General features: G+C 40.4%; 2 protein-coding genes across 2 annotated transcripts; one reads left to right on the top strand and one right to left on the bottom strand.

Annotated features, from left to right (window-relative positions):
- Positions 1–55,866: 55,866 nt before the first annotated feature.
- ALPK1 (alpha kinase 1) lies at positions 55,867–112,585 on the top strand (the record flags this gene model as incomplete). Its single annotated transcript, XM_082653255.1, has 13 exons — positions 55,867–55,987; positions 60,281–60,435; positions 90,155–90,353; positions 94,084–94,143; positions 96,201–96,287; positions 97,040–97,116; positions 97,991–98,086; positions 100,186–100,290; positions 100,980–103,113; positions 105,754–105,907; positions 109,110–109,272; positions 110,548–110,734; positions 111,896–112,585. 13 exons carry the CDS (start codon positions 55,867–55,869, stop codon positions 112,093–112,095), a joined length of 3,738 nt encoding a protein of 1,245 aa, XP_082509381.1. The 3' UTR covers positions 112,096–112,585.
- Positions 112,586–142,247: 29,662 nt separating this feature from the next.
- On the bottom strand, positions 142,248–143,078 carry NEUROG2 (neurogenin 2; the record flags this gene model as incomplete). Its single annotated transcript, XM_082653858.1, has 1 exon — positions 142,248–143,078. The coding sequence occupies one exon, from the start codon at positions 143,076–143,078 to the stop codon at positions 142,248–142,250; it is 831 nt and encodes a 276-aa protein (XP_082509984.1).
- Between the last annotated feature and the right edge of the window lie 1,101 nt (positions 143,079–144,179).

Here is a 144,179-nt window from a genome sequence, read left to right on the forward strand (position 1 = left end):
AAGGAAAAAAAGTCGTACGCTGAATTTGCTAAGATCTACGGTAAGCAAGATCTACGAATCTTCTGTTCGTGAAATTGTAAAGAAAGAAAATGAAGTTTGTGCTAGTTTTGCTGTCACACCTCAGACTGCAACAGTTTTGGCCCTAGTGCATGATTAGTGTGTAGTTAAAAGAGAAAGGCATAAAATTTGTACAGTAAGATATTTTGAGAAAGAGACAGAGGGAGACCACATTCACATAACTTCTTTTACAGTATATTATTACAGTTGTTCTATTTTATTATTAGTTATTGTTAATCTTTTACTGTGCCTAATTTATAAGTTAAACTTTGTCATAGATAATGTGTGTAGGGTATATATAAGGTTCGGTACTGTCAATGAAAATTCACTTACCAAGTTAAGAAAACGTTAGTGTCGAAGAAAGGGAAAAAAAAAATTGACTTTTGCGGTTGAGCAGGCATTCCCACCTTTGAAGAGGTCTGGTTAATGTATAATGCAGATGAACACGGCACACTAAAGGGGGAGGGAGGAGGCCCAAACGGACAGAGAGAATTTTATGCTTAAATTTTCTTGTCCTACTTTAAAATACAAATTTTATTTCATCAGTACTATTCACGGTTTCAGGCATCCACTGGGGTGTCTTAGAACTGATCCCCTGTGGATAAGGGGGGACTACCTGTATGTCAGTCTTATTGCTACAAGGCTTATATACATTATCTTACTTAATATGCACTACAGTTTTGTGAGTCAGGTACTATTATTTGTCGTATTTATTTAATAAATGGTAATAATTATTATTTCCACCTCTTGGCTGTGCTGTTAGGGTGACTCCATTACTCTACCTCATGCAGTACACTTCCTCCACCTCTAATTGCAACCATTTGCTAGAACTCTGCCAGTGTCTTTTCACATCCCTTGCAAGTGAGATGACATACCTGCCAGACCAGACTTTCCCCAGTACCTGCAGCTGTGTTTGTCCTTCAGGTGCCTTCCTGACTTGAACAGATAACTCCAAAGGAGGTTCTGGCCTTACTTCAGGCTCCTGCATCCTGCTATTAAGTGCACTATGCCTGCCCTATACACGATAGGAGAGATCTTTTCTTAGGAAAATTTAGATAAAGGTTAACACTCACTGATGAGGGTTGGGATTAGTCATCTGTGAGAGGTGGGATGTAGGGGGCAGGCAGAGTGGTAAGGATGTCTAGTTGCAAAGTAAGGCTGAAAGAAAAACAGAAGATAACACATGCAGTAAACATCCCTAAGTTAACCATAGGACATAGTAAAAGGAAGTGCCACCAAAGTATGTACAGTGTCACCATGTTTTGTTAAATCACTTCTGAATATATGTAGGCATTGTAATTGAGAGGCAAAAATCAGACTGCTTAATTATAGTCAAAGAATACTCAAATTTTGAAAACTTACACTTTTTAAAACTTCATTATGAGTATTATAACCATGCACAGAAACAATGATATCAAAATATTTATAGCGCTTATTTATTAGTGAGACCATAGATAATTCTTATTTTCTTTTTTACCATACTTTTTCTCCAGATTTTCTACAATAACACTTTTTGCACTCATAATAATAAACTGTTTCAAAAATCTAAATTCTTGGGCTTCCCTGGTGGCGCAGTGGTTGAGAGTCCGCCTGCCGATGCAGGGGACACGGGTTCGTGCCCTGGTCCGGGAAGATCCCACATGCCGCGGAGCGGCTGGGCCCGTGAACCATGGCCGCTGAGCCTGTGCGTCCGGAGCCTGTGCTCTGCAACGGGAGAGGCCACAACAGTGAGAGGCTCGCGTACCACAAAAAAGAAAAAAAGAAAAATCTAAATTCTGAAATAATACATCAGAGATTACTGTGGCACAACCTTCAAGACTTTTATAATTTAAATACTTCTTGACCAAGGCTACTGGGAAGCATCCAGTAGGCTGGTAATACTTCTCACCTGCAAGCTAGTAGCCACTGTGTGTGAAAAAGGAAGTCAGAGTGGAAGAAAAGAAAAGCATTACTTATTCAACAGATTTCAGAAGTTCCACAGCATCTCAACACCGTAATTCCCCCAAGTCACGGTTGTCAAAGGAAAAGCTTTTTAGACTGAAAGCTGCACACATAAAAAGTGAAAGGCTGAGTGAACCTGAGGGAACCAAGGAGTTCCCCTGGCCAAATTTCCCCGAAAATATGTATCCTTTCCAGTCACCCCATCTGCTCCCACTCAGCATCTTCTGAATGCACAGCTCTTCTAAGAGCTGGTCTTTCATTTCACTCTCCTGGAAGGGTGTAGGCATAAGCTGAGGCAGATCAGGAGTTCAATGTGGACATCTTGAAAGTGTGATGCTTATTGCATATCCAAGTGCACATATCAAACAGTTGAAAATATGTTTCTGAAAAGTTCAAGAGAAAAGTTTGAACTGGAGATAGAAATCAGATGACTTTTAAACAATACGTGGTATTTAAAACCATGAACTGAATGAAATCACCAAGGAGTGGATCTAGGTGGAGAAAGGAGGAGGGCCAGAGACTGAGCCTTTGCACATTCCAATATGATGGGGTCTAGGAGAGGAGAGGGAACCAACTGAAAAGTCTGAGGAGGAGTGATCAGTGAGATAGTAGGAAAACCAAGAGAGTGTGGTATCCCGGAGGGCAGTAGAGGAGGAAGGGACTGTGTACATGCTGTTGGTAGGTCAACTAAGATGAGGAGTGAGAACTGACCATTGGATTTAGGTATGTGGAGTTATCAGTGACTTTGACCAGGGCAGCTTCAGTGGAGTGATGGAACAATAGTCTGATTGGAGTACATTTAAAAGAGAATGGGAAAAGACAGGTTGAAAGCTCAAGTAGGAACAGTTCTTTCAAGGAATTTTTGCTGCAAAGAGCAATAGCTACTGACGAAAGTGAAGTCAGGAGACTTTTCTCCTAAGGTGAAAGAAATAATGGCTTGTTTGTAAATTGATAAGAGTGAGCCAGTGGAGAGCAAAAACTTGGTGATGTAAGAGGCAGAGAGAGGAGAGCAAAAACGTGCATCAATGTGCTTGAGTAGAGAGAGGGGTAGAATTATTGTGTGAATGGAATGATTGGTTTTACATAAGAGAATGGATTATGGTTTTCTCTGGGTACATGTCCAGTAGTGGGATTGCTGGGTCGTATGGTAGTTCTATTTTTAGTTTTTTAAGGAACCTCCATACTGTTCTCCATAGTGGCTGTGTCAATTTACATTCCCACCAACAGTGCAAGACGGTTCCCTTTTCTCCACACCCTCTCCAGCATTTGTTGTTTGTAGATTTTCTGATGATGCCCATTCTAACCGGTGTGAGGTGATAACACATTGTAGTTTTGATTTGCATTTCTCTAATAATTAGTGATGTTGAGCAGCTTTTTTTCATGTGCCTCTTGGCCATCTGTATATCTTCTTTGGAGAAATGTCTATTTAGGTCTTCTGCCCATTTTTGGATTGGGTTGTTTGTTTTTTTAATATTGAGCTGCCTGAGCTGTTTGTATATTTTGGAGATTAATCCTTTGTCCGTTGATTCATTTGCAAATATTTTCTCCCATTCTGAGGGTTGTCTTTTCATCTTGTTTATAGTTTCCTTTGCTGTGCAAAAGCTTTTAAGTTTCATTAGGTCCGTTTTTTTTTCCATTACTCTAGGAGGTGGGTCAAAAAAGATCTTGCTGTGATTTATGTCAGAGTGTTCTTCCTATGTTTTCCTCTAAGAGTTTTATAGTGTCCGGTCTTACATTTAGGTCTTTAATTAATTTTGAGTTTATTTTTGTGTATGATGTTAGGGAGTGTTCTAATTTCATTCTTTTACATGTAGCTGTCCGCTTTTCCCAGCACCACTTATTGAAGAGACTGTCTTTTCTCCACTGTATATCCTTACCTCCTTTGTCATAGATTAGTTGACCATAGATGTGTGGCTTTATCTCTGGGCTTTCTATCCTGTTCCATTGATCTATATTTTTGTTTTTGTGCCAGTACCATATTGTCTTGATTCCTGTAGCTTTGTAGTATAGTCTGAAGTCAGGGAGTCTGATTCCTTCAGCTCCCTCAAGATTGCTTTGGCTATTCGGGGTCTTTTGTATCTCCATACAGATTTTAAGATTTTTTTGTTCTAGTTCTGTAAAAAATGCCATTGGTAATTTGATAGGGATTGCATTGAATCTGTAGATGGCTTTGGGTAGTATAGTCATTTTCACAATATTGATTCTTCCCCAATGTTCATTGCAGCACTATTTACAATAGCCAGGTCATGGAAGCAACCTAAATGCCCATCAACAGGCAAATGGATAAGGATGATGTGGTACATATATACAATGGAATATTACTCAGCCATAAAAAGGAATGAAATTGGGTCATTTGTAGAGACGTGGATGGACCTAGAGACTGTCATATAGAGTGAAGTAAGTCAGAAAGAGAAAAACAAGTATCATATATTAATGCATATATGTGGAATCTAGAAAAATGGTACAGATGAACCAGTTTGCAAGGCAGAAATAGAGACACAGATGTAGGGAACAAACATATGGACACCAAGGGGGGAAAGTGGCTGCAGGGGTGGTGGTGGGATGAACTGTGATATATGAACTGACATATATGCACTAATATGTATAAAATAGATAACTAATAAGAACCTGCTGTATAAAAAATAAATAAAATAAAGTTTAAAAAATAAAACAGATAACCAACAGTGACCTACTTTTTTAAAAAATAAATTAATTAAAAAGAGTTGTTACAGTGTACACTCTCACAAAGCAGTATAGGCAAGTGATTTTAGCCCTGTTTCATCCAGTGTGCTTTGTAATTTTGCAATTATCTGTTTTTATTAGTTTCACATTTCTCAGATTTATCTACCTCCATGTGAATCAGATGGTCCAAATATGTTAATGAGACCAACACTATCCATTTAATTGTTTCAGGAGGTAAGAGTTTTTTAATCACTAGTTAAGTAAACAAATCAAAGGGAATGTCCTACTGATAGTAAATCAAGACCATCATTTCCATACACAAGAGACAACATATTAAAGTTAATATTTTTACTGACATAAACAGTTCCTTGATTTTTATCTCAAGCATTTAAAAATCTATTTTGTACTCTATGACATCTCAATAAACATTTGTTGATTTTCTTTTAAACACACACACAAAGAAAAAAAAGAGAATGGGTGATTCATCTCTGACAGCAGATGGGAAGGCAGGGTGTGGGGTGCAGCTGCTGTTAGATTGGTAGAGGGGGGTGGGAGTCTGTGGAAATCCTCTTCTGATTGCTGAGAATGAGGGTAGAGGAGGGAGAGAAAGTGTGAAATAGGCAACTAAGATTGGAAGGTGAATGGACCCAAGAAGTGCAGTGTGATTGCAGCATTAGTTGCTGAAGTTCTGTTTTGCTGAAAGCCTGTTTTCGGTTTTAAGGTTCATTGGATTCACTGGCAAAATAACCACTCGTTTCACATAAATAGCTTTAATCAATTCTTTAATGAAAGGTGATTCAACTTAATTTCAATATACAATCATTAGAAGGAAAGAAACAAGAATATTAGGGAAATGTAACAGGGTATACATCACTGAATTGGGCTGACATCTACTTCCGGATCAAAATAGCAGCTGCGAAGTCTCAAGTGACAGCAGTCTGGAGCCCCAATTGGGAAAGGTCCCAGGCCATCCACCCCACGGGTGAGACTTCAGATTGGAGTTCTGGGGGCTTCCGTTTATAATTCCAGGCCGCAAATTGATATCATCAGTTTGCGTGCAAAAATGCAGCTCTGGATTCACTTTTTAAAATGCTGTTGATTTCACCATGTGAGTCACAAGATTTTCCAGACCCTGGGGGACTGGCCAGGTCCCCAGGGCTCAAGAAATTCCAAGACCCACTCCCTTTCTTATCATAAGCGCCACTTGACTTGCTAGCAGCAGTTGTTAGGTGTGCAAGCAGGGGCGGCGCAGTCCGGGCAGGGTCACAGGTCTGTCAGAGGCCTGCTTCTGCCTCTGAAGCCTGAATATTAGTTTTCCCAACAGGTTCAGAGTCAGAAATTTAAAGTGAGAACAGGTGGCACAGTTATGTTTTCTTCCCATCATTGCTCAGCTGTGTAAAAGTTGGATTTAACTAAAGTTGTTATTTTGACATGCAAATATTAAAAACAAGGGAGTCAAAGGTGTATGTGGATGGTGATTATCATGATTGACCATGGAAATTAAGCTGGTTAAAAAGAAGAGACAGGACCTCAAAGGGGGTGAGGGTCTATGGAAAGGTGATAGGACCAGTGGATTAGAAGTCCCAGTGGAATGTTAGGATTGTTGGATTTGGGAGACTCAAAAGGGACAAGATGTGTGGTAGTGGACAAAGAGTGGAATACATGAATTTGAAAGTATGGAAGAATAAATTTGGTCATAACAAAATGTAGGCTGTATGACCTTGGGAACGAATACCTAAAGTTGGGTTAAGGACAAGATCTTTGAAGAAACAATTTCAAGGAACTGAGAACCCCTCATCACTATATAGTTGAATTCTCCAAGAGTAGGGGTGGTTTGGAAAGAATAGTAAGGATCCAGGAATTAAATGCCCTGGGAGTTGGCAGTTGACAAGAACAATGAGGGACAGTGGGTGATGACATGAAATTCAAAGCTGTGGGGAGGAGGGCTGTGCAGCTTAAACAAGGAAGGAAAAAGCAAGGTCCAAAGTGGCAATAAAACACAGGAGGCTGCTTATCCAGAATTGGTGGTTCAGGGGCGCTAGGTACCTAAGCTGCCCCTTGAGAGATTTTTCAAGGTGACTGAAAAATGTAAAGCGTTATGAAATGTAATATATTGCCTTTTTTTTTTTTTCCGGCCGCGCTGCTCAGCAGGCATGTGGGATCTTAGTTCCCCAACCAGGGATCGAACCCTTGCCCCCTTCAGTGGAAGTGCAGAGTCTTAACCACTAGACCACCAGGGAAGTCCTGTATTGCCATTGTTAACATATGAAAAAGTAGTGATTATTACTGCAAACTCTTTTAACAAAATTTTTGTATAAATAACCAGGGGAATTCCCTCTCTCTGGCAAGCCCCAAAAGTAATAAATAGATTTTTTTTAAAGTCGGTGAATGGGAGTTAAGAACTTCAAGAGACAAGATATCCAGTAGGGTTTTTTCTGCAAAGGCTCGCTATTTCCTGCATAACAAAATTATCAGATAGTACCACCCCTGATAGTTTAGACCTGCAATAGTGAGGTTTCTCTCCTTTATGGTTGAACTGCTTCAAAAGTCTAAGGAGAGATTTGAGACCTCCTCCTCTATTTAAGGGGCTCGGGTAAGGGGGAGACCAAAAGAGATTTGTCCCCCATCAAGCACTCTGGACAGGATCTGGTCTTCCTTGTTGTGATATTCCTCCTCCTTGTGTATCTAAAGTGAGGAACAGCGATGACCAGATGTAACTTCTCCACTCTCGCTGGGGACACAGGAACATGAGTTTCCTTTGTTCTCTTACCCGGATGTTTCAGATAGCAAGCATGCAACAATGCCTATGACATAATGCAGGAAATAAAGAGTAGAGATTATTTCCTACTGTGTTTATACTTTTATTATAAGAGAGGCCTCTGAGTTTAACTTTCTTTTTCTTAACTAGGAAGTTCTCCTAAATCAGAAGTGGATTGAAATCTAATAAACGCAGATTTTGGGTAAGTTTTCATATAAAACTTCTGAATTAAATTCTTTTTTCCTAATGATATAGCTATATGTAGTCATTGTAGAAAATATGAAAAGAAGAGGAAAATAATCAAAAAATATTACTTAGAGTCAAAAACTCAATATTTTGATGTATTTCCTTCTGATTATTTTTAAATTATTTTCTTAAATTGTGGTAAAATGCACATAAAGTTTACTTTTGTAACTATTTTTACATGTACACATTTAGTGGTATTAACTTACATTCACGTTGTTGTGCTACCATCACTCCCATCCATCCACAGAATTCTTTGCATCTTGCCAAACTGAAACGCTGTAACATTAAACAAACACTTTTCATTCTCCCCTCTACCCGCCCCCTGGCAACCGCCATTCTACTTTCTTTCTCTGAATTTGACAACTCTAGGGACCTCATGTGAGTAGAATCATGCAATATTTGTCCTTTTGTTACTGGCTTTTTTCACTTAGTACAATGTCCTCAAAGTTCATCCATGTTTTAGCAGTTGTCAGAATTTCCCTTTTAAGGCTGAATAACATTCCATTGTACGTATATACCACATTTTGCTTATCCATTTATCTGTTAATGGACACGTAGGTTGCTTCCATCTTTTTTTGGCTATTGTGAATAGTGCAGATACCTCTTCAAGCCCCTGCTTTCAATTATTTTGAGTATGTACTCGGAAGTGGAATTGCTGGATCATATGATTATTCTATTTTTAATTGTTTGAGGAACCACCATACTGTTTTCCGTAGCAGCTACACCATTTTATATTCCCACCAACAGCGTGCTAGGGTTCCAACTTCTCCACATCATGGCCAAAACTTTTTCTGTTCCTTTTTTTTTTTTCATAGTAGCCATCCTAGTGGGTGTAAGGTGGTATCTCATTGTGATTTTAATTGTCATTTCCTTAATGGTTAGTAATGTTGAGCTCCTTTTCATATGCTTATTGGCCATTTGTATATCTTCTTTGGAGAACCGTTCAAGTCCTTTGACTGTTTTTTAGTTGGGATTTTTATGTTTTTGTTGTTTGGTGGTAGGAGTTCTTTATATATTCTGGATATTAACTCCTTATCAGCTATATGATTTGCAAATATTTTCCCCATTCCATGGGTTTCCTTTTTACTCTCTTCATTATGTCCTTTGATGCACACAAGTTTTTTAATTTTGATGTAGTCCAATTTATCTAAAAGTGGGATACCTCCAACTTTATTCTTCTTTTTAAAGATTGTTTTGATTATTTAGGGTCCCTTGAGATTTTATATGAATTTTAGGGTGGATTTTTGCTGTCTCTGGAAAAAACATCATTGGTCCTCAGTGACTTTTTAAAATATAATTGCTATCATACTGTATGAACTATTTTATATTCTGCTTTTTCTTAACATTATATAATATAGTTATCCCATTAAAAAATAAACATTAGTTCTTTTTATTGAAACACTTCATGAACATACTGTACAGTGACTACATAAAGGAGAATATAAAATGGAAGTATAACTGAAAGATTAGAAAACATTTATGCCTCAAATTATGTGACATCTGTATACTTTTTAATACTATAATCATAAAAGTGAGAAAAATTTGATTTGAGACATATCAGAGTATTAGGATGCAATATTTATACTGTGAGTAGGAAGGAATGACAACCAATTGTATTAGTTTAAAAGACTTAAAATATATACTTATATTACTTTTGACCAAATACAACTCGAATTCATTTATTTACTCAGCAAACATTACTGAGTCTCTGTAGTTTTTGAAGCCCTGGAAACCTAGATATACATTAGATATGGTCTTCACTCTCAGGGAAAGGCAATAAATACTAAAATTTCATGAAAGTCTAGTATGTGTCATGAGCCATGTGAGATCTTAGTTCCCTGCCCAGGGATGGAACCCGCGCCCCCTGCAGTGGAAGCGTGGAGCCTTAACCACTGGACTGCCAGGAAATTCCCTCACTTTCTTTTTTAATCTTTGCATTAAACCTATGGGGAAGCAGTGTTAGCCCCATTTAGAGATGAGGAAAATAATGTTCATTTCATAAAAGCTGACCAAAACAATAAAATAATTTGGAAATTGCCTGACGGTCCAGTGGTTAGGACTCCACGCTTTCACTGCTGAGGGCCTGGGTTCAATCCCTGGTCAAGGGATAAGATCCCCCACAAGCTGCACGGTGCGGCCAAAAAAAATAAAATAATTTAACAACAAGATCCTACTATATAGCACAGGGAACTAACTATATTCAATATCCTGTGATAAACCATAATGAAAAGAATATTAAAAAAAGAATGTCCATATGTGTATAACTGAGTCACTTTGCTGTACAGCAGAGATTGGTACAACATTGTAAATCAACTGTACTACTTCAATAAAAAAAATTAAACATTAAAAAAAAAAAAAAGCTGAGCTACCTGTTGAAGGTGACACAGAGAATGAGTGGCAGAACTAGAATACAAGCTCAGGGCTGTCTGTGTCCACAGCTCATGCCCTTTTCACTCTCCCAGGTTGCTTTTCAGCGATTATGACCTAGCACAGGAGACAGGAGTATATACAGCTAACTGTAACATGAACAAAAAACTGTGATAGCAATTAATTCTGCTAGATAAGAGTCAAGAAAGGCTTTAGGGGGATGGCATTATAATCTAAGACTCGAAAATGGAGGATTTCATTAAAGGTGGGGAGAGTAGCATTCATTCATTCATTCATTCATTCACTTATCTGTTCATAAATCTGCACTGAGCTTCTCCTGTGTGTTAGTTACACAGCTAGCTCCAGTTGTGTGCTGGAGATTCAAAAGAGAACCAGTGAGACACTGGCCACTCTCAGGAGTCACAGTCTCTGGGAAGACAGTTAAGTAACTGATGTATGACAGAGCCTCGGACCAAGCTCTGCCACAGAGTCAAAAACAAAGTGCTGGGGGATGCTATTCCAGGATACTAAGGGCAGGTGCTCAGTGGCAGAAACTATGCTGCACTGTATATAGTGCTGAGCATGGCAGGTTGGACTCTCCATGCCAAGATCAGAGGCTTGGACTTCATCCTGTAGGCAACAACAAGCCAACAGACATTTTTAAGTAGAAAAGTGACACAGTTCTGTTGTTAAGAAGCTATCTGGCAGTCCGTGAAGAGTAGAATGTGGAAATGGGGGAAGAGACGGGTAGCAGGAAAACCAGTATAGAGGCTAACAGTCTGAACTGGAGAGGACCCAGTACAGGCAGCAACAGGAGAGACAGAGAGTGTGGAGACCACATTTAGGAGAAGTTGGCAGACCTCCTTGACTGTAGGATGTGTAGTGAGAATAAGGTAGGAGTCAAGAGAATAGTGTGAACAGAGGATTCAGGTGATATGTATGTTCAGAACTACTGCATTATTTGAAAGTGAAGGACCTATGGAGCATTTCATAAATAGATAATACTCTTTTGAATTATCAGTATTTCTTTCATATATTTAGTCATTCTAAAATACTCTAATAGTTTAATAGATTTTTTTCTCTCAAGCAATTTAAACATGCCCTGCAGTGCTATTTACACTGTTAATTTGGTTAGCAAACTCTTTCTCCGTAGTACAAGTGTAATTTTTATTGTTGTTATATTAAAACATCATAGAGATAAAACAATGGATTTTTTTTCTATAATGAAATTCAAAAAGATTAATGGATTTTTACTGAAATGGAGTTAAAAGAAGATTATTGGTGAGGTAAATATGTCACATTTTAATGTTTCAAAATGTTTTCCATTTTCTCACATCATTACTCAGTCTTGTAATTTATTAGTATCTTTTTTGTTCTGTGGAGTGCAATATTTGTTTTCATTAAGTAAAAATATACATCTAGTTATCTCATGTGCCTGTGCTGTTATGTGCCACCAGAAGAGGGCGGCAGTGAGGCGTTAGAAAGAATAAATTTACAGGCTCTTCAATTGCTGAAAGACAGTTAACATCATGATGTGAATGACGAAAACATTTGTTTGGGCAGACAACCTAATTAACTGACTCATTTTCTGAGCCAGAGACTATGACATAAACATTGTCACAGAATTTTCAGAAAATCTGATGATGATCTTATAAAGCAATACGGTAATAAATTTGTGGAAATTTCTGTTAAGATTGGTGAGGATCGACACTAAGAGATACTCTGAAAATTTTACATCAGTTTGCAAGGAGGAGATTGGAGGGTGAATTAAAAGTAAGCATGTTGTTTCTTGTCATTTCAACAGTGTAGGCAGAGAATGTAATAGTTTATAGAGACAATAAAAGGCATTATCTTCTTTGAACATTATAGATATTCCTGAAATAAAAAGAAACATTTCGAACTTATCAAACATGCAGTAAGCAATGCATACGACAAATTGACTAAGAGAGGTTACCCAGACATATCCGGTATCTTCTTTTATAAATATTTAACAACCACAAATTTTTTTTATTGAAGTATAGTTGATTTACAATGTGTAAATGTTGTGTTCTGATGTACAGCAAAGTGATTCAGTTATACATATATATACCTTCTTTTTTTAATATATTATTTTCCATTATGGTTTATCACAGGATACTGAGTATAGTTCCCTGTGCTATACAGTAGGACCTTGTTTTCTTTTTTTTTTGATTGTTCATCTTTTATTATTATATAGCTTAGTAGTGGAAGAAATGATTGTGGTCAGTACATGTATGAAAATTATGAAGGTCATGGTTTAGATAGTAGGACCTTGTTTTCTATCCATTCTATACATAATAGGTTGCATCTACTAACCCCCAAAATCCCACTCCATCCCTCCCCCTTGGCAACCACATGTCAACAACAAATATTTCTGAATACCTCTTATGTGCTAGGAATTATTCCAGGTGCTGAATATTCCAGGATATAGAACAGAACAAAACAGGCACATTCCCTGCCCAGTTGGAATGTATATTATAGTGGGGAGGATAGACTTTACACAAAGCCTCACAATTAATTCATTAGTTACAGTTGAGAGAAAAAATGGAAACCAGTCTACCACAGGGCCCTAAATAAATTAGTTTGGGCTCAACCCCCAAATTGGAAATTCAGTGAAGTTTTAAAAAGGATTCAAGAACAACTTGTCTGAAGTTCTTAATACCCATTTATATTATTTATGTCTTTCACAATACATAAAATGGATCAGGTAAAATTTACAGAGTTGTGAAAATAACATTGTAAAAGAGTATTTGGGTAGTTGATATGCAGCAATAAAACACTTTGCCCATTTGAAGTGTTGTAAAATGCCCCTTGCCTCCTTAGACTTCTGTTTTGTTTCTTTGACCTCCATTGTATGCACTTCCCTCGGTTGGCTCAGCTCTCTAAGCCAGAGCTGAGATGGTTCCCCAGCTGACTCTGATGAGATCCATTAAGGTGAACCATAGCTGGGTTCTCAAAGATGCTTATGGATTCTTTTATTCATCCTTAATTGATTATCTTTCCAATTCTCCACAGCACCTGTTTCAATCCAGGATCTCTCTTTTCAAGCTGAACTCACTGCTGCCAGATTTCCATCTATTTGACTTAGGTTACCGGGTTATCCATGGTGAACTCTCAGATTTTCTCTATATCATTAGCCATTCATTTCTCCTTCCATTCTGCCTCAGAAAAACAATGTTCTACCTTGTGTCCAAGCCTACTCCTTCTATCTTCTTAAACCAACATCTTTTTACCTATTTTGTGATTTTTCTCATTATTCATAGTCCCTTTCTTTCATCTCTCTTTTTAAAAAATTTTGCCTTCTGACATCTTCTCCTTAGCCTATGCACACGTTCAAATCTAATGATTCTTATGAAATATTCATTTCCCTTGAGACTATATTCTTTTTCCTTCCCTTAACAGCAGTGCTTCTCAGAATAGTTCTGTTAAACTTCCTTGTTTAACACTCATGCATCAACTCTTCTGGTCTGTCCTCTTCTGAAACATCTATTTACAAGATCAATGAAAACATTCCAGGCACCCAATCTAGTTGCCTCTTCCTAGTTGTTATCCTGGGGCTTCCTGTAGAACTTGTTGCACAGTATCATGTCTCTACACTCTCCTGGTTCTCACATTTCCAGCTGCTGCTTCTGCAGGCCACTGTTTCACTCTTTGACTCCTGGATAGAGGCATTCTCTAGAAGTCCATGTCTTCTTCATATCCAACCTTTGCTTCCTTTAATCTCATGTAATGGCTTCAATTATTGCCCCTGTGTGGATGATTCCCAGATTCATCTCCTGTTCTAATCTCTCTCCTCAGTTTAACTAACATTTCCCACCTCTTGTAGAGAGCGCCATTTCTCTACAAGGTTTCATGGGCACTTCAAGCAGAAATGGCCTGAACTCATCATCTCTCAGTGGTGTCTGGGCACCCTGGACTACCTGCTGGTTCTTGTTATGATCTGCAAGATCCTTCTGCATCTTTGCTCTTGCTGTGTCCCCATCTCATGCCATCTGTCTGCAATGCATCTCTTCACACCATTTCCCTCGTTTCCTATACCCTGCCTCTCGCCCATTTTTCCCACTTGTTGGTGTCTCCGTCCTTCAGTGTTTGGCTCGTGTTTGGACTTCTGAATAAACAATAACTGAACTAAATCTCCTCTCCCCCATCCTTTACCCATTCTTTGCTTAGAATTCAACTATATCTGATCACACTCAGTCTTGTATTTGAGATACACATTTGTGTTTGCTGTCTCTGTTAAACCCTGAGTCCTAAAAGTACTGGGACTATGTCTCATTCATCCTTACATCCCCTGCAGACCCTGGCACATAGCAGAAACCATGGAAATTTTGCTTAGTTTGCATTGTTGGAAGAAAAGTACCACAGATCTTAATTTTTAAGAATTGTTACTTTTGAAGAGCATGGAATTTGTAATATGCAGGCTACAAATTTGGGAGAATGTAGAAAGTATAAAAACAAATTTATAATGAATAAAGTTGACATTTTTACCTTTGTCCTATTTTAGACAGACTTTTAGGGAATTTTACTCTGCAAGAGGCTTGTTTAAGGGTGATGAAATTCTTGGAAATTAAGATTGTTTCAGGGTCTGGGATTTTATTTTACTCTCCTTAGAGTTAATAAGTTAGCCTGCTACTGTTCCATGGATGCTGGCAGAAGACATGAGACTCTTGGGTCAAAGACAAAGGACTTTACTACTCAGAGCACAGCAAGCAGCATGAGCATCATGTTGCCATCAGTTCTTCATGTCCTCCTAGTCCAAAGGAGTGATACTGAGCGATCCAGGTAGATGTTAGTGGGTTTCTACTGCAGCCAAGGAACATGGAGCTTGGGGAATCCACTGCTTTTATAGCAAGGCTACTCTTTGGCCCAGAGTAAGACATTACCTCATCCCTCAAGGCTGAGGCAAATACAAACCTGATAGATAGCCCAGGCAAGGAGAGATTGGTCTGGCATTCTTAACATCCAGCAAGAACTTGCAGACATGCCCACAGCCCAGGGTGGACTGCCCCTCCCCAAATCGTGTGGTGAGAATAAGGATTGTGGTGATCCTGGCACATCAGAGGGGCTTAATACATACTTGTTGAATCAAATTAACTAATTAATGAGAAGAAGGGGAACCACTAAGGAACTGAAAAAAGGCAAAGAGTCCCCTGGTTAGGATGACCATCCCCTGAGAAAACAGTTCTAGATTTCAGATCTGATTAGGAGAGGGCTAATGAGAATAAGCTATTGTAGGCCGCCTGGTTTCATAAATAAAATTTCTAGACACCTTACCTCATGGCAAGTGAGTCTATGACTCATATACAAAATAACTGCTAAGTCCAAACAACCTAAGGCAATGTCTGTAGCTTGCTAAGTTAGTATTACAGTAACTATAGTTCTTTACATCTGCAGCCTTTTGCCATATACTGAATTTCATTGCAAGTTTTAAAGAACTTTAGACACTATACTCATTTGGGAACTTTTACCAGACATGATTTTTACTTTCTCAAAATGGTAAGTTGAACTACAAATCAAAGTAGAGTCTGCTAGTAAATCTGATCAGAATTAAACACTTCCTTAGAAATTTGCAGTTGAACAAATGACATATCTTACCCTCTCAAGATTCTCTTGAAAGAAGGGAGTTAACCTGAAATATCTCGTCAGTGTATAGAAGTGAGGTACCTGAGACATTCAAGTTGGCAGTCCAGACTTCGGAGAGGAGTTTATTTTTACATTGATAATTATAATTCCTATTTCCAGAGACCACATTAGCCCTAATGCCTGAAAAACTTAGGCAACCATCACAAAAATTTTATCATTGCATATTTCACCTTTTAGCCACTCCACTCCCCATTTTTTGGGAGGCTTTCCAGTCTTCGTAAGCTATTGCTGCAGTGTCACTGTTCCCCATCTGCTGCTCTTAAAACTGGAGATTGACTGCCTCCAGGGTTTACAAATGTTTCTTCTTACCTTAGATAATTTGAACTTCTAAGCAGCCACAAGATTTTTTCAGACTTTTCAAGGAAGGCCTTGTTTTTAAGATCTGTAATTCCCCTGCTCTCTCCTCTCTGCTCGCAAGGAAAGTCACCAAGGTTCCCCTTAAGCAGGGTTAGAGGGCTTTTGAGTAACCCGTTCTTCATTCAGAGCCTTCCACTCAGACTCAAACTTGTGTCCCCACATAGGCCATATGTCTGGGAACCCTTCCATACCTCATGGTGAGTTTTCAGCCCTTCTGAGGTGCTTTCCTTTTCTTTTATCAAGTTATGGAAACTTTCATCATTCTTTTATCTTTTTTTTTGTTTGTTTTTGCGGTACGCGGGCCTCTCACTGTCGTGGCCTCTCCCGTTGCGGAGCACAGGCTCCGGACGCGCAGGCTCAGTGGCCATGGCTCACGGGCCCAGCCACTCGGCGGCATGTGGGATCCTCCCGGACCAGGGCACGAACCCATGTCCCCTGCATCGGCAGGCGGACTCTCAACCACTACGCCACCGGGGAAGCCCCATTCTTTTACCTTTGAAAATCTTTGCAGTAGAGATGAGATGATCATCATTTCCTTCACCGGTCATATCCTCCTTACCAACAACCCGTTTCCACACAATTTACTTTCTTCTTCCCTGACTGCTGAGACTGTCCCATGCAACTCCCCCTCCCTCCCTACCAGAGTCATTGTTGCTGTACCTGATTGGACCAGGGGTGGATACCTGATTGGACCAGAGGTAACAAGCTGTGTGTTGTGCTAAGATTTTGTCTTTGAACTGAGGATGCTGAGACTGAGTCAGTTTCTGTTGAGGGCTTGAATCAGGAGGGCATGTAAAACCAGGGTAAGTGGATCAGATACGGATGGTCTACAGAGAGGAATAAAGCCGACCTTATCTGTTCTGTTCACCTCTGCACTCTTACCACCTAGCATGGTGCCTGACATAGTAGGCTTTCATTAAGTCTTGGTGGAATGAATGAAGCAGACTGTGGAGTGAGAGAGAGAGATTATTTTTGCCTCCAACAAATTTCCATGTCCTGATTGTAATCCCTCATGAAGACTATCTTCATTTTCTGTCCTTACGTCCATGAGATATCCTTGTGTCCACCCAATAATTTCCCCTTTATGTTAAAGCTAGTTTGGGTATGTTCTGTTCCTTGCAGCTAAATTAAACTGAAGAATCTCCTAATTCAGTCTTTAAAGTATTCTTGTCCCCAGGGAACTATGGTTTCTCACGCAAACTAGTTATTTCAGTAGCCTATCCAAAAATTACTGGATTCCAGAAGTGGGCATGCCTCCACTTTGCCCAAGTGAACCTCACCTTTGGGGACAGAAAAGAATAGAAACTCAAGTTCAACTAAAAATAAAGAAAATACCTCCCCAAATAAATCTTCTTGATCTTCTAAAAAGGCAAACTCTGAAGAAAAATATGACAGAAACTGCAAATTGAGGATCCTTTAGGAGAGAGGGTTGGACCTTAGGCATTGTTGATTGAACACGACTTTAAATTTAAAGTCAGTGGAGAGGGTCAGATATGATCAGGACACACTTGCCAACCTAAGCTCCAGGAAGAGGGAGAAGAAGAGTGGGTCACAGCTTTACCCCGGACTTCTGGAATGCTTCTGGAATACTACTGGACTAGCTTGGTGATGCAAGAGACTGCTTCGCAGTTTCTGGTTGTACTCTTGGCTGTTGTACAGCACGTTGAGGAAAAAGGTTATTCTTTCCTGCTCCCTGCCTGGGAGGACACATATTTATATGTTTACCTCAAAGGCAGGGGAGTAGTTGAAAAATACATAGGCAGTCATCGTAGGCTTGAAACACAGAAAAATGGAATCCTTGGGGGCAGTATGGTGGGTTTTTCAAGAGCATAGATTTGAAGTGAGACAGATCTCCAGCTCACTAACTAGCTCTATGTCCTTGGCTAAGCTGCTTAATCTCTTAGAACCTCAGATTTCTCATCTACAAAATGAGAATAAAAGTACTTCATAAATGTGCTGTAAGTATTAAATTAGTTAATGTTTATAAGTTCTTAGGCCAATGGTACCAAGCTAAGGGCTCAGTAAATGGTAGGGATGATTAGGATTATTAGTGCTTTGTAATACGAGCATTAATGAATGTGTGTTATTTTTATGTTAACCAGAAGGGAGGTTGTATTTTTTTAAGTTAAGAAACATGACACTAAAACATGTATTTCATAGCTCCTCTTCACTGTTAACTTTTTAACGTAAATCCCTGCGTGTAGACAGATGTAAAAGAAGAGTCCAGGAAATATCTAACAAGACAGTAGTTATGCAGTAAATAGCCATCAGTTGTGGTTATCAATCAACAGCAGTATAAACTCCCCCAAAAGGAGGCACATGTGAATCCTCCCATGCAATCTTCTCAAAAGCAATTGTAAATTGTATGACCTGCAGATGGCGAACTTGGATCGGATGAGTATTAAGCAATGACTACCTAGAAAAGAAAGCAGTGGTTTTTGTTTTGTTGAATGGAGGGCTAAGTAAAGTGGATACATTAATAAAGGCTGTACAAGCCAAAAGCATCCTTTGCCGACACACTGGGTTCCTTCTTCCAAGGGGACCATTAATCTGTCTGTCAAAGTGAGTCCACCCTCAATCATATGTGCTTTGAGAGACAAGTCTGCATTTGCTTCTGGTAGAAATGTTTTGTTGAGTATTCATGCTGGTTGCTAGTCACTGATATAAAGAAAAAGAGTATCAAGTAGGGAACATCAATAGATTTCTTGTAAGTCTCTTGAGGGGTACAGAAATGTTACCTTCTCAGAATATCCATATGTAACACTATTTAATTATCTGAACCCATTGTACATGTCCAAAGAGTCCACATGTTTTGATGTGTATAAGTAATTATATCCTCCCTTGCTTGATTACGCCACTGTTGAGTATTTGTTCTGTACCCTCCCCAAGGCAATCCTTTAGGGACCAATTACCATCCTTTAGTGACATCATTTCACTGGCTGAAGGAAATTTCTAGAGTACCACACTGGGCATTCAGGACTCCTAAGGGAGCTCTGTAGTACTTTGTATAATCTATGTGCCCTACCTTCTGGAGAAACATATTTTTTTTCCTCAAAATTCTACTTTGGAGTACAGGTTTTACTATCCCAGATCACAACTACATGAGTTTGTGGGAAAATTAGTGTGACTTTCCAAAACTGCCTGTTCCTGCAGTGACCTGAGATGTTTTGTTGGTTCTTTCAGTTGTGAAAAAGCTCAGCAACTCACCCAACAGGATGGATTGATGACTTTTAGCTGCATTATAAAGCAGGGTCACTGTCCCCAAAGAGCCTCTCAGCTTGTGGGTCAGGTGAAGGGACATCTCTAGGCCTCTATAGTACCTTTGCCTTGTCACTTATCATGAGGCTGTAATTATTGTCTGCATATCAGCCTCCCCACAACTGTGTACTTCTAGAGCCCAGAAACAGTACCACGTTCATCTCTTTATCCTTAAACATTTTGTGTCTGGCACATAGTAGGTACTTACAAGAATGTTGAATGAATTAAAGAATAAATATATGTGCTTGGGTAGAACAAGCAGCCAGGAAGGAGGAAAGGTCAATTTAGGGGAAAAAAAGAGGAAGATAGTCCACCTACCCATGAGGGATTGTACCTATATCAGACAAGTATTATTCCTAAAGAATAGAAAAAGAGGAAAGAGCAGTGGATTGTGTGCAGCCTAATCCTTTTATTTTTACTAACCAAACTCTCAAGAGACTGACGTATACACCAACATCCTGGTTGACTATTGCCAGTGGAGAGCACATCTCTCCAGAGATTGCATTGTGTCCCAATTCCATGTATTTCACATCTTCATTCATTTCACAATACAGACTACTAACCACTATACGGTCATGGCATCTTCATTCATTTCAAAAGGAAGAAAGTCCCTAGCTCTCAGGATGAGGCAATTCTGGTTTTCAGGTAACTTCTAAAAGCTTCTAAAACGTTGTAGTTAGTCTAAGCCATGGTAAATAGAGAAGTTATCAGAAAATTCAGAAATTATAAGATCTTATTTAAGAGTGGATTTGGGTCTAAAGGCACCCACTGGTGTAAGACAGAACCTAGAGGATGGGACTGAGGAACAGTCAGAAACAGACTCTGAAAGACAGTCCAAATAAGAGGAGCCACACATCACATAAGTGTTGCCCATGGAATTGACAATGGGCATCTGACATGAAATAATAGGGATGCTCGAGGATATGAGGACCGTGCGCAGTGAAGAGGAGTGGCCCTGTTGCACCTGCACATGGTAAGCAGCCAACAAATCCTGGCTGAGTGAACAGGTCATTCTGTGGCTCAGCTGCTGCTAAGGGAAGTCATGAACTGCTTTGCTAAAGGCAGGGTTTATCTATAAATAGGAGCCAAAGTGACATGCACCGTTAAAAGTGGGTATAAACTAGTGCAGGAAAAGTTAAAGTGAAAAGCACTGATCAGAAACCATTTAGAAGAAAGGAAGGAAGCAGTGTCTGGAAACCTGAAGTGAATGAATCATTACAATGGAGTTTATAGGAATCTCTGAGCTTCTAGACAACCAGTTTAAAAGAGAAACATGCTAGATTGTACTGTTCTCATGAGTCAGTAAAGTGTGTAAATTCATCTGGAAATGCAGACTCATTCTTAGAACTTAATTCTAGAAAGAATTTATTGTGTAGACAGTTAAATAAGAAAAAGAAGAGGACATTTGATAAGTTTTGTGAAAGCTACATATATATTATTCACGGACTAAACTATAAAGATCATCACCACCGACACAGCCTAGGTAAAATGATAGGTGAAAAGAGATGGGGAAAAAACAAATAGATTACTGTATGAACATATACACTACCATGAAAGCAAGAAAATATAAATGTTGACCACAGCTCCCCTTTTTGCAACTATTATGAGGCTAGATTTATAGCTTCCTTAATGCACTCTCAGTAAGGGGAGGAAGCGTAGTATGAGAGGTTCTACTCCCACTTCTTCCCTATGATCCCTGGATCCATGTGATCTGTCCTTGGGTGAAACACACCATATATTGGTTATTGATTTGGAGCATACACCATTTTCTCTATGCCAGTACCCCAACTTCATAAGATGTCCTCCAGCTGGCTCTGTGAGTCTTTGTAACAGACTATTGCACTTCTCTACAAGGCCAGCTCCTCCTGAGTTATGGTAAAACCAATGAATCCTGTGGGAATCCTATAGCACTCTTGGCCAGAAGTAATAGTATATGGATTACTGTGGGCTGAATAAGCTTTCAGTAAGTTCACAGAAAGTTTTGCTCATAGAAGCATAACAGGGAAGTAAAATCTATATGCATAACATATTCGAGTGAGAAAAATTGCTACCAAGTCCACAGTGAAAGAGGTTCAGTATAATCAGTCAGCAGGAGGCTAGCCACGCCACCCTGTTCCCCACACTTGGAGCTGTATGGAGGTCTCAGCATGGGTTTCTGCTGCTGGCATTTTAAGCGTTCAATTGAGGTGGTTGCTGGATCTGCCTTGGTAACAAGTTCTCGTGGTTGAGCCCATGGATAACCTCCATCTCTGTCACCACGGCCACTTTGCTTTTGAACCTACTGAGGAATAGTCATGTTTCTGGGGAGAAAGGATAGCTGACATTTGCAGTACTGAGCTTCCTGCCCATCTGATTATTGAGTCTCCTCTGTAGTGAGAGCCCTTTGCTGAGCATTCACATGAGGCACAATATTCTCACAGCGTGAACCTATTTTGAGATGTGTATACATGTACCTCTACCCTAAACCTCCTTGTCATCCAATCTTGTTCCTTCCAACTTGCTCATCATTGAAACAAACCTTTAGCCTCTATGTATAAATCTTCACTATGATGATCTTTCTTTCTAGGTAAAATATACAATTAGATGTACTTCTCAAAGTTCTGCTTATTTTGAAGATTTATCTTCCTACTTGTCCTTCATGGCCAACAGTGTGGAAAACTCTAACGCTGCATCAATTTATTTATGGCCATTGCCAGTATATTATGCATAATCATTAGTAAATCAGTCTTGAACTGTCTCGTCCCTGTCCATAAGGTAGTCCCTTATATGTGTGGGTCCAGGAAGAGGTGGCATTACAGCAAGAGTAGGGGCCACGAGAGTTGGAGCCATTTGCTCATGAAAGTTTCTTGTGCTTCTAGAACGTGGTTGAGGGTGACCTTGTATGTGCCATTTCATCTTGATGATGGAGAGCTGCTCTGCGCATCCAAATTTAACAATAGGTCCGTCAAACAGCATCTAATTTGGGAGAGACAGCACAGGTATCATTATCAGTTCATTTCCCATGACCAGATATTCAGTCTTTACAAGAACCCAACAGAAAAAAACAGAAGTTTCTTGAGGACATTAGTTATTTGTCAAAGAGGTATGGCTTTGCTGTCAGTTCTAGGGGCTGTACTATTATTGTGTTATTTGGAAATTCCATGGGCTCAATGATCTGCTACAGAATGTTGTACACATTAGATTTCCTGGGTCACAAGAGCTAAGTGGCAAGAGTGGCTTTTTCTTTAAACTGAACTGGCTGAAGAATATTCATTTGCTGTGAGCCTTCCTTAAATATAGAAGCCTCATGGCTTATTCAATAAGTAGGAAGGAGCAACACCAATGTAATATTATTTTGCCTCTCTTATACTAGAATCCCACCAAATGTGTGTGCCTCTTTCTTTGTGGAACTGGATACAAGGTGCAGCAAATTGTCTTTTAGTTTGGAGGGGATACCTCAGTGTACCCCAGATCTCTAGACTCCCAGAAACATCAGTGAATTAATAGATCTCTGAACTCTCGTGGAATTTGTCTCTTATCCTCAGTTACATGTGTGTCTTACCAAGGCGTCTTATGTATTTTCTACTTTCTAACCAAATTGTGATAACCAATCCCACCTAATGAAACAGCACAGTGAATCTAGAATCTCTGGTAAATGTACCCATGTTAATCATTTTGACCCAAGGGAGATATGTTCTTTTCTCCTTCCTTAGTCTAGCATTTTAGAATTTATTTTCACACACATTCCCCTAGTTTCTGTTGATATCAATATAAGTCAGAAAAAAATCATGCAATTTTTTTTTTGGTGTGTAAGCCCACTCCTCCAGGTGTAACTTGGTCAGACTCTTTTTCTGCTATTTAGATACCTCAGTTTTAAAAGGTAAGACATTACAGCTTCATGATTTTTTTCCTTTCCCTTTCTTCCTCTCTCGCTCTCTCTTTCTTTCTTTTTCTGGAAACCAGAATAAATTGGCTTTATTTTTATTTATTTTATTGTTTAACTTAACATACAGTAAAATTGACCTTTAGTTTGGTCTTTATTTTATAATTTTAACACATATATAGATCTGCGTAACCAACATACAGTGGGGATAGATAGGGAAGTACCCTGCATAATGGAAAGTAGGTTCACTAATAGAGTGGGTAAAATGAGATTCAGATAGATGTCTTTAAGCATTCAATCAGGGGAGGACAGCAGACAGAAATTACAGTTTGAGGTATGAATTCTGATGTGTAAAACAAAAAGCTTTAACAGCAAGTTACTTAATTTCCTTGAGCCTCATTTGCCTCTTTTGTAAATAGGGATAACCAAAAATTAATGAATGAAACTTACTAGCTAAATACAATTTTTAACGTCTTTATTGAGATATAATTTACATACCATAAAAGTTACTCATTTAACAGTACAATTAAATTCTTCTTAGTAAATTTACCAAGTTATGCAAATATCACCAAAATCCAGTTTTAGAACATTTTAATCACCCAGTGTTCCCTCATGCTCATTTACATTTAATCCTTGTTCCTATCCCCAGCCCTCGTTCTACTCCATTAATCCTCTTTCTTTATCTCTTGACTTGCCTTTTCTTAAAATTTCTTATAATTGGAATCACAAAATATGTGGTCTTTTGTGTCTGGCTTCTTTTACTTAGCATGATTCTGAGGTTCGTTTATGTTGTAGCAAGTTCCTTTTTACTGCTGAATAATATTCTGTTGTATGGGTATGCTACACTTTCGTTTCATCAGCTGATGGACATTGGGGTTGTTTATTAAAAGTATAGATGATTTAGGAGAGGATGACATCTTTAAAATATGAAGGCTTTGAATCCATAAATATTATTTGGTTGGTTGTTCTTTTGTTCACCTCAGTAAAGGTTTCTTTCCTCTTATGGCTCAGATTCACCTCTTATTAAATTTACACTTGGCAGTTTATATTTTGGAGATGTGAGTGGGCAACAACTGTGTCTACTATAGTTATCTTTAGTTATCTTTTTTTTCATTTTCTTGGTCAGATATTAATAGTAGTGTTATGTCAGCCTCATAAAATGAACTGGAAATGTCTTTTACACTTTCCTGTCTTCTGTAATAATTTAAATATCCTGGAAATCACATAAATCTGAAAGATTTGGTGGAAATTGACTCTGATATCATCTGAACCTGACACCTTTCTTTTGAAAGTAAGAGAATTTTTTCACTTGTCTTAATTATAGTCTAGATTTTTTTTCAGTTTTGATAGTAAATCAGAATTATCCTAGAGGGCTTCCCTGGTGGCGCTGTGGTTGAGAGTCCGCCTGCCGGTGCAGGGGACATGGGTTCGTGCCCTGGTCCGGGAAGATCCCACATGCCACGGAGCGGATGGTCCTGTGAGCCATGGCCGCTGAGCCTGCGCGTCCGGAGCCTGTGCTCCGCAACGGGAGAGGCCACAGCAGTGAGAGGCCTGCGTACCGCAAAAAAAAAAAAATTAGAAGTGTGGGGGAAAAGTGACGCTAAACAGACACTCAGGAAGAAATGTAAGAGAGAATAGGAAAATCACCCAGAAAGAGGTGCCTTAGCAGCTTTAAAGTGGTACAGACACAGAAGGAGGCACGCCACCTAGGAAAGGTATTTGCTAATGTCTGGATGACTGTAATAAAATCTTTCAGAGTATGTTTTACCTTGGAAATTACTGGACTATAAGAATAAGCAGAGAATTATACTAATTATAAATGAGGCTTTAGTCTGAATTTAGGTATTGCCAGGATTAAAGCAAGGGGTACAGCAAGAAAACGTACAGCAAAGTTTTCTTTGGTGTCTGGAAGTGCCAAAGTTGCCTACAGCAACGGAAATAATTGGTTGCCTGCCTCACGGCTCAGTCACCTCAGAAGAGCAGGCAAATAATTCCTGCCACTTAGTAGGTGTACGGCAAATCCAGGCCTATTTTACTCCAAGCGCTGAGTTCTTTCCATTGTTCCAAAAAGACTTTCTGGCACATGCTTGTGAAGAAAATGGCGAAATGAAATAAGGAACACTGTTGTGAATTGTATTTTAACTTGCACACACGTTCAAAAATATTTGAAATTACCTATAAAGAGACACATTCATATGTCTAGAACTACTAAGCCAATGGTAAAGAATGTGGACCAAGTAACAAAGGGTCTGGGTTAGATGGTTTGTACAAGATTATCTAAGTGAAGGACAGCATGGAACTGATCACAAAATCTGAGTTTCCTGGGAGTAAAGGCAAAAAGGGACAATATGATGAGGTTTAGATTCTCATAGTCTAATAAAAAGAAATATTTCCATTTGGTATGAAAATCAAAGTGTCTCCTGTTTTAATCATAGGAGAATTTACCATGTGGCACTTTAAGTAAAATAACATTAAGCAGTATAATGGACATCTTCAATAGCAATTTTTACCAAATAATTCTTTTCAAAATTACAATTTATAAACCATTTTTTACAATTTAATTATAATCAAATAAGAAAAACAAGATCAATTTTATTTATAGTACAATCTAAGCATTAGTAAGGGAATATCATCAGTAGAAGGATGTACTCACTTTAGTTTTTAACTAAAAAATTACATTTTCTGCAATGTTGTACAACTTTTAGTTTGTTATATTTTGTTGAAATTGGATACTGGATTATCTATCTGCTGCATAGATAATGCTAGCTAAGTCATCTTTGTCTGCGGAGAAGTGAGCTACTACAAATTACTTCATCTAAATGTTTAATGTTATCCTATAAAAATAGGGTAAAGAAAAGAAGACCTGTGACATCACTGAGTCTCTTTCCTCTGATTATCCACGATCAGATTCCCTAGATGAAAGATGTGGTTAGCACTTGATGCTAATCAAAGGACCCAAAATACTTGGATATAGTTCATTTTAATCTTAGTTGAAAACATTGTGGATAGACACTTAGGAAAAAGTGAAATCAGCATAACATCTCCTCTTCAAGTACAATCCAGCTTTCAGAGTGGTAACGTGGATTTCGGCCTTCTCATAATTCTCCTTGATGAAAACAGAAGGATTTCACAGCACAGAAAGCAGTGGTTTATGAGTCTGGGTACAGGGGACGCACAAGAGAACTCTGTTCATCGTCTTCAAAGTGATGCAACGATGGCACGGCTGCTGCTGTGGCTACATGTAATATAGCCTGTAGCTCTTTAAAGAGGATTAGCTTTAGTGTGCTGGGAGCATTCAATGCTGGATTTCACGTAGAGTAGAATATGCTAATGAAATGTAAATATCTATGGCAAACATGGCATAATATCGAAAACCCTCAAAACTGAGCTTTGTCTCTTGCACAGTGGGAAACCAAACTTTATCATATCAGAAGAAAAACTAAAAGAGAAACAACCTTTTACTCTTCTGCCTATGCATCTGCTGCTATGAAAAGTGAATTTAAATATATACTCATATTTGAACTAAATTAAGTTGCCATGTCAGTAGAAAAACCAAAGTTCAGTTATTCAAAAACATCCTACTAGATCTGTGTCCAGAGATGAACGTGAAATAATTCATCTTTGTAGAAAAGGATATACATATAATATGAATTTTAAAAAATATTTTAACACTTTTTTAAACACTATTTTAGGATTACAGAGGGCTTGCAGAGTGGGTCTTTTCCCCATTTCACCTTAAAATTTCTTGCTGTAGTTTTTACTTTTTGCCTGTACAATGTCTTTCTGCTCAATATTGGACAAATGCATCTTTTTCATAGTTTTCCATATAGTGTTTTTACTACTTTCATAGGAAGCCAATGTGAGATTTGATCGGTTTCTTAAAACTGCACGTATACTTAGTTAATATGAAAATTATTTTCACATATTTAGAATTTCAGACCATATCTGGCATTGGGAAGGTGAATTCATTATAAGGTGTATGCTTTGCAAATCATGTAACTCTGTGTAGCCTCTTGGAATCTATAGACGTGGTTCCCAAAGATTGAAAAGCCCCCTAAAGATTTCATCTCAATTGCTGGGAAATAAAGATCCTGCAAACACATGGAACCGGGTGCCTGTGGCTCAATTTCCAATGCGTGATCTTTCATTAGTTACTAGCATTTCCCTACACTCAACCGAGTAGCTTAGGTTCTCTTGGTTTTTGTTGATCGGTGGTGTGTGTGTGTGTGTTTTATATCTCCGTTTTGAAGGGTTTGTCTCTGTAGGCTTCGAGGGATGGTAATACATATTCATGAAAGAGCACTCTTTCCAGTCCTTGCCACCGCTGACAAAGCCTTAGCTGTTTCACACAGCAAGCTGGCTGGGATTGTGTGTGGGGCTGCATGGCCAGATTAGTGCAAACAGCAAGCCCACTCCTCTGCTTGTTAGGCCTTGCCTTCCTGACAGTTTCCCCAATTGTCGTTTGTGACAAGGCTGTCATTAGGTGATGGCTTCTTTTGGCCATTTTCAGATAAAGATAATTTCATTAACTTCCATTTTATTTGACAACAAGCTGTTTGGGAGAGAAAGGAAGTGCTTCAGTAGTTTATGGATTAGGGTTTTGTCACTTCAAAGGCATCTTTGATCTAAAAATATGTGCTGCACCAAATTCATTATGTCTTTCCTTAAAGAGCTTTTAAATTTATTGATCTTCTCCTCAATTATTCTCCTTTTACGTCCAGTAATGATGTGTGAGATGGTAGTGTTGGGAAAAGCCCAAGGAGGAGGGTGGGGAAAATGCAGCCAACTGGTCACTTCTGAGGCCATTACAAGAACGAAACAACAGGTGCTTTTGTTTAGTGTCAATTCTCTTCTGAATCTCTATGCAGACAAAGGCCCCTCTGCTGTCTGAAGATCAACATGAAGATATCATACCAATAGAATAAGAGAAAATTATGTTTGGCACTACAGCCTAATGAAGATTTTGAAAACTTCACAATTTATATAAAAATTGTGCCCACAGTTGTCTTCGTCCTCACTATTGAGTCCATGAGTTTTGAAAGCCAGCAAATAAGTAATGGAGAAAGAGCAAGCACTTCTTTGTGGACCAATAATTTGGCTTCCCCTAGAAGCAATCCTACATTTTTCTGAGGCTCACCTTGCTCCAGTTTTTATAACTGGATCAGTACTAGAAGTCATACAGAGCAGAAAATAAGAGACTAAGAATACATAAGTGAAAATTTACTTTAAAAACACAGCAAGAGGAGCATGTACAGCTAGTGGCTCTCTTGTTTAGAAGGTCCACTTACCCTTTTTGCCCTCCTTTTGTTGTTGTTGTTGTTGTTCTAAACAATTGCTATATGGAATTAGTGTTTTAAACAATGCCATGGACAAAGAGGTAAATAGTTTATATCCAAACTATCACAGTTAACTGTTGTCTTCTAAAACGTCACATATAATAACCTCAATTTACAACAGCACAAGCTACTCACTTCCATTTCTACAACTAGGAAAAGGGGGTTAAAACAAATGCCTTAAATTTGGGGGGGGTCTAAGTATTTTATTAGCCTCTTGACAGACTATTTTATATTTTAGAGATATTCAGATGCTATTGATAAGTTTATTTTAGCAAATCATAATTTCAGAATCTTACACATTAAAGGAAATATGTGAAGTATGACCTTAAGTTCCTAAAAGCAATACAAATTGTTTCTTTTGAAAATCAGTTTTGTGAATTTCTAAAAACTAATAGAACATAATGCCTTTCATTTTGAAAAATTAGTTTAGAGGTTTGGGCCTCTAAACCAAGCCTAAGGAGGAGGCTGGGGAAAATGGGCCCTCAATACTCCTCTTCATAAAGTCAGGATAGAAATAGCCCTCAAATAATGTCAGAAACATTTTCCATGTGTTAGGTTGTTTTATCCTTATTAAGAGGTAGATACGATTATTAGCTTGATTTTACAGATAAGGAAAGTGAGGCACGAAGAAGTTCAGTAACTTGCCCACTGTGTCATATCCAGGAAGTGGTGGAGCCAGATTTGGGTACTTTGGGTCCAAAGCCTCTGTTCTTAATGCTTGGGCCTGGGAGACACGGGGCCTAAAATATCTAAATAGTCATCTCCTAATTCCTTCTGGTGCTGAACAAGTAAATGTTAGTTCTCATCTCCCCTGCCATGTCTTTAGCTCCCCAGTCCTGGTCGTTTGCTCCATGCAATCCAGGGAAATGAGACGAGAGAGTGCATGGGGAATCTTATTCTCTGCTTATGTCCATCCAGTTTTCCTTCTGCCTGCACGTTAAACACAGGGGGATTGGCATGCCAAAATCTGATAAATTCAGACAGTAGGGTTCATGGTTCATTTTGCTGTCTTTTCAAGGAATCCTGCATCACTTCATTGAAGTTCTGTGATGTAATCTCTCTTGACTGTTTTAACCAGAAACCCTTGATTTTGACTTCCTTGTGAAATCAGTAAAAGCTGCTTTGAAGGAGGAAAGAAATAGATTTTGAGGAAGGTTTTGGGGAGAGATCTCTGTTTTGTCTTAGAGTTCACCTGCTTTGTGACACGTGAACGCACCACATAAACTGGCAGACAGCAGCACCATCAGCCTGCCTCAGAAGAGACAAAAGTAAACACCCATCTCAAAGAGATTGCGCTGAAATATGATATCAGCTGCAAGAGAAGGCCATCTCCTACGGTCAAATGAGAAAAATCATATTATCCTCACTGTGGTATACAAATAGCTTGTAAGCCACATTCTCCGTTTGAAAGATAACAATAAAGTGCTAACCTCGCTGCTTCGGGCCAGCCTGATCCCATCTCCAAACACAAACACTCTGCCTCAGTTTTGGCTGCGGGCTGTGCAGTGGCCTCCCAACCCCACCCTTTCTTTCCCCCTGTTAATTGGCTGAGACCACCAGAATTTGGAGGACACAGATGTCACTGATAGTTTTCCTAGGGAGCACATTCATGCCCATCTGTTGCAGCCTAGAAGGCTGTTCGTATATCCACAAGGCCTTCATTTAATTCTTGTCAGAAAGTAATGTAAATCCAGTTTACCTCAGAGGTCGCAGCCAAGATTTATGCCAATGAGCCCCCTGCAATTTACACACACTGTAGTTGTATAGGATGAAAAGAAAGCCTTTCATGTTGGTGCATATTAACAAGAAAGCCTGCCTTCTGAGAGGGGCTTTTTGATTGAGGTTTTTCCTGATTTTAATACAGCCGATGCCAGTTGGTATACTCAGCTTTAGAAAGAGAAAAAAATCTAATCTTTAAACTGAAGTTTCTTTTATAAGAGGTAAAAGAGAAAGAGAGAAATCCTAGCAAGTGGCACTGCCATGTCTTTAATTATCTTTATGAGACAAAACTCCCCCGAACTTGAAGATAGAGTGTGACAGGAGAGCGTGTTCTGGCCTGAGTTATTGCTGCTTGAAGTTTAGAGAGAATTCAGTTGTAAGCAATTGTCTTTCCAATATGAAAATAGTAGGAGTGACCAGCTGAATTAGTCTCTGACTTTTCAGCTGTCTCTCTCTAGTGTATTTAGAGGAAATTGTGGAATTTGATTAACTTTCTTTGGACCCGGCTGGGTAGAAATTGATTCATTAGTAAAATGGAAGCATACATACGTGATACACACATATATATTTATAGAATTATTTTATTGGAAGTCTAATAAGAGTACCTAGAAGGGCTTCTGTTAATCCTACCTTTCTGTATATTACTGCATTCTGAAATGTTCAGGACTATGTCAGTAAGCTGGAAGGCAAATGATTTTAAAAACACCCGTGGGGTCAAAATCTTCTGGAAAGTTTGAATATGCCCCTTATTCAGTATGTGACCTTAAGGCAAATTACTTAACCTCCATGACCCTCAACTTGCTTATCTCTAAAGTGGGAATAATAAAGCCTACGTCATAAGGGATTATGTCTGAGGTACACAGTACCTAAAGTATAGAAAGTATTCAACCAATGAAAAATTCCCTCTCCATGCTGCCTTTTGGTGACAGCAAACTATGGATTAAAAATATTAGTTAACTTAGCTCAAATACCCTAAACATTCAGATCATCAGACTACTTCTTCATATTTAAAAAATGTTTAAAGACAGATGAAGTTGGAGATTTTCCTTCCATAGTTTGGAATTTTCATTTTGTTTAACTTTTTAATTCTGTGAAAAGTAGAAAAATAGGAGCATGTCACATAGTTTTGGTAAAAGCAGCCATGGCCTCTCTACTCATTCACAGTCATAGCCTCTGATTTCCCAAGACAGTGTTAATAGCGGGTGTGCTTCTTGTGTTTTTATAGACAGAACTCATTTACCCGTGCTAATGGCTTTGAAGTATTTGATATGATTATTTTTGCACCACATTTAACTTTTTGTTTATGTTTTGCTTAAGATAATATTGAAATTCGGGTGTGATTTCGAAGCACAAACTAACAGAAAAATGCAACAGAGTACGCTAGAAATGTTATATGATGGGTGTGTAGGTAGAATGGGGCCATGATAAAAAACACAACGTGTTGTTGGTAACTCATTAGGCAGACACTCCAAATGTACATCATCACAGTCTGGGCTTAATTACAGAGTTGGATGAAGCCATAGCCTCACTTTATAGAGCCTTACTTCACATTAGGGAACTAAAGCCCAATTTTGTTGACTATCGAAAGCAGGGACTAGGCAGAATTAAAATAATTTCAGAAATGTCTTTTGCTGCTTCTCAGAGTTCATCAAAGCCATTCCTTTTTGCTTACAGTCCTCAGAACAGAGTCTTTTAAAATTTTTTATTATGAAAGGTTTCAAATATGTGCAAAAGTGGTGGGGGCAACATAAGAAATCTGATGTAGTTTGATTCAGCCTCAACATTTAACGACCTATAGCCAATCTCGCCTTATTTACATTCTCACTTTCTCCCCGCTTCCATGCCCTACATCTCAGACTTCATATAATTTCATCTGTAAATATTTCAGAGTGTTTCCTTAAAAGATATGAACTCCTATTTAACGTAACCACAGTACTATTATCTCACCTTGAAAATTAACACTGATTCCTTAATATTATTTATTGTGACTTAATATTATCAGTCAGAAAATGTCATTCTCCCCACACCGCCCCGCTTTTTAAAGGAACTTGATTACTTGGCTCTCACGTTCCAAATTAGTTGTTTTGCTTCCATGACACAATCGTTTCATGAATACTCTTTCATAATGACTTTCATTGTGGATGTATGTAGTTGGTATGTTTTGTGATATGTTGTAGTATCTTCCTAGAATGAAAATTTATCACCTAATTGAAAAATAAAAATTGAATCATTATTCTAGTCCTACCCCACCTTCACTGATTCGTTTGGATAACTGTTCTCCAAACTTACTATCTTCAAATGAAATTACATGAGAAAGGCCACTGTAGAACATGGATAAAAATGAAACTGCTCTGGGGCTAAGCTGCTGACCACTAATTCAGCTCATTCTTTCCCTGTGTGGGTTCTTGCAGGTTTTGGTATGTGAGTGCTTTTTTAATAAATGTGTACCATTTTCCCATTTTGATTTCAGGGCAGACGAATTGCTGTGCAAAGCAATGTAAAGAATAAGAAAGGATTGCATGCATAGCCAGTATGACAAAAAAAGACAGTACAGTGCTTAATTTTTAAGTTTACTACCACTGAAAAGAATGTTTCACTTAAAGTAATTAAAAAGTTTATTGTAATCAGAAAAATCCACTGTGCTCATAATGACCCCACTTCTCAGTTGGCTATATTGGGGCCTCCTGGGAGGAGATGTTATTTGTTCCCTGTCAAGATTAATCTGTAAATGCAGTCACCAGTTAGACCTCATCAGTTCTTTCCTTCCTCTTCATTGGTCCCCCTGGAAATATATTGCTGCTTGAATAAGGTCAAATTAGGATACTTTTTCCCAAGAAAAAACATAGCAGTTGTTATTTCAGTGCTTTAAAATTTGAGAATCAAGCCTGTTTTTTTAAACAGACCGTGTTATACATTTCTGTCACAGAATCAACAAACTACCAAAATAATACATACTTTTTTTCAGTGTGTGTATTGGTTTCTTCCCCCACAAAAGCCAGGACACAGAGTGGTCTCATGTAAAACCACAGTGGACTGGATATTTAATAGCTTGTGTCTAACTCCTGCAGATAATCCCAGTGAATTCCCACTGAACTTGGACAGATCACTAAACTTCTGACTCTACTTTCAAATTGGCACCATATTACTTGCTACCTTCGTCCCTGTAATGTTATAAAAGTAAAATTATCAATCCAGTTCTTCTATTTCCTTTTGTCAAGGTGTAATATGAAATGCCTTTTCTTCTATAATAGTTGGAAGTATAGAATAAGTTCTCCAACTTGTCTAAATTTAAATAAACTCATCCTGTGAGTCAGAATGTTGCTTTGGAATTTTTTGTAAGTTGAATTATATACTCATTTTACTTCCCCAATAAGGTTGTCTTTGAGGGTTGGAAATGTTTATTCTGTTTCTTGGTAACCTTTAAAAGTTTGAAGTACAGTATATAATGGATACTCAATAAAGGCTTAACTACCATTCAGCAGTTTGCAAATACAGTCAGTATGTATTATTTTATATTTTAAACCTCTAAGTTAGCTATTAAAGCCAAGCATTAAGGAAACAGTAGGAAACAAAACTTTTTTGCCAGTAATAGATGGTGTAGAAAGCTAGTGTGTTTCACTTGCCTTTTTTGATTTTCTCATTTTTTTAAAATTTTCTGTATCACTGTTAATTCTGTACTGGCAAATATTCCTTCATTAGCTAAAAGTAAAGAATAGAATTAACACCAAGTCTCAGATCTCTATCCTCTTTATTAAAGAAAAGAGAAAATGAGAGTTCTTCCACTTGAGGAGCTACCAAAGAAAGTGAGTGGAGTGGCTCAAAACAATCAAGTTATCCCCCAAATCAGGTGATTTAACACACTGAGAGCATTTGCTCCGTGACTGAGCGGCATTTTACTGAGTAGCACAACTTTTACAGAAAGCATAGAATCCTGAAATTCTAAAACTGTACTCATTTTCCAAGTCAGCCTGATGAAGTGAGGGCCTTGGGGTTCTCCGCAGGTACAGAGAGAACAGAGTAGGTCTGATGTTCTACTTGAGCCTTTTTGGCTAAGATGAGCCATGTTGAGGACTCTGTGTGTTTGCATGTGCGTTGGGATGCCTACCTCAAGAGGTAAATACCCTCCAAATTAAATGTGCTATCTTTCCTTTTTAGACACTTCTTCTTCCTTTACCATCTTACAGAAGTAGTAAAATTCTGCTGTAAACACTTTGTCCTACAGAGCCCCTTGCCTCCAGTCTCTACTTGGTTGTCACCATGTTGAAGTAGTTTGGTGTGTGGATGTTTGCCCCACTGAACGATATTTTTGCCTGTGGGCCCTCAAAGTGTGTGGATATCTGAGTGGTTCTCCATCACAGTCACTTGCCACTGGAGGAAACACAAGTCCGTACTTGTTCCCAGGCCAGAAGGAGGCTCCCTGCCAAGACCCATCGGTTGCTGCTGACATGCACACGCTGTGTGAATCACACGGCCCCATGGTGGACTTTTATTATGTCTGCCCAGGAGTGTGGTCTGCCAATCCCTGGTCCAGAGGCCCACCCCCAGGCGCCTTTGACATTTCAAGTATAAAGTAAATAAAGAGCTTTGCATGTGTCTCAGAGCAAAGAAGAAGATGAGGGGCTGGGGGTGTTTCTGTCTGATCTGTAATCCAGTGGACACACTTTCCCTTAGCCACTTCAGGACTCACTTTTCTGACACTTCAGACAGCTGATTAAACCAAGTTGGCTGGGTTTAAGGGGTTTTTTTCCAAGCAAATAAAACTCACATCTTTCCTTCTGAAGATGTCTGACTGGTCATAATATTTCAATTCTCTAACAGCATGTCTATTCATTAATTGAATGTGGACCTGGAGAATTATTTAGGTGATAATTCCATTTATTACATGGCTTTATACTGGGAAAAATATCAAGAACCTGAAGACTTTGCATAGCCAAGCAATTTTCTTTCTTAAAACCATAAATGCTAATGAAGCCAACAAGGAAACCAAATCCAAAAATAAAAGGTAAACTAAGGAGAAACTGGGTGACCCTTTAAAAATAAAACTTTATTTCTTGAAAACTTTATTTATAACAGTAACTGATACCTACAAAGCACTTATTACATGCTAGGTAATGTTCTTCATATTTTACAAATATTAACTCAATTGATCCTTTTAACACTCTGGGAGATTGGTCCTATTACTACCTCTTTTTTAGAGATGAGGAAACTGAGACATGATTTGCCTAAGGCTGCTCAGCTAGCAAGTAGCAGAACTGAAATTGAAACCCAAGAACCCTGACTGCAAAGAGCAAGTGCTTCATCTGGCTGCCTATTGAAGACCATCACAGTGAAACTGCAGTTCTTCATTTCAATACCTTCATTTTTCTGCTGCAACAGTTTCAGAGCCCCCTCATCCCTTTTCTCCAATACAGACTGCTCCTTTGTGGGCTATCTCTAACTTCAAAATCTACATGGTTATTTGTAAAATAACTCTCTTGGCTGTGGGAATTATAGATAACAGATTTGAACATATTTTGTTGCAGAGTTAACCTTAATCCTCGCATTTGCTGGCCTCATCAGAAGTATATAATGCTTCATAGCCCTGGCAATTTTATATCACAGTACGCTTCATGCCATTTGCGTATACATACCACACCATCACCTGGACTTTCCTCCTATTCCGTCCCTGGAGACTTCCAGCAGCTTTGCCATTCTGACTCTGTAGGAATAAACAGAGCATTTCAGTTGCTTCATCCACCACAGCACAGACTACTCCATTTCTTCTTTTAAAGAAATTTCTCTTTTAAAAGAAAACTGTTTCTCTTCTAGCAAATTACACTTGCTGAGTTTATCTCCAGAACTCTAATGTCTATTTAAAAGGGAGCAGGTGTGTTTTGAGGACAAGTCAGAACCCTGAATTCTTACCTGATCTCTGCTTGGGGCTTGGGGCAAGTTACTTGACCTCCTTCTGCCTCTTCACCCCCTCTTCATGGCTCAAATTCTTTACCTAGAGTTTGGGTAGACAATATCTGCTTCCCAGAGGATATGCCTCAGATTGAAGGCCCTCCAAAGTTTATAAAAATCACTTTTCCAGGACATCCCTGGTGGTGCAGTGGTTAAGAATCCGCCTGCCAGTGCAGGGGACACAGCTTCAAGGCCTGGTCCAGGAAGATCCCACATGCCGGGAAGCAGCTAAGCCCGTGCACCACAACTACTGAGCCTGCGCTCTAGAGCCCGCAAACAACTACATAGCCCGCGTGCCACAGCTACTGAAGCCCGCACACCTAGAGCCCGTGCTCCGCAACAAGAGAAGCCACCGCGACGAGAGGCCCACGCACCACAACGAAGAGTAGCCCCTGCTCGCAACAACTAGAGAAAGCCCGCGTGCAGCAATGAAGACCTAATGCAGTCAAAGATAAAAATAAATGAATGTATTAATTAAAAAAAAATTTTTTTCCTACTCTGCAAATGGCTCCCAGTATCATGGCAGCTCTGGATTTGGGGACATAATGGAGTCGGTATATGGGAGTGCTCTTCTCTTCTTTGAGGTGCAGAAATACAAAGAAAACTCTCCTAGCAGGACCATTTGGTAGTCATAAGCACAGGAGCCCTGAGCAGGACCAGATGGCAGGCCTGACTCACCTTGACCTGAGATGTCGCTCTTCTAGCCATGGGGGCTAGGCTAATAGTTCATCAGATGTCACCATGGCTGATGAAGTAGGTAATTGTAGCCGGGGAGTATGAGCAACAGACCCTGCAACTGTGGCCTTTTCTTTTTCCTCTTCTTTCTTCCTGAGGCCGGCAGGTAACCCGTTTGTGACCCGGAACACTCTCATTGCACTTTCCTGTGCAGTCAAGTTTGATAAACACATTCAGCTGCAGGGAACTGGAGAGGGTGGGGCACATTAGCAAGAGAGAAAGAGGGAAGAGGCAGCTTTGGCCTCCAGTCTCCCATTTTAACAAGGTGTGGCTCTCAGGCTGGAAATCTTGATATAAAAAAGCCATAGCAAAGAACTTCATTTTCACTTACAGAATTTTCTAAAATCTATTTCACTTTTGTTTTTTTTAATCACAGCACACTCCATTTTCTTTATAAATGGAGTGAAAGATAAATTGAATTTCTGGGCAATCTAGTGTTTGTTAAACTAATGGTTCAAGCTGCCTGTCTCATCAGTTACTTCAGTAGCCTATGCATACTCATGACTTCCCAACACAAGAGGAGGATCTCTTCCTTGAAGTCTCTGCTCACTTCATTCCCCAACTAGATTTCTTTCCTTATCTTCTCTTCAACTATTACAAATCCTACCCTTGAAAAGTCCCTGTGCAAGTGCCCTTACCTGCTCTGAAATCCTGTCTTTTACTGTCTTTCAGTGGAATCACTGGCTCCATCCCTGTGGGTGGGAACTGACTTCAGACCTGTGCAATACTCCTAGACTTGAGTTTCCATTATATTATTTTTAATTTTTTCATTAAATATCAAATAGATATCAAAAAATTGTAAAATAGGTGTAATATACACAGAACACGGTGAATACCCGTAGATCAAACAACCAATTTAAGTAAAAGAACCTATCACTTTCTTTGAAATCTCATGTGTCCGTATACCTACCTCCCATCTTCTTCACTCTTCCCTCAGTAAATCCACTATTATTTTTATTTTTTAAGTCCTTGTTGAATTTGTTACAATATTGCTTCTGTTTTATGTTTTGGTTTTTTGGCTGTGAGGCATGTGGGATCTTAGCTCCCCGACCAGGGATCGAACTTGCACCCCCACCGGTACTGGAAGGCGAAGTCTCAACCACTGGACCGCCAGGGAAGTCCCCACTATTCTTAATTTTTAGTTTATCATTCCCTTTTGTTTGTAATTTTACCTTATATATTTGTATCCTATGTATGTTGTTTAGCTGTGAATGTTTATAAATTTTATGCATGTATTCATCTGTGACTTCCTTTTTTATTTCGAAGATTCATCCATGTTGTATGTAACTGTAATTCGTTCATTTGCTTATTCTATTCCAGTGTATAACTGTACTTCAGTTTTCTAATTCATTCTCCTATATTGATGGACATTCAGATTGTTTCCTTTTGTTTGTTTGCTATTACAAGCTGTCACTGTGGACAGTCTTACACATGTCCTGTTGACACAGGTCCAGGAGCTTCCCTAGAGTATATGCCTAAGAGTGACACTGGGTCATAGTGTGTGTGCATCTTTGATTTTACTGGATAATACCAAACAGTGGTGGATGGGAGTAACTAATATTGACTGTTCTTGACAACTGTTATCCAACTTACATTTTTTTTTCCAATCAAGAAGTTGTGAATGTTTTTTCATTGTGGTTTGAATATATATTTCCAAATTACTAATGAGGTTGGACACTTTTCATAAGTTGATTGGCCATTCATGTTTACTTGTGTGAAGTTTCGTTCAATTATTTTGCTCATTCTTTTTCTACTGTGTGGTTAGTCCTTTTCTCATTGGTTTATAGGAATTCTTTACACATTCTGGATAGAAATTTTTTGTCAGTTACATATTTTACAAATACTTTCTCCCAGTTTGTGACTTCTCTTTTCACTTTCTTTTTTGATGACTTTTTACTAATCAGAAACTCATCTTTCCAGTTAATTAAATATATGTCTTTTCCTTTATAATTAGCATTTTTTTGCAAGTGTTTAAGAAATTCTTTCCTAACCAAAACTCATAAAGATATTCTCTTGTAGGTGTTCTCTTTTAGAAAGTTGCATGGTTTTGTCTTTTTTTTTTTCTTTCATGGTTTTGTCTTTCACTTTTTGGTCTGTGACTTGTATTGATTTTATTTTATTTTTTCAAAATATTTATTTATTGGGCTTCCCTGGTGGCGCAGTGGTTGAGAGTCCGCCTGCCAATGCAGGGGACATGGGTTCGTGCCCCTGGGAGGATCCCACATGCCGCAGAGCGGCTGGGCCCGTGAGCCGTGGCCGCTGGGCCTGCGCGTCCGGAGCCTGTGCTCTGCAACGGGAGAGGCCGCAGCGGTGAGAGGCCTGCGTACCGCAAAAAAAAAAAATACATATTTAGTTATTTATTTGTTTATTTTTGGCTGTGTTGGGTCTTTGTTGCTGCGTGCAGGCTTTCTCTAGTTGCGGCGAGCGGGAGCTACTCTTCATTGGCGGTGCGTGGGCCTCTCAGTGCAGTGGCTTCTCTTGCTGCGGAGCACGGGCTCTAAAAATGCGGACTTCAGTAGTTGTAGCATGGGGGCTCTAGAGCACAGGCTCAGTAGTTGTGATGCACGGGCTTAGTTGCTCCGCGGCATGTGAGATCTTCTTGGACCAGAGCTTGAACCCGTGTCCCCTGCATTGGCAGGTGGATTCTTAACCACTGCACCACCAGGGAAGTCCCTATATTGATTTTTAAAAAAACAATTAGCTCAGTGTCATATATTGAGCTCTGTAATAAATCAAGTTTTCATATGTACGTGGGTCCTTTGCTAAGCTCCTGATTTAATTTAGAAGATCCATTTGGTCTATCCTAGTGCCAGTAATTTTTGTATCATTTAATGTCATTTTGTATTAATTATTGACATCTGGTGTGACACCCCCTCTCCTCCCTTGTTATTTTTCACTAGGAGTATCTTGATTATTCTTGAACTTTGTTCTCCCACATAAGTTTTAGAATCATTTTGTAAGGATGCACACAAAGACAAGCACACACAGAGCTGTTTGTTTTGCTTGGAATTGCATTAATAATTTAGATTAACTTGGTGAAATTGATGTCTTGATAATATTGAGTTTTCCATGCCACTAACATGGGGTATCTCCTCATGTATTTAGATTTTCATTAATATCTTTCAACGAAGTAAGTTTTATAATTTCTCTCTAAATGTCTTGCATATTTATTGTTAGAATTATTCTTAGGTACTTTATATATACACATATATTGTTTTTATTATAACTTACATATTTTATACCATTGTAAATGGTATATTTTTATTAAATTATATTTTCTAGCCATTTGTTGCTGATTTTAAAAATAATTTGCATAAGGTTGGATTTATTTGCCCAATCAAGTTTACCGGTAATTTGTCAATTTCATTGGTCTTTTGAATTTTATTTTCTTGATCTTCCTATTATTTGTTTTTTTATTTCATTAATTTCTCCTCTTTATTTTCTTTCCTCTACTTTCTTTTAGTTTACTTTTTCTATTCATTTCCTTAGTTTTGGTTATATAAGCTTAACTCATTAATTTTCCATAATTCTTTCTTTCTCTGTTATAAGTATTTGGGCTATAAATGTCCTTCTACATTGCACTTTGACCAAATTCCACACTTTTTGATATGTAGTGCTTATCATTCCATTTTAATATTTTCTAATTTTCATAATGAAAACTTCTTTGAACTGTGAGTTATTTAGAAGCATATTTCTTAATTTTCATTTATATAAGGGTTTTAATCTAGTCAACTTTTCATTATTGATTACCAACTTAATTGAATTTTGGCCGTACAGTGTCATCTGTATATTTTTTTTCTTAATTTTTAATTTTTTAATTTTTTTTTTTTTTGCGGTACGCGCCTCTCACTGTTGTGGTCTCTCCCGTTGCGGAGCACAGGCTCCGGATGCGCAGGCTCAGCGGCCATGGCTCACGGGCCCAGCCGCTCTGCGGCATGTGGGATCCTCCTGAACCGGGGCACGAACCCATGTCCCCTGCATCGGCAGGCGGACTCTCAACCACTGCGCCACCAGGGAAGCCCTGCCTCATGCTTTTTAAACAGTTTTTTTAAGAAAAACTTGAGGAAATAAAATCTAATCTGAGACCTGAGGGGAGAGCGGATTTGTTTAAGGAAGGGGAAGGAAAGGGTGCATTATAAGTCAAGGCAGCCTGGCAAGAAGAAGCGGGTAGCTTAATGTGGAGGAAGAACTTCCAGACTCGCAGGCTCAGCGGCCATGGCAAAGGGGCCCGGCTGCTCCGCGGCATGTGGGATCTTCCCGGACCGGGGCACGAACGCAGTCCCCTGCGTTGGCAGGCGGACTGTCAACCACTGTGCCACCAGGGAAGCCCTTTTCTTAATTTTTAAATTTTATTTTATTTATTTTTTTATACAGCAGGTTCTTATTAGTCATCAGTTTTATACACATCTGTGTATACATGTCAATCCCAATCGCCCAATTCATCACACCACCACCACCACCCCCCTGCGGCTTTCCCCTCTTGGTGTCCATACGTTTGTTCTGTACATCTGTGTCTCAATTCCTGCCCTGCAAATCAGTTCATCTGTACCATTTATCTAGGTTCCACATATATGCATCAATAAACGATATTTGTTTTTCTCTTTCTGACTGACTTCACTCTGTATGACAGTCTCTAGATCCATCCACATCTCAACAAATGACCCAATTTCGTTCCTTTTTATGGCTGAGTAATATTCCATTGTATATATGTACTACATCTTCTTTATCCATTCATCTGTCGATGGGCATTTAGGTTGCTTCCATGACCGGGCTATTGTAAATAGTGCTGCAGTGAACATTGAGGTGCATGTGTCTTTCTGAATTATGGTTTTCTCTGGGTATATGCCCAGTAGTGGGATTGCTGGATCATATGGTAATTCTAGTTTTAGTTTTTTAAGGAACCTCCATACTGTTGTCCATAATGGCTGTATCAATTTACATTCTCACCAGCAGTGTAAGAGGGTTCCCTTTTCTCCACACCCTCTCCAGCATTTGTTGTTTGTAGATTTTCCGATGATGCCCATTCTAACTGGTGTGAGGTGATACCTCATTGTAGTTTTGATTTGCATTTCTCTAATAATTAGTGATGTTGAGCAGCTCTTCATGTGCTTCTTGGCCATCTGTATGTCTTCTTTGGAGAAATGTCTATTTAGGTCTTCTGCCCATTTTTGGACTGGGTTCGTTTTTCTTTTGATATTGAGCTACATGAGCTGTTTATATATTTTGGAGATTAATCCTTTGTCCATTGATTCCTTTGCAAATATTTTCTCCCATTCTGAGGGTTGTCTTTTCGTCTTGTTTATGGTTTCCTTTGCTGTTCAAAAGCTTTGAAGTTTCATTAGGTCCCATTTGTTTATTTTTGTTTTTATTTCCATTACTCTAGGAGGTGGATCAAAAAAGACCTTGCTGTGATTTATATCAAACAGTGTTCTTCCTATGTTTTCCTCTAAAAGTTTTATAGTGTCTGGTCTTACATTTAGGTCTCGAATCCATTTTCAGTTTATTTTTGTGTGTGGTGTTAGGGTGTGTTCTAATTTCATTCTTTTACGTGTAGCTGTCCAGTTTTCCCAGCACCACTTATTGAAGAGACTGTCTTTTCTCCATTGTCTATCCTTGCCTCCTTTGTCATAGATTAGTTGACCATAGATGCGTGGGTTTATCTCTGGGCTTTCTATCTTGTTCCGTTGATCTGTGCTTCTGTTTTTCTGCCAGGACCATATTGTCTTGATTACTGTAGCTTTGTAGTATAGTCTGAAGTCAGGGAGTCTGATTCCTCCAGCTCGTTTTTTTCCCTGAAGACTGCTTTGGCTATTCAGGGTCTTTTGTGTCTCCATACAAATTTTAAGATTTTTTGTTCTAGTTCCGTAAAAACTGCCATTGGTAATTTGATAAGGATTGCATTGAATCTGTAGATTGCTTTGAGTAGTATAGTCATTTTGAAAATATTGATTCTTCCAATCCAGGAACATGGTATATCTCTCCATCTGTTGGTGTCATCTTTAATTTCTTTCATCAGTGTCTTATAATTTTCTGCATACTGGTCTTTAGTCTCCCTAGGTAGGTTTATTCCTAGATATTTAATTCTTTTTGTTGCAGTGGTAAATGGGAGTGTTTCCTTAATTTCTGTTTCAGATTTTTCATCATTAGTGTATAGGAATGCAGGAGATTTCTGTGCATTCATTTTGTATCCTGCAACTTTACCAAATTCATTGATTAGCTCTAGTCGTTTTCTGGTGGCATCTTTAGGATTCTCTATGTAAAGTATCATGTCGTCTACAAACAGTGACAGTTTTACTTGTTCTTTTCCAATTTGTATTCCTTTTATTTCTTTTTCTTCTGTGATTGCCATGGCTAGGACTTCCAAAACTATGTTGAATACTGGTGGTGAGAGTGGACATCCTTGTCTTGTTCCTGATCTTAGTGGAAATGCTTTCAGTTTTTCACCATTGAGAATGTTTGCTGTGGGTTTGTCGTATATGGCCTTTATTATGTTGAGGTAGGTTCCCTCTATGCCCGCTTTCTGGAGAGTTTTTATCATAAATGGGTGTTGAATTTTGTCAAAAGCTTTTTCTGCATCTACTGAGATGGTCATATGGTTTTTATTCTTCAGTTTGTTAATATGGTGCATCACATTGATTGGTTTGTGTATATTGAAGAATCCTTTCATCCCTGGGATAAATCCCACTTGATCATGGTGTATGATCCTTTTAACATGTTGTTGGATTCTGTTTGCTAGTATTTTGTTGAGGATTTTTGCGTCTATATTCATCAGTAATATTGGTCTGTCTTTTTTTTTTTTTTAGTATCTTTGTCTGGTTTTGGTATCAGGGTGATGGTGGCCTCGTAGAATGAGTTTGGGAGTGTTCCTTCCTCCACAATTTTTTGGAAGAGTTTGAGAAGGATGGGTGTTAGCTCTTCTCTAAATGTTTTATAGAATTCCCCTGTGAAGCCATCTGTTCTTGGACTTCTGTTTGTGGGAAAATTTTTAATCACAGTTTCAATTTCATTCCTTCTGATTGGTCTGTTCATATTTTCTATTTCTTCCTGTTTCAGTCTTGGCAGGTTGTGCATTTCTAAGAATTTGTCCATTTCTTCCAGGTTGTCCATTTTATTGGCATAGAGTTACTTGTAGTCTCTTAGGATGCTTTGTATTTCTGTGGTGTCTGTTGTAACTTCTTTTTCATTTTTAATTTTATTGATTTGAGTCCTTTCCCTTTTCTTCTTGATGAGTCTGGCTAATGGTTTATCAATTTTGTTTATCTTCTCAAAGAGCCAGCTTTTAGTTTTATTGATCTTTGCTATTGTTTTCTTCGTTTCTATTTCATTTATTTCTGCTCTCATCTTTATGATTTCTTTCCTTCTGCTAACTTTCAGTTTTGTTTGTTCTTCTTTCTCTAGTTCCTTTAGGTGTAAGGTTAGATTGTTTATTTGAGAATTTTCTTGTTTATTGAGGTGCGCTTGTATAGCTATAAACTTCCCTCTTAGAACGGCTTTTGCTGCATCCCATAGGTTTTGGATAGTCGTGTTTTCATTGTCATTTGTCTCTAGGTATTTTTTGATTTCCTCTTTGGTTCCTTCAGTGATCTCTTGGTTATTTAGTAATGTATTGTTTAGCCTCCATGTGTTTGTGTTTTTTACAGTTTTTTCTCTGTAATTCATTTCTAATCTCATGGTGTTGTGGTCAGAAAAGATGCTTGATATGATTTCAGTTTTCTTAAATTTACTGAGGCTTGATTTGTGACCCAAGATGTGAACTATCCTGCAGAATGTTCCGTGCACACTTGAGAAGAATGTGTAATCTGCTGGTTTTGGATGGAATGTCCTATAAATATCAATTCAATCTATCTGGACTATTGTGTCATTTAAAGCTTGTGTTTCCTTATTAATTTTCTGTTTGGATGATCTGTCCACTGGTGTAAGTGAGGTGTTAAAGTCCCCCACTATTACTGTGTTACTGTCGATTTCCTCTTTTATAGCTGTTAACAGTTGCCTTATGCATTGAGGTGCTCCTATGTTGGGTGCATATATACTTATAATTGTTATATCTTCTTCTTGGATTGATCCCTTGATCATTATGTAGTGTCCTTCGTTGTCTCTTGTAACATTCTTTATTTTAAAGTCCATTTTTTCTGATATGAGTATTGCTACTTTAGCTTTCTTTTGATTTCCATTTTCATGGAATATCATTTTCTATCCCCTCATCCTCTCTGTATGTGTCCCTAGGTCTGAAGAGGGTCTCTTGTAGACAGCATATAGATGGGTCTTGTTTTTGTATCCATTCAGCAAGCCTGTGTCTTTTGGTTGGAGCTTTTAATCCATTCACATTTAAGGTAATTATCGATATGTATGTTCCTATGACCATTTTCTTAATTGTTTTGGGTTTGTTTTTTGTAGGTCCTTTTCTTCTCTTGTATTTCCCACTTAGAGAACTTCCTTTAACATTTGTTGTAGAGCTGGTTTGGTGGTGCTGAATTCTCTTAGCTTTTGCTTGTCTGTAAAGCTTTTGATTTCTCCATCTAATCTGAATGAAATCCTTGCTGGGTAGAGTAATCTTGGTTGTAGGTTCTTCCCTTTCATCACTTGAAGTATATCATGCCACTCCCTTCTGGCTTGTAGAGTTTCTGCTGAGAAATCAGCTGTTAACCTTCTGGGAGTTCCCTTGTATGTTATTTGTTGTTTTTCCCTTGCTGCTTTCAAGAATTTTTCTTTGTCTTTACTTTTTGCCAGTTTGATTTCTATGTGTCTCGGCATGTTTCTCCTTGGGTTTATCCTGTATGGGACTCGCTGCGCTTCCTGCACTTGGGTGGCTGTTTCCTTTCCAACGTTAGGGAAGCTTTCGACTATAATCTCTTCAAATATTTTCTCAGGTCCTTTCTCTCTCTCTTCTCCTTCTGGGACCCCTATAATGGGAATATTATTGCGTTTAATGTTGTCCCAGAGGTCACTTAGGCTGTCTTCATTTCTTTTCATTCTTTTTTCTTTATTCTCTTCCACAGCAGTGAATTCCACCATTCTGTCTTCCAGGTCACTTATCCGTTCTTCTGCCTCAGTTATTCTGCTTTTGATTCCTTCTAGTGTAGTTTTCATTTCAGTTATTGTATTGTGCATCTCTGTTTGTTTGTTCTTTTTTTTTTTTTTTCCGGTATGTGGGCCTCTCAGTGTTGTGGCCTCTCCCATTGCAGAGCACAGGCTCCAGACGCGCAGGCTCAGGGGCCATAGCTCACGGGCCCAGCCACTCCGCGGCATGTGGGATCCTCCCGGACCGGGGCACAAACCCGTGTCCCCTGCATCGGCAGGCGGACTCTCAACCACTGCACCACCAAGGAAGCCCTGTTTGTTTGTTCTTTAATTCTTCTAGATCTTTGTTAAACATTTCTGGCATCTTCTTGATCTTTGCCTCCATTCTTTTTCCAAGGTCCTGGACATCTTCACTATCATTATTCTGAGTTCTTTTTCTGGGAGGTTGCCTATCTCCACTTCATTTAGTTGTTTTTCTGTGGTTTTATCTTGTTCCTTCATCTGGAACATAGCCCTCTGCCTTTTCATCTTGTCCATTTTTCTGTGAATGTGGGTTTTGTTCCACAGGCTGCAGGATTGTAGTTCTTCTTGCTGCTTCTGTCTGCCCTCTGGTGGATGAAGGTAATTAAGAGGCTTGTGCAAGTTTCCTGATGGGAGGGACTGGTGGTGGGTAGAGCTGACTGTTGCTCTGGTGGGCAGAGCTCAGTAAAACTTTAATCTGCTTGACTGCTGATGGGTGGGGCTGGGTTCCCTCCCTGTTGGTTGTTTGGCCTGAGGCAACCCAACCCTGGAGCCTACCCGGGCTCTTTGGTGGGGCTAATGGCGGACTCTGGGAGGGCTCACGCCAAGGAGTACTTCCCAGAACTTCTGCTGCCAGTGTCCTTGTCCCCACGGTGAGCCACAGCCACCACCCGCCTCTGCAGGAGACCCTCCAACACTAGCAGGTAGGTCTGGTTCAGTCTCCCCTGGGGTCACTGCTCCTTCCTCTGGGTCCCGATGTGCACACTACTTTGTGTGTGGACTCCAAGAGTGGAGTCTCTGTTTCCCCCAGTCCTGTCGAAGTCCTGCAATCAAATCCCACTAGCCTTCAAAGTCTGATTCTCTAGGAATTCCTCCTCCTTTTGCCGGACCCCCAGATTGGGAAGCCTGACATGGGGCTCAGAACCTTCACTGCAGTGGGTGGACTTCTGTGGTATAAGTGTTCTCCAGTCTGTGAGTCACCCACGCAGCATTTATGGGATTTGATTTTGCTGTTATTGCCCCTCTCCTACCATCTCACTGTGGCTTCTCCTTTGTCTTTGGACGTGGGGTATATTTTTTGGTGAGTTCCAGTGTCATCTTGTTGATGATTGTCCAGCAGCTAGTTGTGATCCTGGTGTTCTCACAGGAGGGATCCAGAGCTCGTCCTTCTACTCCACCATCTTGGTTCAGGGCCCTCCTCTCTTTTGTTATTTATTTCATGTCATCTGTTTGATATTAATCCTTTGAAATTTGCTGAGATTTCTTTTATGGCACAGCAGGTGTTAAATTCTTGTAAATGTTCCAGGTATGCTTCAAAATAATGTGTATTCTGCTACTGTTGAGTATGCTGTTTCATAAATATCTATTAGATCCGTTGGTCAATTCTGTTGATCAAATCAATGATATCATTTCTGACTTTCATTTGCTTAATATGTTAGCTTCTAAGAGAAGTGTGTTAAATTTTCCCACTATTATTATGTATTTGCATATTTTTCTGTATGATTCTTTCAATTTTTGTTTCATATATATTAAAGTTATGCTACTAGATATATGCAAAGTTAGCATTGCCATACCTTTCTGGTGAGCTGAACTATATCATTGTGAAGTGACCTTTTCATCGGTTCTAATGCCTTTTGCCTTAAAGTCTGTTTTATCTGATATTAATATAGCTACATCAGCTTTCTTTTAGTTAGTATTTTTCTATATCTTTTTTCATCTTACTACTTTTAACATTTCCATATTCTTATGCTTACCTAAATCCATGTAGCTATTTTTTTTGTTGTTTGTTTGTTTTTGCTTTTTTTTTTGATTTTTTGCGGTACACGGGCCTCTCACCGTTGTGGCCTCTCCCATTGCGGAGCATAGGCTCCAGATGCGCAGGCTCAGTGGCCATGGCTCACGGGCCCAGCTGCTCCGTGGCATGTGGGATCTTCCCGGACCAGGCACGAACCTGTGTCCCCTGCATCGGCAGGCGGGACTCTCAACTGCTGCGCCACCAGGGAAGCCCCATTTAGCTATTTTTTAATCTAGTCTATCATTATCATTTTACTGTAGTATTTAACCCATGTGTATTTATTGGAAGCATTAATATGTTTATGTTCCACTTTGACTGAATTCCATTTTGATATGTAGTATTTGTCATTCCATTATAATATTTTCTAATTTCCATAATAGTGACTTCTTTGACCTGTGAGTCATTTAGAAGTATATTTCTTGATTTTCTTTTTTTCTTGCCTTCTTTTAGATTGGTTTTTTTCATTTTTTTTCCTTTCACTAGTTTCTAAGTTATATGTTTTATTTTAATTTTTTATGGATTATCTTAGACATTTTATCATAGTCTAAAATTAATGTCTCCACTCCTCCTGACCAACTCAAGAATCTTAGAAAACTTTAATGTCGCTCACTTTCCTCCTGACATATATGCTGTTGGTGTTTGTATGTGTATTGTTCTATTTTTTTCATCCACAAGACAGACATTGTTTCTGTAGCGTTATACAATCAATGTTTGTTTATACTTAGCCAGGAACTTACCACTTTTATTATTATTACTTCTCCTTGAATCTCAAGCCTTTCATCTGTGACCACTTTCCTTTTATCTAAAGTACATACTATAGAGGTATGTTTGGAACTGTTGATGTTTATTTTTAAATACCTTTATTTTGTATGGTTTCCCCTCCTAGCATATTAAAGCTATCTTTTCACTGTCTTCTAGTTTCCACTCTTGCTTTTAGGTAGCTATCTATAAATTCATTGTTATTTCTTTGAAGATAATCTGTCTTTTCTCTCTGGCCATTTTAAAGATCTTCTCTATGTCTTTTGTGTTACCTACTTTCACTCTGATATTTCTAGGTATGAATTTTTATTAATTTATCCTGCTTGAGTATTATGGGAATTTTGATTATTGTCTTTCTCCTGGTCTAAAAGTTGTTAGTCATTATCTCTCCAAATTTCTTCTGCTTCCTCAGCTTCTTTCCGTCTAAGACTCTGAATATATGTTAGAGCTTTTCCATCAGTCCTCTGTGTTTCTTAATCTGTCTTGTATTTTCCATCCCTTTATCTTTTTCTGTTGCATTCTAGGTGATGTGTTCTGATGTATTTTTCAGTTCAAAAATTCTGTCTTTAGCCAGAGCTAATATTTTATCAAATATATCCAATGCCCTGAATTTAAAATTTTTATTATGTTTTTTGTTTGTAGAAATTGTATTTGATTCTTTTTCAATATGCTTGTCCCTTTTTATAGTTTCTTGCTCTTTACTCATACACTCAACATTACTCTTTCAGTTCTTTAAACATGTATATTTTGTAGTATATATCTGATAATTCCATTATCTATAGTCTTTTGTAGGTCTAATTTTACTATCTGTTGTTTCTGCTTTCATTCATTGTTTCTTTTTATCTTATGCATTTTGTGAGCTTTGACCAGGAGCTCATGTTTCTTGGTATTTTATAGGTGACAGTCTTTGAAACTTGGATTGAAATCAGATTCCTTTAGAGAAGATTATGTTTCATTCCACCAGTTGCCTGAGAAAACCACCAACCTGGGCTCATTTGTAAATAGTTTATTTAAAAATAATTATCAGCTAGATGGGGCTTCCCTGGTGGCACAGTGGTTAAGAATCCGGCTGCCAATGCAGGGGACACAGGTTCAAGCCCTGGTCCAAGAAGATCTCACATGCCGCGGAGCAACTAAGCCCGTGCATCACAACTAATGAGCCTGCGCTGTAGAGCCCACAAGCCACAACTACTGAGCCCACGTGCCACAACTACTGAAGCCCATGTGCCTAGAACCCGTGCTCCACAACAAGAGTGGAGAAGACACCACAATGAGAAGCCCGTGCACCACAACAAAGCATAGCCCCCCCTTGCTACAACTAGAGAAAGCTCACGTGTGGCAACGAACACCGAACGCAGCCATAAATAAATAAATAAGCAAATAAAATCTATTAAAAAAATAATAATGATTATCAGACAGAGGTTTTGCAGACCTGTGCCTTCCAATTTGCAAGGGAAAAATTTTTGTTCTCCTCCTTGAAGCAGCATGTTTTGCCACAGAAAATTTTCCTGGCAGGTAGGGGAAGAAGATGAGAATATATTTTTAGCTCACCCCTACACTAAAAGTGCAACGTTTTAGGATCACAGTTTTATGCGGGGGGGAGTCTCCTCTTTTACTCCCTCCTGGGTAGGCCTTTGGTTTTATTTCCTATCCTCCCATGTTCCAAAACAGTGAAAACCAGTTTCAACTCACAGAGTTTGGCAAATACACTCAAGGCAAACGCTAGCCTCTGTGTTAACTTTCTGGGTTCCAGCTTTTACTTGATTTTTGTCTTCTGAGTAGTCCTTCCTTTTTTGCCATTTCATTGATATATTTTAGATATTTTAACACGTTTTTCCAGCATTTTTAGTTGTTTTCAGCAGGAATGTTGGTCAGAGCATATCGTCTTCTATACTGCTAGAAAGAGAAGTCTACCCTTTAGGTTTTTTGTGGCTTAGAAGTTGCCTTCTCCTTCTCCCTTTTCATGCAGTTTTAAAATGCTAACAAATGGCTGTCACCCAAACGTATCTAATCAAGCTGCACAGTTGTATTACTCTCCAGTCAGATTTCCTTTTCTCCTTTTATTTACCCATTTCGACCACCAACCAGTGCAAGAGGTAATATGGTCAGAGTTGATGTGTGGTGTTGCTCAGAAGAGGGTGAAAAGGTGGGAAAGGCTGGATTGTCATTGCTGGGGCCTGATTAGAGAAACTTATTCTTGTTGTTCTATGTGGGAGACCAGAATATATTTTCTCCTAAAAACAATGTGATACATAATTTTGAATGTAGATGAAAAAGTACTTTTAGTATAATTATTCATGTGCATATGAATTAAATGAGCTCTTTAAACTTGCTTATAAATTTAACCAACCATTAATTAAATTCCAACAAAGATAATTTAAATAGAGCATTTAGAATACAATCATGTGTGATATGCTTTGAATAGTTCATTTTTTATATAATTATGTCTTATTCCTCTAATTACATTGTAAACTTCTTGACAGTAGGAGTCATCTCTTTTACCTCTTTATGCTTCCCCACATCTTCAAGCCTAAGGATTCTCACTAGTTGGCTGGTCATTTATTACAAAGGTGGCAGCCAGTAGACCATGGAATACCTTTGGAGTTCTTTTATTTTCCCTAATTTACCCCCTAATAAGTATACTGATTGTCCAGTGAAAAAAACTTAAACACAAATGCCAAAAGAAATGGGGCTTTGAATAATCCACTGATGTGCTTCTTTCTAATGATGGCTGACTTGCCAGTTATTCTATAAATCAGCTACTCAGCTAAATTCTTAGTCATTAATAAAACTATTCATATGCCAAAATCAAACACAGAGTGTATGAACAAATAACCATTTGGCTGTGTGTGTGCATGTGTGCCTTAGAGTATATGAGTCTAACTTATTCTAGAGTTATCTGTTTGCATGTTTGTTTGCTTTTTCTGGTCTCTTTCTATTTGATTTTTAAAGAAAAAATATATGGGGGGATGTTAAAATAGAAAAAAATAATTCATAGATTATAAAAAATATTGGGAAACATCCATTTTCCAATTTAGAAATAATGTATAGCTCACAGAGCATCACAGTTCAGGGGGGCAAAAATCAATATGTGTTAAAATTGAAAATGATTCTTTTATAAATGAAGCTGACCAAAATTTTCAGCGGGACTGTTGCCTGAAGGAAAATTTCCTGGGCTCCAGCCTCTGTTATGCCTAACAATGAACCATACAAGTCTAGACAGATGGTTGGATTCCACAGTGTTTCTCATGTTACAATATTTCTTCCTATTGTCTCTCCTGAATTCTACAGGGAAAGGGGGAAATGCTATAACTTTCAAAAAGTATAAAGAATATCTTTGGTATAGTTTGGGAAGTCACAAGTAATAAACATTCATTATCTTGGAAATCTCTTCTTCCGTTTTAGACATGCTTTCTTGGTTAAAATTTGATTGCTTATGTTGAACTGTATGATTTAGCTTCCTTACTATCTTTATTGCTAGAAGTAGAAGGTGTATTTATGTCTTTTCTCGTCTATGTTCCCTGTCTCAAAGTATGCTAACATCATCTATTCAGTTTTGAGCTATGGTGAGGTAGAAATTTGGGACTCATCCTTAAGACCATTCATAGCCATCCAACACCAACAGTGCATATACTCCCTAAACAGTTCTCAAATCTGTCCAATTTTCCATATCTCTGATATCATCACTCTGGTCCAAAGTCCTTGTATCTCACCTGGATTATTGCAATAAGTACCTAACTGATCTTCCTGCAGTCACCCTCTTCCTCCCTGCCCCCTTATATACAAACTACGTCCAAAACAGAATGATCATTCCCAAATGTAAATCTGGTTGTGTTCCTACTGCTACCAGTAGTTTTCTGTGACTCTTAGGGTAAACACAAAATTCCTTACCTGGCACACAAGGCCCTCCACAGTCCCTGCTTACCTCTCCAGCATCACTTCATGTCAGCTTTCTCCTTTTATGTCTAGTTCAGCCAACCTGACCTTCTTTCATTCCCTCTATATTTCCTTCTACCTTAGGACTGTTCCCTACCATTTTAACTTCATTAAGCCCTGTTCCTCTTTCAGAGGTTAATTCAGGCATCACATCCTCAGAGAAGCCCCCCTTGACCTGCCCTATCCTTACCCAAATGCTTAGGTCAAGTCCTGTTGTTTGCCCTCACAAAACCATGTATCTTATCTCTCTTTCACAGCACTTAGACAAAAGGAAGAGATTTATGATCCTGTGCATCAGGAATCAGGGTTTCAAGTGAGGAAACAAAAGCAAAGAAGAATATTTAGTAATCAGCCTCTAAGATTCAAGCCCATACTTCTAACCCACAGAGAAGAGTATGCATAAAAATATTACACTTAAGGGTTCTGAAAAGAGCCAGGAATTTTTCAGTAAATAAATATCAGATATTCTTTAGTCTATCTATTCTTTAGATAGACAACCTGGTCTATCTAAACTGCTGCTGAGTATGTAATTTAAGACCTGGAAACATTTTAACAATTGTTCCCAACCAATCCCCTCAAAATATAGATGAGAAAAGTGAATCTCAAAAGTGAAACTCAGAGGTCTCACAAATAGTTAATAGTAGAGAATGAAGTGGAATTAGTTGTTGAGCACTATTATGTATATTAGTTTTCCTATTTCTAGGTCTTTTCTTTACTACATACTCTCTCTGCTTAAAATATTAACAGAAACAAAGCAGTTAAAATTTATAATGGAAGACTACTGTCTACCCTAAGAGGATGATACAGCACTAATAAAACATTAAGCCTTTAGACAAAGGGGTGATGTGCTATTAAAATTATATTATAGTGCAGTTTTATTTCTTTGTGCATGAGCTCTTCATATTTTCTTTTTATACCTCTATTTCTATATGAAGTCCTATAAAAAGGATCCTGGGAAAGTGAACTCCCTTCTTGATTTAATTTAGGACTTGAAGAAAAGTGAGAGTCCTACTCACCCGTTACTCATTCCAAACAAAGTTTGTTCTTAACTTTCTCATCCACCAACTGCATTTCCCAATTTCCATACTAACCTTCCATTATAGTCACCATCTCCCTTTTTCAGGGAATGGTGGGAATGGGCTATCATTGCTACATGGCCTCTTGCTCACTCTAGTCTACTGATTAACTCTCTGACCAGCCCTTACTGTTTAGTTCTTTTCATAGAAAGGCAAGCTAATGGTCAGCTTGTACCACAAAACATTGACATAAACACTTGAGCTAAAAGGAACACTGAAAACCATTTAGTCCAACAACCCAATCCATGCAGGAATACTCTATGAAACATCTTAAGCAGAAAAGAGATTAAATTTATATTTATGTTTAAATGCTTCCAGTAACTAATTTCATGACTTCACTTAATGTAAATGCTCTTTCAAGTAACAAGACTGTTGTATGAAAACTCTGCTTGTGTTCTTCATCAACGAGTACATGATTGTCTTCATGAAACAAGTCTGTTGCATCCTAAAACTTTGCTTTGGCACTTCTACGTGTGTGTGTGTGTGTGTGTGTGTGTGTGAATGAAAACCTAAAGTACAGCGAGGATAAAATTCAGGTTAGAATGAAAATTACAGAGTTTAGATTTCACAGTTCATCCTTCATTTTCTGTTCCTGTTAAGTCATAGAATAGATAAAAGATAGAAAAACACTTTCTTGCTATTTCAGATTCAAAACCAGCTTCTTAAAGTGAGGCCATTGTGTAGCAGAGCACATTTACCCCAACACCAACACAATAATTCACTGGTTTAATAGTTTTAATGATTACTAGAACAGTAAAATATTGTGTTTCATGGATCTGCTAGATAACAGAGGGAATAGATCATATATCTGTTGTACTTTCTTCCTTTTCAGATTCTCTTTCTTTGGTAATAAGATTCTACATGCCATACAAGAGTGTCACAACCAGACAGCAGCTCCACTGTCTATTCTGGCAAATTCAGAAAGAGAATAACTTCCTTTGTTTTGTTTACAATGTACATTCTTTAATAAAAGGAAAACAAGCAAAATGATTTGTTAAACTACTATATAGAAAATAAACAACAAGGACCTACTGTATAACACAGAGAACTTATACCCAATATTTTGTAATAACCTATAAGGGAAAAGAATTTGAACAAGAACATATATATATATGTGTGTGTGTGTGTATGTGTGTGTGTGTGTGTGTATGTATATGAAATTGAATCACTTTGCTGTACACCAGAAACTAACACAACATTGTAAGTCAACTATACTTCAATTAAAAAAAATTTGTTAATCAAGAGACTTTTCAGTATTTGTCAGGCATTTTTTGTACAGTCAGTGGGTTATTTTGTTCCTGAAATTACTTTGACTGCAATAGCTCATTACAGTATACTCATATTTATATAAGAAGTCCCTCAGCTGTATATGTGTTAAATGGGATATAAGTAGATCTATCCATATGATAGATCTAGGAAATTGGGTTTTCTGGGATTACATTTCTTTATTTTATTTGGCAATGTGCCTGGCAGTGAAGAGCTTTAAATTTGGCATCTGTCATTGCCTATTTTGGTCCAAATTATATGATGCTAAATACCGTAAAGAATACTGCACAGGGGAAATCAGCAGTGGGTTATGAGAGTGGTAAACTTCATATTACCATGTGCTTGTGTCTGAATATTAGAACTGTTAGCCAGATGCTTCCTGTAGACTCCCAGAGAGGCAAGAAAGTGTGGTGCCCCTGGGATCCAGAGGCACTGATATGAGGTATTCAGAAGATACATGAATCATAGGGTATATTCATTTCATTTGGCTCCATGTGATTCCACTGACTTCACTGTGGGTAACCAGATCTGCACCAGGACCCTTTCCCTTCTGCTCTCTGATGACTTCGAGGTGCTGCCCATCTAGACCAGGCCCTGCAGTAATTTCATACACTCCCCTAAGAAAGTCCTCAGGGGCTGTCATGTATTTTCATGTGCTTGCTCTATTATCCCTCCCTGCTTGAGTCTTACAGATAATTGATGACGCTTCAGTTAATCATCTTTCCCCCTCTTTTGTTCACCAGGTACCTCAGGCTTGAAGGGGCTCTTTTATTGAGAATCGATGTCTTCTCCTAGGTAATTGATCACTGTAGACCCAGGGACACTCGACTCATCATCGAGGGAGGGTAATCATCATGAATAATCAAAAAGCTGTAGCTGTGCTACTGCAAGAGTGCAAGCAAGTGCTGGACCAGCTCTTGTTGGAGGCGTCAGATGTGTTAGAGGAGGACAAGAGGGAGGACCAGCGGTGCAGAGGTGAGGTCCTGATGGGAGGTGCTGGGGGGAATGGGGAGCAGCAGGTTTGCTCTCCTTTCCCCTGTCTGAACAACACATTCTCATCTCTGCCCTATTTTTCTTCTCTTGGCAGATGACCACAGAGAGATGAGTGGATTTCTAGGGCATGAATGGGACATGGGCTGTGGGTGGACGGGCAGGGGAGGAAGCCCACTTTGTTGCAGTGAATTGCTGTCAGTTCTAATTTTAAGCTTCAGTAAACATGAGGCCACAAGAAACAGTTTAGTTCAAGAAGAACAAAGGGTCCAAGTGGGCTGGTGCACGTAAATTTCAATTATTAAAAAATTGAAGCAACTTCTGAATGGTGGCACATACTTTTTTTTCAAACTAGGCTTTTGTGCCTCATCAGTTTCCATAGACTTCTACAGTTTCCACAAATATGTCATCTCATCAGTCCCATCTCTCTTTTTTGATCATCAGTACATTTTCTCATCTTGTATTTACATGCCATTTGTAAAATAAATCCACTCATACTGATAAATGCTTATTGCATCATTATCAGAGTTTAAGAATTTGGCTTTTTTGCTCATTCATAGTTTGTGCCGTTCATAGTTTTAGATGAGTCATTGTTTGGGAAGTTTCAATCACAAAGTCTAGAAAGTTAAAGCATTTCTGATTTCTTCTTTAGCCAGTTTTGAAGAGGCAGCCTTCTTAGATTTCTTTTTAGCATTCAGATAAATTTCCCTTCATTTCTATCAGTGTGTCCCTTTTATGTGCTTTTAATATTTTTCTTTGTATTTTTAGTCATTTGCTATTCCTTACAGAAATAAGATCCCCATATAAAATGCACACTCCCCATCTCTTTTGTTGTTGTTGATTGTGTAATGGGAAAAGGTTCTAGGAGAGTCTTTTTCCCACATTCTTGTATATAGGCACATATATTTTTATAAGAGAACTTTTAGGTGCCTTTAGAAGTCTAACTTTTTGTAACCTGTCATCCAGGCTCTTTTCCAGATAACATGCCCCATGTCCAGTTGTTGCACAGCCTTAGTGTTTTCTTTCTTTACTAGCCAGATACATCAGAGTCTAACTTCACTTGCTCCAGGGCTGGTCCTGGTTCTCCCCAGGGGCAGTGCGTTGTGTTCTGTTATTACTCCTGAAGTTTTTCTCTTCTCCTTTTACTACATCATGTCCTTTGTCTCTTCAGCCCAAATTCCTTTAAGCTTTGTGTTCTCCTTAGTGAAGACTCTGAGCCCTCATTCAGGAAGGATTTTCATTTTCTTTTTCTTCCCAAGTGCCACAGAATAGGAGAAATAATCAGTTTAGTTCCAGATAAGGCAAATCACGACTGCAAAATCACTCAATTAGCCATGGCCCTTCAGGTAAGCTGCTTGGGGAAGTAAGTGACCAGAGAGGCAGAGGAGGCTACTGCTCGGTCAGGGGAGGACTGCTGGGGTTGGCTGAATCCAGTAAGCCAATGGCGGAGGAACCCTGTGCTGAGCCATTGACAAACTCAGCATTCGCCCATCGCCACTGCATGTTGCGTGGTCCACCCGAGCGCCATCAGTGTGGTTGGACACAGTATGAACACGGAGCCTGTCCCTCGGCAGGTGGTTTCTGAGCAGCTCTAGCTCACGGGTCGGGCTGCCACCGCCACTGATGTCATCACCCGCACGTGCTCCCAGAGAAAGGCATTAGTACAGGGTCACTTAAGGCGACAGGGCCAGCCGGTAGACTCGAACACGAACACTGTGGGTTTTATTCTTTTCCCTCTTCCTCTCAACCCCATCCTTTTTCTTCAGAAATTGTCATAGTCAGCATGGGTGACTAGTCCTAGCAACTCTAACCCACTGGGATAGAGAAGGAACTGAAATCCAAAAAGAGATATATTTTTAAAACGTACTTCAGAGGCATCTTTTATTTCAGTATTCCCCAGTGGACTATCCACGTTCTGGCACGATCTGTAAGGAAAGGGTGGTACAAGGAGGAAAAAAGGATTTGTGACAAATATATCATCATGAAGAAATTTTGAAAATACTTAAAGCTATTCATTGCCAAAATACAGTGAAATTCTGTGGATCCAGAAATCACATTTCTGTTGTCATTTAACTAATCCTTTGACTCCTGAGCTTGACACTCATGGACAGAGTATCCAAATAATTTATCAGAATTGAAGTACTTTTTAGAGTGAAAGAGCACTATTAATAAGTACACTATGATTACATAGGACTGTCCTAAGCGGAACTGAATAGTCATCCTATTCATGACTATTTAGAAATATCATTTAAGAAATTTTCTCTATATGTATATAGGAAACATTTTCAGAGATTAAAATTATGTCAGTGGTGGTAAGAGGAGATTGTGACCACATAGACTTCCAACCTTGTGGTTTTGCTTTCACTGGGGGAGTGCCATTGCACAGAGGGTGCTCAGTAGTTCTGGGTTACTGAATGGGGCAGGGGGTGGGGGGACAATGGTTTCAGTGTGATACTTGTAAGTTATCCTTAGTAGTCAGTCCAGATCGATCCTGCATTGACATAGCCCATGCATTATCCCCTCAATGCCAAGCAGTCCTTCCCCTCAGGAGACTTCCTTACATTTGCCCAGCTGGTGGCAAGGACTCAAGAAGACATCATGAACCAAGGCAGAGTTAGCTTTTCTTCCTTCTCTTCTTTTTTTTCACTCTCTTTGTCATATCTCTTTTGTCTTATTTAGCATGTCTCACGTAAACATGAGACTAATCTTTCTTTTAACCATCATGGTGTGATTTACAAAAGTGATAAGATGTGATGCCAGTTTTCAGGGAGCTGACAGTCCACAGTTCAATGAAAGGATAGATGTGGCTAGAGAACAGTGGGATGAACGCTGAAAGGAGCATGCACCTGTGGGTTTGGGAGCACTCATGAGGGACATCTCAATTCCACTGGGAGATCATGGCAGGGCTAATGAGAAGTGGCAGTGTTTGCACTGAATGCTGAATGAAGTCAGTGGGCCTGAGCTTGGTCATGAGGCAGTTGAGGGAGGGCAGTGCAAACAGTGAGGACAGGATGTGCAAAAGTATTGGAGAATTTTGTGCAGAGCAATGGCCTGGTCCATCTTGTTTTTAGCAAAATGGGAATCAACAGTTTGGAAGATGAAATGGATGGGGGGAGATAGAAAACAATGATTCAGGAAAGAATTACTGATAATTAAAAGGAAGAAATCGATTTTAGGATCCACAGAATTTGATAACCAATTAGATTCAGGGAGGAAGAGAGAACAAAGAGTCTAGACCAACTTCTGGGTTTCAGACTTGGGTGAGTCAGTGAATGATAGTAGCATTCATCAAAATAGAAAACAGAGAGGGAAATACAATATTTAGAAAAAAGGTGATGAGTTCAGTTTTAGATATGTTGAGTCTGAGATGTCTGCAAGACAAGCACCTGGAGATTTATAGCTGGCAGTCATATATACAAGTCCATGATACCTTATTCACAGCCCTGGAGGGGGTCACATGTGCTGCAGAATTCAGAATTTTTTCAAATGTTAGAAAGGGAAGTATGGTGTATATACACTCCAGTAGAAGCTGGGGCAGCATCTACAGTCAAAAATTAAAATTTTCAGAACAAAATGTTGACTAATCTCACTATAACAAGATTATAAATAGCCTCTAGTCAATTCAAGTCTGGTTCAGGTGCCAAACTTAAAAAAAACCTTCTAGTTTGCAGAGCTTTTTGCATTTCCCAAGTTTGGATAGGAGATTGTTGACTTATATAATTAACTAGGTTTGATGTCTATTAAGAGATTAACTATATCTCCTCATGTAAAATAAGGCCATTTCATAATAAATTGATATGGGTTTTTTGCATTCATTGTCTATATTCAAATGTAGTCCACAGGGAAAGTCTGAGGTGAGGTGAGGTCTTAGAGGAGAAAAAAGAGGTTGTACAGATTGATTCTCTGCATTACCCAGCTGCCACAAGCCCCAAATGCCATTCCATCTCAGTCCCGTTCTCATTTTACAGGAAAAATAATATTTCCTTCGTTCCTTTCTCTGATTCTTCATGCAGAGATAGTCACTGAAGTGCTTTACTTCCTGCTAAAACCTTTTTTAATGCCTGACTACCCCAATTTACCCGTAGGGCGAAGTAGACCAGGGCCACCCCTGACAGATAGCTTTTTGCTATTATTCTTTGAGTCAGAACCACCAGGTTAGGCCAGCCAGCAAGAGGTAGGAAAAATTTTTTTGCCACTGAGGTGCTTCATCATAACATTGGTAACTCAACAGCCTTTTCTTTGACTGCAATTTCCTTACCTGAACTCTGACCTTTGCAGCTTCACTCCCCAGCGAGTTAAGAACCCTGATCCAGGAGGCAAAGGAAATGAAGTGGCCCTTCGTGCCTGAAAAGTGGCAGTACAAACAAGCTGTGGGCCCAGAGGACAAAACAAACCTGCAGGATGTGATTGGCGCCGGGTTGGAGCAGTTACTGGTAGGAAGAGCCACACCACCTGTTCCTCTGACACCCCCAAGTGAGGCATTTAGCCTCTAAGTGGTCTAATAGATTAAATTTCTTTGAAGCATAAAACAGCCCCTACCCTTATGGTCGGCTCTGCCAGATTGACTAATGTGTGTGGGGGGAAGCTTTTTAAGAGGGTTTGCTTGCCCATAAGACCTTCTGTTGGAAAGGCAAATCAAGTACAAGTGAAGAAGGGTGGTCATGTCATGCTGAAATATTTGCATGACTTAAAAAAATATATATATTCTTTTCTTTTAAGTCTTTATTGAATTTGTTGCAATATTGCTTCTGTTTTTTATGTTTTGGTTTTTTGGCTGCAAGGTATGTGGGATCTTAGCTCCCCGACCAGGGATTGAATCCTCACCCCCTGCATTGGAATGCGAAGTCTTAACCACTGGACTGCCAGGGAAGTCCCTATTTGCATATTCTTGGTGGGCCAGAAGCAGTAGTTTTGATTCCACCATGCCTCATAGCATTTTTATTTTGAAATACTACTTTCTAAAAGTTGGGTAGGTTAAAAAAATAAATTCACCACTATTACATCCATGTGACTTGCTGTCTAAGCTACTGAGGTCTGGCATGTCTCTTCCCTGAGCCCTGCCTGGAATCCTGTTCACTCCCTTATCTCCTCATGAGTCACACTGTTCAGGAAGTATCATGTCAAAGTCATTGGCATGCTTATTCCTCAACTCATTTATTGGAAACTAATCAAATGGGTACCTCTACCTCAGATAGGAGAGAGCCTCAAGAATAACACATGAACTCAGGTTTGAGCTCAGATTTCAGGCTTAGGTTCTGGGGATGCTACTAGGAGTGCCATTTTCCTTTCTGATAGTGTTTTTTTTTTTCCCCCTACATTCTCTTAGATGATTATCAAAGAAGAGACTCTATTAGCTTGTATTTTTTTTCTCACATAAACTATAGACGTTTGTCTGGAGACCAGGCATTACAAGCAATGATAATATTCCCCAAATTTTATTTTATTGGTTTACATGGGAATGTGTTTTGGGGTCATCCCAAAATAAATGTATAGATATAGACATTGTTTTTACCTATTAAAACAAAAATCCAGGGAAGATCCCCTAATCTGTGTACACATAACAGCATTGTTGGAGACAATGACTCCAACAGTCATTACTGTGGTCCAGTCATTACTGTTACTGGAGGAACAGTAACTTCCCCCCAAAAAACTTTCCAGCCCTCCAAAAAACAAACACCCGAGGTTAAGCAGACTCAGGACCGCAAAGGAAAGTGAATACTTGGAACGAATTCAGTGGTGAACCAGAGGTTTTAAATAAGTGTGCTTGTTGTTAGTGGAGAAGTGGAATGGAACAAAAACTGTAGTGTGTATATCACTGTAGGGTTTACAAAATGCTTGCACATGCATCATGTCATTTAATTCTCAAAGTAGCCCTCCAGTGATTATTACCATTATCAAGCCCATTTTGCAGATGAGGAAATTAAGGTGCAGGGAGATTAACTTGCCTAGGGGAACAGACCAGTGAGTGGTGGAGCTGTGACTTAGCCCCTTCCTCCGTCCTGCTCCAGTTCTCCCTCTGGAAGCCTCAAGGAATGAACTTGAGAGCACAGGTGGAAGTCCTGAAACTTGTTTACTCTAATGCAAGCTGTAGAGTAGAACTTTCTGCAATGTTGGAAATGTTCTGTATCTCTGTTGCCCAGTACATTTAGCCCCTGGCCACATGTGGCTCTTGAGCACCTGAAATGTGGCTCGAATGACTGAAGAACTGAATTTTTAGTTTTATTTAATTTTTAAAATGAACTCCTGTGTAAATAGCCACATGTGGCTAGGGCTACTGTTTAACTGGATAGTGCAGCTCTAAAGCAATGGTGCTTTAAGTTAGACCTCCCAACAACAGCACTAGCATCACGCAGAAACTGAGTCAGATTCCTGGGCCCTGCGCTAGTCTTACCAAATCAAAAACTCTGGGTGTGAGGGCCTAGCAGTCAACATTAGACAAGCCCTTCAGATGATTCTGTTGCATGTTAGAGTTTAAGAATGACTGCTGCAAAAAACAGGGTGGCGATTAATTGGGCAGCTCTAAGAATCAGTCCATTAGGCTGCTTTAGCCCGTAATGTGTTTAACCTGGGAGCTCTTTGAACTCTGAGCATCATTTTCTTTAGATTACCCAGCAAGCTATAAATTAAAGGCAGACAGCCTGAACAGGAATGTGAGTGGAGAAGGGCTTGGAAAGCTCTATGTGATTCGGCCGGTGGCATATAAGAACTTTCTACGGCTTCCCCGGAAGGTAAGAGCAGGATAGCTTCACAGAGGGAGTGACCCCTGCTTTGGGGCTTAGAAAGTTCCTCTGAATTTCCAGCATAGGCTGAGAAACTGAGATGCAGCACATCACCATAACCAGGGTTTTATTCCCTTCATTCCATGCACGCTTACCAGATCCCCCTCGCCGTATTCAAAGCTGGTGGTGACGTTGGCTGAAAAACTGAAAATGGTGTTTTAAAAACTTCCAGGTCTCGCTGCATTTGGGGTTAATGTGAGTTGAGAGACAAACAGCTCATAGTTGTTAGACTATTTCAGGAATCCATTCATTATTCCTTCTACTTTCCCTCTATATATTGCACGGATGTCACAATTGGGGGGAAGTAAAGGCATAGAGAATTTAAGAAGTTTGTGCCCTGCTCACAAGATCACTCAGGCGCAGCTCTAAGAATCAGTCCATTAGGCTGCTTTAGCCCATAATGTGTTTAACCTGGGAGCTTTTTGAACTCTGAGCATCATTTTCTTTCGCTTACCCAGCAAGCTATAAATTAAGCAACCACACCTCCTAAAGACTCTCAGGATGCTTTCTTATTGTGTCAGATCCCAAGTGCACAACTGCTAAACCACTCTGTTTTGTAAATACGGAGAACTATAGCACCCTGTGAACTCGGGCTACTATTAATATCTTAGTTTGTCAAAAGTATCTCGAGGAAATTCCATGATCCATGATTTGTTTTTGTCCCGTTATCCACTGGTTTCAATATTACACTTTACTGAAGCTGGACGACCATGTTATAATATAATTGTGAGATTCTGTTCTTACATAAAAAATAGTTAAAGGCTGCTGAGTTTGTCTTTTCAGTTATCTCTTCTTACCATTTATTTTATAAATCTAAATTTCCGTGATTTTTTTTTACCTTGAAATGAATCCTTCCCATAAAAAGTTTCCCTTCCATTTTAAAAATTAGCATTACACTTGGAGTGTAAACGCTGTCTTTAAGTTAATTCCACAAATAACAGGGCAAAGTTAAGCATAGAATTGTGCTGAGCGCCTGAGTTAGTAAAATTAAGGGTCATTTCTAATGTTCCTCTCTTAGGCTTAACTTAATCAAGAAAAATCGTATGTGTTTTGTGCTCTCCTTTCTGTTCTCCACAGCCTCCCCTGTTTCCTCCCTCTCCTAAGTCCCCATCCCCCCAATCTTTTCTCCTTTGGTGTGTGGCCACAGACAGAAATTTATGGCAGGGGCCAACCTCCTTTACACTCCACACAAAGCTTGCTGACTTGAGAGAGTTTGTCTGCTCTCTCTCAGAAAAAACACCTGCAGCATGCTCCCCAAGAAACCTGGAGAGATGGGAGATTAATGTGGCTGTAATAGCTGGGCAGTGTTTTTGGTATTATGCCCTCTCCCCAGGTAGATGGGTCTTTTCTGAGATGATACCAATTATTTATTGCTGAAACATCTGTTGATAACTGCAGCTGCCCTTGCGAAACAAAGCATATCACGAGGTCACAGGCTATAGGGACCTAAAATCCTACCTCATGCTAGTTTTAGACTATTCAGCAACACCCTCAAGTCCATGGGTTACCGTCATCTTCAGTGTCTTATCGTGCCATAGAAAATACTTTGTAAACACTGCCCTGCCCTGCCCTACAAGCTTTGAAGTATTATTTCATCTTCATCGGTAATTTATATTCCAGTGCCATTGTACTGTGGGAAAAAGAGGGGGAACCTTTTTTGTTTTCCATTTAATTGTATATCGCCTGACACTTTGACCTGTATTATTAGTATTAGTCAGAAAAAGGATTTTCTCCCTCTCTTATTTAAAAATAAAATTTCAAGGGAAAGTAAGCGCTCCTTCAGCTCCTTTCACTCAAAACAATGTTTACACTCTGAGAGGGAAAGATGAAAAGCACAAGCAATTTTTTTCAACTGTCAGAGAAGGGCATTTCAGTTTTTGAAAGAGAACAGTAAGGCCCTTATAAATATCATTCAGCAAAACCTTTGATGGATTTTTCAAAAGTATTGAAGGCTTTTAGCATTAGCTTCAGTTTAGCTTGGTTTTGGGAGGACAGAGCAGAGTTCTAACTAGTAAAACTGTCCTTGCTTGTGAGATGCCAGGACGCGAAGGCACTGGCCTCAATGTGATTGCCAACTTTCGTGATTTCTTCAGTGACTTTCACACTCCTGAAAAGGACAATTTCTACACGATTAAGAGAAAATATGAAAAGAAAACTTTTGAAAGGGAGATAAAGGGCCTGTTTAGATTTGCGTGTCAGTGTCAGTTGGGAGCAGACAGGGCTGCAGGGCCAAGAATTGTTTCATAGACCAGGGTTTTGAGCATTCCCTGCAAATTTGGGGGTCCTGATGCAGGGACTGGCCTCTTCCCAACCCTGCTTCTGTGTGGGGAGGGAACCTGGATTTAGTGTGGTACCTCTGTAAAGAGACACACCGTTTATAGGTTGGCTAACTACATACAGTACAAGGAGATGAAGCAAGCTCACAATGAGGGTATTTTTTCCATTTCCTTTTCAACTTCACAACCATGAGGATGGACAATATGATAACCGTTACTCAACAGACTTTTAGGGAAATATCTGTGCTACCTTGCAGGGATTTGAAGAGAGACCAAAAAAATAACTGTTTTCTTATGCTCATATGGTTGAAAAACATTTGTGAATGAATCCAGTTTGATAAATTTAGCTTTCAGAATATTGTTTCTAATATGTCTCTTTAGATAATCTAGGTGCCTTTAAGTTGTTGATATTTGTAATTTTGAACTACTTAAAATATTAAAGCGTCAAGAGTTAAAACATAAATAAATATGAATAAATGTAAGAATCACTCATTACAAGACTGCAGGGAAATATTTTTAAATGTCTAGTATGGGGCTTCCCTCGTGGCGCAGTGGTTGAGAGTCCGCCTGCCGATGCAGGGGACGTGGGTTCGTGTCCCGGTCCGGGAGGATCCCACATGCCGCGGAGCGGCTGGGCCCGTGGGCCATGGCCTCTGGGCCTGCGCGTCTGGAGCCTGTGCTCCGCAACGGGAGACACCACAGCAGTGAGAGGCCCGCGTACAGCCAAAAAAAAAAAAAAAAAAGTCTAGTATGAGTAACCTGGAAGCAGAGAGGTAATAAAGAAGGGCCTTTAGCAAAAGATAACTAAAGTATGAATTTATTAGAAAATGAAATATGAGGTCAAAGAAAGATACGGGTATGAGGACAAAGTAAGGGGGTGAGATGCTATCCATGGGAACAATAAAATTTCCTCCATGAATAAGCTCTGGGTTAAAAGATGTTCTTAAAACTAATTTTAAGACCATTTATTTCAGGCACCAGTTTTCATATTAATAATAGAGAACTCAGAACAGTAATAGGTGCTTTTGGGGTTATGATTTGTTCAGCAACTTATTTTCTCAAATGAGGTTTTCATCTTTAACTATGTCCTTTGGGGCTTTAATAACTGAAATCTTTTTCATCAGGATGCTAAAAGCAAAGTGAATATGAACTGTATATTTATTCATTCATTCAGGAAAACTTTATTGAGTATTAACATGTGGCAGGCATTTGATATAGAGCACTGAGAGTAATGCAAGAGAAATAGAAGACCTAATTCATGTTCCAGAAAAACTACCGGAGTGAAGAGATAGGGCAACCCTTTGTCAAAGGCCTGCTTGTTGGAATGGTTCCTCCCATTTTTTAACCACCAAATGTGTGGCGGGTAGTCAATACATATTCTTCTAATTCCTACAGACTTAGCCATATGACCTGTCCTACCAGTGAAGAGTGATTAGAAGTGACAGAAGCTTTATAAGCCATTGCATAGTTCAGCAATTGGGTGCTTTCCTTTGCCCCATGAGAAAAAGAAGGGCTGCTCCCTCAGCCTGGATCCTGGAAAGGGCAAGATACATGGAGTAGAGTCTCCGAGTTGGAGACAGACTGCACCCAATGTGAAATATGAACAAACACCAAAAACTTTGTTGTTAAAGGCACTGAAATTTGGGGGGTATCACAGTTTTACCAAGTGTTATGGGTTGATTTGTTCCCCATCAAAATACCCTGATGTCCTAACTCTCAGTGCCTCAGAATGTGACTTTATTTGAAAATACTGCCATTGCAGATGGAATCAGTTAAGATGAGGTCATAGTGGCGTAGGGTGAGCCCTTAATCCAATCTGACTGGTGTCCTTATAGGAAGACAGCCTTGTGAAAACAGAGACACAGAGAGAATGCCATGTGACGATGGAGGCAGAGGTGGAGTTATGCAGCTACAGGTCAAGGAATGCCACGGATTTCTGGCAACACTAGAAGCTAAGAGAAAGGCAAGGAACCTTAGAGAGAGCATGACCCTACTGACACTTTGATTTCAGACTTGTGGCCTCCAGAACTTTGAAACAACACATCTTTATGTTTTAAGCCACCTCGTTTGTGGTACTTTGTTATGTCACCCACAGGAAACTAGCTTATGCACATGTAGAATATAATGAAACAAGAAAGCTTTCAAATGACTTCAAGATTCTTAGCATGTGGTCCTCTGCCCCCATAGGGAGGAAGGCAAAATAAACCACAGTCCAGTCAAGAACAGAATTTGTTCCAGAGAACATTTCAACAAAAGTAGTGTCTACAAGGGAAAAAATGTAGGTTCTGGTATCTAGTATCTGTATTATTTCATCCCTAAACATGACTGGAGAAAGTAGACTGGAGAAAACATATCACTCTTCCTACTTCATGCCGTTTTGAGCTGTAATACAGCAGCCCACTAAACATCTCCATTTGGATGTCCCAGATGGCTCAAGTCCAAGAGGTCGAAACCTGAACTCCTCATCTCCCAGCTCCTTCTCCCTCCGCCAACTACGTTTTATCCTCCTCCAGTGGTCACGTACCATTAAATGGTACAATGAACCACCCAGTCACCCCGGTCAAGCCCTAGGAATCTCCTGTAACTCTTATCTCCCCCTCAACCCTCATTTCTTATTGGTTATCAAATCCTAATTTTCCTCTTAAATATCTCCCAAATGCATCTTCTTCAACCCTAGTGCAGCTATACTAGTTCAGCCCCTATTATCTCTTTAGACCATATCCAACCCTCTCCCTATTTCTAATCATGTCCCATGTGTCATAAGGATAGTAAGGTTATACTGCAGGAAAAAACCCAAACAACTCCAAAATCTTAGGGGTTTAAAGCAATAAAGATTTGTTCCTTCCTCTTGCTACATGTCCATCTGAGGGAATGTTGGTGGGAGTTCAGCCTTATGTCACTCCCCTTCAGAGACAGCTTGATGGGATACCTATCATTTAGAATATTGCTGGTTGCCATGGCAGGGGGAAGGGGAAATTGTGACTTGCACAGTGGCTCTTAAATACTTCCATACAGAAGTGACCATTGGTCAAGATAAGCCACATAGTCACACCTCATTTCAAGGAGCCAGGGAAGCACAATTCTACCATGTGCTCAGAAGGAGGAGACCCAGAAATACATGGGCAGATAGTACCCATTATTGCCATGGCTCCCCAGCTTTTCTCCACACTGTAACCAAAGCCATCTTTCTAAAAGAGCAATCTGACATTTCTTCTTGCTTAAAATTTTTAGGGTGAGGGTGGAGGAATCTCAGTTAATTTAGAAATAATAAATAAATAACATGTATATTTTACAAAAGCATCTAATACTAATCCTGAACAATAAAATCTAAATAAATTTGAATGAACATTTTTATTAAAGTGGTGAGATTACAAGTTACTTTTATTCTTTATATTTCTTTGATTCCATAATAGACATCTCTTACCGTTATAAACAAAAATATGGAAGGGGATTGAGAAAGAGAAGAGCATCTGTTGTTCAGTTGCCCTTAAATCTAAATAGGATCAAATGTTCAAAAACCTAAGTGAGGATAGTAAAGTTATGCTGCATTGCTTCTCTAAGAGCATATAAAGTCAAACACTGAACCGCTCAGATTCTAATGGAGAAGCTAACATCATTAATTAAATGACATCGACCATGCATCTTTTCACTGATAAAGTGAAGATTCAAAATGCCGTGCTCTTGTTTCTGATTCTTTTCTGTTCCCATTTGATGGCCTGCTGTAAGCTAAGTATCATTATTCTCCTGTTAAGTTTTTGGAGATCATTTTAGCACACATGTGTGAAGACACATACACACACTTATGTAATATACACATTATTTTATATATCTACATAATTGATATTCATGAATACAAGTTATTTCTTTATCAAATGATAGAATACCAAACCTGGAGGGCAATTTAGAGGTCATCTATTTCAAGCCCATCATTGGATACATGAGCAAACTGAAACCCAGAGAGAGTAAGAAGTGGCTTGCTGTAAGTTGCACAGCCCATCAGTGGGAGCAGCAGGACCACAGCACCCAGGTTTCCTAGCCTGAGCCTGGCGTGTCCTCCGTCAGTCTACACAATTCCATCCTTCACACAGGGCTGTTGCAGTGCTGGGGCAGCCTTTCCCTGCTGTATTCCTATCATCTCTGCTGCCCTGTAACCTGCCCTCTGCCTTCTCTGTTAATGCGATTTGACTTTTTTACTCAGAGCAGAATTAATTGAGACAAATTTTATAATTTCCAGTTACCAACATTTAAAACTTTAGTTTCCTCTGCTGAACATTATAGTTCTTCTTTTGAAAAGAAGCCAGCCAAAAGGTTCAGATCCATCAAAAATGAATTTCATTTAATAAGTAAAAATCAGGCACCAAGAGAATGGAGCCTTCGGAGGATAAATACTAGCCCCAAGGCCTCTGTGTGTTCAGACTTCGGGATAGAGTATGATTAAAATCACCAAGTATTTAAAGCCTGCTCTACAACTGTGCCAAAAAACTGCCCCTTTTTATACGGTACTTTCAAGCTTCAATGGAAGATAAATGAAAATGGTGACTTGTCCTTAAAATTCAACCAGTGAAACTTTGGTTGCCACAGAATCAGGCATGCGAGTTATCCCTTTGATGAGGACTAACCCTATGGCATGGATTTCATGTCTCCTCATAATGAGGCCCAAAAGCTGAGCCAAGTCTTGGAGGAGTTCATCAAACTAAGACAAGTGGGCAGAGCAGCCCAGCTCAAAATGCAGAAAATGAACAGATTGAAGTGTTGGGCAGAAAAAAGAAAGTGATAACCTCCAGAAAATGATCAGTCCTAGGGATGTGCTTATTCAGTCCTGTCGGCAAGTAAGAATAACATCACCTCCATAACATATCTGATACTGTTTATATTAGTTGAACCACAGTGTTGTACTGTATGTCAACAAACACCAAATACAGGCAATTTCATGTGATTCGATACGATATTCTCTTCACAACATATAATATTGATAAAACCCTGCAAAATATTTAGAATTGATTATGTCCATTTTGCAGATGAGATGATTAGCTCAGAGAGCTTGAGAGATGTTCCCCATCCATACTACTAAGTGTGGTGAAGCTGGGATATGACTCCAGACCTCCCCTCTGTGCCACCCCCATCTGCCTGCCACCATCCTTTGATGATATAGAATCACCTGCCCTGCTTATTAAACCAACTTGCCTCAGAGGGCAGAAACCAAAAATGTTTAAGCTCAACAAATTCATAGATGAGTGGAATTACTTCTTTCTTTTTTCGGATGTGTTTGTATAGAACAAAAGAAGATTTTCACTATCCCGTTGATTAATTCGTTCTGAATCTGTTGTCTTTAATTTTTTTTTTTTTTTTGCTCATCAGTAAAAACTTTTGAGCAGGCACTCTGATGCACATTTATATATTTGTTTAATAAATTATATGCATGTGCTACGCATACTATGTTATACATATTTCTTTAGGATAGAAATTTAAGAAGAACAAAACAAAGATTAAATGAATATTTTAAAATATTTTTTTAAACTGCATTACTGGCACAAGAACCTTTTTGTTTGTGTTAACATTGTAATTGAGTATGTTTAATTACTTTTTAAATTTCGCTTAGCACTTTCTTTTGAAGATATGGCTAGTACAGTTTATTTCAGTACTTAGTTCTGACTGTAATAGCTGAAAAATTGTCTCAAAGATATGTAGATCCGAATAAGAGATAGGCTGTGATTGCTAATCCATGCTGCTCGTATTTCAATCCATCTACCAATTACGAAAAATCATTTGATAAAATTCAGCTGGCAAATTTCCACTTTCTTCAGTGTCAGTTGTGTGTTTCTGCAAGGTAATCAGAAGACATGTTTTAACAAACGATGTCAAAACTCATTCAGATTCTTCATTTGGGAGATTTTTAAACAGGTGGAAAGTTTCCCATTTGTGTGAGTGTTTTTTATATGTGATACTTTCTTTTTAGTATGAAAATCACAATGATGAAAACACTTCCAGCCTCATTATCTGAAAAATATTTTCAGAATACCTGTTGGATAACATACTATTGTCAGCTACTTGTCATCACAGAAAAGGTTGGCAAATTTGGAGCACTTGTCTGTTTCAATTAGCAATAATCGCACCTCGGATAAAATTTATTGGCTATGATACTGCCAAAGCACAAAGCTAGCACTTGTCTTTCTTTTATAGAAAGTCTTCCAAACTCTTTACATTTGACTATTCTTTAAAGCACTTTGCCTTGAGATTTTTTGCAGTCTTTCTCCCTCTCATTATGAATTAACATATCTATGATTTGTGATAATATAGCCTGTAAATCTACTTAACCAGGTATAAATAAACTGCAATACAATAAGCTGAAAACAGTCCAGTGGGTGAGTCCTCATCATCAGCCCCTCCAAGATGAGGAATTCCTTGTGTACCATCTGTGATGAATCACCATCTGACATACAGGCAAAGTAAGGGGCTGGGGTCTACCCAGTTTTTAAAATGTTAGTAAAGCTTCCTTACTTTCTCATTGGTAAACTTTGGAGGAAACTTTTGGAATTTTCTTTATATTTTGAGATCTCAGGTACTGATTCCACAGGTCTACCCTCAACCCACTCAAAATAGTGTTATTATTTATGGAGCATCTACTAATGCAAGGCACTTTACATATATTTTTCTTTAATTTTCTCAGTAATCTCTGTGGTATTATTATCTTTATTTTATGAAGTATCTCTCTCTAGTAACTGATTTGATTTGCTTCCTCCTGAGAATAGTCTCAAACAAATTGATTTCTTTTCCATACATATGTATAATCTGTCACATTTTGAAAGTATTACCAACTCAATTCTGGAACTTTTTATATTTCTTCACCATGTAAAGACTGGAAGCAAAATATGTTTCTTTCATGGTTACTGAAAACCTTCTATCATGTTAGGCATGAATTATTCCCACTGGTATTGTATAGGAAGTTAAAAATCTCTGGGCCTCTGGAGTCATCCTCAGGTAGAGTGTTAAAGGGGCATAGGGGTTGGGCTCCTAACATTCTCTCTCAGTAACTCTCACATTTTATTACTTTGAACACAAGACTATGGCAGCTTCTCTTCACTCTTTGTGTAAGGCCAAATCTTTGCCTAATATGCTTAAAATGCACATGATTTAGACTTACTTATGACTTTAATGATTTATGGTTGAGTTCTAAATGCTGCTCAAGGGGGTGACTGAATCAAGATTACCTGGTGTCTGTGTGCTTGTGTGTCTATGTGCGTGTCTGTGTGTGCACGTGCATTAGTTGGGGAGGGAGAGGAAGAATGGGGAAAAGTATGGCTTTTTAAAAAATATATATTCCCAAGTCCTACTACCCAGAGATTCTGATTTAGTGAATAATCATTCCTTAAGTTGACACTTCCTAGTTTAGTAGTCTGAGATTTTTTTAATGAGGTTTTATTAAAGCAAAGCTAACCCTTACTGTTAAAACATTTATTTCTGCTTTGCTTATGTAAATGTGATTCTCTTGGATAATAAGATTCTAAAGTGACAGATCAGTCTGTTTCTCTAATCATGCATTGCTCCTAAAACTGCAAAAGGCACAATAAACTCTCAGTCCTTTCAGTGATAATTATTACTTTAAGAACAAGTAAAAAGCCCTAGGGACAATGAAGTTCAAACAGTTCTCTTTGTACTATATATCTGCCACTATTCTAGTATATGGTTTTGGTAACAGTGACAATGACAATCTTGATAAAATTAAGGTCATATAGGTAGAGATTAAGGAAGCTAACTTGGGAGCTAGACTGCCTGAGTTTGAATCCAAGTGCTGCCCCTTATTAGCTTTGTCATCTTGGGTACCTTACCTAAACAGTTGGTTTCCATTTTTCTACCTCTACAGTGGTAGTAATAACAGTGCCTACTTCATAGATTGTTTGGAGTATTAAGTGAGTGGATAACATAGAATGCTTAGAACAGTGCCTGGCATTCAATGAATGATAGCCCTTATTATTGTATAAGCTAACTGACAAAAGGACATGGCTTAGGACCAGGTGGGATTATTATAGTTATGAGGCAAGACAGATAGAAGCTAAGATCAAATAGCGTAGTCAAGCCTCTAACTCAATTTTGCTATCAGGACATCAAAAAATGACTGTGATATATTTTCAGAATAATCCATTAACATGTATAGGCAACCTTTCAAACAATGCAAACAACTTAACATTCCAAATAGTATGTTAGTGAATCTGACAGTTTGAACTTCTCCATAAGAGTCCCTCCCCAAATACCACCAGATACGCACTGCCACTGTTTAAAAAAAAAAAAAGGAGGGAAGTGGTGATCAATAATGAAGTTGTGGGAGGACCTAGACAGCAAGACTTAGGTTGTCATGCTAGCCACTTCCTCTGCAACTTCATTATTGATCACCTCTTCACTGAGTTAAGATAGAAGCTTCTTCTATCTCAGTGACAGCCACTGAGATAGAAGAAGCTTCAGGTCGCGGTGACTCAGTATTATGGATTGCTCCCTGCAGAGCCTTTGGGACAAAGCCTGAGACTTGTTAGCCTTAACCCTCGATGGAACACACTGGTCGTTAAAAGGGGTAATATCCACATGGGGTAGACTTAGTTCCCAGGAAACAAAGGAACACCCTACCATAAGTTACAAGGGTCTTCCAATTCCATATCAGTTAAAAAAGACTTTTACCTTTGACCTGACTTTGTACTCTTCGGGGAGGAGGGGCATGTTCCCATAAGCCCGAATGGTTGGGATATGGGAGAAGAATGCATCCTCTTCTTCATCAGATAACTCTTCCTCTCAGGACCCTTTTTTGGGGGACTTGCAGTTAATGCATTGACTCAAATTAGAATCCTAATTTGCAGTCTAAATATTAAGTTTTAATCTCCAACTCTGATACTCATCTGTGCTATAGTTTCTATAAGCCTCCCCACCCAACCCATTTAGCTGGGAATTTTCATCTTCAGAATGTTTACAGATCAGATAACACCGGGTCTGTCTTTCACTGTTGTCTTTTCAGTGAATATCAGATGCATCTAGGAGATGCTTAATAAATATTTTGTTGAATAAATGCATAAATTCCCACTAAACCATGTGCCAAGAATTATTTGCTACATTATAAAGCTTCAGGTGCAAAATTTTCCCCTATTAATGTAGTATATTGCAATGATGAGTTCCCTCTCATTTTTTTGAGATTAAGCTCATGGGCCCCAAATCTGTTAGTTCTGTCCACAGCAAAGTGTTATTTTGATTTTCATTTTTATTTTATGGTTATTTCTAGTGGAAAGGTCCTTTAAGAGAATATGGCTTTACTATGGTTTTATAGGCATTTTCATAGTTAGAAAAGAAAAAGGATCCCAATTTCTCAGGCTTCTCTAACATTTCTTTGTCACTGCACATAATCATGACATCGGTTTCACTAATAAATGTTTTCATAAAAATATGGACTTTATACCCAATGATAAAAGTCTATATTTTTAAAGCATGCTAGCTTGGAAACTAAAATCCCTCTGTATTCCTTTTGTCTGTTTTGATCTTCTTTAATTATTTGGTGTTTTACTCCCTGAAAAAAACTTTGATCTATCAATATTTTCACTTATGCCTCATATAACAAATAATCATGATCTAAAATCTGAAGTAGCACTAAGGCAGCCATGCATGCATATGTGAAAACAAATGAATCGAGGAAACAACTAGAGAGCCATGAACTAATTCATTTATTCAACAACTACTTATTGAGCCACTTTTCAAGGCACTGAGTCTACAGCAGTAAACAAAACAAAGTGCCTGGGCACTGACATTCAGTGTAAACAAAAAGCTTATATTTTGGTGGGAAAAAAGGAAATAAACAGGTAAACATTAAAGAATATACAATTTAATGTTGTAGGTTAAGTGCTATGAAGACAAATAAAGCAGAGTCAAGGAAAGGATAGCAAGTGGATATAGATACTATAATTTTAGAGAAATGCTCAGAGAAGGCTTCTTTGAAAGGGTAACTGGGGCCCAGATCTGAATGGGGGAGCCTTGCAGATAGCTGAGGGAAGAGCATTCCAGACAGAGGGAACAGTAAGTGTAAAGGCCCGAAGCACAAACTTGACTTGGAGGGTGAGCAGGGAGGCTGCAGAACAGAGAGAAATAATGAGAATGAGAGGAAATAGTGAAGTAGTCAGAGGCACAATCATATAGGGCCTTGTTGGCCAAGACAACAGATTTAAATTTTATTTTAATTGTGATGGGAAGTCGTGTTGAAGTTGAGAGCAGAGAATCAACATTATTATTTGATTTACATTTTAAAGGGATCACTTCGGTTGCTGTGTGAGAAATGTGGGGAGAAGGGGGAGAGGACTTAGGTGGCAAAGGGAGGGATTCAAGTTAGAAAGCTGTTGCTTGTATCCAAGCAAGTTTATAATAATGGCTTGAACTAAAGTGGTTGCTCTAGAGGAGGTGAAAAGGGGTCAGATCTTGTGCATGTTTTTTTTTTTCATCTTTATTAGAGTATAATTGCTTAACAGTGGTGTGTTAGTTTCTGCTTTATAACAAAGTAAATCAGTTATACATATACATATGTCTCCATATCTCTTCCCTCTTGCATCTCCCTCCCTCCCACCCTCCCTATCCCACCCCTCTACGTGGTCACAAAACACCAAGCTGATCTCCCTGTGCTATGCAGCTGCTTCCCGCTAGCTATCTGTTTTACGTTTGGTAGTGTATATATGTCCATGCCACTCTCTCACTTTGTCCCAGCTTACCCTTCCCTCTCCCCGTATCCTCAAGTCTATTCTCTAGTAAGTCTGCATCTTTATTCCCATCTTGTCCCTAGGTTCTTCTTGACCATTTTTTTTTTTTTTTAGATTCCATATATATGTGTTATCATACGGTATTTGTTTTTCTCTTTCTGACTTACTTCACGCTGAATGACAGTCTCTAGGTCCATCCACCTCATTACAAATAACTCAGTTTTGTTCCTTTTTATGGCTGAGTGATATTCCATTGTATATATGTGCCACATCTTCTTTATCCATTTATCTGTTGATGGACACTTAGGTTGCTTCCATGTCCTGGCTATTGTAAATAGAGCTGCAATGAACATTTTGGTACATGAATTTTTTGAATTATGGTTTTCTCAGGGTATATACCCAGTAGTGGGATTGCTGGGTCATATGGTAGTTCTATTTTTAGTGTTTTAAGGAACCTCCATACTGTTCTCCATAGTGGCTGTATCAACTTACATTCCCACTAACAGTGCAAGAGGGATCCCTTTTCTCCACACCCTCTCCAACATTTATTGTTTGTAGATTTTTTGACGATGGCCATTCTGACTGGTGTGAGATGATAACTCATTGTAGTTTTGACTTGCATTTCTCTAATGATTAATGATGTTGAGCATTTTCATGTTTGAGCATGTGTTTGTTGGCAATCTGTATATCTTCTTTGGAGAAATGTCTGTTTAGGTCTTCTGCCCATTTTTGGACTGGATTGTTTGTTTTTTTTGATATTGAGCTACATGAGCTGCTTGTAAATTTTGGAGATTAATCCTTTGTCAGTTGCTTCATTTGCAAATATTTTCTCCCATTCTGAGGGTTGTCTTTTCATTTTCTTTATGGTTTCCTTTGCTGCACAAAAGCTTTTAAGTTTCGTTAGGTCCCATTTTTTATTTTTGTTTTTATTTCCATTTCTCTAGGAGGTGGGTCAAAAAGGATCTTGCTGTGATTTAGGTCATAGAGTGTTCTGCCTATGTTTTTCTCTAAGAGTTTGATGGTGTCTGGCCTCACATTTAGGTCTTTAATCCATTTTGAGTTTATTTTTGTGTATGGTGTTGGGGACTGTTCTAACTTCATTCTTTTACATGTACCTGTCCAGTTTTCCAAGCACCACTTACTGAAGAGGCTGTCTTTTCTCCACTGTGTATTCTTGCCTCCTTTATCGAAGATAAGGTGACTGTATGTGCATGGGTTTATCTCCGGGCTTTCTATCTTGTTCCATTGATCTATATTTCTGTTTCTGAACCAGTACCATACTGTCTTGATTACTGTAGCTTTGTAGTATAGTGTGAAGTCTGGGAGCCTGATTCCTCCAGCTCCGGTTTTCTTTCTCAAGATTGCTTTAGGGCCTCCCTGGTGGCGCAGTGGTTGGGAGTCCGCCTGCTGATGCAGGGGACACGGGTTCGTGCCCCGGTCCGGGAAGATCCCACATGCCACAAAGTGGCTGGGCCCATGAGCCATGGCTGCTGAGCCTGCGCATCTGGAGCCTGTGCTCCACAAGGGGAGAGGCCACAGCAGTGAAAGGCCCGCATACTGCAAAAAAAAAAAAAAAAAAAAAAGATTGCTTTGGCTATTCGGGGTCTTTTGTGTTTCCATATAAATTGTGAAATTTTTTGTTCTAGTTCTGTGAAAAATGCCAGTGGTAGTTTGATAGGGATTGCATTGAACCTGTAGATTGCTTTGGGTAGTAGAGTCATTTTCACAATGTTGATTCTTCCAATCCAAGAACATGGTATATCTCTCCATCTATTTATATCATCTTTAATTTCTTTCATCAGTGTCTTATAATTTTCTGCATACAGGTCTTTTGTCTGCTTAGGTAGGTTTATTCCTAGATATTTTATTCTTTTTGTTGCAATGGTAAATGGGAGTGTTTTCTTAAATTCACTTTCAGATTTTTCATCATTAGTGTATAGGAATGCAAGAGATTTCTGTGCATTAATTTTGTATCCTGCTACTTTACCAAATTCATTGATTAGCTCTAGTATTTTTCTGGTAGCATCTTTAGGATTCTCTACGTATAGTATCATGTCATCTGCAAACAGTGACAGTTTTACTTCTTCTTTTCCAATTTGTATTCCTTTTATTTCTTTTTCTTCTCTGATTGCTGTGGCTAAAACTTCCAAAACTATGTTGAATAATAGTGGTGAGAGTGGGCAACCTTGTCTTGTTCCTGATCTTAGTGGAAATGCTTTCAGTTTTTCACCATTGAGAATGATGTTGGCTGTGGGTTAGTCATATATGGCCTTTATTGTGTTGAGCAAAGTTCCCTCTCTGCCTACTTTCTGCAGGGTTTTTATCATAAATGGGTGTTGAATTTTGTCAAAAACTTTCTCTGCATCGATTGAGATGATCATATGGTTTTTCTCCTTCAGTTTGTTAATATGGTGTATCACGTTGATTGATTTGCATATATTGAAGAATCCTTGCATTCCTGGAATAAACCCCACTTGATCATGGTGTATGAATCTTTTAATGTGCTGTTGGATTCTGTTTGCTAGTATTTGAGGATTTTTGCATCTATGTTCATCAGTGATATTGGCCTGTAGTTTTCTTTCTTTGTGACATCTTTGTCTGATTTTGGTATCAGGGTGATGGTGGCCTTGTAGAATGAGTTTGGGAGTGTCCCCCCCTCTGCTATATTTTGGAAGAGTTTGAGAAGGATAGGTGTTAGCTCTTCTCTAAATGTTTGATAGAATTCGCCTATGAAGCCATCTGGTCCTGGGCTTTTGTTTGTTGGAAGATTTTTAATCACAGTTTGAATTTCAGTGCTTGTGATTGGTCTGTTCATATTTTCTGTTTCTTCTTGGTTCAGTTGTGGCAGGTTGTGCATTTCTAAGAATTTGTCCATTTCTTCCAGGTTGTCCATTTTATTGGCATAGAGTTGCTTGTAGTAATCTCTCATAATCCTTTGTATTTCTGCAGTGTCAGTTGTTACCTCTCCTTTTTCACTTCTAATTCTATTGATTTGAGTCTTATCCCTTTTTTTCTTGATGAGTCTGGCTAATGGTTTATCAATTTTGTTTATCTTCTCAAAGAACCAGCTTTTAGTTTTATTGATCTTTGCTATCGTTTCCTTCATTTCTTTTTCATTTATTTCTGATCTGATCTGTATGATTTCTTTCCTTCTGCTAATTTTGGGGTTTGTTTGTTCTTCTTTCTCTAATTGCTTTAGGTGTAAGGTTAGGTTGTTTATTTGAATTGTTTCTTGGTTCTTAAGGTACGATTGTATTGCTATAAACTTCCCTCTTAGAACTGCTTTTGCTGCATCCCATAGGTTTTGGGTCGTCGTGTTTTCATTGTCATTTGTTTCTAGGTATGTTTTGATTTCCTCTTTGATTTCTTCAGTGATCTCTTGGTCATTAAGTAGTGTGTTGTTTAGCCTCCATGTGTTTGTATTTATTGCAGATTTTTTCCTATAATTGATATCTAGTCTCATAGCATTGTGGTCAGAAAAGATACTTGATACAATTTCAGTTTTCTTAAATTTACCAAGGCTTGATTTGTGACCCAAGGTATGATCTATCCTGGAGAATGTTCCATGAGCACTTGAGAAGAATGTGTATTCTGTTGTTTTGGGATAGAATGTCCTATAAATATCAATTAAGTCCATCTTGTTTAATGTATCATTTAAAGCTTGTGTTTCCTTATTTATTTTCATTTTGGATGATCTATCCATTGGTGAAAGTGGGGTGTTAAAGTCCCCTACTATGCTTGTGTTACTGTCAATTTCCCCTTTTATGGCTGTTAGTATTTGCCTTATGCATTGAGGTGCTCCTATGTTGGGTGCATAAATGTTTACAATTGTTATATCTTCTTCTTGGATTGATCCCTTGATCATTATGTAGTGTCCTTCTTTGTCTCTTGTAATAGTCTTTGTTTTAAAGTCTATTTTGTCTGATATGAGAATTGCTACTCCAGCTTTCTTTTGATTTCCATTTGCATGGAATATCTTTTTCCATCCCCTCACATTCAGTCTGTATGTATCACTAGGTCTGAAGTGGGTCTCTTGTAGACAGCATATATATGGGTCCTGTTTTTGTATCCATTCAGCCAGTCTGTGTCTTTTGGATGGAGCATTTAATCCATTTACATTTAAGGTAATTATCAATATGTATGTTCCTATTACCATTTTCTTAATTGTTTTGGGTTTATTATTGTAGGTCTTTTCCTTCTCTTGCGTTTTCTGTCTAGAGAAGTTCCTTTAGCATTTGTTGTAAAGCTGGTTTGGTGGTGCTGAATTCTCTTAGCTTTTGCTTGTCTGTAAAGGTTTTAATTTCTCCATCAAATCTGAATGAGATCCTTGCTGAGTAGAGGAATCTTAGTTGTAGGTTTTTCTCCTTCATCACTTTAAATATGTCCTGCCACTCCTTTCTGGCTTCCAGAGTTTCTGCTGAAAGATCAGCTGTTAACCTTATGGGAATTCCCTTATGTGTTATTTGTTGTTTTTCCCTTGCTGCTTTTAATATGTTTTCTTTGTATTTAATTTTTGATAGTTTGATTAATATGTGTCTTCACTTGTTTCTCCTTGGATTTATCCTGTATGGGACTCTCTGTGCTTCCTGGACTTTATTAACTATTTCCTTTCCCATATTAGGGAAGTTTTCAACTATAATCTCTTTAAATATTTTCTCAGTCCCTTTCTTTTTCTCTTCTTCTTCTGGGACCCCTATAATTCGAATGTTGGTGTGTTTAATGTTGTCCCAAAGGTCTCTGAGACTGTCCTCAGTTCTTTTCATTCTTTTTTCTTTATTCTGCTCTGTGGTAGTTATTTCCACTATTTTATCTTCCAGGTCACTTATCTGTTCTTCTGTCTCAGTTATTCTGCTATTGATCCCTTCTAGAGAATTTTTTATTTCATTTATTGTGTTGTTCATCACTGTTTGCTCTTTAGTTCTTCTAGGTCCTTGTTAAATGTTTCTTGTATTTGCTCCATTCTATTTCCAAGATCTCAGATCATATTTACTATCATTATTCTGAATTCTTTTTCAGGTAGACTGCCTATTTCCTCTTCATTTGTTAGGTCTGGTGGGTTTTTGCCTTGCTCCTTCATCTGCTGTGTGTTTCTCTGTCTTCTCATTTTGCTTAACTTACTGTGTTTGGGGTATTCTTTTTGCAGGCTGCAGGTTCGTAGTTTCTGTTGTTTTTGATGTCTGTCCCCAGTGGCTAAGGTTGGTTCAGTGGGTTGTGTAGGCTTCCTGGTGGAGGGGACTAGTGCCTGTGTTCTGGTGGATGAGGCTGGATCTTGTCTCTCTGGTGGGCAGGTCCATGTCTTGTGGTGTGTTTTGGGGTGTCTGTGACCTTATTATGATTTTAGGCAGCCTCTGTGCTAATGGATGGGGTTGTGTTCCTGTCTTGCTAGTTGTTTGGCATAGGGTGTCCAGCACTGTAGCTTGCTGGTCGTTGAGTGGAGCTGGGTCTTGGCGTTGAGATGGAGATCTCTGGGAGATTTTCACCTTTTGATATTACGTGGAGCTGGGAGGTCTCTTGTGGACCACTGTCCTGAACTTGCCTCTCCCACCTCAGTGGCACAGCCCTGACGCCTGGCTGGAGCACCAAGAGCCTGTCCTCCAGACGGCTCAGAATAAAAGGGAGAAAAAAAAAGAAAGAAGAAGATAAAATAAAATAAAGTAAAATAAAAAAAATAAAGTTATTAAAAATAATTACTAAGAAAAAAATTTTTTAAGTAATAAAAAAAACAAAACGGACAGACAGAACCCTAGGACAAATGGTAAAAGCAAAGCTATACAGACAAAATCACACACAGAAGCAACACATACTCACAAAAAGAGAAAAAGGTAAAAAATATGTATATATCGTTGCTCCCAAAGCCCACCTCCTCAATTTGGGATGATTCGTTGTCTATTCAGGTATTCCACAGATGCAGGGTACATCAAGTTGATTGTGGAGATTTAATCCGCTGCTCCTGAGGTTGCTGGGAGAGATTTCCTTTCTCTTCTTTGTTCACACAGCTCCTGGGGTTCAGCTTTGGATTTGGCCCCGCCTCTGCGTGTAGGTCGCCGGAGGGCATCTGTTCTTCGCTCAGACAGGACAGGGTTAAAGGAGCAGCTGCTTCGGGGGCTCTGGCTCATTCGGGCCGGGGGGAGGGAGGGGTATGGATGCGGGTCGAGCCTGCGGCGGCAGAGGCCAGCATGACGTTGCACCAGCCTGAGGCATACCGTGCGTTCTCCCGGGGAAGTTGTCCCTGGATCCTGGGACCCTAGCAGTGGCGGGCTGCACAGGCTCCCCGGAAGGCGGGTGTGGATAGTGACCTGTGCTCGCACACAGGCTTCTTGGTGGCGGCCGCAGCAGCCTTAGCGTCTCATTCCCGTCTCTGGGGTCCGCACTGTTAGCCGTGGCTCGCGCCCATCTCTGGAGCTCCTTTAAGCAGCGCTCTGAATCCCCTCTCCTCGAGCACCAGGAAACAAAGAGGCAAGAAAAAGTCTCTTGCCTCTTCGGCAGCTCCAGACCTTTACCCGGACTCCCTCCCTGCTAGCTGCGCACTAACCCCCTCAGACTGTGTTCACGCAGCCAACCCCAGTCCTCTCCCTGTGCTCCGACCGAAGCCCGAGCCTCAACTCCCAGCCCCGCCCGCCCTGGCGGGTGAGCAGACAAGCCTCTCGGCTGGTGAGTGCTGGTCGGCACCGATCCTCTGTGCTGGAATCTCCGCTTTGTCCTCCGCACCCCTGTTGCTGTGCTCTCCTCCACGGCTCCGAAGCTTTCCCCCTCCGCCACCTGCAGTCTCCGCCCGCGAAGGGGCTTCCTAGTGTGTGGAAACCTTTCCTCCTTCACAGCTCCCTCCCAGAGGTGCAGGTCCCGTCCCTACTCTTTGTCTGTTTTTTTCTTTTTTCTTTTGCCCTACCCCGGTACGTGGGGAGTTTCTTGCCTTTTGGGAGGTCTGAGGTCTTCTGCCAGCGTCCAGTAGGTGTTCTGTAGGAGTTGTTGCACATGTAGATGTATTCCTGATGTATTTGTGGGCAGGAAGGTGATCTCTGCGTCTTACTCTTCCGCCCTCTTGAAGCTCCTCCAGATCTTGTGCATGTTTTTAAAGGTAGAGCCAACAGCATTTGCTGATGGATTAGATGTAGAGTATGAGAGGAGAAGAGCCACAAACTTAGAATGAAACCTCTGAAGTTTTGTCCCTCAGCAAATGAATGGATGAGTTGTCGTTACTGAGATGGAAAATCAAGTATGGCAGAGAAAATAAAGAGTTTTGTTTTAAACATGTTAAGTTTGAGATACCTAACTGACATCCACATCGGGCTATTTATTGTCTAGGCAATTTCATACACTAGGCAGCATTGCAGGAAAGAGACTCAGTATGGTATTTAAATTTGGGATTGTCAACAGAAGTGATATTTGAGGCCATGGGACAGTCTAAGTGAATGTAGCTAGAGAAGGGAAGCCGTCTTAGGACTGAATCCTAGGGCTTTAACATTCAGAGGCTGGAAAAGAAGGATGCTCCAGCAAAGTAGAGTGAGCAGCCAATGAGGTAGGAAGAAAAGCAGGAGAGTGTGAAATGCCAGAAGTCACATGAATAAAAAAAGAGGGGTTGATTGTCACAGCCAAATGGTTCTAGGAGTTTGAATAAGATGAGGATTAATAAATGGTCATTGGGTTTGGAGGTTGTTGGCAACCTAGAAAAGAATGGGTTCAGTGGAGTGCTGGGGATGAAAGCTATAGATTTAAGAAAGAGTGGGAGGTGAGGAAGCAAAGACTGAGTTTAGACAACTCTTGAGATTGGCTGTAAAGAGGGACAGAGAAATGGGACAGGTGCTGGAGGCAGAATACTGTGGACTGAATATTTGTATCCTTACCTCCCAAATTCATAGGTTGAAATCCTAACCCTCAAGGTGATGGTTTTGGAGGGGGTGCTTTGGGAGATGATTAGGCCTTGAGGACAGAGCCCTCATGAATGGGATTAGTGCCCTTATAAAAGAGGTCCCAGAGAGACATGGAGAAAAGATGCCATCTGTGAACCAGGAAGCAGGCCCTCACCAGGCACGGAATCTGCTGGTTCCTTGATCTTGGACTTCCCAATCCCCAGAACTATGAGAAATAAATTTCTGTTGTTATATAAACCACTCAGTTTATGGCATTTTTGTTATGGCAGCCTGAAAGGACTAAGACAGAGATATATGGTTAAGGGAGGACTTTTTAAGATGGAAGATATTGTAATGTTTGTATGCTGATGAGAATGATCCAGTAGAGATAAGGAAATTAATGATGCAGAAGTGAAAGAAAGTATTTACAGGCATAATGTCCTAGAGTAAAGAAGGCAGGATAGAATTGAATATTTAAGTGGGGGGATTGGCCTTAAACATGCCAATAGGAAAGTAGGGAGGACACATGGGTTACAGTACAAGAGGGTTGGCAGATTTGGGTAAGAGAATAAGGAAGATGTCATCTCACTGACTGTTTCCTTAGTGAGATAAGAAGCCAGGTCATCAGCTGAGTGTGAGGAGGTTAAAGGGGCTGTGGCAGCTGGAGAGGAGAGCAGAAGTATAATAGTAGCTGGGTTGTTAGGCCATGCTAAGGGCCAGCCTCAGGTCATGGTCATAAATTTGAAGTGTTATGGTTGTGTATTTTTCTCCAGCCACATTCACTTGCTTGGGTAGAAGCTCAGATTAGGCAGAGAATTACATATAATTTGAAAATATTAAGTGACAAAAAATAATATTCATCTTCCCCTCCTGTGTTCAGAACCAACTGAAAGATAGATGCAAAAGAGCAACCTTTATTATTCTAAAACAGATAGGAGAATGTAGCTTTAGGTTTTCAGACAAGTGGGTTGGAAAATTCTTCACTTCAGACACATCTTGTTGCTGGCAGGCCCCTTCCCTTACTGTAGAACAGGAAGGAAGACTTGAAGAGAGGAAAGAGGAAGGTCTGAGCCAGGTATGCTACTCCCATCAGATAACTCACTCCACCCCCAGTAGGGAGGAGGAGTGAGGGGTGGGGTAAGAGGCTAAAGGTCAGGCTAGCTCCCGGGTTCTCAACTCTAGAATCATGGGAATCACCTGGGGATCATCGGTATCACCTGGGCATCGTTTAGAGAAACATGCCTGGGTACACTTCCAGAGATTCTGATTTAACAGGCTTGGGGTGCCATCTGGGCATCTGGATTTTTAAAAGCCTACCTAGGGGATTCTAATACGAGGCCAACATTTTTCCTTGACAATAAACATGGTCAGAATTGCCAGACAAATATGACAGAAGTTGAAAGCAGCAAAGGAGCGAAGAATGCTTATTAAAAAGTTGCTGTGTTGATGCACCATGGAATTTAAAGAGGCAAGTGAGGACATGAGGGATTGATGGCGTAGCACACACACACACAAAAAACCCCAGTAAGGGCAGCAGATAGTGTGGGTGTCCCCAAAGGGTTGCAGAATTACTGGAGTTGGGCTATCCAGGAAGGGAGCTGGGAGAATAAGAGGTAAAGATTAAAGAATCAAATGCTGGAATTGAGATTCTGATTGTGATGCCACCAAAGTAGCAAGTTCTAAAGTGACTGACCATGAGAGTGACTAAGCTTAAGTGTAGAACAAGATCCTTGGAGATAAGGAGGCCATGGCAAGAGAGACCAGTGTGCTGGGTGAGTCATCAGTGTAGATGCTGAAATCACCATGGTGGCTGTAGCAACCTGGAGTCCAGAAGAAAGGTAAGACACGCAGGTCCACAGTACCCGGGGCCGTGAGGCTCACCAGGATCCTGGGTGGGTGGCCTCTGTTTTGATACTGCTTTCTCGTTCTTTTAACAGACAGCCCAACTCCATTCACAGTAGATTTGAGAGAGGGAGGGTAAGAAAGCAGGGATAGATGATCCAAATTATTATCTTTAGGTATTGAGATTGAGAGAAAGGTTATAACTATTTCTGGAAAGTGATTGAATCTGCATGCCCCACTGGTAAAATGAAGGAAAGATTGGTGAAATGTTAACAGGCCCTGAATATAAACTGTAAGAAGGTTCAGGATTTTTCCTCTCCTCCTCCTCACGTTTCGGTGGGTGGACAAACGTGGTGCATGCTGTGCCTGGTCTTCCCTTGACCTTGAGTAGTCCAGTTTGATCAGTTGACTCTTACTCAGCCTTATTGTTGATATATAACTATGCAGCCCTCAGTCACTTTTCATTTGTTTATTCGGCTAATTCCTCACCTCAGGACACTTCCCCCCTCCCTTTCCCCTGCCTTTTTCCTATCTCCCAATTTGCTATGCAGCAATAATTTCCCCTTACACTGCGCCTGCCAATTGCAATGCCAGATGGCTTCTGTTCTGAGTCCCCTCACCCAGCCCCCCTTGAGAACAGCTGCCATTGTCATTGCTGTGAACACATCATGGCTTTGAACCCATAGCTGGGACCCAAACTTGATGCTCAGCGTTGGGAGGGGCTAGCACTAATGCCAGGAGCCATGAAAACAGCACACACTTTTCCTGCTGCTGTTCAGTAAAAGCCCTTAGAAAAGGCTCTTTCGCATTTTTTCAATCATCTGCGTATTGAAATCTCATTGTGGAGTTTAATTCCTTTACCACCTGACTCAGCTTCCTCGCCATGAAGTTCCCTTTGTGCCATAAACTCAATTAGGACCCCATATTTCCCATCCTGAAAACAGATGTGAAAAAACTGTGGTGTGTGTGTGTGCACATTTGTGAGCCTGTCTCTTTAGAGCTCCAGCATACACACTCCCTTATCTGTATCCATATATTTTTATTTAAACAGGTTCATTCAGGAAGAAAAGCCACAATTCAGTGGCTATTGGGACAAGCTTCCTAAGTCAGCCTCTGAGGAAAGATAATAAAACAGAATTCCTTTTTTTTTTTTTTTTAATCTTGAGTTATCCTATGTTGGTTCCATCACTAAAATTCTGTTACTGTGACACCATCTTAAAAGATTATATTTTTGAGCCCTCTGTGATGGCAGGTCAGTCGTGGGTCTAAAAACCCAGACAAAAAGAATCCTGAATCAAATACCACGTAGACCAATATGCATTTCAAAGGCACTGCCACGTAGTCAGTGGGTTAGGGTTTTTGTGTTGTTTTCTTTCTTTTTGGGGGAGTGGGGGAGGGAAAGGGACTCTCTTTCATGTTAATCTAATTGTGCATAACCCAGGCACATTTTACCATGTAGGGAAACGTTCTCTTTAGCGTCCTTCCCTACCACACACTCGGGCCTCCTTTCATTCCTCCCTTTCTGAAGTCAGAGTGCTCCCCCGGTGTACATTTGGGGGAGATTCCCAGGATGGTGATGTATTCTGCTTTGCTGCTGAGGAATTTACTATCCCCCCACTTGGCAACAAATGAAAGTGGGTATTAATTTCTCAGAGTGCTGGTGGAAACGCGAGAGAGGGGCTGCAAGAATGATACCCACCTAAATCTGTATGTAGTGCACAGCAGGCCACCGTTTCAAAAGAGGGAGAGAAAAGACAATGACAAGAAAGAAAAGATTCCCCTGAGTTGACTTCTCTGCATTTTGCGTCGTTAGGTTTTGGAGAGAGATGCGAGAGGTTTGGGCCCTGAACAGAGTCAAATTATGCAGCTGCGGGGATGCCAGGTCCTCCAGAATAGGATGCTTCGTTTAGATTTTCCACAATGCTATTGAAGTGCTTATTTTCCTCCTGAAGAGACACAAACAGATGCAAACTTCTGTAAACACTTTAGAAATGAATTCAGTGAGTTTGGCCTCTCAGCAGTGCTCAATAGCTGACAGAAAAATGTCTAATTAGTGCAAGTGGAAATAATAGGGCCACTTGGATTCCTTCCATCCTCCTCCAACTCTACTTTTCCAAGGAACTCAAAGGGCCTTTGTCTGACAGGTCACCCTCTCTCAGGCTTTGTGCTCCAAACTATTAAGAGTAGAAGGGGGAAAAATAGATGAGGGAATGTTCTCTGCTCAAATATATGGCATGTTCACGCAGGATGCAGAATGGGGTGTTTGTGGCATCCTTTACAGGTGCTCGGGAGGGATTCCTCCATTGGCGACAGCCAAAAGCAACTCACACGTGCACGCTAAGAAGCCTCCCTTTCAAGAACCAGCTTTCCTTCGCCAGTTGCCATAGAGCCTGCTCATTTTCCTTTTTTTTTTTTTTCCTCAGCTTCCAGTAACATCAGTCCTTAGACTTAGTGAAGAGAAGAAATTAAATGAGAGGTTTCACCATTTTCTGAGATAAACCTTAGAGATGTTATATGCATGATCTGTTATTTCCTTTTTACTCTGTTGAAAATTCCACTGACATTTCTTTTAGGAGCCTGTCTTTGCTTGTTGTTATTTTATCATACAGGAGAATGGGAGCACGTGAACGGAATTCTTTTTTCCTATTTTTTTTCGTAGTGTTCCTCTTCATTTATTAAGCACCCACAATGTGCCAGGCTCTGTGCTGAACATTTGACCCACATTTCCTCTAATCCTAAAACAGCACTGAAAATAGGTACTATCCACATTTCACAGATGAGGAAATTGAGACTAGGAGAGGTTTAGTAACTGACCATGGCAAGCAAATGGAGGACCTTGGACACAGTCCAGATACCTGTGGTTTCATCTCAGACATTTTTTTTATCTCTAGAAGTTGGATTTGGATCATTTTTTATATCTCCCATGTCCCTAATCCCACCTAATTTTTACCCTACCTTCTTGAACTTATAAAATACAGTTAAAACTGTCATTCGGGGTTCAGTTTCTATTGATTTCTTTTTCTTTTTAGTGTAATTTTTGACTGGATGCCAAACATTATAAATTTTACCTTATAATATGGCAGATAATTTGGGTGCCTATAGATATTCTTGAACCTTGTTCTGGAATTCAGTCAAGTTAGGAAATAGTTTGATCCATGCCATGCTTGCTTCTAAACTTTCAGAGTGGGCCAAGAGCCATCTTCCTCTGAGGTTAATTTTGTCTCACTACTGAAGCAATACCCTTCTGAATATTCTACCCCCTGCCCTGTGAATGACATGATTTCCTACTATGGCTGGTAGAAACACAAACTACATGAGGCTTGGGGATTGTTTCCTCTGCTCCTTTCAGATGGTTCTTTCCCCGGCCTTGGGTGGTGTCTTTTCATACATGAGCTGATCAGTAGTGTTCTGCTGGAGACTCAGAGGGGACCCTCTGCAGACCTCTGGACTTCTTGCTTTGTGCAGCTCTCTCCTTCTGGTTCTCTGCTCTGTGAACCCTGGCCACCTTAGCCTCTACAGACTCCTAGAAGCTCCATCTCCTCAACTTGGGAAGACCACCTCACTAGACTTGTAGAGCGTCCTTTCAGCTCTGTGTAAGAAATTCCCAGTTGGAGTAATCCCCAGCTAATCACCAAGTTATCATTTGGTCCTTTGGTACCAACTTTCACTAGAGAATTTCAAAATGCTGAAATTAAAGGCCATCTCCTGGAAGGTTTTCTTTTCTTTCTCTTTTTTTTTTTTTTTTTTTTTCTTGCGGTACTTGGGCCTCTCACTGTTGTGGCCTCTCCCATTGCGGAGCACGGGCTCCGGATGCACAGGCTCAGCGGCCATGGCTCAGGGGCCCAGCCGCTCCGCGGCATGTGGGATCTTCCCAGACCGGTGCACAAACCCGTGTCCCCTGCATCGGCAGGCGGACTCTCAACCACTGTGCCACCAGCGCAGAAGCCCCTATATTTCTTCTTAATTAAAATAGAGGCAATAAATGAAGCAGAATATTATGAACTGACATGGAAACTTCTAGATGTTATGATGACCAAAAATATCAAGTAGCAAAAGAATATATCTAGTGTAATGCCATTTAGGAAGGGAGGGAGGGAGGAAGGAAGGAAGGAAGGGAGGGAGGGAGGGAGGAAAGAAATAAAGGAAAAGAAAGGGAGGGAGGGAGGGAGAAAGCAAGGAAAAGAGAAAAAAGAAAAGAAAAATAGAGGGAGAAAATGAGAAAGGAGAGAGAGAGAAGGCAAGGTAGGACAAAGAATCAATGTCTAAATAAACAGAAAAGGGTAGAGGAAGTTCTGGAAGGATCTCTGGGAAACCATTAACAGGAAGAATGAGAATGAAATTTGTGGAAGGGAAAAAATAAGGTAAGGTGTCAGAAAAAAACAAAGGGGCACTTTTAATTTTTACTTGCTGTTTGAATTTTTTCATAACAAGAAATATGCATTTATTACGTGTATAATATTAGAAATGTAATAGGGAAAATGGAATGAAAGAAATATTATTTTATCCCACAAATGAATTGGGCTTTTCATTATCGTTATTATTATCATTATTATTAGCTTTTTGTTCAGTAGCGTACTGTTTCCTCTCCTAGCTCTAGGTTTTGTTGTTGTTCTTGTTTTGATAATAATACCTAGAAGACTACTGGTCCCAAGACTGCCTTCTTTTCTGCCCGACTTTATTTCTTTTCATTCAGGCGTCCCTGAAAGCCTCCATCCTCGCCCGGGAGTGTGCCACCGCAGCTGCCATTGTGTTCCTGAGCGACCGGTTCCTGTACGGGCTCGACGTCTCGGGCGAACTCCTGCAGGTCGCCCAAGGGCTGCACAAGCTGCAGCCAGCAACGCCAATTGCCCCGCAGGTGGTTATTCGCCAAGCCCGAATCTCGATGCACTCAGGTAGGCTCCTTCCTGCTGGCCCTCCTCGTCCCGGAGTCGTCCCATCTGGGGCTCACCTTCCTCGGGGCTCCTTGACTTCCGCGGGGACGGCGGGCACCGAGGCCCTCGGGCCTTCTTTTGTAGCCGCCGGCGCTCCCGCCAGCCCGCCGCCTTGCCCTTCCCCCTGCCTCTAGCCAGCACAAAGGCCCTGGCATAAAGGATTTCAGAGCCAAAAGCAATAGAGAAAATTGTGAAAGGGGGTGGAAAATACTAATTGGAGCTTTTGTCGTCTAACAAATCTGTCCTGCTGCTTTCAAACAGGGGTATCTGAATTGCTATACTTCTGACCAGCAGCCTTTAAAAATCAGATTAGAATTCTACTATTTTCTCTTAGCTCTCCAGTCTCCTTTCTGTAGGGCCACTTGACTATGCTAACAATAGACCTGACAAACCCACTGAAGTAATTTGAGATATTTTTCCATCACATGGAACACCAGTACAGTACCTGATTAGGCCTTAAAGTATCTTTTTTTTTTTCCTTCTGTCACTTTGAATAAAATGAAAAATGAGGCTGACATTCTAACTTAGGCTGTAATGTAGAGGGGGACTGGAGGGGAGAGGGGCCTGCTATGTGTTACAGCAAAGTTCACTTGCATAGAATTCTTGAATTATTTAAATTACTGATAACCATGAGGTTTAGAAACTTGTAGCCTGCTTTTCTCTTTTCCAAGAGTGAAAGGATAAAGGATGAAAATAGAATGCAAGTTGCCTGTCCCAGAAACAGGACTGGCTCATTTTTTAAATTGGGTTTAGCTATTGCTATTGTTTTAATAACTCTGGCCTTGAAGAAGTTAAAATATCTTTTAACTACTTCATTTCCTTTGAAAAGGAACTGTACTAACTGTAATGAATGGGACAGTTGCTGAGTACAGAGAGGGATAGAGATAAAAGGACATGAGAGACATGGGCTTGTGGAGGTTAACTTTTCACAAACCCAAGTTCATTCACTCTCAAGTTCTTGCAGCTGTACATAAATTGTACCCATATCTTATTATTTACTTTTCTAAAGTAATTGCATCAACAGAGTTGAACTTACGAAAAAATTCTTACTTCAAATGTCCATGATTTGGGACATTTTATAATGTTTGGGGTTTATCATGTTGAGGGTATGAGAAAAACCTAACCACTAATACGCCTTCTGATGGCATCAGATGGAATAATGTGTGAGCAGAGCATTCTGTTAGGGGAACCGAAAGTTGAGGGCCGGGTGTGCGTGGGCAAACTAATGTTGGTTCTCATCAAATTGAACTTGGAACAGTTACTGAGGCATGTTTCATGATACACAGATTTACAGATTTGCTATAGTGTGACATGGAAATCAAGGTCAAGTGGTAAGTAGTCATGTTGATAGCTTTGCTTTACACAGCCAAATAATCTTTTCACTTACTTGTTTGGTTGATTGTTCCTCTCATGCCTCTAACTAAGGTGGTATAGACTTTTTCTTCTGATGACAATTAAGCCTTGATACCATCATGAGCAGCACGCTCCTCTGCCCGCACATCACATGTCTAAGGTAAAAGTCCTAGATCTTATTCTGCAACAGTTGGGGTTGTCTTTTCCTCAAAGATACTGCCAGAAATGCCACAAGAAAACAGACACAGCCTCAGAGTTAAAGTGCTTATCTGTAAACTTCTGTCCCCAGATATCTCTTGAGGCTCTACCTACACTGGGTTTCTCAGCCAGAAAGGGGGACTTAAGGCAGGAGTGGTGTCCTGGAAAGAGAACAAGGTACAGTGAAAAGGGGTCTCAGTCCCCAGCATTTGGGAATCCTGGGATAGAGAAAGGAGAGGTGTGTACGATGTTATAAGGGGTAAGGGAAAGGGATAAAGATAATATGAAGGGACAGCACAGTCTGCCTATTTTCCCCTTTGACCCAGCCCATCCTGGTATCCACTCAAAACCCATTCCAAAGGTCCAAGCATTCAATGTCGTGGGATTTCAGAGGCAAGAGAGGATGCCCTGGGCCTGCCCAGCGCACTCCTGCCTGAAGTTAGGAGACAAAACCTTTCAAGCCACAGTTAAAAACAAAGAGTCAAACTTCCAGTTCCATCAGCGTGGAGGATTGAGCAAGTGTGGAATCTTCTCCCACTTAAATATTAAATATCGAAATATTTAATTCACGGTACATGAATATGGTGAATTAAATATTTTTTTAAGTGCCTGAAACATACAAGACATTCAAAATCAGAATAATGGACTATTGCTCCTGACACTATAGCCAAAGAGATTTACACTTGGATATAGTCCTAGGGGAAGGGATTGCCACTTTAATTCCTGTGCAGGGACAAGAGACAGGGCCTTGGGCCTACGTGGAGTGAAATATTTGGATAAAACTGGAATCCTTAAAGGTTTGCACAGCTATGAAATGGGACTGAACTGCTCTACCAGCCCACCCAGGGAGGTGATGAGGAAGCTTATTCTCTGCCCAAGCTCTGAGGTGGAGGCCAAAAAAAATCTCTGTAAAGAAATAAAAACCCCAAGTCTGTGCCAAATGTCTGTGTGGAGTCTGAATTTACCCACAAGAGAGGGAATCACCCACCAAGTAATTAAGAAGAAATTAATTCAGGACTGAAATTTCTGGGACCTAGCAGGTCAAGTACAAAATTATGCTGTAGAGAAGCATCCACACTCAAGAGGCATCTCTTAATGTCCCGACCAGAAAGGTACACAGTGTCACTTCTGCCACATCGATTGGTCACAACAGGTCACAGGGCCAGTTCAGGCTCAAGGAGAAGGAAAATAGATTCCACTTCTTGATGGAGGAATGGCAAGGTCACGTTGCAGAAGAGCATGTGGAATAGAAGATATTGTTGTGACCTCCTTTGGATCACAATCTACCACAGTCAGGTATATGTCTGTATCTGCACTTTGAAATAGGGTGGTCAGGGAAGGCCTTATGAGACAGTGAAGTGACATTTGAGCAAAGACCTGAAGGAGAAGGGAGCAAGCCTTGGAGATACCTGGAATAAATGCATTCCAGACTAAAATAAGTACAAAAGCCCTGACATGGGAACAAGCCTGGCAGATTCAAGGAGCAGTCAGGAGGCCACTGTAACCAAAGTAGAAGGAGTGAGGATGAGGGAAAGAATGCTAAGAGAAGAGGTCAAAGAAGTCCCAGGGGCCAGGTCATATGGGGCTTAGAGGCACCTGGGAGCAGAAATGGATAAAAGGATGAATGATTGAGTTTCCTCCTTACAGAAAAACAGCCATCCATAGTGTAGGCCCCTCCTACGTGGTGTTAATGAAATAAATGAAAAGTTTACAAAGAACCTCTCTACCCACCCCCTAAAAAAATTCCTTCCTGATAATTCTGTAAATAGACCTATTCACGGGCAACTCTCCTCCACTTCTGGAGGCATAGTTTTCACAAAAAGGAGACACAGCCTTTGACAAAGGTTTGCCTTTACTTCTCAAGCCTTACTCTATATGAATGGATTATTCATTCATATGAATGAATATGTGTGTGTATATGTATGTACATGTATATGAATTTAATTGCTATTTCAGATACTGTACAACTTTCCACCTTACCAGTTCCTGAAAACTTCTTTTTCACTTTTGTGTATGATGTAGTTACTGATTTTAAATTTTAAAATAGAATGTTTCCCCGTTATAATGTGTTAACCTTAGAGCATGAACAGCAGTATTTAAAGCACATGTTCAGAACTAATTATGTGTTGCTTCTTTTCAGGGAAACTTTTAAAAGCAGAGTATATCCTGAGCAGTCTGATAAGCAACAGTGGAGCAACAGGTAAGGTGCTCTCATATCTTCACAATGACCTTCACCCTCCATCCCTACCAGAGTTCCAGTTTAAAAGCAACTTAGTGGGGACTTCCCTGGTGGTCCAGTGGTTATGACTCCACGCTCCCAATGCAGTGGGCCAGGGTTCGATCCCTGGTCAGGGAACTAAGATCCCACATACTGCAACTGAGCCTGCATGCCGCAACTAGAGAAACCCGCACATCGCAACTAGAGAAGCCCGTGTGCCGCCATGAAGACCCAGCACAGCCTAAATAAGTAAATAAATATAAATAAATAAATGAAACGTAATGACCTGGTAGTTACTATACACTAGACGTTCCCAGAACTACCTAGGACTGGCTCTGCTACTGATAAATGAAATGGTCAAGCAGGTTACTTCTCTATGTTTCCATTTTCTCTATTTAAAAACAAAAACAAAACAAAAAACAACCCAACCAAGTCTTCTAATATCACCCTGCTTTATTGTAGAGTGTGTTATCTAATCAACATTCGCTGTGAAGGTAGGTAACTCCCTGTACCTCAGAAAGGGCTCAGCTACAGCTTTGAAAAGAATTGTGAATGGAAATTGAGCCTATAAATTCAGGAGAATACACTTACAGTTTTATGTATTTAAAGGGTCTGGAAAATAAATTTTATTTTGCTACAGAGGAGCTATAATAAAAACTTACTTTGAAATAGATTTCTTTTGATATTTAATCATACATGAGAGGAAGCAAGTCCTAATAGTTGGGTAACAATTTAAGCCTCAAATACCTTGTCTGAATTTCTGGGCACTAAAGTCAACAAGTTTCCTATTACATTGAACACAATTCCTTGTCGACTTTTAAGCTCAATATGCTTGGATATAAGGTCTTGAGCTCCTTGAAACTTGTAGACATTTCCAGTGGGGAGGCAGTTTGAAATAACAGATATTGACCACATACCCCCATTTGTGACCACCATCACTAACCTACAATATGCATACTTCCCATCTTCTACACCACACACACACATGCACGCACACACGCACACACACAGATTAAAAGCTAGGGAGAAAGTAAGGAGGGTGATGTGACACAGAATAATAAGAGCATGTAATAATGAGTCTGACTTTATTTTTGATGTTTGGCAACTGGCAGCTGCTGTCAGGCCCCAGCTTCTTCCCTCTTTGCCCCACATCTGAGCAGGCTGATTTTTTTAAAGCTCATTTATCAGTAAACCCTGGCCTAGCTGTGGGAACCTTTACCCCAGACCCACACCCTAATCGCAATAAAAACAAAAGCCACTCACCACTCCCTTCACTTAAGTCAAACAGACCAGCTTCGGTGCCTTCCCTGCTCTCCTCAGAAAGGCTCATTATGTGAGCCCTGAATCTTTTCATATACTCTTAGTGCCGTGTAGAGCCATCAGTTTCAACATTCAAACCAATTTTGGGTGGATGGGATGGATCCCGCCCTCCATGAGGCAACCACAAGACAGTGGGGTTGACACTGTAGTTAATTAACCTGGGGAAGCCTCGGAGGCAATAGCATTGAGGATAAGCCCTGAATTAGGAGCTAGAGGGGGCGGAATCCCTCCCTCTAGGTAGAGGGAATGGCAAGTGCAGATACCATGAAGCAGGAGATGGCTGCTATTATAAGGAACACAATGAAGCTGCATGGCAGAGCCCAGTTGGTAACGGGGAGAGGTGGAGACCAGGCAGGATTCAGTTCCTGTGAAGCCTCGTAGGTTGCAGCAAGAAGTATGGACCTTATTCTAAATACAAAGAAGAGATTGTCTCCCGAATTTATATCACATGTGTTCGTTAAGGCTTCTATGAAAATCGTTTTATCTCACCAGGCTATTTCTTTAATAATTCAAGGCCAGGGACTTCCCTGGAGGTCCAGTGTTTAAGACTCCGTGCTCCCACTGCAGGGGGCACAGTTTCGATCCCTGGTCAGGGAACTAAGATCCCACATGCTTAGCGGTGCAGCCAAAATAAATAAATAAATAAACATTAATTTTTTTTAATTTTAAAAAATAATTCAAGGCCAAAAATGCTTTTCTTTTTTTCCTCTTTATTGTAGGTACCTGGCTGTACAGAAATGAAAGCGACAAGGTCCTGGTGCAGTCGGTCTGCATACAGATCAGAGGGCAAATTCTGCAAAAGTTAGGTACAGTCATCCTCTCAAGGCTCATTTACCAAGTCTGGCTACAAGATTTTACTATGGACTTTTCTCATTGTATCTGGTTGATACAGTTCATCCCCACTTCCCTTAGTTTCCTTATGGAAAAGAGAATGACACTTAAGATGCCAGGAATATTATGAACATTAACAAAACAAAATATTTTTCTGTTGAGTTTTGTTAAAGACATTTACAGTTGTATATTATGACTGTTAACCACAGGATTCTCGGTATTATTTCTGGCATCTGGCTCTCAGCTCATTAGGACTCCGTTTGATATAGTGACACCTTATTCTAAACCCACCCTGACAGCTTACCCATTCGTTCCTGGGAAGGTATTCCTGAATTTTACAAGCAAAGTTTATAGGACCCTAATTATACTTTAAAATGCAAACTAATGTATTTGAAATTTAACAGAGGATGGTAATTGTTATCTTGTAAATAATGGAGAAAATTATTTCTATATTAATATATCTTATATGTACACATGTAATATATAATATTTCTTACTGTTTCCCTGTGAAGGGAAAAATTATCTGTATTAAACCAACCGGAAAAACAGATTGCTGTTTTTCCAGCAGATTGCTATCTGCTGATTGCTGTCAGTCTAATCTAGTCGTATATTTTCTTAACAAAATCCAATGAATCTTCTTTCTGTATTAGTTTTTAAAGGTATTTTCTGACACAAGAGCACAGATACTCGCAGATACTAGCAGTTTGTCCCATCTCCTTTTTTGCAGGGATGTGGTACGAAGCAGCAGAGTTAATATGGGCCTCAATCATAGGATATCTGACACTTCCTCAGCCAGATAAAAAGGTTGTTTGTCTAGTGCTTATTTTCTCATTTCCTGTACTTGTCTTTGAAAGATTATCTCCTTATGGCACAATTCAGTTTATCATTTATCAATTTTATTGGTCCTATTTTTATTGATTCTACACAGGCGTCGGACCAGGAACATTTGGTAACTTCCTTCTAGTGTCTTGCTCGTCCTCATTCACAGCTAGACGCCTGGTATATATGTAGTATTTCTATATATATTTGTAACTATTTATGCATTTATTTCTACCAATCCATTTATTTTTATTGATAGCTATTTTATTATATATTTAGCCTTTACCTAATTCCATAGCAAAGTTGAGGTGGTCAAGTTGCTTATATGTAAAATCATTTTTCTTGAGTTGAATGGGAAAGACTTCAATTAACTGTTTACGCAACATCTTTATTCAAGAAATTGAGAAGCAACATTTGCTTTCCTACTTGATGTTTTCATTCTCTGTGACTCTGTGAGAATATTCTCCTTGTTAATTGAAGCTTTGGGTTATACATCTTCCCAAGCTGTGTCAGCAGCACTGCCGCCTACAGTCCTTTTAACAGGACAAGTGGAATGGGGTGTGGGGACTCTTGATTGGGCCAATTCATTATGCCTAGCAGTATGGACAAGTTAGTGTTGACAATCCAGTGAAGCCCAACTAAGAAATAGCTGAGTGTGCATTACTCCCATGTCCTCAGGATGTGATGATCTCTCAAGCCCAGTGACATCCAGTTGAGAAGTATCCGCAGTGTCATAATAACAATAGCAATAATAAGCAATGGTTTATTTAGAAGACTAATCATTGACTTTAGGCCTTGAGATGAGAGCAACAATTGACTGTGAATTCCTAATCTGTGTTTTGTTTGTGTTTCCTTACAGGGCATTTCCACATCACTAGGTATACTGGCAGATATCTTTGTTTCCATGAGCAGGAAAGATTATGAAAAGTTTAAAAGCAATCCTGAAATTAACTTGGTAACTATCACTTGTCAAAACCACGGTGCAGAGTGGCATCACCTGCAAAACGGTCAACATTATTTTTGGCGCTTGGTTAGTTCTCTCTCCAGGAGTCAGGCGGCACGGTGTCCCTCCTCTTCAAGTAATGTGAGCAGTCCTGGAGACGGTTCCTATGGTGTCCTGTTTGGCTTTATTATCCCAGCACCTAGCAAGTACCTACAGAGGGTGCTGGGGAAAAAAAGATGGATGAATGAATGAATGAAATCAAAGTGATAAATGCTTTGAACCCCATGATTTCCTTTCAAATTATCACAAAATTCAGTTTCTACACTTGGGCTATCTCAATGACAAAGTAAAGGGGTAATAACTTTAAGACTTTAATTACCATCTGTTCAAATCAGAGCATCAGTCACTTGCTTATGCTCTTATCTGTGATAGTAATGATTACAAATATATGTATATTGCTTTATAATTCAGAAAGTGTGTATATATGTATATGATCCACATACACCACATCTGCCTATGAGGCAGGTAGAGCAAAATGTGTCAGTCCCATTTTTGAGAAAAATAAACTAAGGTCCAGAGAAACTAAGTGACCTCTGCAACTTGTACAATCAGTAATAAGAGAACTGGGAGCAGAAGCCAGGTCTCTAAGCAGTTTGCAGCATCGCACAGACATTGACTTCTCTCCTGCACTGCACTGAAATTGAGATTTTTAACGGTATCGTCAATTATTGCCTTTTTAAAAAATACCAGGGGGCTTCCCTGGTGGCGCAGTGGTTGAGAGTCCGCCTGCCGATGCAGGGGACACGGGTTTGTGCCCCAGTCCGGGAAGATCCCACATGCTGCAGAGCGGCTGGGCCTGTGAGCCATGGCCGCTGAGCCTGTGCGTCTCGAGCCTGTGCTCCGCAACAGGAGAGGCTACAACAGTGAGAGGCCCGCGTACGGCAAAAAAAAAAAAAAAAAAAAAAAAGAATCCACCTGCCAGTGCAGGGGACATGGGTTCGAGCCCTGGTCTGGGAAGATCCCACATGCCGTGGAGCAACTAAGCCCGTGCGCCACAACTACTGAGGCTGCACTCTAGACCCCATGAGCCACAACTACTGAAGCCCATGTGCCTAGAGCCCGAGCTCCGCAACGAGAGAAGCCACTGCAGTGAGAAGCCTGCGCACCACAACGAAGAGTAGCCCCCGCTCACCGCAGCTAGAGAAAGCCTGTGCGCAGCAACGAAGACCCAATGCAGCCATAAATAAATAAATAAAATAAATACGTTTATAAAAAAAAATACCAAGGCAGCAACAGTAACTGTACTCAGTACTAATTAGTGTAGCATAAGAACACATACAGCTTGCTGCTAGCAATCTGAATCTTAGCAAAATGTTGCTTTTGCTGTCAGAACAAAACACAGGAAAAGGGTTATGCCCCTTGTTCAGTGAAGTTGTCTCTGAGGACTGTTTAACATTGCAAACTGCCCTTCCGCCTTGGACCTCCTCAGCCTCTTCTCACTTTATTTTCCTTTGGAACACTTGCTGCCATCTCAAATACTATGCATTTTACTTGTTTTGTGTATTGACTGATCTCCTCCCCTTAACAGGAAATAAGCTTATTGCAGGCTCACTGTCTGCTCTCTCCTTCATGGCTAGAACAGTGCCTGGCACATGGAGGTACTCAATACATATTTCTGGAATAAATGATTCAATCTTAATTGCTGTGAAATCGTACATTAAAGGGCTCTTTGACAAGAACAATGCAGAAATCATCAGTGAATCTGACTGCAAAATGTGCAGAGTTCTGTGAACAAAGAGCTGCATGATCCTCCAAAGAAACTTGTCTGAATTACTTTGCACAGGCAGGCAGTGTGAATGTTTGCACACGTGAGGCCTTCTCTGCGCTGTGAGTTGGGGATGGATGATGTATGGGTGTGGGGGAAAGGACAGTCACTGTCCTGGGGTCTTTTGACCCACTTACTCTTTCTTGGCCCTGTTCTGAAATGCTTGTGATTAGGCGCAGGGCATGCCTCAGAATCTTGAAAGAAAAGCAAAGGAATTTTATAGCCTGTCTTTTGCTAATGGATCAATAACTGTCAACAGTACACTCGGCCTCCTGTTTTCTCACAGGGCTTGCTGAAGGAGTTTGACCACCATTTGCTGTCAGCCGCTGAAGCCTGCAAGCTGGCAGCCGCCTTCAGTCCCTACACGCCTCTCTTCGTGCTCACGGCTATGGTAAACAGTGCAGCCCTCACTGCTCCTCACTCCAGTGACAGATGTAACTGCTGGGAGGGAAGGGTCTAACCTTAAAATAGGCTTTGTGTATATCATTAGATAATTGTGATCAGACCTCACATATGTAAAGGTTTTATCAGTCAGAGTAGTGACATCCTGGTGGGAGCTAAGTTAATACAGCTGGAGGATTTGATGTTATCTGCTCTAGAACAATGGTTCCCAAGCATGTCAGAATCACCTAAAAGCCCTTTCCAAATACATATTCTTGGGCTCTACCCTAAATCCACTAAATGTAAATCCCTGGGGTTTGTACCCAGAAACCTTTCATTATGAAATACTGCCCAGGTGATTCAAATGCACAGAGGGGTTTGGAAACCACTAATCTATTGTTTTGACTATTATTAAACAAATGATGTGTTTGTATATAGCAAAATTATTATGTCCACCTTCCACATATAGACTCTGTTTGCTAAAACTAACAATAGCAACAGTAACAAATTTATTGTCTTTGATCAAAAAGTATCAGGGCTACGGTAGGATGGTAGCTGGTAGTTTCTGTATTTTTCCATGACACATGTTTATTTTTTTATAATATTTCTAATGACTGTCTTCCAGGGATGAAAAGTTTTCCCTGATTCACCTCCAGTTTCCAATTCAGTGTCTGATTTTGTATTTGGTATTTTCCTCAGAATATACGTGGCACATGCCTGTTGTCATATAGTAGTTCTAATGACTGTCCTCCAGGAATGAAAAATTCATATCTGTGTGAAGCCAAAGAGGCGTTTGAAATTGGCCTCCTTACCAAGAAATGTGATGAACCAGTTACTGGAAAACAGGAGCTCCATAGTTTTCTCAAAGCTGCTTTCGGTCTCACCACGGTGCACCAGAGGCTCTATGGGGAGATGGAGACGGTCCACACAGCAAGTCAGCTCTGTAGTGAAGCTATGGGAAAGCTGTATACTTTCAGTACTTCCTCCAGAAGTCAGGAGAGAGAAGCTGTCTCTCAGGAAGTCATGTCTCTTATCACCAGGGTGAAGGGACAGTTACAAGTTCAAAGCTTCTCAAATTTAGATGATAAGTCTTATGTTCCAGAGGGTTTCAAGTGTGGGTTGGAGAAACCCATCTTGCATGGGCAAGTGGATTTCCAAAAAATTATTGAAACCTATTCACAGCACCACACTTCAGTGTGCGAAATATTTGAAAGCACTTGTGGAAACAACAAAAATAAACAGGAAGGTACAAAAACAGGAGTCTGTATCACTGATCTAAAAACAGAAACAAAAAACATAGATACTGTGAGTACTACTGAGGACAAACCACGTTTTGAAAAAGGCATGGTAATATCTGCCTCCCAAATGGCTAGGAATGGTTGGGAGAAACTCAGGAGGGTAGGAAGGAGAAACTTGGCCAGTTCTGATGCATTTCGAGTCTCCGTGGATGAAGATGTGGAGACTGAGGCTGAGTCAACAGACCATAGCAGTGGTGGGGGAGCTGTTTTGAACAAGTCTCTGAGCGACAGCCAGAGCTCCAGTTCTTGGAGCAAGTTATCAGGGTGTAGTTCTTCTACAAGCTGGGAGGAAGTGGATTACCATGTTGGTGATATGTCAGCCAGAAGAGAGCCTAGCAAGGAAGAGCATCATGTGGACACTCAGTGTTCCACTGCCCTGGCAGAAGAACTGGAGATCGATGGGGGGAGCAGAGCTGTACATCCACTGTCTTCAGAGCTTCATGGTCTCTCTCTCCAGGTGTCCAGGGATGACAGTTTAGAGTCTTCTCAAAGTCAACTACCCAAGCCCATGCCCTTGACAACTTTTCCTCCTCATAACACAACAGGCACTTTGTTGGCCTCAGGTGCAGGGCTGTTAAAAGGAGCTCCAGAAGGTATGTGGGAAGCCGGAAATGTGGGGTCCAGAGATACTTCTGCTCATTCCAGACCCTCATTTGGTTCTGCTTCTTGGTCTTCTGATTCTGGTTGGCCCAAGAACATGGCCACATATCCTTCGATCCAAGAAGAAGAAACCTTTGAAATAATTGATAAGTTTCCAGAAATCAACTGTGATGCCAAAGACAGTCATGAAGAAGAGAAGAGAGAAGAAATCAAAGGAGACACAGGTCCCACATTTAAAGATAGCCCCTGCTGGGTTGACGCAGAAGAAGAAACAGCAGAGAGAGCAGAAGATAGGCCCGTAGACTTCCACATAGTTGTGGACGAGCCTCTGGGCAAAAGTTCCATGATAGCATGTAGCACTTTCACTCCTCATTGGCTTGTTCAAAATCCTGACTCAGGGAAAAGTGGTGGCTCAGTCAAAGAGCAGGACATTGACCCTGATGCCTCCACGGTGGATGAGGAGAGCCAACTGCTGGGCAGCACAGATGTTCACACCACAAGCACACATGGCTCTCACAGACCATGTGCTCTGAGGCAGCTGCGTGGTCAGGGAGCCCAGATCTCCAATTCCTCTGTAAGTGGTAACACTTCCATCCCTGTCCTCAGCGAGGACTGCACTACCACAGAGGAAGCAAATGAACCTGGAAACGTGCTAAACTGCAGCCAGAGCTCCAGCTCGTCCTTGGCCTGGTGGTTGGAATCACCTGCAATTTCCAGTGGTTCTTCTGAGGGAGAAAACCCGTGGTCCTTTCTGAATTCCAGTGGAAGTTCTTTTGTTTCATTGCCAGGAATGACAACACAAAAGATCCTTAAGGCTCGCACCCTGCAGCCTGATGACTTCGAAAAACTCTTGGCAGGGGTGAGGCATGATTGGCTGTTCCAGAGACTGGAGAATACAGGAGTTTTTAAGTCCAGGCAACTCCATGGAGCACATAGTAAGTACAGCCTTTCAGGAAGCATCTCTGCATGTTCGGGGCCCTCTGAAGCTCTTGTTATGTAGATCACTTAAAGCTCATGAAAGATATCGACCCCAGTTATGCTTTGTGAATATATAGAGAAATGTGTAGTTCAGGGACCTTCTTCCGTGCTATAAGGACACACAAGGCAGTAAGGGAGAATCTTACAGGACTCAGGAGCAGTCATCAGTCAGGGCTTAAACAGCTCTGGATGCCATATACACTCAGCATTTGTCTCCTCCACTGATTCTCATTACCAACCAGCTGATTTTTCCCGATTTTTCCCATTCAAATCCTAGGGAGATGGGGTTTGACCTAGTTACACATCATCCTTCTAGTGGGCAGAGATTTTCACATCTGTCCTAAGTGGTTTCTTGCCAGTCAATGGATTGATCAGGTACAATTAGCAACTGCTTCCTGCTTAAGGAACAGCGCAAGGTCTCTTCCCCTAGCAGGAAGCCTCAGCTGGGGCCACCCAGCCATCAGCATGTCCACAACAGCTTAGAAGTGGTGGAGAAGCTGGGACAAAGACAAAAGAAGGTTCTTCTCTTAGCCCAGAGGATCACATTGTAATGCCCTCCAAGGTACTGAAGAATTATTTGAATGAGAAAAAAATATATATTGTAAAATGAATTTCAGAGGAAACAAACTACGTAGATTGCTGAGCACTGGATATTAAAGTAGTAGTTCTCAACACTGGTATCGCATGAGAATCTCCTCCCAAAAGGCTTTTTTTTTTTTTTTTTTTTTTAAGGCTGCTTTGGGTCTTCATTGCTGCGTGCGGGCTTTCTCTAGTTGCGGCGAGCGAGGGCTACTCTTCGTTGCGGTGCACAGGCTTCTCATTGTGGTGGCTTCTCTTGTTGTGGAGCATGGGCTGTAGAGGTGCGGACTTCAGTAGTTGTCGCGGGCTTAATTGCTCTGCAGCATGTGGGATCTTCCCAGACCATGGCTCGAACCCGTGTCCCCTGCACTGGCAGCCGGATTCTTAACCACTGCGCCACCAGGGAAGTCCTGAGAATCTCCCAAGAGGCTTTTTAGCTTTTTTAAACTTCCAGTGCCTCACCCCAGAGATTCCAGTCTAATGGGTCTGTGATGTGATCCAGGCATCCTTATTTTTTAAGAGCTCCCCAGTGACTTTGTGTAAAGCCAATGTAAAGAACTTCTGTTTCAAAATATTTCAGTGTTTTGCCTGCCACCTTGAAGTCAGACTAAAAGACAGATCAGGTTGTTGCCAAAAGAAGCAAAATTTTCTAATAATAGGGTTTCCCTGCTTACTGTGAGATTCTGCAGTTTCAAAATCACATTTCTGAGAGTTAGGTAGCTGCCTTATTGTTTTGTCTGTGTGCCAATTTATAGGTGAAAAAACACATTGGAGGAAGCAAGGCCCAAAGTTGAAAAAACTGAACAAGTTATGCATTCTCCCCTTGCTTCTTCCCTCAGTTCACTGCCCTTTCTATGTGTGTGTGCAAGCAGCTCGCCTTCCATTTCCTTCCCCAGCTTCTCTGATTGAGTCACCCAACCGCGATCACCATCTCCCCCAACCCCATCATCTCCCTTACCGATCCCAGACCTGTGGGTTTATCTCACTTTAAGTATTTTCTCTCCCGAGTCTCCTGTTCATTTACCCTTTATCACAACCTAGACACTGGAAGTCTTTGTTCACTTCACTTTAACTTGGATCCAAAATGTTGCATTTCTTCATTAGGGTTCATGTTGGTCTTCCCCCTTAAAGAGATGTTTTCTTGCTAGCATTGGTCTTCCTTTCTTTAAGGTGGAAACAACCCTTACTTTTTCCTCTTATCTTTTCCTTTTTCAGTTGAGTTTGCGTCTTTGTACAATAGCTATATTTTCTCAGTAGTTCCTGGACTTTCCCAACGTAAACAAAATATGTAAGAGAAAGCTAGGGTGCACTTTCATATGCAATCTAGGATTCCTGGTGTTGCCAGGAACCTTTGGGGTAGAATTATTCAATTTATTTCTATCTGCGTGATCTGGCATAGGTAGCAGCCTCTATTATTTGAGGTCCCCAGATAATTAGAAGAAGATGCACACACATATCACTTGTTCCAAGATGGTCTCTGGGGTTTTGCTGTTTAAAAAGCCCTTTTGGGCTTCCCTGGTGGCGCAGTGGTTGAGGGTCCACCTGCCAATGCAGGGGACACGGGTTCGTGCCCTGGTCCGGGAGGATCCCACATGCCACGGAGCAGCTGGGCCCGTGAGCCATGGCCGCTGGGCCTGCGCATCCGGAGCCTGTGCTCCGCAACGGAAGAGGCCACAACAGTGAGAGGCCTGCGTACCGCAAAAAAAAAAAAAAAAAGCCCTTTTATTTTCCATTACTTTCATACAGAAGCTCTGACCTTAATATGTTTCCATCACAAACAAGAGATTTTGTGAACCAAAGGATATTCTTCACTGTAATTTCTCAAGCTTTACCTTTTTATCGTACTTCACTAACTTTTTAGTAATAGTCATAGAAGAGGATAAAGTTTGAGAAAATATATTAAAAAGTTGAATATTTCAAATGAGCTGGACTGGGACCTGTGTTACTTCAATTTTATCCATGAATTGTAAGATCTTTTTGAAAAATAAGATCAATATTCATCTTATCTTTTTTTCAAGATGCTCTTTTGTTAAAATATTCCAAGAAATCTGAACTGTGGACAGCCCAGGAAACTGTTGTGTATTTGGGGGACTACCTGAATGTGAAGAAGAAAGGCAGACAAAGGAATGCATTTTGGGTACATCATCTTCATCAAGAAGAAACTCTGGGGAGGTATTGCTTAAAAGCACCTATATCACTAATGTAAAAAGGGCCAATTTTTCCCTTCTGTTAAGTAATTGTTTATAAGACTTTGAAAGGGCTGAAAAAATGGCTAAAATGTATGTTTTCAGAATTCAGCTCCTTTTTCCTCCTCCTCATTATCATATATGGAGGACCCACATTATGTCAGCCATTGGGCTGGATGTTTTATATACATGATTTCAAACCCATTAGGGAACATTAAACCCCATTGTGCAGGTAAGAAAAATAGTGTTCCTGGCTATATGACAGGCCACAGAGTCTTAAACACTGTCACTAAAAATGGTGGCAAGAAAGGCTAAACTATGCAAGCCATATTTCTAAGTAAATGGACGAGTCTGCAAAAAAAGGCAGAAAAATCCTCTAAGGCCAGGGTTGAAGCATATCCAGGGATATAAGTGAATACTGAATCCTTAAGACACCCTCCATAGAAGTTTTGGGCAGGGGAGGGATGAGAGAGCAGCTAGTGACAGAAGTTACACATGGAAGGGGATGAGTTTAGAGACCACGGATATATATATATATATTTTTCCCCCCAGTTGGAGTATAGTTCCTTTACAATATTGTGTTAGTTTCTACTGTACAGCAAAGTGAATCAACTATACGTATACATATATCCCCTCTTTTTTGGATTTCCTTCTCATTTAGGTCACTACGGGGCACTGAGTAGAGTTCTCTGTGCTGTACAGTAGGTTCTTATTAGTTGTCTATTTTATACATAGTATCAATAGTGTATATATGTCAATCCCAATCTCCCAATTCATCCCACCGCCCCCCCTTGCTATCCATTTGTTTGTTCTCTGCATCTGTGTCTCTATTTCTGCTTTGTAAATAAGAACGTCTATACCAATATTTTCAGATTCCACATATATGCATTAATATACGATATTTGTTTTTCTCTTTCTGACTTCCTTTATTCCATATGACAGTCTCTAGGTCCATCCATAGAGACCACCGATATAAAGCAGGGACACAGGAATGGCTACATGCTCAAAAATAGGTTTTTTAAAGAAATGCCACTCCCACTGAGGCAAATAACCTGGAAAGTTTTTTGTTTGGCCTTAGTTCTTGACGACAACTTTAAGCAAAATCTCACCTGAAAATTAGTGATCACAGGTGGTACTCATTGGGTTTAAGGCCTAATTTTATACCATGTGTGTATTTTAAAGGACCTATAGGCAAGACTTTTAATGTAGACCTTGATCTTTAGCCAAATCCAAAAAATGTAAGAAATAAATAGGAAGAGAAAAAAAGAGAGAAATTGGGTGACTCTTAAATAGTAGAAATACATTTCTTGAAAAGGTTGTTGATGATAATACTAATAATAGTAAACATGTACATTTCTTACTACTTCCCAAGCCCTGTTTTAAGTCATTGATATACTAATTTAATTAATCTTCAAAAAACCCTATGAGGTAGTTACTACTGTATTAGTATCCCCATCTTACAGATGAGGGAACTGAGACACAGAGATGTTAAGAAACCTGCACCAATTCACACGTCAAAGTGGTGAAGCCAGGTGTAACGGGTATAATTGTGTCCCTCCAACCCCAGATTCAAGTTGACTTTATAACGCCAAGTACCTCAGACTGTGATCTTATTTGGAAATGGAGTCATTGCAGATGTAATTAGTTAAGATGAGTTCATACTGGAGTAGGATAGGCCCATCATCCACTATGACTGGTATCCTTATAAAAAGAGGAAATTTGGAGACAGACACACACAGGGAGAATGATGTGAAAATTGTAGTTACACTGCCACCAAGCAGGAACTATCAGAAGCCAGGAGAGAGGCCTGGAAAAGATCCTTCCCTAATGCCTTCAGAGGGAGCATGGCTCTGTTGACACCTTGATCTTAGACTTACAGACCCTAGAACTGTGAGAAAAATCAGTTTCTGTTGTTTAAGCCACCCACGTTGTGGCACTTTGTTACAGCAGTCCTAAGCAACTAATATACCAGGATACATGATAGGAGGATCTGAGATGGGAAATAAAAGAGAGAAGAAGAGACAGGGAAGATGGAGTGAAAGGGTCTAACATACATCTGACCAGAAAAAGATAACAGAGCAAATAGAAAAGAATTACTACTTTAATAGATGATTTCTGACAATTTTCCAGAACTGCCAAAATATACTAATCTTCAAATACAGGAATCACAATGAATCCCAAGTAGGATAAAAAGTGTTGTGCACATAATAGGTGATGATGGAAAACAAGTATTTGTACAGATGAAGTAATTATAAAAGGAAAGGGTAGAGGAAACCTTCAGATTGATTAGTTGACCTAATATAAGGTCATGCTGCAGGGAGTGAAAGATCTGCTTCCAGAGTCCATGCACTTTCCAGTACCCATGCTGGCTCCCTTGACTTACCAAAGAAGTCTGGTGAACTGCTACACTAAGTGGACACTTTCTCTTTAAAATCAGTATCATCTGGGGTCATTGTATTAGGATTCTCCAGAAACACAAAACCAGTAATGTATATATGTGTGTGTGTGTCTGTGTGTATATATACATATATATATATGTATATATATATACATAAAGATTTATTTTTAGGAATTGACTCCCATAATTATGGAGGCTAGCAAGTCTCAGCATCTGTAATTGGCAAGCTGGAGATCCAGGAGAGCTGATGATATGTAGTTCCAGTCCAAAGGCCAGCAGGCTTGAGACCCAAGAGGAGATGATGTTTCAGTTCAAGTCCCAAAGCAGGAAAAGATCAGTATCCCAGCTCAGAAGCAGTCAGGCAAGAATTCTCTGTTACTTGAAAGAAGGTCAGCCTTTTGTTCCATTTGTCCCTTCAACTGGATGAGGCCCACGCACATTAGGGAGGGCAACCTACTTTACTCAGTCTATTGATTTAAATGTTAAACTCATCCAAAAACACCCTCACAGAAACACCCAGAATAATGTTTGACCAAATACTTGGGCACCCTATGGACAAATCAGGTTGACACATAGACTTAACCATCAGTCAGCTAGTATGAATTATGTTCCACTGTTCAGGTGGCTCTTACAAAATTATTTGAGTCATGAGATAAGATAACATTAACAATCTAAGGTGGAGAAAGAGTAACATCTTTCAAGCTTTTTTGCATGTCTCTCTTGACCTCTTCTTTCTTACTCTATAGTAGGATCACTTTGCATTTCTTCGTGTGGTTTTTTCCATTCACAGATATGTTGGGAAAGAATATAAGGAGCAGAAGGGGCTCTGGCACCACTTCATCGATGTGGAGAGGCAGATGACTGCACAGCACTATGTGACAGAATTTAACAAGAGACTTTATGAACAAAATATTCACACACAGATATTCTACATACCATCCTCAGTATTACTGGTAAGATTAAAGAAATCAAGAGTTTGATTAAGCAGGACTGTAAATATATATTAGGTTAGATTTCTATTGCCAACCTGCCATTCATCTACCTCCACCATCATTCTGGTAAAATTCAATAAACTCAGTTACCAGCTTCCTTCATCTACTTCATCTGCTTCAACTACTTGTAAGATATGTAAGAAATATGACCCTCTGTACCCTGATGCATCATTTGGATCCTTCAAGTCACATTTGAAGATCTGTTGATCCTGGTACCTGGTCCGTCATGGTCGAGTTAGCATTTTTAGTATACTTTTCCTTTGTGTTGTCTTTGTACTTTTAGAGAGAGAGAAGGGACCCTAAAGATCATATCTAATACAAATTATTCCCTCAACATGATGCATAAATCCTGTTTCATACTCATTGACCCCCACCCCTTGCAATCAAGTGATAACTAAGCCATAGCTTAAACACCTTCAGTAAGAAAAAAATAATTATCGTTTTTTTTTACTTTAAATAATTCCAGTTGTTAGGAAATTGGCCCAAATCGGTCATCTTCTAATTTCTACCTGGATTGTAGCTCTTCCCTCTGGGACCGTTGAGACCAATCCCTCTTCACTATGATATCTGTTTAAATATGCAAAGGCACCCATCCCCACTGACATTTCTCTTCTTTGGATTAAGAATACCCTGCTTCCCCACAGGTGCTGGGTCTTAGCATATTTACACCCTAAAGAATTTTTTTTTTTACTTTGGCCAGAGATATTTTTAGACCCATATTTTATTACTTATTTAATAATAGCTATTATCTATTTTACAGTTTCTTTATGTGAAGCACTATGCTGGGCATTTAACAAACAAACATTAACTCTAACCTTTGAAACAAAATAGTTCTACAGTCTACAAAATAGATCACATTGGACAAAAATGCTTGAGCTGATATTCCAACCCAGAGTCACAGTGCATGATCTAGCTACATGCCCTGGCAAGCCAGCCCCCTAGCATAGGTCACTTCATGGACTAATTTTTATTTGTACTTTTTAATAAAAGAATAATAAAAATTTTAGGTTCTATTATATGCCACATACATGTTAAGCACTTTACATGCATGGTCTCATATAATCCTTTTAATGGTCCTATAGCTATTATTACACCCACTTTACAAATAAGGAAACCAAAATCTAGAGAAGTAATAGTGCTCCTGAGTGGCAAAGCCTGGGTTCAAATTGAGATCTTCTGTCCTCAAAGACCACGGCCTTCACCATTGTTATACTGTCTCCCATTTCTACTTTTCAGATTTTAGAGGGCAAGACAATAAAAGGATGTGTCAGTGTGGAACCTTACATACTGGGAGAATTTGTAAAATTGTCAAATAACACGAAAGTGGTGAAAACAGAATACAAAGCCACAGAATATGGCTTGGCTTACGGCCACTTTTCTTATGAGTTTTCCAATCATAGAGATGTTGTGGTCGATTTACAAGGTATGTGAAACTGGGAATTATTTTTTTATTTTTAGTATTATTTATATGTAAATGTGAGGTTTTGTAACTAGTTCTACTAATCATTATTTAATAAATAGATTGTTCAGTGCATAGGCTACTATTTGGAATTAAATTAATCAATTTTGCTGTATGTAGCAAATGATGCCTAGAAAAAATGTTTAAAGCTTTCTACAAGTGTCTGAGGTGTCAAATAATCAGTGAGAAGATCTGGCTCACATTCTCTTGGGCTTCATTCTAGAGCAAATCTGTAACAGCTTTTTTTAAAATTTCACTCAAGTGGATTTGAGTGATGTAGGTTTCTTATGACTGCATGTTGTAATGTGTCACAGTCTTTCCACACTTTCTTTCCTCTAGCTCTTTACCTTTATTACAGGTGTGATACTGGGTTTCATAACTGGAATCATTATGGAACAGAAAGCTGTGTGTACTTGAATCTAACTTCCTTTAAAATCTGCATTAACATTTAAATTTTGTTTCAGTTTGGTATTTTATTTATCAGAATTATTGGCCATTATTCTATGTTCATTTAAATGATAAATGAGTTTTATTATAATTATTTCTAGTAAAGATTCTATGACCATCCTCCAAGATCTTTTCTATCCCCCTTCCATAGCATTTATCATCACTCTGTTATATTACATATTTTACTTACTTATATTATTTATTAATCTGTCCCCCTTCACAAGAATGTTACACAAATGAGTACAGAGATTTTTCACTAACTTGTTCACTGCTGTATCTCCAGCACCCAAAACAGTGTTTTATACAGTGTGTACACTCAATAAGTATTTGTTAATGAACAGAGGAATGTATGAACTAATGAGTGAAGCATTAAAGAAACTTCTGAATCATGAAAATATTGTGATTTAATAATTATACTAAGTGCATATTATTGCTCTCTAATTCCTGGGTCTGGTATGTCATATTTGACAAATTTAATTACCCAATATTTAATTATTCTTCTTAAAGCAATAATTGGAATATGCAACGCCAAGTCCCTTAACAAATTTATTTGTCATAAACCAGAGGATGACCAGGTTTTTAAAGTGTCTTGTATATATTATACTTTTTTTTTTTCAGAAACACTTTACTGACATTTATAGAGGATTTAATTCTCAGACATATGTATTTCTCTTTTAGGTTGGGTGACTGGTAATGGAAAAGGGCTTATCTACCTCACAGATCCCCAGATTCACTCTGTTGATCAGAAAGATGTCACTACCAATTTTGGAAAGAGAGGAATTTTTTACTTCTTTAATAACCAGCATGTGGAATGTAATGAAATATGCCATCGCCTTTCTTTGACAAGACCTTCAATTGAGAAACCAAATAATTCATAGACTATCTAGAGTGATAATGACCACTTAGTGCTGCTCACCAGTGCCGGGCTCTCCCCTCCTTCCAGGGACACCAGTTATGGCACAGCCTGGTTCCTTGGGTTTAGGTGGGAACATGGGACTGGTTCCAGCCAATGATTTGTGAGAGGCATTGATAAGTATCACTTTCAGGCCCATATTAAATTGCCAGGGCAACACCAGGGCAGAGTCTCTTTCCCTCTGCGCAATTACCAAGAGTACACCAGGAGATAGCTGCTCATCAGCATAAGTCCTGCAATGAGGAAATCACAGGAAAGAGCCCCACTGACCCACGATGGACAGAAAACACACATGAGAAATAAACTTTTCTGGCTTAAGCCAGAAATTTTGGAGCTTTTGTCACTGTCCATCAAGACTGATACTATTGGTGTTTTTCTTATTGATTTAGGAGTTCTTTATATATATATATTAAAGAATTCAGGCCTTTGTGATATGCATTCCTTTTTTTTTTTGTTTGTCTTTTGACTTTGTATGAACCTTTTTTCCATGCAGAATTTGTTTTATACACTTGAATTCATCAGTCTTTTATTTTATGGCTTCTAGGTTATATGTCTTCCGTAGATCTTCCCTACTCTGGGTTTTGTTATTTTTAATCCTCCCACATTTTCTTCTAGTGCATTTACACTTGTGAGAGGTCTGAGGGAAGATGGTGCATTTTGATGGCCACCACAGTCTGCCCTTGCACCACACAGATCTGGTGCTTCACACAGGTTTGGGGATCAGCGCCTCCATGAGCTCACTGGAAGTTTACAGAAAGATTGGTGAGCTATTCCCTTACTGCAGTTAGTCTTCGGGGCTGCAACTGGTACACACTCTCTCCCTCCTCCACTATTCATTCTAAATTTCCCTTAACTATTACCTCAGCAAATCTGAGTGCCTTACCTAGTGATGTGACTCAGGCCTACATACGTGCAGGTTCTGAATTCTAAATAGTTATTCCTTTCTCAGTTTGAGTTTACTGCACATGTCTTTTCATAATTGCAGATGGAGCAGGTGAGAACCATTCAGATCTCCTGATACGGGGAGTATAGTTGATTGACACCCCCGGCTTGCACCCCTCTCGATCTACCACTGTGTTCACAATTGAAGTCATGCTCCCCCAGTGGCTCTTAGCCAGTGACTAAGTAAAGCAAGGATGCCAGGCGCAAAATACTTCTAACGGGTGACTATGCACAAGCTCTTCCCATCAGCCTGACCAGAACCTTCTTAGCACTCTGCTGTGGTCTCTGTTGAGACTCTTCCTGCCCAGTCCTCCTCTGTCTGCCCTCTCCTTTCACAGTGCCAGACCTCCATCATGGTCTCCCCCATTGATCCTTTACAGTCATTTCTCCCAACCAATACCTTATATGTCTAATCCCTTCTTGGCATTGGCTTCTTGAAAAACCCAAACAAACAAAAGTTTATTAAAGAAGAATTTTTAATTTATCTTATTAACAAAATAAAGGAGGAAAATCATATTATAATCTCGAAGATGTAGACAAATCAGTTTATGGTTAAAAAAAGCTCTTTGCAAACTAGGCATAAAGGAAAACGTTCTGAATCAGATAAAGGGTATTTTAACTTTTTTTTTAAAGGAATATCATAATTAATAGTGAAGCACTTAAAGTTTTCTATTTGAGAAAGGGGATAAGCAAATTAGCTCACTATACCAACCCTATCCACCATTTGGAAAAATCAGAAAATATATATATTGTCTCTGTCCCTGGTTCCTGGCACAGAGCTCCTAAATCCCTTGGAATTTCCTGGTGATAGGAGTGTCTCTTGTTATAATGAGGTGACTCTGCACCTCAATCAATCATCAGTTAAAGTGGGACAGTAAATCAATAGTAAAATAACATTTTGGGGACAATTAGGGATTTGTAATGTGTATTGAGTGTTAGATAAAATTAATGAAGTGACGTCTTTTAAAAATACTAAAGCCAAAAAAAAGTGAAAGATCCTTGGCTTTTTCTTGATAGTCTTGAAGCAAGGAGAAGGGTACATAAGAATTCATTACACTAGTCTTTCCCCTTTTGTATATATATATATATATTTTTTTTTAATTAATTTATTTATGGCTGTGTTGGGTCTTGGTTTCTGTGCGAGGGCTTGCTCTAGTTGTGGCAAGCGGGGGCCACTCTTCATCACGGTGTGCCGTACTCTCACTGTCGCGGCCTCTCTTGTTGCGAAGCACAGGCTCCAGACGCGCAGGCTCAGGGGCCATAGCTCACGGGCCCAGCCGCTCCGCGGCATGTGGGATCTTCCCGGACTGGGGCACGAACCCGTGTCCCCTGCATCGGCAGGCGGACTCTCAACCACTGCGCCACCAGGGAAGCCCCTGCTTTTGTATATATTTTTAAATCTCCAAAAATGTTCTTTAAATGTAAGATCGTATAAAGGAAAAAATACCAAGAAAACTCCAAAGGACTGGATAGATAGAGATGATCAAAACCAAGATTTACATCAAACAAACTAATCAGAAATGAATATAATGAGTGTTCGACAATGTAAAATCCTGCAGAAAAATCAAGAAGAAATAGAATTATGTATTGGGTGAGAGACTGAGGACAGTGAAAAGAGATTGCTAGCAGCAAAAAGAAGCCATTAACTGACAGAGTGACTTTTTTTTTTTTTTTTTCACACGGGCCTCTCACTGTTGTGGCCTCCCCCGTTGCGGAGCACAGGCTCCGGACACGCACGCTCAGCGGCCATGGCTCACGGGCCCAGCCGCTCCGCGGCATGTGGGATCTTCCCGGACCGGGGCACGAACCCGTGTTCCCTGCATCGGCAGGCGGGCTCTCAACCACTGCGTCACCAGGGAAGCCCCAGAGTGACCTTTTGGATGTTGTAGAACAGGGATCAGCAAACTGGCCCATGGGTCAAATCCTGCCGCCATCTGTTTTTGTAAAGTTTTACTGCAGCACAGTCACACTCACCCAGTTATGTATTGTCTCCGGCTGATTTTGTGTTACAGTGGCGGAGTGGAACAGTTGTGTCAGAGACTATTTGTCCTGCAAAGTCAAAAATATTTACTGTCTGGCCCTTTACCAAAAAACTTTGTCAACCCTTGTTGTAGAAGATGAAAGCGGAAAAAAAAAAGGTCGGGATGTTTACACACTTTGTTACATATGGTTTGTTGGTAACATATTACAAAGAAATATTTGATATCTCTACTAACGTAAAAGAAAAAGGGGTAATAATGGGTGAAGAAACTGGAAATTGAAGGTAATAGAGACGTTATTAGAAAGCATATGTCAGAACACACTTTTCTTTGTGAAGTGAAAAAGATAGAATACCTGCTAAGTTAGATGAGGCTAGCAAAGTCAGGAATTTGAAAGGAATAAAGATTTTGAAACAATACATATCTCTGTATTTCAAAAGGCAGAAATAGAGCTACTGAGAGGAATTTGCAGAAAATTACATTTTAAAAATCTCTTTAAATTGTTATTTATTTACACCAACACCCATATATCTGGCTTAAGAAATTAAATGTCCTGATCTCTACCTCCTCCTCCCCACAAGAGGCAATCGCTGCCCAGAAACTGTTGGTTCTCATTCCCCTTAATGTTGTTACTCATTTATTTAATATGATACACTTATATTTTGTATAAAAGTAACAATAAATATCCAGTATTAGTTTTCTGAAATACTTTTAAGCTTTGTATAAATACAGGAAAAGATCAGCTGGGTTTAAAAAGAGCCACAGACTTTCTCAAAAGTGAAAAATACAGTCACTGATATTTATAATTTAATAGAAAGGTTAAATAGCTGACTAGGCATAGCTCAAGTAAGCATTATTAAAATGGAAGGGAAATGTGAAGAAATTAACCAAAATGCAGCAGAAAGATAAAGGGATAGAAAATATAAAAGAGAGACTAAGAGATTTGGAGGAAAGAAGGAGAAGGTCTAACTAACATCACTAGCTGGAGTTCTAAAAGGAGAAAAAGAGAATGAAGGAGAGGAAATCCTCTCAATCAAGTGAAGAAAATGAATCAAGGAGGGCATGATCCATTGTGTCAGATGCTGCTGATAGATAAGATGTGGGCTATGAACCACATTGTTGAAGTTAGCGATGTGGAATTCCCTGCTGACCTTGATATGGGCAGTATAGTTTCATACTGGGGTTGAAAACTTGCCTGGAAAGGTGTGTTAGTTTTCTTTTGCTGCCCAATTAATTACCACACACTTAGCAGCTCAAAGCAACACTCATTTATCATGTCACAGTCACCATGGGTCAGAAGGCTGGGCACAGCTTAGCTGGTCCTCTGCTCGGTGTCTCCCTGGGCTGTGATCAAGGTGTTGGCCAACTGTGTTCTCATCTGGAGGCTTAACAAAGGGAGAATACACTGCCAAGCTCACCGGGTTGTTGCAGAATCATCTCCTCACAGTTGCAGGGCTGAGGCCCACATTTCTTTGTAGGCTGTTGGCAGAGGGCCACGCTCACCTCCCAGTGGCCACCTGCAGCTTCCTGCCAAGGGGCCCTTTCACAGCGCCTCTCATCAGCTAAGCTTCTTCAAGACCAGCAGGAGAGCATCTCTTTCCTTTCCAGTAGGTTAAGAGGGAGTTTTATGTAACATAACCTAATTAAGAGCCTATTCTGATGGATAGAAGCCACTCACAACTTACACCCACATTCAAGGGGAGGGAGTTATACAAGGGTGTGATTCTCTGGGGTTTACCTTAGAGTGTATCCACACAAAAGGGTTTAAGAGAGAAGAGAGGAAAAGAATTGGAGGAAGAGCAAATAGAACCCTCTGTGTGTTTTGCTGTAATGGGGAACAAAGGAATGGTGTGGTAGGTAGTGGGGAAAGTGGAATCAGGAGAGATACAGATTCTTTTTTTGTAAATGGGAGAAATTACAGCATATTGATGGGAGAGTTGAAGAGATTGAAGAAATGATGATACAGGAGAAACAGAATAAAGAATTGTTGGTGCAATGCCATTGAATAGGTGTGAGGGATGGAATCATTATACAAATGGAGGGAATGGCTTTAGACCAAAGCACGGATAGTTTACCCATGGTAACAGGTGAGAAGGCAGAGCCCTGAGTGCAATGCACATGGGCGTGAATAGGGATGTAGGTAATAATGTGAGGAAACTCTCTGTGAGTCCTTCTCTAGCTCTTCTTGAATTCATTTCTTTCTCTGTCCCTATGACCAGAACCTTAATTGAGGTCTGTGTGATCTATGACTCCTGTTTTGCCCCACATTATCCTCCGAGACACTGGTGATCTCTCTTAAATACAAACCTTACCATGTCATTAACTTGCTTTAAATCCTACCATAAAACACTAAAAAACAAGGAGGAAAAAACAGACAAAGAGTGTAAATAGTGAATTCACAAAAAAAGGAAATACTATTTTCAGTCATCAAATCGCAAATGTGTTAAAAGGTAATAATTCTGGAAAGGTTGGAAGAAACTCTCTTATAACTGATGAAGGGAATGTAAACTATGACAGCCTTTACGGAAAGAACTTTGACAATCTATCATGTTCATTCTTGGACCCAGTAATTGTACTTCTACAAATCTCTGATGAGGAAATAATCAGAAATGTGAACAAATGTTTATATACAAGCATGTCTGTTATAACTTTACTTGTAATAGTAAAAAAAAATTTAAAAAAATAAAAAAAAATAATTTTTCAAGAGCAGGGAAATAGTTATATATTATAATTTATCCATATGCCTAATATTATTCATCCATTGAAATTGTATATTTCCAGAAATATTTAATGGTATACAAACTTCAAAGTAAAGAAAAGCAATCTATAAACTAGCATTTATAGTATTGATCACAATCTCAGTATATATATGTAAATAGAAAAAATAATATATAGACAATATATGGAAATGTGTACTGTGTTTTTCCCTGGCTAGTGTATTGGTGGTAGGGAATTTTATTTTCTTCTTTATTATCTATATTTTCCAAGTTTTCTGCAATAAGCATGTATTTCTTATACCAAAAAATAGTAAGAAATTCAAACAGTTCTCTTTTTCAGTAGAAAGTCCACATTATGGACGATCATATAGTGCTTTCTCCTTTAGCCCATTGCCACTGAGTCTTGTAATATACTCTCTAGGAACACTGAACTGCTTATGGTGTCAGTTTGTAGTCCACCCCGCCTCCTTCCACCCCGGTACAAAGATGCTTTGTCACTTGGTGAGTGTTTTCATGCTTATACCTACAGGGACAATTACACCCTATATCTTCTCATCCTTGAAGACTCACTTCAACCAATACCACCTTCAGAAAACCCTCCCTGATACCCTTCATTCTCATTCCCTCCCTTCCCACAACCTAGGTAAGTTACCCCTCCTTTGAAGTCCCCGAATAACTATGCAACGATCACTGCACAGTTATCATGGAAGCTAATATACCCTTGTGTCGTATTACCTACACTATAGGTGAATTATAATTATCTGTTGTATTATTTATGTATTGCTTCATGACAAATTACCCCCAAATTTTAGAGGCTGAGAATAACAATTATCTACCATCTCAAAGTTACTACAGATCTTGGGGATTGGGAATTGGCTTTGCTGTGTAGTGCTGACTCAGAATCTCTCTTGAGGTTGCTGTCAAAATGTCAGTGGAACTGCAGTCATCTGAAAGCTTGACTGGGACTTAAGGTTCTGCTTCCAAGCTTTCTCATGTGACTGTTGGCAGGAGGCATCTTCCTTGATGACTGTTGGTCAGAGACCTCACTTCTTCACCCCGTGGGCCTGTCCATATGACAACATGGCAGCTGGCCTCAACCAGAGCAAAACATCTTAAGGTCAAGAGAGACAGAAGTCACAACATCTTTTATAACCTAGCTTCAGACGTGACATACCATCACTTTTATATTCTGTTAGTTGCACAGACCAACCCTGGTACCGTGTGGGAGGAGATCAAAAGGGCATGAACAGCAAGAGGCAGGGATCACTCGGAGGCCACCTCGAAGGTGACTCTGTCTATCTCACTAGCCTAAACTGAGCCTTGGGCCCCTTTGTATCCCCCATCCCACACTTGCATTTTATAGTGTCTGCTTAACAGTTGGTAATTAGTTCATTTTTGTTTAAGTAAGTGAGTAAATGAATGAGACATCAGTGGTAATTCTATGTATTTTATATGCTCAGTAAGTGCTTATTAGCTAACTACCTCTTGCTACAATAAGGCAAGAGGCAATGATAATTTATGTCTTAATTATAGAAGTAAAGAATGTGTGAGCTCTCCAGCCTTCAGAAAACCGTTCGCAATAAGGTGGGTTGTGGGTAGATAAGTGGATGGACAGAAGGATGGAGAAAGTTGGAAGGAAAGAACAGCAAAGTTCCCCTCAGCCCCACCTCTGTTTTTATAAGGAAAACTATTTTGCTTCATCGTGTTTACTTTTTTCTAACTTCTTCCCCCTATTCTTTAATTTCTCATAGCAAAATTGATATTAGGAAATTTTCAAGTAATTTTTAGAAAAATTCCATTATCATTTTTCTAAATTGAACTAAATAATTAATTTATATTATAATCTTTTGTGTGTAGAGTTGTGAAATGACAATATTTTAAAAGCTAAGTTTGAGGAGTTGAGTTCAACGTAAGGAGACAATTTCTGTCCCTTCGAACATCAAAAATGTCAGGCTTTTGTTACTGTCTTTCAGCACTGCTATTGTTTTGAGGATGATGCTTGTTCTGTGCAGTTTGGTTATACAGATGTCCTCTGCCTGAACAGTTCAGTAGAAACTAGGTGTAAAGTGTAAGAAGCAAGAGAGAGTGAGAGAAAAAAAAAATAAATCTCTTTATTATGGTGCATAAACCTTCAGTGTGAGGGAGCTTTGCAGCTGCACAAGGAGAAAAATGCATTCAAAACTATAATGCCAGTGTGAATAATCCTTTCTCAAATGCTGCTTGCAGACTGCTCCAGCTTTGTCAGGTGAACTTGAACCGGGCCATCAGATTGGCCCCCATTCCCATTGCACACTCTGTCTATCACCCCAGGGCATTCACCATCTTGACTGTTGTTTAAAGAGAACAAGCAATCCATCATTGAACCAGGGAGTCACTTTCTCATAGAAAAGTAAAATCAGCATGTGACACTACTCAGCCCTAGTGTTTTGCAGATTAAAATGATACATGGCGACTCACGTGTTACTAGGAAGATTAAGTCAGTTATCTTGTTCTGCTGCCCAGACAAAAGAATTCCCCTCAAGCAGTAAGGGGAGCTTTACAGAAACTGAAAAAGTTGGACTCAACTATACGGTGGTAAATCAGAGAATCTAACAAGAAGGCAGAAAAAGAATGTTACTTTACATCTAGGCACCTTCCCTGAAAAAATGGTACAAAGAAGAATCCATCACGAAAGGAGGAGCTATTAAATCTTTGTACAAGCCTCTGCTGTTTGAGATGCCAATTTTATTACCAGAGATGGGCACGCAATTTATTGTCTGACTGCCTTAGCAATTGATTTAAATATGGTGAAATAAATGAGCAGCCGCTGGCCCTGGGGCAGTTAGCTTCATGAGAGTAGGTTGCAAATCCTGCAGCTACAGTAACTAGTTATTAACACTGTTATTCCATTGTGTGATCTACACAGTAATAAAATTTTTAATGAATCTCATACAGAAATGAGTTCACAATGGAAGGCTGGGATTACAGCCTTTAGTGTAACAAGCTGAGGTAAACATTTATCATATTACAGAAAATAGTATTTTTAAATAATTGAATCTGTAACTGTTACATTTGTTTTCAAAAGTAATTTTCAAAAGGAGGAAGACCCAAGTGAGTATCAAACTGTTTAAGATTAAATAAGTGCATTAATTAAAGTTAACATGAGAAAAATTCATTTCTCTCTAATTAAATTTTTTAACTTAAAATGATATTCAAGTTTAATTTGTGTTTTGCCATTTAAGCCATACACTGAAAATGACACAGGTTAAAGAGAAGGAATTCTGTTTTCTTTTAGGTTCTCATGAATTTTAGGCAACACTGTTGTTAGAAATGTCTTCACTATGTCCATTTTACCCATACTTTGCCAAGCCAAATTCTTCCTGAAAGTACAGACCATTTTTCTAGTCAATGGGGTTTCAAATCAAAGAATGCCCTATTTTGTTACTTTTAACTAAATTTTCAAACATTGCTTATCTATATCCATCTATATATTCTATACATGTTCTATATGAATAAATGATAGTGCTGGAATATGCAAGTTTTCTCTGCCAAGGACAGACACCAGATTTAACCCTCTTTTCCTACACAAATCACCAAAAAGGAGAGGGACTATTTAAACACTTTTGTTAGACATTTGACATGGTCTTTTCCAAATAACAGAAGGACCCACAGAGACTGGCTTTGAAGGGCCGTGTTCCCAACGTGGTTTCAATAGGGAACATTCTCTCTGGGCTGAGCACCTGGATCGTGTGCAGCGTTCCCTTGGGCTGGACAGCAGTCACTGAGCCACCTGCATCGGAGAGGATGGTATATGAGGGACGGGAGCCTCTGGCCAGCTGTATCCTTCCCCAGCCTCCGGGGCATGTTAGTGCAGGAGCCAGGCCAGGCCCGACCAGCACACAGGCATCATCTGAGTGGCTGGCCTCTTTGCCCTACCATGGACATGTTAGCAAGGTCCTTCAATGGGTGTAGATAAAGGTTAAGTGCAGTGGAGCCTGGGGCCGTTGAAACATGCCTTGTGCAAAGACTCAAAGCCATAAATTGTACTGACAAAGGCAATTTAAAATATCAAAGTCCTAGGTCTTTCAGACGAGCACCAAGGAAGACGATGTGAGATGGAGCTGGACGTTAGTGAGAGCTCTGCAATTCAGCGTGACATCGACAACTACTGCAAAGAGACCCGAGCTCATCCCCTCCTGCCTGCTCTCCTCACTCCATCCCGGCAGCATGGCCCCTGCCCTGTCTGAGCTGAGCAAGGACACAGTCAACAAACAAAAAATTATTCCTAAGCATCCTGAGACAACATGATCACATATAAAGGCTAATTAAACTTGGCATCTCTAAAACTCTGCATTGCTAAGTATCAGCTTTTATTACATTTCACTCTTGGTTACCAGAGGGAAGGGGAAAAATGCAAACAATCAAAAAGAAGCCTTTTGTTTAAGATCCGTTCTACATAGGCCAGTGACACATTGTTGTTGTTCAGTGGCTAACACAGTAGCTGATGATTGGGAGACAGAAAGCTCCAAATTGCCCTGGATGTGAAGAGATGCCAGATTTTGTCAGTAACTTAAAAATTAAATTAAAAGACAGATCAAGATGAATTAAGTGCTTTGGTCACTTGGTATACGTCAACTATTTTAGTTCCTTGGTGATTTTTGAAGATGTGCCCAAAATGCCTTGCTCAGAACATTTACCAACCAGAGTGTATCTCAAATGCTAAAATGGTGAATTGAAAAAAAAGGTGAATTGAAAAAGAAAAGTCAATACTTTATAAATTTTAAAAATCAGTCCAGTCATCAAGCAAATATTGTTTTCATGAAGCATTTTATAGTTCAGTACAGCTAGCTCATGCAATTGCTAGAAGAGAGAAGAGACCCTGCCAAGTGATCTGTGTATTTATTGTAGTGTTTCTACTGGAAAGACTAAATATATATTCCACCCTGCTGACAGTCGCTTCCCTTTTGCCCCTGCAAAATAACCCTAGAGTTATTTTCTCTTTCAAACGCTAACAACATCATGTTTCTTGTGAAAAGAACTAAGACTCAGAGAGCCAAAGGCACCTAAGTCTAAATTCAGAAGTATGACTTTTCAGGAAATACACCCACTTTTTTTTTTTTTTTTTTTTGGAGAAAACTGTTTAAAAATCCAGACTGAATAGCTGCTTCTCAGTTGGAAAGGTCACTTTAAGTGCACTGTCCACAACATTAACTAGAAATGACCCTTGTCATCACTCTCAGCATGTGGGACAGAAGAAACAAATGAAAAGGCACACCCAAAAGATGGTTTCTAGAATAGGCCACTTGGATAATAAATGAGACGCTGTGCTCGTGGACCACATGGGCTCCTGAGGCATTGTTCCCACTGTGAGAGCATGCTGGGTGGCTTCGAGATTACAAGGCTGCAGAGAACTGCAGCATCTCCACTGGACCATCATCCCAAAGTGATGAAAACACTGTCTAAAGTTTCCCAGCTAAGAACACTCCTTCAGTAATGTATTTCAGATTGTGATGTTGTATTTTGGTGATTGTATATTCCTTCCTATGCACATTTTTAGGAGAATAAAGCAAGGAAAATGTTTTAATTATATGATGTGCACACAGTTTTTTCCCCCTGGTATTTAGCTGTTGTCGGGAAGGACTTCACTAAGCAGAATGTTCTTTGTCCTTGCTACAGTAAACAGTTAAATTATAGAGCCAGCTGGTTGCTTGCCAGGGAGGTTGGAGAGGAAAGAGCATCCTGTCTTCACTTTTCTTCCCATGTTACCAAACTGCTTCTTATAGACCCCCATCCTCATCTCCTGCACCCTCTCCTCTTCCTCCCTCCCTACCTCTCTAAAGCCAAAAACATTAAAATTAAAAATTGAGAACTTCTGGCACTGAACTGATGGGTGGGGCTACACCGATTTTCTGGTCTTTCCTCTTCTGGGAAATAACTTTTAAACATCAGCAGGTGGTGACGTCACTTCTAGTTCTACCTGCAGTCACTCTCATTTGGCCTCCTTGAAGGGAAGAGTCTGGTGAAATCACAGGTATGTGCCCGGGCTCTGCCACTTACTAGAAGAATGGTACCTAGCCTCTCAGAGCCTTAGCGTTCCCATATGTAAAATGGGTGTAAAAAGACACACCTTGTGATGTGAGGATGGAGATAATGCATGTGAAGGACCTAGCTCAGTGGCTGGCACATTTTGGTGTTCAGTAAGTGATAGAAGTTTGTTATCATTATTATCTAAACTCTTTCTCCTTTGCAGTCCTGCTGAATTCATTTCCCCAGCCCCACTCTCACTAACTTTAGTGGCCAAGGCCACTTAACTGCAGGTAACCTCAGACTCTCCCCCCAGATGCAGGGGATAGTCTTGCTTTTAAGAAGTCATTTCTTTTTTTTGAAAATTTTTATTGAAGTATAGTTGATTTATGATGTGTTAGTTTCTGGTATACAGCAAAGTGATTCCATTTATATATATATATATATATATTCTTTTTCATATTCTTTTCCATTATGGTTTATTACAGGCTATTGAATATAGTTCCCTGTTCTGTATAGTAGGACCTTGTTGTTTATCTATTTTATGTATAGTAGTGTGTATCTGTTAATCCCAAACTCCTAATTTATCCTCCCCCCACCCTTTCCCCTTTGGTAACCATAAGTTTGTTTTCTATGTCTGTGAGTCTGTTTCCATTTTGTATATAAGTTCATTTGTACCTTCTTTTTAGATTCCACATAAAAATGATATCATATGATATTTGTCTTTCTCTTTCTGACTTATTTCACTTAGTATGATAACCTCTAGGTCCATCCATGTTGCTACAAATGGCATTATTTCATTCTTTTTTATGGCTGAGTAATATGCCATTGTATACATGTACCACATCTTCTTTATCCATTCATCTGTCAATGGACATTTAGGTTGCTTCCATGTCTTGGCTATTGTAAATAATGTTGCTATGAACATTGGGGTGCATGTATCTTTTCAAATTAGAGTTTTCTCTCGATATATGCCCAGGAGTGATATTGCTGGATCATATGGTAATTCTATTTTTAGTTTTTTAAGGAACCTCCATACTGTTCTCCATAGTGGTTGTACCAATTTACATTCCCACCAACAGTGTAGGAGGGTTCCCTTTTCTCCATACTCTCTCCAGCATTTGTTATTTGTAGACTTTTTTTAATGTTAGCCATTCTGACTGGTGTGATACTTCATTGGAGTTTTTTGGGGTTTTTTTTTTTGCGGTACACGGGCCTCTCACAGTTGTGGCCTCTTTCGTTGCGGAGCACAGGCTCCGGACGTGCAGGCTCAGCGGCCATGGCTCACGGGCCCAGCCGCTCCACGGCATGTGGGATCCTCCCAGACTGGGGCACGAACCCCTGTCCCCTGCATCGGCAGGCAGACTCTCAACCACTGCGCCACCAGGGAAACCCCCTTCATTGGAGTTTTGATTGCATTTCTCTAATAATTAGTGATGTTAAGCATCTTTTCATGTGCCTATTGGCCATCTGTATGTCTTCTTTGGAGAAATGTCTATTTAGGTCTTCTGCCCATTTCTTGTTTGGATTATTTGGTTTTTTGTTATTGAGTTGTATGAGCTGTTTGTATATTTTGGAAATTAAGCCCTGTCGGTCACGTCGTCCTTTGCAAATATTTTGGAGAAGTCAGTTCTAATCAGGGTGTGAAGAAGTGGGAAATGCAAATAACAAAAACAGCAACAGTAATAGGTTCCATTCATGTAGTTATTTACTAATGCTTATTCATCATTATCATGTCATTTAAACTGTATCAAATTACTGTTTTTTAAGTCAAAATAGTCTAATATTGACAAGTTCATTATGGCCTAGCCTAAATAATACTCAACATGATCCTCTTGTTCTATCTCTCTTCAACCTCATCACCAGGTAGTCCCACATCCACCCAGCCTCATCTGACTGCAGTTCCCCAGGTAAGCCTGCCCTCCGGCAACTGTTTCCCGAGGCTCTTACCTTTGCCTGCAATATCCTCCCCTACCTCTCCTGGGAAGCTCTTATTTGCCCTTCAAGACAACTCAAGTTTCACCTCCTCAGGGAAATCTTCTCTGACTCTTCTCCTACTTCCCTCTAGTTACACACGCACACAAACACACACTTGCACGTACACACACACACACACAGAGGCTCCATTACACCATCACCAACCTTTATGGTGGGACCTCAGCTGAGCAGTAATTGCTTGTTTATGTATCTGCCTCCCCCATTAGATTATGAGTACGTGAAAGCAGAGATTGTGAGTTCATTTTGTCAGCACCAGTGCCTAGCCTAGCACTTGGTCGTTAATAAGGCCCTGTTGAATGAGAGAATTAAATCATTAAAAATCACAAGATTAATTAAGAGTGTAGTTTTATGATTGACCCATTGTGGCATAACTCCTGGTGTAATACACTATTTAACATTATGCCACGCACATTGCACGTGTTCCATAAATGTTTGTGAACTGAATGAATGAATGATGGCAGGTGAAAATCTCTTAATTAGATCCAGAGGGTCCTCTTTATTTGTACAATCCAAACAAGAAAGGCGTTCGTTCTCAGACACTGAAAAAAACTATGCCGCCATCTTTGTCTTACAAAAGACTCATCTGAATGATAATGAGTGTGGAAAATGGATTAGCTCCTGGGTGGACAGGTTTTTTCTGTTTGTTTGTTTGTTGTTTGTTTTTGTTTTTCGGCTGGGTAAAAAAGTAAAAGAGTGATGAGTGCTCCATGGCTTAGGGAGATTTAGTCCCCTCTTATTTTCCATGATTTTAATTTTAGTGCTTATTTAATTAAGAAAATTAAACTATTTTGGGTACATTAATTAAAATTGATAAAAAATAATGGTTCCCAGGGTTGTGTTAATGTTGATTTTTATCATTATTTTATAACTCTGGAGAAATTGGTTATCATCTGTTCTTGGATTCTAGTGATAAGGCATCATTATCACCAGGAGTATTCTACTATTATGTGGCCAAAATGTGTTAGTAATCAAATTTTTAAAATGATCACTAAATGTTGCTAACCCTCATTGTATGTATTACTACATAATATGCGTCAAATAAAGTACTGAATTATTTTTAAAATAAGCAATAAAGAAGACCTAATTTATGGGTCTTGGCTCAGAAACCAAGTGTTTTAAAGTGCATTAAGAAGGCTGTTTTTCAAGTTTCATGAATTAAAGACTGTGGTTCATCCTTTAGCCAGAGCAGACAAGCATCATTGAGATTAAGGATACATCATAAAGCTAAAATCAAGCAAAACAGACTTCAGAAAAAAAAATTATCAGGGATAAAGAGGGGTTTTAACTGGGTAGTGTGAAGTCTATGGATCAAATTGGGAATCTAACGAAGTGTCTGACTCCATTTTTGATGTTTGATGATTGCCAGCTGTGAAGCCCCTCCACGGTCCCTTACCTCTCTTCCCCACATCTGGATGAGCTGACCAGAAAGCCTAGGTGCTTTTTTCTTTGGCACCAGCAGGAAGTTAAAAGCATGAAACCCCAGCCCGTGGAAAGAACTCTCACACCAGCCCTACCCTCTAAACTCCATGAAACCCTAAGCCCATTCTTTCAAGCCATTTTACACTCGTTTGGGAGGCTTCCTTGTTCTCCCCAGGAAGCCGTGTTATGTGAATAATAATCTCACACCCTTTTGGTGCATGTGTGGCATCGTCAGTTTTGACATCCAAATTTTGGATGGAGCAGGGGATCCATTGTGCATCTGCAGGCTGACCACAGTAGGGGAAAATTGATATTTTTAACAACGTGGAATCTTCTGATCCATGAGTACCATACATCTCTCCATTTATTTAAGTCTTCTTTAATGTTTCCATAAATACTTTCTAGTTTTCAGCATGCACATTTTGCCCATATTTTGTTAAATGTTCCCTAAGTAGTTTATATTCTGATGCTGTACATAGTCTTATTTTCTTGTTTCGATTTCCAATTGTTCTTTACTAGTACATAGAAATATAATTGAAGTGACATCAGCAAGATGGCAGAATAGGAGTTCTCCGCCTTCATCCCCCCACAGTACATCGACTTTTACAGTCACCCACGGATAAGAGCACCCTTGTGGGCGTCCAGGAGTCCAGCAGAGAAACCCCAGCATGCCACTGAAGCAGCAGAATCCAGGAATAGATTCATTGAAGATGATAAGAGGAGCAGTTTCACTTTGCCCACATCACTCTTCTCCTAAGGCTCGGTGCCAGGAAAGACCCCCATGGCCATGACTTCTTTCACAGGGAAGACTGAGAGCATGTGAGTGAGTGCCCAGGTTCCCCAGCTGGGCAGGATGCTACCCAAGAGACCCACTTCTTTCTCACTTCACCCAGATTACTGAGGGGATCTGCAACCTTGAGTGTTGGGAGAAGTTGAGAGTACAGCAGCCAGGGCTCGGAATTCAGCAAAGGAATACTACTAATTGCTTCATGGTTCTGCCTACTAACTGATTCACAGACTCTTGTCAGAAAGTCCCTCCACGAGAAATGATGGATGCCTCACATGCAGCCCCCCCCAACGCCCCCCCACATGCACCCCCAACGCCTAACTGCCCCCCTCCTCGCGTAGCTGTCTTCTATGGACAGTGAGAACAAGTACTTGCAGATGACTAGCAAGCAAGCGCAGAAAGCCAGTCTAATTCTGCAAGATTAGATGAGGACTCACAGACTTGAGCGTTTCAGAACACTTCATCAGGGAAAACAAATGGGACACTTTCAACACCTAGCCAGGCTTTGCAGGACTGAGAGAAGGTATACACTCTTAGGAACTTCCCCAAGAAGGAACAAAAAGTGTGGAGCAGGCACACCCATAGAAAAGGTCTGGAAAAGCCTCAGAACCTCTGGTTGGGCTATCAAGTGAAAGTATCTCTCTGCTAAAGCCAGTCACTAAAGCCTAGAGGTGACTGCTTCTTCAAAAGTGAAAACAGCAATGTAAGACTTCAAGCAAGGAGCATGAAAAATCAAGGAAACATGATATCATCAAAGAAGCACAATAATTTTCTAGTAACTGACCCCAAAGAAATAGAAATCTATGAATTGCCTGACAAAGAATTCAAAATATAATAATTGTTTTAAGGACGCTCGGTGAGTACAATTCAGTGAGCACACAGATAGACCGTGTGACAAATTCAGTAAAACGATGTATGAACAAAACTGAGAGTTTCAATAGAGAGATGTAAACCACCTGAAAGAGAAATTAAGAAAGCAATCCCATTTACAATAGCATCAAAAAAAAGTAAAATACTTAGGAATAAATTTAACCAAGGAAGTAAAAGATCTATACACTGAAAACTATAAGACATTGTTGAAAGAAATTGAAAAAGAGACAAATAAATGCAAAGACACCCTATGTTCATGAATTGGAAGAATTAATATTAAAATGTCTATACTATCCAAAGCAATCTATAGATTCAATGCAATCCCCATCAGAATTCCAAAGGCTTTGTTCATAGAGATATTTAAAAATCCTAAAATTCTTACAGAACCACTAAAGGCCTCAAATACCCAAAGCAATCTTGGAAAGAAGAACAAAGCTGGAAGTATCACACTTCCTGATTTCAAACTATATTGCTTAACTATAGTAATCAAGAGTATGGTACTGACATAAAAACAAACACACAGACCAATGGAACAGAACAGAGATCCCAGAAATACAGTCAACTAATCTGATAAGGACACCAAGAACATTCAAATGGAGAAAGGATAGTCTCTTCAATAAATGGTGCTGGGGGCTTCCCTGGTGGCGCAGTGGTTGAGAGTCCGCCTGCCGATGCAGGGGACACGGGTTCGTGCCCTTATCCGGGAGGATCCCACATGCCGCGGAGCGGCTGGGCCCGTGAGCCATGGCTGCTGAGCCTGCGCGTCCAGAGCCTGTGCTCCGCAACGGGAGAGGCCACAACAGTGAGAGGCCCGCGTACCGCAAAAAAAAAAAAAAGAGAGCTTCTGTAGAATAACTTTCTAAAAATAGAATTTCGGGTTCAAGGGGTATCTGCTTTTTAATTTTTGAAACAACTCCTCCAAAACCACGCCACATAGGCTCCTTTCTTGTTCTACGATGTATTATCAAATGATGAAGCATTTTATTTCATTCTCCAAATAAATACATTAATTATAGTTATTAACTATAAATAATGTCATTCTAAATCAATGGTAATTATGATTATTCTAGATTTTTACTAATCTGGATTTTTCTTTGATACTTCAATAGAACTCATGTTGTTTTTTACCTTTCTCAATTATTTATTTTTTTATTGAAGTAAGTTGCTGTACAATATTATATAAGTTACAGATGTACAACATGGTGATTCACAATTTTTAAAGGTTACACTCCATTTATAGCTATTATAAAATATTGGCTATATTCCCCATGTTGTACAATATATCCTTGTAACTTAATTTATACCTAATAGTTTGTACCTCTTACTCCCCTTCCCCTATATTGCCCCTCCTCCCCCTTCCCCTCCCTTCTCCCCACTGGTAACCACTAGTTTGTTCTCTGTTATTTTTGAAATAACTAAAAATCCGAAGTCTGTATAATTTTTATATTTAAAATACCATATTCATTTGTTACTGAACTTTGCCCCAAAGTCCAGCAAGCCAAATGCTGAGACGTGGAGGTTTGCATCAGACAAAAGGTTTATTCAGGAGGCAGCCAAGTGAGGACAAAGAAGAAAAAGTCTCAAGTCAGCCTCCCCCAAGGCGAGGGGCTCAGAATATTTATGGGATAAAGCTGAGGCACAGGGAGCGTGGGGAAAAGTGACTGAAGATAAGGAAAAGGTGAGGTACTTGTCCTGCCCTGTAGATGCCACAGGTGCAACTCAATAACAAGCCTCTTCGTGGAGGAAAACGGCGGTTAGCATGCTGTAAGGGTGGAGGTTTTGGCCCTCTGACATCACAGGGTCACCAGTGGACGCTCGCACATGCCCAGTTGGAGGGTCGGTCGTCTCAAACCCGCTCGAACTAGACACAGCTTACTCCAAGTTCCTGATAGAACAACTTGGGCAAACATTGTTTAGGCTACCTGACACTTGAAGGATGTGCAAATTTTTGCAAAAATAATCAAAGTGGAGATTTATCAGAGAAGGTACATTACAGTGCATTATTTATTAAACAATTTAAAGGCTGTAACTGGTGACTACCCTTGGTTTCACGTTTGGTACACGTGTATTTCCAAAGAATAACCAAATAGCAACCATTTGTTGGGACTTACTATGTGCCAACCACATTACATGTACTAGCTCATTTAACTCTATTTAGAAATAGGGAACTAAAGCCAAAATTAAGTTGACCACACAGCTAATAAATATTAGAAATGAGGTTTGAACCCAAGCTGACTGATCCCCAAGCCCAGGCATGTGATACTCAGAGGATTCAAATTTAACTTTTCTATTTTACTGTGATAGAGCAATGTGAATGGAAGCTCAAGTATATTACAACGCACACAGAAAGGTGCTACTTAAGCCCACGCTCCACAGCTACCCAGCCCGAGCACTCTGAGGCGGGAGCACCAATACCAGAGAGAAGCCGGCGCTGCAAGGAAGAGCCCACATGCTGCACCTAAGACCCAACGCAGCCAAATAAATAAATAAAAACAGGTGGGAGAGCTTTGAGATGTTTCTTAATTGAGTATGCATATAAATAGGAATTTGGGACTGATTGTTCTTTGTCTATTAAAAAAATTCCTCATTCGTCAGCGTTAGCTCCACAAATACTTGCTGAGCTCCTACTGTATGGGAGGCCCTGTTACAGACGCTGGAGAATGAGAACCGGCGTGTGTGCCCGTGCCCGCACACTTCCTCCTGGAGCTTACTGTAACAAGATAACTTGGTAAGTTCTTATACCTGTTGGTGATAAGTGTGAGGAAAATAAAGATGGTTTGACCTTTCCAAAGCGATGTACACAACTGGACAAGAATAAACAAATCATACATGTATTCAATACACTGTCTCCAATTGAATTAATATCTAAAAATAAGGTATAAACTTTAAAAGGAAAAAGCCCATTTGTTGACTTGGATCTCTCAAAGTCTCAAAGAGAGTCTCAAAGTCTCTGCATCATAAGGTGAAGAGCAAACCTCCTTACTAAAAGATCCATACTTCTATTGCTTTTTATGAAGTTCAGTGACAGAGTAGTATACTTCATCCAGCCTTTGGAAAACAAGTATTGACATTAATCTAAGGTGAAGCTAGGAGAACACTAGTTCATAAGGAATGAAGTAAAAATCCAAACTGCCATGCTTGGGGCTGATTCCTTCAGCTTTCACTACCTCTCCTCTGCTCTACAACTCTCTGCTCTGAGGCCCACCCTCTCCCCTCTTCAGCAAACCAGACCATCATGTTAATAAGAGTTGATTTGTAAATAGCGTCTCCCTCACGCCATCTCCATCCCCCTTTGGCCAGGCTCCTACTTTTCTGCTCAATGGCACAGATGCGGCTTTGAGCTGACTGGGACCAGGCAGCTATTAGCAGCAAATCCAGTGAGGGAAATTAATGAAGGGGACAACTAATAAAAGACAGCTCAGGACAGCCAGACTAACTTGCTCCGAGCAGTAATTAACTTTTTTTCTTTTTCTTTTCTTTTTTTTTTTTTTTAGCTCATGAAGGTAAATATGCCATCGGCACTGGTCCAGTCTAACTCTTCTTTATTAAAAAGGAGAGAGCAGAGCTATTCATGGGGAGCTGAGACTTAATCTGTTTTCCCCCCAAGAAGAACAATTTTAAATTACTTGTGTGATGTGTTTGTAGATCCTTGATGCCCAAATCAAGATATACCTTTAAAGATGAGGGAGAAAGGAGGTAGATGAAGAAATATGTCTCTGAATAAAAAAAATAGTCATCCTCTGCTCAGAGGCAGCTTGAAAGAGAGAATCTTGTTTAAAGGTTTGCTCTTCTTCCGTACCTAAAATGATTGACTTTTTATGTTCAATGCAAGCGCTGAATAAAAAAAAGATTGGATTCAAAGTGCACGGCAAGTCTTAGATGTCGGTGTTAAATATGAGCCTAGCTTGAGGGACGTTTCAGTTGCCTTTCTCCATCCTCCAGTTTCCATTTTTAAAGACACAGTTATAAAAGGCAACTTAAATTTTTGTGTCTTCATCTATTTTTGAAAATCAACACAGCTCTTCTTCTGAAGATATGTCTTCTGAAAATACACGTACAAACATAAAACAGTTAGGGTTTGTCCAAAAGTGTTTCTAAAAACAAACCTATAGTATTTTATAAAAACTTTGAAAATCAGAACTAGAAAAGACTTTGGAAATACCTAGTCTTATCAGGCTTATCAGGCTGAGAGACTTACTCATGTCACACAGCCAATCAGTAACAAAAAGGACCCTCACCACAAATTCAGCCTCTTGACTCAATCCAGTGCTCTGGCTTCCCCAAAATGAAAAGCCTCATCACATACTCTAAGTTAATAAGCTGATTATAGTACTTCGGCCAAATGTGTAATTTATCTTTACTGTCCCCTTACAGGCTTGGGTACAACAGGATCAAATAACATTATCACAGTGAGTTTTATCCATAGCACCCCAGGAGTCAATCTACTCTTCAAACTAACCTCCAGAACCTATGGAAGCACCTCGGTCACTTTCTGGATAGGATGGGGCAAACACATAATTACGTGCAGGGCTCTCTCAAGAATAGATGGCTTCAGATAATGGATGCCCTCCTGCAAAACTGCCTTCAGTCAATCAGTAACACTATACAAAGGAGAGTACAGCTGCATATTATTATTTCCCACAAGATAGCAGAAAGGTTATGTGTCGTGAATGACAGAACTTCATACATGCTTACTTCTACATCAGCAGTAGGGAGAAATAAAATTAAAGTTTATTACAATAGAGAAAATGAGGACAGTGACACTATATGCTTTAAAAATAAAAATAGCTTTTATTACATAAGGTATGTAAAGTAGTCAAATTCATAGGAACAGAAAGAAGAATATTGGTTTCCAGAGGTTGGAAGGGAGGAGAAATGGGAGCTGTTTTTGATGGGTGTAGAGTTACAGTTTTGCAAGATGAAAACATTCTGGAGATTGGTTGCACAACACTGCAAATATACTTAAAACTACTAAACTGTACAGTTAAAATGGTTAAGATGATTTTTAAAAATCACTCTAAGAATGGCTGTAGACTTTGAGACATAAAGCTTTCTTGCATGGCCAAAAATAAAAATAAAATTGTCTTTTATAACAGAATCTTCAAACTATTCAGAGGTGAGCCACCAAGTTTTATAGACTTTTCTTTTTTTTTTTGCTACAAATAAGTTATATAGTCTTCAAATAAATATACTTCCATATTAATCAAAGTGGGTTTTTATGATGCAGCAACAACCTTCAAATCTTCCTGGCTTTCAACTCACAAGTTTTTTTCTCCCTCATGTAACATACACTGTGAGTTGAGGTGACTCACAAGAACCACTACTCTTTATATGATCACTCAGAAGCCCAACGAGCTTTGATATATTGGCCTCACCCTCTCAAGAGAAGAGGAAGATAGAGACCAGAGATGGAGCCCCACCCTACTGTAAGGGGCCTAAGCATGCCCAATAGGGTTAGAACATCAGATATTCATGGAGTCTAGAACTGTCCTCCACAGTATCCAGCGGCAGCATTTTGTCCAGATGGAATGAAATGAAGTCACAGGCTTTGAATAAGAGTTCCAGAGTAGGATAAAGATAGTACCAATGAAATTCTGTTTCCTGAAACATGCAGGAATATTGCCTAGTGCATATGGGAGGCGCTATCAGGACAAGAAATAGTAATACTGAAACAGTGATACCATGATGAAGGGCAGTGGCTGACGGTTATGACTGTTAACAGATTCTGTGAGACAGTGAAGATACTGTGTGGTGTAATCATAGCTACCTTGTTTAATGTTATTTGGAGACTCCCAATCCCTTCAAATATGCTATCAAAATTCTAAAGTGTGTCATGAATACCAAAAAGTTGAGAAGCCTAACATTTATGAATACTCTCCTTTTAGTCCCTTATGGAAGATCTCGTAACATCACTTGTTTTGCTGGGGTAGGAAAGGGGAACCATTGAACTTTGGTGTCTTTTTGGTGGAAAGAGATGGAACTAGCAATTATCTGGAGAGCTATGACCAGTAGTTGCCACCATAGGGATTTGCTCCAGCCTGCTTTGTAATGTGTTATCACCATTACCATCTTATACATGTTGTTATTGAAGACATGAGTATCTGAGAAATTCAGAGTAATGTGAAGGTGAGGGAAGTACTCTGGCCAGTGCCTTCAGCAGTTCAGTTTCATCTTACATAGTTTAGAACCATTTTGCTCTGACAAAAACTCTAGGAAGTCTAGACAAGCCTCCCCAGTGTAGGAGAGCAGAATGGTCTTAAGATTCCAGGACAGTTTTACTCAAGTAGAACTGAAACCCCTTTTAAATTATTTGCTCACAAAAAAATAAAACTCAGTTTTCACTACACTCTTTCTGATTCTTCCCAGACTAAAGATGTCATATAGACCCTCCTAGGTCTACTGAAAATGATAGGAATTTCTTTTGCAAAGCCATCAAGAGCTCTATTGGCAAGGCTTGCCTGTGCAGTGCCCATGTCATGCAGATATGGTGAAATCATTTTCTTCTAATTCAAGAGAAACACTGGATTTGAACTCAAAACTTTTGAGTTGCTTTAGTGCTCCACCAGCAAAATCATGTTTTCTTCTTTGTCTGTTTCAAGCTGCTGCCATGGCAACTTTGAGTTAAGGAAGATATTAGTTCAGATAGGTTTGATTCAGAAAAAAAAATTTTTTGATCATGTTCTAGGAATGAAAGAAGTATTAATGCATTAATACAATAGTTATGTAAAGTTTATGGTTAGACTTTTCTCCGTACAGTTTCAAAGGTTTTACCTCATTTGATTTCTTTTCCAAAATTATGTGGAAAGTAAGGCAAAAAGATAAATTGATCATATCCTCACAATGAATCAATCTTCTTGTACATGTTTGCATGTAGTGTTTCAATAGATGTGAAAGGTATGAAGAAAAACCACAAAATCAAATTAAAGTTATCCCAGAATCTCTCATTTTTAAATTATTTCAATGCATAGCAAAATTTATGTTACAGAAAGAAAGCAGTGGCAAGCCTGTGGGGTTGTCCTTTGTCACACTGGCACTAGTTTGGCTTCTCTCTGCTATTCTTATACCAAAGAGGCAATAAACCCCCTTGAGAGTCATAGAGCTGCCTGTGGAGGCCTGACAGAGCATAGAAGCTTTTATGCCAAAATACAATGCACAAAGGGATCATAAACACATGTGAAAAGGAAGATGACCTCTTTGTCACAAGGAATTAGGCTTTATTGCAAGCTGCTACCCTGGAAACCAGCCCCCAGCTTTCTCTGCTTATTTTGAAGGTTCCTGTTCCCATATAACATGGACTTCAGCACTTTTACTTAATTGTTTCTAGATCAAGTAAGATAGGTGAAAGATTTTGGTTCTTTGCTTCGTTGTTTAATGTCTCCAGGTATGCCTCCAGGTCCTGGAGTGGAGAGAATCAAGGAGAAGGTGGTAATGGAATCATTAGAAGGGAAGGATGAATGATGAAAAATACTGGTGGCACAGTCTGTTCTACACTTCAACAAGATCAGAGAAGATATACACTTGTTTTTGAATCTTTGAAAGACCAGCTACAGTCCAAACAGCCTCTCTGGGAGATGTGTCCTTTGAAATAACTCTAACTTTTTGCCTCTTGATTTCTTACATCTCTGGAATTCAGTATACCCTACAGTGTCTACCAGGTAACATGACTCTACAGGGCTATTGTCAAAGTCCAAACAAAATTAAAAGTATGCTTCCATTGGGAAAAATCTTGAATCCCAAGTCCTTCTATTTCGTAAGAAGTATGACTTTTGTGAGAAACTTGATATGAAGGAAAACGATTGCTTATACAATTACAGCCTTGAAAAGTAAAAAGGAAAGATAAGTAAAAAGAGAATTTACAATGAGCTAAACAATTGTTGAAGCTCTGAGTCCAAAAGTTGGTGGGACACTTGAAGAATGCCCCGGAGTCCAGCTTGGTGAGATGCGGGGGCTCGGAAGAGGAATGGGACCCCGGTCGCGCAGGTGCTTCGCGGATCCCCCTTCGTTCCCGCCTGCGTCTCCCCGCCCCCGCCTTCCCGGAATCCTGGGCTTAGGGCCCGAGGAGGCTGAGCGTTTCTCCCACAGGTGAGACCTACCCAGGCTGGAGCGCAGAGCTGGCGGCTGTCCGGTTGCTCAGGAAGCCCCAGCCTCATCACATAGCGTTCCTAGTCAATAATCCAAGTTGGCTTTTCCCCCTTCGTGCTTGAAGGTTTGGAGAAGCTGGGTGAGAGAGAAAGCAGAGATGATAGCAGAGAACTCCCACCGCCTTCCCTCCTCCTGCGACCCCGGCACCGAGAGGAAAGAAAAAAAAAAAAAAGTCATTTATTGTAGTGCACACAGCATCAGGACTCTTTCCCACTCCATCTTCCGACTCCCGCCACCGTGCAGGGATATAATAGCTCCGGCCACACTGGCTTTCTCGATCCGCTTTCCGGATGACTGAATTTCTTTGCTCCTCTCTCCTGTCGGGGACCATCTGAAACTGCCCCCATCTTGCGTTCCCAGGGGCCCTCCCCACCCGCCTCGTTTCCACTCGGGGACCAAAGAGCAGCTCACTTCGGCGTCCTCCATAAGACGAACCCCACCCAGGCTGGGTAAACCAAACTGGGAAAGGAAAAACGGGTGGGGGACGAGAAGGACCGCTCCTGCAGACCTCGGCCCCGGCGGACCCCGGCGGGTGCCCACTGCGAGCCACGTGGGGAGGCCCCAAGCGAGGCGCACGCCCGCAAGGGCTTTGGAAAAGAGACTGCCGAGAACAATGAACCCTGGAGGACAGAGGGAGGTGGAGGGGGCTGAGAGCTCTCGTCCTTCACCGCCTTCCCCCTTTGGGGACATTCCTTAGGTTTAATCATTAAAGTGGATCCTTTTTAAAAAGGAGGCAGGAGCTTAACGCAGCCGTTTCTGACAATCTGCCCCACACGCTGTCAGCGAAGTGAAAGATCTGGATCGAGCTTTGTTGCTTCGCTACCAATAGCAGACTTGGGGAGACCAAGCCTCCTATTTCTGGCCACATCAAAGCAGTGATTATGCAAATACCCATTTTTTTTTAAAGAATAAAATGGAGGGGGAATTATTTATCAAACAATGAACCCCCTGCCAGGGCGGGAAACAATAGATCAGACCAGATAGCCCTTCTAGCCCCAGGCTGGGGGAGCGGGAAGGGGGGTGCTGGAGCCCTCACGTTTTATTGGTCTAACCTAATTTCACTAATTCTCTTTTCACACATTTTTCTTTTGCGGATTCGGAGGCCAGGACTTTCACGCTCCCGAGAGCGCCCTGCGTTGGCGCGATTCAAGGGCTGCCTGCTTTATTTAATTAATACATTCACAGCTCGCCTGGGACCCGGGAGCCTGGGGGTGGGGGAAGAGACCGTGGCCGGGCGTGAGGAGGAGGCGCTTTTAACGGGTTCCAGGTGTCGAGGCCCAGCAGTCACAACCTGCCCAAGGCTGTGCGATGCAGGGGGTGCACGCGGCGGGCGGCGGCGGCTCGCAACTCCCTGCCTCTGCCTCGGCCCTGCCGCAGCCTTGCGTCCAGGCGACCCGGGCCGGAGGGTGGGCGCCGCAGAAGCGGGCCCTGGGTCTAGATGCGCTCCGCGGTAACAGGACCCTCGCTCCCTCCCGGCCAAGGCCGCCCGGGGCCTTCCGAAGCCCGCGCCTCCGCAGGGCCCGCAGGGCTCTGCCCGGGAGGGAGCCTACACGGCTCCTGCCCAGGTGCTGGGGGCTCCGGGAGCCCCAGTACTCCTCTCGTCCCTACCTCGCCTGGCGGCCCACCTTTCCGCTTCTCCGTTTTCTCCTTGTTCGCCCTCAGATGGATTTGTCTTAGATCTGGTGAAGGAAAATCATCCCTAAGTCCTGGGCACTTCAGAACAAGTAAATACAATCAATGCCCGGAGCCTGGCGGCGCCGAAGCAGAGATCCACCCGGGCCAGGACCAACCCTCGCACCTCTCCAGGCTTAGGTAAACACGCCACTGCGCCCCTGGAGCTGGAAAGATCTGGCAAATTTTGCGGTGTGGGACTGTCATCAGAACAACGTCTTCATGGCCTTGCTTGAAACGGCTCTCAGCAGAGAGCTCCAGAAATAGAATGGCTTGGCTCAGCGGCCCACGAACCTGCTTGGTGCAGACGGACCGAGCTGATCCCAGGGCGGGAGGCGAATGGGTAAAAAGGAAGATCGACTATATTCCCTACCGCTGAAGCTTCGACCAGTAATTCTCATCTCTACAAGGGACGGGAGAGGACGACTGGGCCTCAGCCCACAGGCTGCGGAGGTTGCAGTGGGTGGCGAGGAGAACTCCCAGCGCGAAGTGAGGCAGAAAGAACATCGTTCTTGACCGCTAAAAGTGATTAGACGCCATAAAAAAATAACTGCACCTACTTAGTGTAAAATGAGGTCTGCTGTAGATAGCGGGGGGAAAAGCCCGAGTGTAGACCACAGACGGGAGACGGAATTCCTGCCGTATATGACGTGATGCTGGTGTGTAAGAGGACCTGCAAGCTCTTGCTGAACGGGTCTCTGGTCCTGGAGAAACTGCAGAGGTGGCTGCTAGATTCAACTAGGTCGCAGGTTGAGTCATTAGGTGTATTACCCATTACTCAAAACTATGACTATTGAACCCTCCCCCCATCTGTGCCTCTCCAAATAAGCTGTTAGGGTCACCACCTGTTTATAGGATCCCCCTCACCAGCTGAGGTTTCCTGAGTACCTGCACCTGAAGATTTACCTTCCCCAGACTTGTGTCATGAACCTGTTTCCTTGGCAAGTTTCCAAAAGAAGCCTATAATCACCATAAAAGCATCATCATCACTAAATTAACAGTTATTTGGCATTAAAACCGTGATTTTAAAAACTCTCATACTACGATTGCTTTGCTTGCTGGCTTGGCTTTTTAAACACTAGAAACATAAAGGTGAATGTACGAGAAAAATCACTTTCTCCTCATATCAGATAATCGAGTGGCTAAGAATAATACAACCTTTAAACTAGAAGGGGTTTTCCAACAAGTCTCCCTTACACCCAGAGATGAAAGCCAGACAAACCCTGGGTTGGTTCTTCCTTTTATTAAAAATGGAGTTATTGGGCTTCCCTGGTGGCGCAGTCGTTGAGAGTCCGCCTGCCGATGCACAGGACACAGGTTCATGCCCCGGTCCGGGAGGATCCCACATGCCGCGGAGCGGCTGGTCCCGTGAGCCATGGCCGCTGAGCCTGCGCGTCCGGAGCCTGTGCTCCGCAATGGGAGAGGCCACAACAGTGAGCGGCCAGCGTACGGCAAAAAAAAAAAAAAAAAAGGAGTTATTGAGATATTAAACACTTAATATTTTCCATATAGATGGAGAGGAAGAGCAGTGTCAGATAGACGTCTCAGGAGAGTTATCATTGCTTTATGCAGAGGAGTGGAAGATTTGGCTCAAACCAGGAGCAGATATGAAGTTCTGCGGGTTGGGGAGACAGTGAACAACCAACATTTCTTTACTGACATGATCTTTTTTTAGTTTGTGTTGTCCTGGACACCCTTCCCTAAGGGGCTTAAACCTAGAATGTGGTCAACCTTCACTTGGTCATCTTTGACCCAAGGCCAAAGGTCACTGATTTCTGCTTTGGAGATTGAGGTACAAGTTACAGAGTTATGTACCCTGGAGATTAAGAAAACATCTTTGCTGTTTCTTTGAAGAAGTTGTGTAAACTATTTTAACAAAGATTGGATTGGCTAATATGAAATCAGCTTTCAATAATGAATTTATAAATACTCAGTTATGTCACAGATGTTAGAGCTGGAAGGGGCCCTTAGAGATCACTGTCCAATCCCTTTAGTTCACAGATGATAACTGAAGCTCAAAGAAGTGAAGTGTAAGAATCAAATTTCTACATACTCCACCAAGAAATTTCAACTTCACTGTTTTTTAAAATCAAGGTTTCTGAACATTGGCACTTATCATGGCTTAATTATCATTAATTAAAATAATTATTAATTATCAAAATAAAATTATCATAAATTTCCCCCATTTTTTTACTAATCTTGTTTGCTCCAAAATTGATTTCTTAGAAACTAAGTTTTGTCTGTATTGAGAGTTATACTTTTATATCAATGTTAGTGTCTCGAATATAATTCAGCTTCCTGTGATTGCTTAGACCTTATGTGTCAGTGAAATCTCTACACAAACATTGACAAAAAATACAAGTACTCTACTCAATTTGATATTGGGAGAATTTCAGAAAAATGCAACTCATTCTTCTAAAAGCCACATAAGCAAGAAAAAATTGTCATACAACACACAAAAACTATGAAAATTAGATATTTTATTTATAGTTTAATCATGAGAACAATTTTCTTGTTCTTCCAAGATGTAAATACATACTAGAATAAACTCTGTAGAATATACAAAAAATACATACTTTTCTCATGAAGTTTTTCTTTATAATAAATAGAAGGAAACACGTGTGTGGCTGATCCTGGCAATGCTCCGTGTCTGCTTAGGTTTTCAGCCTGTTGATTTATTTTTAATCTCTTGAAAGAATAGGGGAGTTCCTTCTCCCCTAAAAGGTCGAGATAAATAATACATGAAGCAATCCTCCCTCCTGATTTTTCCCTTTTCCTCCACATTTCTCCTTTTGATAGAGAGTTCAGCCTAAATTTCCACGCTTGCATTCAATCATTACAAAGCCTACAAATTATACAATGACTTCTAACCTGGCCCTCTAACAAAACAACTTTTTCCCCCTTATAAATCATAAGAGACAGATGGCAAAATGGAGAAGAAAAAGGAAAGAGAAGGGCGGGACAATAGGCATTGTGACGAATCTGGGAAACAGAACAAAGTGCACATCAGAGAGGGAAAGTTTGGTTTGACAGGTGAAATTCCCACAGCCCGCAGACAGCACTGGGAATAAAGCAGATGCCAGCCATTGCAAATCTGTGGATAATATTATTACCGGTAAAATCATTCAGATGCTAAGATACATTTCTTTCTACTCGACATTAACATCTCTACATAGAAGCAAAGGTGAAGAGATCACAGGAACCAGTTGCATTCCCTCTGGGAGATTCACACGCACTGCACCGAGAGAGGGGAGGAGCGTCAGTCCGCTCTGCAAACTCTTTCGACATGCCACCTTCATTTCTTCCCAGCATCTTTTTAGCCTTAAGAAGTGCCCCCCAAACTCTACCATCCTCTTTGACAATAAGCTCCATCACACCAATAAATTAGAGAGCCCGTCTGAATGAAGGAAGCCCTTCGCCAAGGAAGGCAACAAACAACCCAGGAATCATAACGGCTACACCTGCTCTGAGTAGTGAGATCGTTTCTGGGGCATGGAAGCGGGGTCAGGAGAGGGGTGGGAGGAGGGCTTGAACGGGGACAGGAAAGGGTAGCCACTAAGGCCTGGCGTGGGTAGCGGAGATGGCGGCTCTAGATACAGTCCCTGACTATGGGCAGGTGAGGTGCGTAGCGGTGCTTGTCGGGAGGTGGCGACTGCCAATAGTCCATGTCTGAACCCGCCGGGCTGGCAGGAGATAAAGTGCAGCTGTAGGGCGAGGTGGAGTTGGAGGAGGCGGAGGAAGACGGCGCGGGGCTGTTCGTGCAGCTCCACGTCGAGGCAGGCGAAGGGCTATCTCCGCTGTTGCTCAGGGCGGCACTAGAGCCTCCGGGGCTCAGCAAGACGGCCTCGGAGAAGAGCGCCCCCGGCAGGCCGCCGCCGCCGCCGCCGCCGCCCCCCCCGCAGTGGTCAGCCAGGCGCAGCGTCTCGGTGAGCGCCCATATGTAGTTATGGGCGAAACGCAGGGTCTCGATCTTGGTGAGCTTGGCGTCCTCGGGGAACGTGGGGAGCACCTCACGCAGCGCGTCCAGCGCCGCGTTGAGGTTGTGCATGCGGTTGCGCTCGCGGTTGTTGGCCTTCAATCTACGGGTCTTCTTGATGCGCTGCACCGTCTCGGCCGTCTTGGCGCCGCGAGAAACGGCCCGCGCCCTGGAGGGGCGCCGTTTGCACTCGTGCACCAGACCCAGCAGCCGCGCTGGCCGGCAGCCCTCGGCCCCTCCCGGCGAGCCAGCCCGCGCCCCGGCCCCGGCCCCGACCCCACGCTGCCGACGCGCCCCGCCCGACGCGCCCGGCTCCTCCTCTTCCTCCTCGTCGGCGCTGGAAGATAGCGGGGTCAGAGCCGCCGAGGCGGGGGAGGCCGAGCCGAGCAGCACCAGCACGTCCTCTTCCTCCTTCAACTCCAAGGTCTCAGATTTGACGAACATCCTGGAGAAGAGAGCAGAGAAGGAGAAAGAACCAAACGAGGCGTCAGTATAGAAGCAGAGGCATGTTCTTGGTGTCACCGGGATGTACTGCTGCGCGCACCCGAGAAGAACGCCTCGGAACGGCGCCAAGGAGGAAGGTAAATTGGGGAGGAAACCCCTCCAGTGCTCCCCAAGCTCAGGAGCGCCCCTGTTGTGACCCCGTCGCCAGACAACTGAGTCCCGAACTCTACCGGCCGCCCTGACGGCTGTGTTCCCGCCCCGGAAAGGGCTGCGACCCCCGTGACAAAGATTCAGCGCGAGCGAAGGGCGTTCGGGCGTGGTGGGACGGAGTGCGGGAAACACCCTTCCAAGTTGGAAGCCGCCGCGCGGATACTTACTTGGTTCGCTCTCTAAATGTGCCTCGGCGTCGCTATTTGGCGTGTGCTGCGATTCTCCGAGCAGTCCGGAGCGCAGTGCTGCCCCTTCTGCTGCCTTGGAAGCAGCGAGACTGGCGCTACTGCGGCGCGGCTCCGCGGGGGACCTCTCCGTCGTGCGAGTTTGCCAAGAGCCCCGGCGGCCGCGGCGACCCGCCCGGGTCTCGTGTGTTGTGCTGGTGGTGCGTGTCTGTCTGTCAGTAAGTCCCCGGCCGTGCGGCTCCTGGCACGCGACTCCCAGGCACTCCAGTTAAAGCGAAGCTGCTTGTGGTTCAGTGGCTGCGTGTCTGGCACACGACTCTCCTTAAAACCCCTTATATACCACCAAGAAAACAATCAGATCTGCCCCCGGGGCCCCCATCTCCCCCCATCCGCGGCCGCCGCCGCCTCCTCCCCCTGTGTCAGCCCCCCTTCTCCCCCGCTTTTCCCTCCCCGGCTTACTCTTTTCATTGCATTATCATCATTCATTTCTTTCTCTTTCTTCACCCACTTCCCCCCTCCCCTGGCCCTGCCATCCATCCTCCTCCTCCCATCGCCCCCGCCTCTCTTCTCCCCCTTTATCTAATCAGCATAAAATGGTTCTAAAGCTCCTGCTGGAGCTCGAGGCTGCGGTCGGAGTGCTGAAGCGGTGGCGGCTGCACCGGCTCAAGCTGCGGCTGTTGTCGCCGCCGCTGCCCATTGTGATTGG

Source organism: Grampus griseus (assembly GCF_964374135.1).
Source record: "Grampus griseus genome assembly, chromosome: 4".
NCBI classification, from domain to species: Eukaryota; Metazoa; Chordata; class Mammalia; order Artiodactyla; family Delphinidae; genus Grampus; species Grampus griseus.